This window comes from Protopterus annectens, chromosome 4.part0 (assembly GCF_019279795.1).
Source record: "Protopterus annectens isolate FY-2018-M chromosome 4.part0, PAN1.0, whole genome shotgun sequence".
NCBI lineage: Eukaryota > Metazoa > Chordata > Ceratodontiformes > Protopteridae > Protopterus > Protopterus annectens.
This window is the reverse complement of record NC_056733.1, coordinates 283,957,634-284,101,812: the sequence shown is the minus strand read 5'-3', so window position 1 is coordinate 284,101,812 and position 144,179 is coordinate 283,957,634.

The following is a 144,179-nucleotide window of genomic DNA, read 5'->3' as shown; positions in this document are numbered from 1 at the left end:
ATATATACATATATATATATATATATATATATATATACATATACACACACACACACACATATATATATATATATATATATATATATATATACATATATACATATATATATATACATATATATACACACACACATATATATATATATATATATATATATATATATATATATATATATATATATATATATGTATATATATATATCTACAGCAGTAAAGGAAGGCTATTAGTATTCACCTCTTGAGTACACATCTCATATCCAACAGTGTGGGAAACATACAAAGGGTGTGGATGCAACTAGGACTGTAGCAATAGTAACATATTCCTGTTTGTGCCACAACAGATGGTAACGTATGCTCATACACGCAACATAGGAGTCTACTGTAGTGTGCCCTATAGCAGGAGAAATCCCCCTCAAAAAAAGGTGTTTAAACACTAGTGGCAACAAAATAGCAGTGTACTATTACAAGTGCTATCAAAAGAAGTAGCCAAGAGACCTGTGTACCTAGTTATCACACAGCATTATACCCTTGGTGTACTCTACTTGCTCTGGACATCTAAGACGGCTTGAGATCAGTGCCATGTCATGAGTACAGTTCTAACAAAGGCTTACTGATGTAATCCCCATCCCCCCTAAGTATATTCAAACATATGCATCATGTTGGAAACAAAATGGATACATACCTGATGGAGTACAATACTCCTCTGTAGAAAAATACTGCTATACAAGTAATATGCCAATGAGTTAGAAATAAGAAGTAACTCTCATACACATGGCTTGCCTAGCTAGAAGTTTTCCTTTTTATGATGGTACTCATTAGCAGTGAATTGTGTCTGAACCAATCTGTGGTTCAGAAATACTAAATGTAGCCTACACAGCTGATTTGTAGTATAATCAGCCAATCCCATGCAACTACTCAACATGATATAAGGCCTCAATGTAGATTCCATCCCCTTTCTCATATGTTGGGGTGAAAACTAGTGGGGTAAAAATACAGCATCAGCTCAGACAATGTTTGTAGCAGCTACTTGTTACATACAGATGTGTGTGCTACAGGCTGAAGCTGCTCCTGCTGCTGCTAGCAATAAACCTAGACAGACAGGCGGAAGACTTTGAAGGACAACAACACAGAAGAGTAATTGTGGGACCTGTGGCAGACTTGATGAATAGCCAGAGCCAGATTGAGGACACTCATCCCACTGGAAGTAAGGTATGTGTTTAAGGTAAGTATGCTAGCTAAATATATCATTAATGGAATAAAAGGCAACATGCTTGGTGTGTCCTAGAGCAAGGTAGTTTGGACAGTAACCATTATGTCAACCACTTGAACAACAGCCATGTCATGTGTTATGTCATCGTAGTCATCTGGAATGTGTGTGCTGGCAACCTTTCGCTTCTAGCATGACCTCCATAGATGTATGTTACTTGTACAGCTATGTTTGCCTGTAAAATAACTGGCAACTCATTGTTGTCTGCATTCTAATATTACTGGACTACATTTGAATTACATACATCAAATCCCTCTGGGGATTCATGCTAATGCATAACCTGACATGCTAGACACTTTCTAACATTTTCTGGGGTTGTAATAGGAATAGTTAAAATGTGTTTCGATCTGTAGGCCTTTGACTTCCATTATTTAGAAGCAGACATTCCATCTGTACTGCTTTGGGGGGATAAATAGGTGATGAGGGAGTCATACATATCACAATTTATAATGGTGATGTACATATCATTTATTTTAAATGCTAAACACAGCTGGATTTGAACCCAGGTCTATGGAAACCAAAATAAAATGTTTTCCAGGTATTTAACAGATTGATCTACAGAGTCAGTACTAAAGCAGTTGTGTTTTTACAAGTTGTACAGATCATTGCACACTGAACTGCTGTTACATACCTCACTTGCACCTTTTACTATGTGTATGGCTTTATAGTGATTTATTTCTCTAACAAATTCCCATTTAAATTCCTACTTTTCCATTAATCTTTTAGCAGATTCATGGCATGATGTGCAACATCAAGTAAACACGCTTAATGAAGAGAAAATGACAATTGCTATGTTTTGCTTAAAACAGCTGTGCTAATTTAATTTATTGGGTTGGGGGATCTTGGTCCTATGGATGTCAGACACAGTAGCAGTGTGACTCAAATCCTCACCCATGGGACTGTAAGCACTGCACCTTCACTGCTCCTGTGGAGGCACATGGGGAGTGACTGCCCCACCAGGATGGACAGCATGCTCTCAATCCAGCATAGGAGTGCACCAGCAATTTGATGCACTCCTGGCCTGTGGGATGGAACTACCTGATGGAGCATGTAGTGCAGGGGCAGCAGAGGGGGTGCCATCAGGCTGCGGCCTAGACATGCTGGGCCCTGGTGCCTCAGCCAGGGCAGCCAAGGTAGGTGGATCACTAGGAACCAGCCTACCTTGTTGTGCTATGGTAAATAAAATAGAAATATAATGGAAAAATAAATGTAACCAAAACAAATGTAATTAATAACATCATAGAAAATAATAATGAGTAATGAAAACAAATTTAAAATAATATAATGAGGAACACAACAATAAATAATTTAATTGAAAGTTTATTTAATGGCAAAGCAATATTAAATTATACACAAGGCCCACATAAAAGGTAATACATAATGTGACGATAGCAAATGATAATAGTAAATATAATTGATTAAATAACTAAAAGAAGAGAAGGGGTGGGGTGATAGAAGAAAGGAGAACATTAGCAATTTCACAGATAAGATAACTAAACGTACAACTGCATACTTTTAAATATGTTAGACTTTACTTGTGAGACCACTGACTGCTATGACATTTATTATTTGAAATACTACCCTGTTCCTTACACATACACTATAGTTCCAATCATATTGCATCCAACAATTATTCAGTGTTGCTTATATTGTATATATGATGTTCCACTTACGTATCTCTCAACCTCTTAGTATGGGACATTATGGGCCAAGCCATATATAATGGTGGTACAAAAGACACAACAACCGGGAGCATTCATACATAGTGTGCTCTTGCAATAGTAGCAAGGTGTTCTAATAACAGAGTTGTCATTAAATTGCATTTTGAGAGATGTCTAATATCTGCAATTCAGAGGACTAACATTTTTTTCTGACATTGATCCTCAGCAGTGTGGCAGAGACTGGCCAGTAAACAAGATCATATACCAAACAGACCAGACATATGGGGCAATATTCAGTACATTCTGCAAAAATCGTGGCAGTCGAGAGGTATGTCCATGTACGCTGATTACATTTGACAGCTGGACAGTCATGCACAGGTCTATGGGTGTGCACTTCACATGCAAGCATGGTTATGTTTTAGTGATGAAATACTAAAGTAGTATTGAAAACTGCACAATTTTTCAGTTGGCTGGTATGGGATTAGAGCCCACAAGCAGTGACTACAGTAATACTGAACATTTTATTTGAAAAAATAAATTATCAAAGCACCATCTTCTTTTACACTTTACTGATTCATGTTGTTTCAAATGTTGCTTTTACACGCATGGATAGTTGTCTAGGACTTCTGTTAACTTACATGTTTACCCTTCTCAGTTACTGACTGCAGTCTACAGCATATATCAGACAATAAGGAAACCACAACATTGACTCTTAATCTGGGTATTCCATAACATTAACTAATGGTTGGAAGCTATGCTACACAGTACTGCATGCTTACTTGCTTTAACTTGCTTCACCAGTTCAGATATGCACTGACACATTAATGAAAGTTTATGATGCCCCAGGTATTTCATACATGACTGTTAAGACTGCAATATCTGAATTTATTTTATTTTATTATTACGTTATGCATTCATTTATTACTTTATTGATTTTCTTACAAACCACGTGTTTGCCTCATCCTGGCCAAATGCCTTGCATGGGATGGCACATCACAAGCCCTCTCTTCTGCAGCTGTAGTAAGAGAGGAAAACCATTATGCATACCAGTTTTACAGAGATTCAGCTTGTATATGTATAAATTAATAGAAAACAGACTTACATATCTATGGGGTGTTCCAAGCCTGTGCCTCTTGGATAGACTAATCCAAAGTACCCCTGTTCCTTCAATAGCAGTCATCATAATGGTGACTACACTGATCACCAGTGCTGGTGATACCAGTTGCACTGGTCAGGTCCCTGGTCAAAATCTCCCAGGCCTCAGACTTGCATTCTGAACCCTGATAGTTACCCTGCAGCAGCCGAGATCCATAGTGGTCTACCAGGAGTCCAATGAAAACCGTAGACTCCTGCACACCCCAACATTGTACCCTAAAATGCATACCTTCCCTCACAATAGCCATATCCACACTCAAGATCAGACTCCAAGGAATACTGTGCAATTCCCACCTACTGCCCTTTAAATAGGATGCATTCCCACCATTGCGCGTCATACTGTAATTTTCAAAAACATGCCATGTCACGCAAACTCGCACAACCCATGTTTAAGCAAAGCTTAGTAATATGCAAACATGAAAAGACCATTTACCATGTTGATGCTTAGCATCATGCAACTTTTCTGAATTTACGAATAATTGAATTTAAAGTGAACAGATGTTTCAATGACCTGACACAGTTTCACAGCAGTATATGTAAAAGGTATATCTACCCAAGACTCAAACCCAGTACCTACTGCACTATAGGTCATGACTCAGCCTACCTAGCCACTGGAATAGTGAAGGGAACTCATGTATCTTCAGATATACTATGAAGGTGCCACTGTAAGTGTAGCACAGCTTCGCTGCATGGGTTTGCGTGGTGCTAAGGACCGCACAAATACAACAATTAAATACATCCGGTTTCTATTTTTAGATGTCTAGCAGATGTCTAATGCATGAGTGCACAGTGCTAAGCATAGCTAAATAATGTGGCCATCGTGCAAACAAGCACATAAAAATAAAAAAAAAGAAATAAAAAAAATAGTAATAGAAAGCTTCCAGTTTCTACTTTTGCATGTCTGGTGTATGACTGATGTATGGCTGCCCAGAACTAAGTGTAGCTGAATAATGTAGTGCATCATGCAAACAAGCACATAAAAAAATTACTAATAGTGAAATAAATTCTATTGTATCCCTTTTGGTCAGGTTAATAGGTTCATAGGTTCATAGGTTGGTACTAGGCTATCAGCCCTAGGGTTTATACAAGCCTAGCCATAACAATTCCCTGGCTATTTCTTCCCACACTATTTACTTCCCTGGACCCCTGTCTAGCAGGGCGACTGACGTGATCCCCGGGGTGAATTTCCTTTCTCCCATCCAATCATCAAGGTTCCTTTTGAAGAGGGCCAAAGAGGCACTCTGCTTGACATGTATGGGTAATCTATTCCATATTGGCTGAAAGGTATGTGGATGTGCTGTTGATTTTACATGGATTCAATATCGTGTTGTTATGACCTCCCTTAGGTGCGCACCAGAATTAACATGCATACCACACTGCTGAGGGAAGATCATGGTCCTTGTACATGATCTACACTGAGCCTACACAGACTTTATTGATTCCTAGGGCATATTTATAAATATATTTCAGAAGTTACATATTTGTGATCCATTGAAAACATTTAGTCCCCCATCACTCATGAAAATACTCAATAGCCCTGTTGTAATGCATCCTAGCTTATGTTGATATTTATTAATCTTTCTTAGTTAAATCATATTCTAACACTGTATTTCTCTTGTCCTTACATCTTATAATTCTGGTGTCAGTCTTATAATTTAGCCAACTCTTTGAAAAATGAACAAATCAAATGTCAATGTGGCAGCTCTACCAACTATTACAAAATTAATGTCTTTCTAAGATTTTGAGCAACTCTTCCCCAAACAATTAACATGAAATTGTTTCATGCCATTAACATGGCTATAACTTCTTTTAACTGGAAACGGAAGAAATCTTCAGTAATTATAAGCAAATTTATAATCTGTAAATGAAAGGGAGGTTTCAAGCTACAAACTTTAGGTTATGCTTTCTTGGTAACATAGTCATTAAAGTTAATGTTTCTAATTATGCAGTTTTCAACCAACGTTGATTTATTCTAAACTCCACATATTACATTTCATATTATTGCCCACGTTGATCTCATCTCAACTTCCCAAAATCATAATAAATCTTGCAAAAGGTAAACAAGCACAGAAGAAAGATTTTAAATTTCAAATGGAATTTCTGCTAAGTTAGCCCAATCAAAACCCCATTAGTTTAACATTAAGAGCTGCTATGGTAAATTAATATCAATTAGGAACATTTGATCATTAATTGTAAAAGATATAATTTCTACTAAACAAATAATTAAAAAGTTGTGCTCATATATCAGTTCTGAGTTAGTAAATCGTGTTCATATGTAGCAGTAAAATGGTTTTCTATTATCTTACCTTTTATCATAGCAAACTAAAATAAGGATGGCCTAATGTTTTAAGCTGTCAGAGTCAGAGCTAGTACACATATAAAATAAAAAGATAATAAATAATTCATAATCTAATATTCAAATTATTCTTCTCAGGATTATGGAATGGCAAAGCCTTTTCTGGCATTCACTGGATACATGACAGAGAACTAATTCTAGATGATATGCCAATTCATTGCAGGGTATATGCGCACACACACACACACACACACACACACACACACACACACACACACACACACACACACACACACACAACAGCATACTCAAAATTCGACAGCTTAGAGAACTGCCATCTTGTCTATCTGCACACCCATGGGATACAAACCAAAGCACCTGGAAAATTTTAAAAATGGCACAGGGACAACATGAAGACCCTGAAAAAAATGTATCCTTTGAGGCAATTGAACCAGAGAACCAAGAACTGTGAGGCATCAATACCAACTGTTGCACTACTGTACAATGCTTTTGTATAACTTAATTCCTGTTTGAAGTCACTTGCTGTCCACTGTACTTACAGTAGCATTATGAATTACATAGACTATACAATACTATATTGGTTGGCCATGCATAAATATTGCCTATTATAGTGAAAAGTAATCAACCCGCGGTGGCTGTGCTGTGGTAGCTTGTTGCCTCACAGTTAGATGTTGCCTGTTCGATTCTCAGTTGGAGCGTCTTCTGTGTGGCGACATGCGTGAATGGGCATTCCTTCGTTGAAGGTTGTGCGTTAGGCCTGGCAAGCCAGCATGCAAAAATCTACTGCCAATCATTAGCGGAACGGAGTTCCACTGTGGTGACCCCTAACTGGGAAAAGCCGAAAGACACAACAACAACAGCGACAACATAGTGAAAAGTAATCAATTAACCCCAGTTGAAATAGTTGCATTTAGGATAACTATATAAACAGTTTAGCACACATGTATATCAGTGCAAGCTGATTTAATATACATCTAGTAAATCCCACAAGTTATTAAGAAAACCAGTGTTACAAAAATCCAAGATAATAAGCAGACTTTTATCATGGAAATACTGCAACTTGAATGCAAAACCCAAATCAAAACAAGTATTGCTACTCTTTTAAGTCAGGTTCACACAAGGTTGTTGAACTTAGAAACACTGTAGTGAAATAAGTGCCACTTTATCATGATTACATAAGTAAAGACTGGTGAAGTATTAGATCCCAAGGCAATGAGCACACTAGGATAGTCCTAACATTTTAATACTGGAGTTGTTATTCAATAATGTCATCAAGATTTCATTAAAAAATACACAATGCTATCCAAATATAACTCAGGTTGAAAAATAATTTTTGAGATATGAAATTACATCAAAATAGATACATCCAATTCTTCAGTATACAATTCTAGAATCTAACAATTCCACGATCTTGTTCTGCAAGTCTTAGTATTTATCTGTGTAAATGCTAACACTTTTATTATACTTTGCAGACTGAATTATAATCCCTACCATTTTTGTAACACTATATGCAATAGATGTTGGTGTGCTTTTTTTCTGTGTGTGTATGGTGGCAATTAATTGAACTGCAATGGTTAAACAAGCTAATTTTTTTTTAATCTTACTGCTTAGGCATCCATTACAATGCACAAATGCATGCAAACATATAAACACACAATAAAAGAAAGCATACAGTCATACATTTGACAATTACTATATTCTTACTACACACGCGCACAAACACACTCACGCACACACACACACACACACACACACACACACACACACACACACACACACACACACACACACACACACACACACACACACACACACTCTCACAACCCTGAGATCATACTACAGCGTGAAAAGGGGTAAATTCTCCTTTGAACAAGTTCTATGTAGAATGTGGCACACTGGGGATCAGGGAATTTACTCTTTTCCCCACTGCAGTGCAATTATGTAGTCAGTATATATAATTTGGTGCATGGGGTCTTTCCCCCTGTAAAAACATAGATTTTTTTTTAAGACTTGCTGGAAACTTGATCACAAATATTAATGTTTACTAATCCGGTGTGCTGAAGGGTCTTGTGCTCTATACCAAACACTCATTATGATGCACTAGCTTTTCATTATATAGACTTCCAAATAGTTTTTGCTATGTAACCTTCATGATGCTTGATGCAAAATGTGTACTCTTCTGATTTATATATTTCTTCTTTTACTGTGTTTCTCTGAGACTGAGCCTGAAAACTATCTATATGGTCCAGTGTTCTACTCTGGACACAGCAGGTAGATTAATTACTGACACTGCAGTGTGACATGTGGGGGTGTTTTGCTCTCAAGCGTATCTACTCCGTCAGATGGGATGTTAAACAGAGGTCCCATCTGCTTGAGTTGGTTGTAACTCAAGTAGATGTAAATGATCCCATGGCACCTATCAAAAGGAGAGAGGTCTTTTATTTATATACAAAAAATAACTTTTATTTACATATTTACAAATATTTACAAATGTACAACTATAGAGATGTACATATATATTTACAAATATTCATAATTTTCCTTACAATCATATTAAATTTTCATCCCTATTAGACCCCCACTCCTTGTTCCATAACTGCTGTTGGATTTTACTTAATATTGTTGCCAAAAATCCATTTACCATTAAACATAATTTAATTTATTCTTTCATTCCATATAACCCATATGACATAAAATAACTTTTCATCTGTTCTTTTGGGTCCCTATTAATTATTCGAACTTTTCAAAGTTCGAATGTCATATGGTCGACACCATATGATCGAACTTTGAAAAGTTCAAAGGTTAAAAGCAACAGCACTGTACAGCACAGAATGGGAAAATTTCCCTTTTCTGCACTGAAGTGTGATCTCTGAGCTGGTATATTTAAGTAGGGGGGTGTGGAGGGTGCAGGGGGGCTTGCCCCACTGCTCAGAGCTTTCAGGTAAGTTTTTTTTTTAATTTTTTATATTTTCGAAGTTTTAAACTTCGATCATATGTTGTCAAACATATGAGGTTCAAAGTTTTGAGACTTTGAATATATAATATAGACCCGTTCTTTTAATATATTCTTTACATCTATTAATATAATATCCAAAACACATGTTCAGTAGTTTCTTCTCCTTGGCAGTGTAAGCATATTCTACCTCTTTTATTTTCATATGGCATATTTCCTTTTACTACTAATTTATCTATTACCAGTACCCACAAAAAATCTTGGCATTCTACCTTCTGATTACACCATTTGCTTGATTTGTTTATAGCTTTAATTTTTTCATCTGTTAGATTTTCCCATAGTTTTACATAATAATGTTTTATCAATACATTCTTATGCCATACTTTTCTTTCTTTTTCTGTATCATCAATTTTTATTTTCCACAAAAATATCTTTCTTGGTAACATTTTATTTCTCCATTTATACACCTTTTTCTCCTTTACTCTGTTTATCATACCCCAAAAATTTATCATACTTATATTTATACAATTTTACTACTAATCTCTCATCTTTTTCATTTATCCACTTTAACACGTTGTACAGATCTAATGAATCAGCATATACCACTAGGTTAAGTAATCCTAAACCTCCTTCCTCTTTACTTACATACAAAACTCCTTTTTAGTGGGTTTAATTTATAACTCCATATAAATGAAAACAATATCTGCAGTAATACATTTTCAAATACATACAAAACTCCTTTTCAGTTGGTTTAATCTAGGACTCCATATAAATGAAAAAAAAAAAAATACCTGCAGTAATATATTTTCAAATACTGTTGGCACTATAAGGGCAGTTAGTAAGTATGCTATTTTCCCATCAGTACTGAATGTATCAAATAAGCCTTTTTTCTGATTGATAATTTATATGTTCTCTAGAAAAGACAGATTTTATTTCTTCTCTTGTTTTTCCCATTGAATTCTACTTACATCTGTATCCCCAAATATTATACCTAACACAGAAATTTCATTCATTGTAAAATGTATACTCCCTATTTTTACTATATCACCTTAATCTTTATTTTTATTTATTTAAAGTCACCCCTGTCACCTCTAGGCAATAATTAGTGCAAATTATTACTCCTTTTATCCAAGTTTTATTTTTTGAAATTATTATAATGTTATCTGTATATGTTAACAGGACTGGAATTCTTAATCCTTAAGGTGTTATATACCCTGCCACTTTCATTTTGTAATTTATTTCACATACTATCACATTCATAACTAATGCAAAGAGTATTTAACTTATTGGACACCCCTGTCTTAACCCACTCTTCATCTGCACCGCTTGGCTTAATCATCCATTTATAAGTATGTTACTTTATTATTACTATATGCTAATATACATAATATCCTAACTTTATAACTTTAGTATTTGATTATTACCCATAAATGTTCATTTCCAGTTGTATGAAATCCCTTATTAAAGTCTCCTATCATGATTTTCACTTATTCTTTTCTATTCATAATACCATCCACAGTTTCTCAAACTATCATTAATAATTCTTGACACCCCTCCCATTTATACTACAAATCCTATCTTCCATAATATTTTCCATTTTAGTTTAAAATCTCTTTTGTATTAGTTTCATAAAAGTCTTATAATCATTATTATTCAATATCAGTCTCAAATTTTCATTGTCTTCTAACTTCTTTCTTCCATATGAATTTAGGTATTCTACTACATAATTCTTTATACATAACAACTTAATTTAACCATTCATTCAAAGTCTTTAAAAAATATTTTTTGCCAATCCCTTAAATTTTCTTACATTACATACCCCATTCCATCTGGTCATGTAGCAGAATCTATATTTACTTGTCCTAATACCATATGTAGCTCATATAAAGGAATGTCCTTTTCCAACTCCTTTTTCTCTTTTTCTGTTAACTTTTTTCACTACATTCTTTTTTTTTTTCTTTAAATATTTCTTGGTCATATTGTACTACACTATTTATAATCTTTTCCTGTGTTTTTTTTTTCTATTTCTCCTTTTACATTTGTATTTCTCTTATTACACTACCATCTTCCTTTACTAATCTACTTAAGTAACTCAATACTTCTTTTTTTCCTTGTAAAAATAACATTGCTTATATAATAATTCTAGCATTTTTCTTGATTCTTTTCATATCATTCTTTTCTTTGTCAAAGTACTTTCTATCATTATGTTCTAAATCTTCTAATATATCTTTATATGTTCTTTTATATTTTTCTTTCTCTACTTTTCTCACAAAATATTGCCACTCTAAAAACATATGTTTATATTTTGGGTAAACACAGAAAACAAGGTGGCACACTGTAAAGGGCAAATTAAGCACTGCTTAGTAAAAGATAAGTAAAACCAGCAATTAAAAATAGAGCAGTCCACGAACAATGCAGTCCATGAAGTAAATAAGCCATAAATAATAAAAAAAAATGTTTTTATTATAAGAATAGGTAAGTGCTTTCGCATATAAGCTTCTTCAGACCGTTAAAACAAACAGTGGTCAGGGCTCATTTAAATACTAGACATCTACCAATCAGCTTTCCCCAAACTACTAATACATTAATTTAAGGTAAAATTAACAAAATTGATACCATGTATCCAAATCAAACATAAAACAATACGATCACAATAAAAATATATATAAAAATAGATATAAAAATATAATTATCAAAATAGTTACCTAATCGAAAGCTTTCTGGATTTTAATGTGGGCTTAATAGAGGCACTCTCATTTAAACCCTTGCCTCTATCAGCCCTAAGCCTCAGTATCCAATTCACCTCCTTACTCTCAGTGGAATTCCGGATGTCACCTTCACTTATAGTAGGTCTAACCAACTCTATTACCATAAATCTAAAGCTGTGATCATCCCCCTGTGCCATGATATGTTTAGATAGGGCATTGGTTTGTGATCTGACTCTGATGTTATAGATATGTTCCCTAACTCTTTCTCTAAGTAGCCTATTCATTTTTCCAATATAAAATTACCTACAGGTCACACATTTAGTAAAGTAAACTACATGTCATGTTCAAATATCTGCACCAATCTCAAAATTAAAGTGTTGGCCTGTGTCTGGATGTACAAAAACCTTTGTATTATCTAAATAGCCACAAAAATTACAACTTCCACACGGACAGGTACTAATCATACCCTCAGTATATCTACCACTATCTCTGGGAATGACATAGCAACCTCTTCAGGTTGCACTTGTTCTTAAACAAAAATGTAGGATCATCCCCCACTATCTTTTTAACTGTCGGGTCAATAGTGAGGACTCCCTAGTTCTTCCTGATGATATCCATAATGGATTTGATGTCCATTGTATAGAACATCGGAATCTTCACACGTTTGGACGTGGGTGTTCTCACCAAATTATTCATAGTATTAGTAGTAGATGAATAATAGGCTCTGGCTCTATCCTGTCTCAGATCACCAAGGCCCTAAAGATGCCTGTCTATCTCAGTGGGGCTATAGCCCCTCTCAACCAACCTCCCTTTCAGTTCAATCAACTCCTGATCAAACCCTTCATCCAATGCATTCAGCCTCAAGGCCCTCATCCTTTGTCCTCTAATGATATTTTTAAATGTGTATTGAGGGTACATGCTACCTCTATGTAACAAGGTGTTCCTGTAGCAATGCTTCTTCTACACCCCTGTATTAATTAGGCCATTACTCAGTCTTTCCACAAACACATCTAGGTACTCAATCCTGACCTGAGAATATTTCATAGTGAATTTCAGGTAGTTGTTCACATCATTGAGTTGATTCAAGAATCTTTCCAAATCCCATGATGTACCCACCCATACAAGGAAGAGGTCATCGACGCAATGTCGATAAACTGTAACATAACTTACATATAATTTCATCTTAAACAGTATCTCTTCCTCCCATAATGACAGGAACATATTGGTGTAGCTATTAGCACATGAAGTGCCCATAGCTATGATATCCCATTGTAAGTACACCTGGTCCTCCAAGGTAAAAACGTTCTCCAATATCATTTCTAGAAACAAGCATATTAGATCTATCTGTATGTCCCCATAGTCACTATGCTGATAAAGATATCTCTGTATAGCATTAGGTATAATGGTAAAAAGGGACTGTACATCTAATGTAACAAAATAAAACTTAAGATCTAATGTCAAAGAACTACTATATTAGTACAAATCTATCAGAAAATGTTTAGTGTCCTTCAGGATGAAATTATTGTTATCTACGATGGGCCATAGCGATTTTTCCACATATAGGGAAAAAGGCTCGGTACTCCACCCTTTACCAGCAACTATGGGTCTCATTGGGGGATTCTGACCATCCTTATGAATTTTGGGTAGGCCTTGTATAGTAGGTAATGAGGGATATTCAACTTTCAAAAACCTATACAATTCCATGTTTATCAATTCACTTTTCAATAAATCTTCTAACATATGTAGGATTCTCCCTTGTAAAAGCAGAATCTTATCCAGATCAACCTGACAATAAAAATGGTCATCACTTAACATAGTAAGCATGCTTTCAACATAATTGCATTTATCCATAAGTACAACTGGGCCTCCCTTATCCGCAAGCCTTATCATGATAGAATCATCAGCTTGTGAACATTTCAAAGCAAGATGTTCCTTGTAACTTAAGTTGTATTTCATAGCTCTATTCACATTATGTGTTTGTTTATTATCATAGAACCTATACAAATCATCCTCCACCATTTTATTAAAATCTTCAACTAATTGGTGGGGATTAGGCATATATAAACTAGGTATTTTAAACAAACTCACATTGTTGTCTAATGAATTACCAAATTCAAGTTTAAGCATGACATTTCTGCTAAAGCACTTCACATCAATTATGGTTTCAGTTAAATCACTTGACCTCGATGGAATAAACATTTACCCTTTACTTAGAACAGAAAGTTCTTCTTGACTTAAAACATGTTTGGAAAGGTTCCAAACTAGTGAGTCCCCACTTGGCTCCACATGTTTTTGATGGACTGGTTCGATTGTCCTTCTATCGAAAGTTTGCATTTCTGTCTCCCCTGACTCTTGGATCGATTCCTCACTGGCCCCTTCTCCCCACTGATGGGTAAAGGGAACAGGGGATAGGAGACAGTCATCTAAGTAGTGGGTGCTGTGGAAGACACAGTGTGCAAAATTTGCAATGTTTTAGGCCGTACGTCTCCCAAACGTACCGGCCCATTACCCTCAGTTAACACATTGTCCATATTCTCATGTATAGTATAGTCACTATGCTCCGATAATACCGGAGCTGAATTATGCATACTCTGTGTATGACATACAGTCCCAGTCATTCCCACTCCCCCCTGTGAGGAGGCAGTTCAGTACTAATGGCTCCACGGATAATAGGATTCTGTGAAACACCTATTTCCTCATGTTCTCATGTTCTGTGGGTCATTTCAACTCTGGGCCATATAAATATGTGCCCCCTCTGCTATACAGATACAGAGATATCTTCATAGGCATAGTGACTATGGGGACATACAGATAGATCTAATATGCTTGTTTCTAGAAACGATATTGGAGAACACTGTTTTTACCTTCGAGAACCAGGTCTACTTACAATGGGATGGCATAGCTATGGGCACTTCATATGCCGATATCTATGCCAATAACTTAATGAAGCACCTGAAGCCACGAACTGCTCGAACACGACTTTATTACTTCCAAAAAAATAAAAATAACAATAAGCAACGATAAACACTTAACTTGTTCACCACGTTTTTTGTTATCAATGTAACTTCCTCAGCTGAGGGTATGATTGGTACCCATCCATGCGGAAGTTGTAATTTTTGTGACTATTTAGATACTACAAAGGTTTTTGTAGATCCAGACACAGGCCAACACTTTAATTTTGAGATTGGTGCAGATTGTAGAACATCACATGTAGTTTATCTTGCTAAATGTTTGATCTGTAGGTCAATTTATGTTGGAAAAATGGATAGGCTACTTAGAGATAGAGTTAGGGAACATAACTATAACATCAGAGTCAGGTCACAAAACAATGCCCTATCTAAACATATCATGGCAGAGGGGGATGATCACAGCTTTAGATTTATGGTAGTAGATTTGGTTAGACCTACTATACGTGAAGGTGACATCCAGAATTCAACTGAGACTAAGGAGGTGAAGTGGATACTGAGACTTAGGGCTGATAGAAGCAAGGGTTTAATTGTGAGAGCCTCCATTAAACAAACATTAAAATCCAGGAAGCTTTCAATTAGGTAACTTATGTTGATAATTATATTTTTACATCTATTTATATATATATATATATATATATATATATATATATATATATATATATATATTATTTTGATCGTATTGTTTTATGTTTGATTTGGATACATAGTATCAATTTTGTTAATTTTATTTTAAATTAATATATTAGCAGTTTGGCAAAAGTGGATTGGTAGATGCCTAGTATTTAAATGAGTCCTGACCACTGTTTGTTTTAACGGTCTGAAGAAGCTTATATGCGAAAGCGCTTACCTATTTTTATAATAAAAACAGTTTTTTATTATTTTATGGTTTATTTACTTCGGGGACTGCATGGTTCGTGGACTGCTCTATTTTTATTTGCATATTTTTATATTTTCCTTTAAGTATCATCCACCATTCAAACTTTTTTAAATAAAATCTTCTCATAGTAATATGATCTTTCCATAACTATATTATTTTATATTATTAATCTCTTTCCTTCTTCCTTCCATGCTTTCTCATTCATCCATTTGATTTTTGTCTATTTTTATATAGTCCATGTTGTCCTTTATCTCTAGCCATATTGCAAAATGATCAGAAAATCCTGTTTCAACTACACCCCCTTCTCTTATAACTAAAACTTATGATACTATAAAATAATCTATTTCAGTTCTATACATACCCCTTTTGTAAGCCCACACATTTTTGTCCTATAATTTTAACTTACCATATCTTATAACGTGCAACACTTTTCTTGTATCATTTCCTTTCTTCTTATCCTTGCCTCTTAAATAAAAATTAAAGTCTCATATTATTATAATATTCATATTTATCACTACATAGTCTAAACATTGATAAAATAAGCTTTACCTTTCTTTAAATTAGTATATGCATATAATGTTACAATTCTATATATTTGTTCTTACCTTTTTAGATTTACAATGGCTAATCTTCACATTATTGCTAAAGTTACATCTGGTATCTTTATTGTATTTCTACAGTATTCCCAAACATCTCTCATTACCTAAATTCCAGTTTATCTTTCCTCCCCGTAGTTTCTCTGTTTGTAATCTTTCTTCATTTGTTAAAACATATTTGTCTTCTAATATAATTGCATCTACATCACATGTATTAACACCACTCCAAAATCCATATTCTTCTTACTATATTCTTAATACTATTCGCATTTACAGAAAACAATCTAAAATTGTAATTTTCCCTTTTTTCTTAGATTTATGGTTTCGTAAGCTCATACTTAATTAATAAGCTAGCTGCCTTAATGGGCTATTCTAAAACCTAGCCAATTTCACTCCTAAAGATGAGAGTCAAACACTGTACCTTGTGGCTGTGCATCAAAAACCTTAACCATCATCCCAGCCCCAACCATTAGTTGTCTATATTTTTTTATCCATTTTTTCTTTTTCCTTTTGTACTTGTCCATTTAAATTTTCTTGTTCTGATTACCCTTTTACCAACATAATTATTTTTTCCTTTTACTATCTCCCATTGTATGTCTTCTTCACAAATTATTTCTGAGCCTTCTCCTGTGTCCTCTTTAATATTTTTTCTCATCTAATTTTTCTCCTATTTCTACTTCTAAAATGTCTTCTCTTTGTTCATTTTCTTATCTTTCATTTCATTTTTCCTTACTGTATTTTCATTTTTGCAATCCATCCATAAAAGTCCAATTTTGTTACATTTATAACATTTCAATTCACATTTTTTGGATCATGTCCCATTTCCCCACAAATATAACATTTTCTTTTATCACAGTTAGTTATCAAATTTCCTTCTTTTCCACAAAAAAACATGTTTTGGGTTGTGCCCAGTATTTTATGACACCACTGTTCCCCCTCCACCTTTTTCATGCATGGTATATGCATAATTTTCTCTTTCTACTTTTAACAAGGTATTACAATCCCATCTACCAGCCCATAAACCCCTTTTATCATAAACTTTTGCAATCTCCAGTATTTCTTTATATAAAGTTTTCAAATGTCTTTTCAAAGTCTATCTTTCCACCTTTGATCAAAATTGAACGTGAGTTTTCTTTTTGTTTCCGTTAAATGCTTTTATCACATAAAGATTCCATGAGTTACAATATTTCTTTTTTCATATTTTCCAAGAATATTTTCCATTGGAAAATAAGTCTCAAATATAATTTCAGAACATGTCTCTTTGTTAATAAGAATACATGCTCTTACATCATATGCTTTTACACCCAAAGGAGCTATTAAATTTTCCCAAATACCTGTTCATTTTTTTGTCTTATTTTCTTTGAATCCTTACCACATAGTTCCATTTTTCATTTTCTTCTTTCTTTTTCTTTTTGCTACTCCCCTTTTGCCTTCTTATACTTTTTCTGCATATGTTTTCTTTTCTATCTAACCACTATTCTTCTCAATTGTCTCTGCATCCTCACATTGTATTTTCTCTATAAGTTCCCCCCAAGGATACATCTCCTTCATTTTCTGGCTCACTCTGCATCACCATTTATTTAAGTAAATCATTCCACAACCCACCCAACAGGGTAGTTGTAATTATACATCCATCATTTGCTGACTCATCTGCATCAAACAGATTTCTTTGAAACATCTCGTGTGCTTAGACAAGTTAGTGCATTGTTAAATGTTATACTGTATCCTGCAGTGTGTAACATGCCATTTCCCTCATATCAGGAGGGCCTCGGATGATTAGGTAAAGCTGTGCTAATGACATATAATAGCTAGCAGGCAGGATGTACCTTTGTGCTCTTTTCCTCGTGCTCTGTATAATTGCTATTTTTATATTAATGGTGGGTACAGGAGTACAATGTAAGGGCATCTTATTATGAAAAAGCAGATTGTTTAGTGACTATAAATAACTGTTCCCATGTGTTTATTGTTTCTGGACATGCTGTTTTCCCAATAGTACTATATTTAGTTTGGTCTCAATCACTGTATTTATCTAGTGAACATTATAATGAATGTAATCCACATTCTCTAACTTTTACCTTCCATTCTCTATAGCCCTTCTACACACCCTGGTCCCCCTGCAGCAAGATGGCCCTGCACAACCACTCTTGCATGTGGAGCATGATATTTCCCTGCCAGTATTGAAAATTAGATTCATAATGCTTCAGCAGTTGCTTTAATTAATTGTTTAGATGTTTTATTTTTTTTTCTTTACACATAGTATTAATTATTTTAAACATATGGAATACTGTATTTTATTTCCTCTTCTGGAGTGGCAGTTTTAATATTGTGCTTAGTTATTTAAACTAAAGAGTGGCAACCTCCTCCTTTCTTTAGTATAGCCATCCTCATCACCTTTATTTAATAGAAAACAAAGTCAATTGACAAATACACTGATAGATAAATGCATTCATGCAAAACAAGACCGTAAGTCTAACTCTTCTTACTGTGGGTGGCAACTTACTGTTCCTTGTTTTTGTCTTCACACTGTTCTAAGTGACTCCATTTGGGCTCTTAGCTACTATTATAATGGCTACTTCACTGATTGTTTTTTTGAGACTTACCTGGTGTTATATTGACACTTGGGGTTTCTCTGCACTCCATTCACCCTCGCTATGCTTGGGCTCACTTTGCTCCCCTACCCTACCCCCAATTATCACACACCCACACTATCTCTTAATTTAAACCATATTACACCACACCCCTTCCTTTATTTTTTCCGCCCACCTCTTCCTCACAATCAGCAAAACAACTCATCACTATAATCATCTCACATTCTTCCTATCAATTTACTGCACACTTTTTTCATTCATATACACATATTTCTAGATCAGCTTAGTTGCTACAACTTCAATAATTTATAACTGCTATACTATACAGTTAATATCAACTTTGGTGGTGCTGCAGTAGCGTTGTCACCTCACAGTAAGACGCTGTCCGGTTCGATTCTCAGCTAGAGCGTCTTCTGTGTGGAGACATGTGTGAATGGGCGTACCTTCGTTGAAGGCTGTGCGTCAGGGCTGGCAACTCGGCAAGTAAAACTCGACTGCCAATCATTAGCGGACCGGAGTTCTGCTGTGGCGACCCCTGACCGGGAAAAAGCCGAAAGACACAACAACTAATTTATAACTGCTATACTATACAGCTAATATAACCCTCTCTCCAATCACCATAACTTTCAACAACACAGTTATTCTGCTATATAATTGCATAATCATTCCTCTACTCCTTCACCTTTAGCTCACTTTGTCACAAAGTTACCTGTCTATATTCCTTCTTCCTGAAGCATTCTAGCCATCTGTTCAACTCTATCACTACACCGTTCTCTACTCACTCTCTTCTCTTCCTTTTTATTCTTTCCTTTCCTACTTTATCATGTTTTTCTTCCTCTCCTTACCCTAATCCTTTTCTCTCTTTATCTTTCATCTTATCTCACACCAATTCTACTTAGACTCTTCTGTCTTACTGGTACTGCCTCTTTTTCCCATTTCACACATCACTATCCCTACCCATCACTCCTCACCCATTTCCCATTAACCTTATTTTATTTCTTAAATTTAAACTGTATTATTCACTATTACACTTGTCTAACATCAAATACACTGATAATAAGTCCAAAATTAAATCCTTCTTATCCTGTGTAGTCTTTAAAATTGTATTACTCTGTGGTGACATTCTCCCTAATCCCGGTCCCAATTTCAAACCCTCTCCATCCCTAACCCAAACTCCAGCATCACACAATAAGGTTACATTTATCTCTATAAATATATGTACTCTTTGCAATAAAGTGACAGGGTTACATGCTTGGATTACCCTACACTCCCCTGATATAATAGTAATCTCTGAAACCTGGCTCAGACCACACATTAAAGATTCAGAAGTACTTCCCCCAGGATTAAATATGCTCAGAGATGATTGACACAAAAGAAAAGCAGGTGGTATAGCCACACTCTATCTAAACTACTGTTCTTTTACTCCTCATATTAATCCTGTACCTTCATTTGGCAAAGCCAAACTTATTATATTTTATCTTAACGTAAAAATAATCATAAAATACTCTGCATTATTGTATTCTACATACCCCAGGCAACATTATATCAATTCTAGAAGATATCCTATCTTGGGACTCAACCAGTATTTCTCTAGAAACTATAATATTAGTTGATGTCAACATTGATTGGCAGAAACTTAACTTTCAATTCCTTACAAACAGCATTAACCTCTTTGGCTTTTCACAACTCATAACTCACTCAAACTATGCCAACTCATCAAACCAAACTGTCTCTATTATAGTTTGGATTTTGGTCTCCGACCCAAGTCACTTGAAATCTGAAATACTACCAGATTCAATTTGTTATCACCACCCTACTTCTACAACCAGACTTGGCACTCATCCTTACAAGCAACATACTTACAAAACTGTACACTGCTTAACCCACTTTAACCATCTGACCTTTACAAATACATTAAATACTATTATCTGGTCTTTCCTTAAATACTTACCCCTTGATGAAGCAGTCAACAAATTCAGCTCTATATTCATAAACACTTTAAACAGATTAGCTCCACCCGGAAGGAAATTAATCAAAACTAATTTCTCTCCCTGGCATTCTGTCAATATCAGATCCCTTATGCTAAACAGGGATAAGACCTGGACATGCTACTCAAAACAGAATATAAAAGAAAATCTACATTTCAGAGAATTGTGCAACCTAATAAAGAAACAAGTGAACAAAGATAAAAAAAAATTCTACTCAAATCCACAAGATCAACACAAAACTATTCCAAAAAAGTTCTGGCAATCAATACATAAAATTTTACACCCTGGAATGAATTATTCCCCACAACCGTACAGTGACAGTACCTCTTCTGATATAGCATCTTAGTTTAACTGTTATTTCATCAGTAGCATAGCTTCCTTAACTAACAATTTCTCAGCCATACCTATTACTTTCTTTCATCCTCCTACCAGCTGCCTCTTCAAGTTTTCTCAACAAGCAGTCCCCACATCCTTTATTAAGTCCCTATTGAGCAAACTCAAACTTTGTTCTCCCTCTGCTGATAATCTTCTTAATGAAGCCTATGATCCCACCCTGTAGAAAAGTTCTTCATCCTTCCTCTCCACAAAGGTGGCATTTCCACAGATATATCTAACTATAGGCCTATTGCTACACTTTCTCCTCTATTCAAGACTAGAAAAATGCATCCACAATCAATTTCTTCAATACCTACTTGAAAATAAACTTCTGTCTTCTATCCAATATGGATTCAGACCTGCACATAGTACTACCACTACTCCATTATCCTTCACTGATACAATCAATAAAGCTCAAGATACAGCTAACTTGGTTTAATCTCTATTTTAGATACATCTAAAGCTTTTGACACTGTCTCTCACCCCCAACTTCTTGTCCCAATTATCCTATCTTGGTTTAACTAAAACTACCTTGCAATGCTTCACCAGCTGTCTCTCTAGCAGATATCAATCGATTAAATGGAATTCCATTTTCTCTCCTTATTTACCAGTCAACACTGGATACCACAAAGCTTAATTCTGGGTCCATTCCTCTTCAACATTTTTATTAATCATCTTCATGCTTCCTCTAAACAAGCAACCATTATTTAATATGCTGATGACTTTACTTTAATCTGCTCCTCTAACAATCTTACACAACTTCAAACTATAACTCAAGATGCATTCAATTCCACTGAGTCCTGGCTTACCAACAATCATCTCCTACTCAATCCTAAAACAATCTTCTATTATTCTTGTCCAAAGAACATACCCTTGATAACTCTGACTTTACAGTTACTTCACTTAACAATACTGTAATTGATGTTGCTTCACACACCAAGCTATTAGGTGTAACAGCTGACGGCAATCTTAAGTTTGACCTGCATATTAATAACATCATAAAAAAGGACTATCAAAAACTGTGCATGTTGTATAGGGCTAAAAAAATTCATCACCAACTCCACAAAAGTAACTCTTGTTACCACTTATCTCTTACCCTGTCTTCTGTGTGCTTCCCCTATTCTAACTAATCTTCACTCTTCCCTTAAAGTAAAACTTAGTGAATGTTATAATACAATAGCTAAACTTGCTATTGGTTAACCCCTTAAATCACACCACTGCTGTGCACTCAAAACCCTAGATTGGCTCAAACTACCCAACCTGCTTACCTTTGATCAGCTATTGTTAACACACAAAATACTGCACAATCCATAAGTTTCTCACACCACTTCTTCTCTACGCCAACATTGTCTTCTACTTTGTGCCTTGTGCTCTTCTCACAAGCATCTCCTATCTATTTATAAATCCCAAAGTTTCAGTGGTCTTAGTCTGTATTCACACTATGTTGCCAAAAACTGGAATAGTATTCCAGCATCAATCAGACTAATACCTCACTGCTAAACCTTCACATCTCAGTAAAAGAACATCTCTCCAACTCCTGGATCTGATCATACTCTATCCCATCTTAGTACTCATCCCTAGTCACATGTTACAGTAGTTACTCTTGACCCACCTGACTACCCTTCCTGTTTCCCTCAATCCAAACCTTTCCATCAGTAAAATTTCAACTATTATATCATCTTTTTCTTCTCCTTCTTTGTCTATCCAAAAGAATCATTTGGCTTCTCTGCTCTCCTGTTAGATGGTACATTGTATGTTCAAACTATTTTAATATGTATATAACATTATGGTACTAGTATTTCACTTCTTAATGTCTCTATTTTTCAAGAATTTGATTATATCTTTAAAAATGTTGTAGAGCTTTTCTCCCCAGGCCCATGCTGAAAATGGGTAATCTTTTATCCAGTCGGATTTTCCTGGTCACCAAATGTCAAATCAATCAATCAATCAATCAATCAATCAATCAATCAATCAATCTCCTCAGAATCTTGCAAATATTCTCATGTCTCGATATTGTCTTTCTCCTCCTTTTCTGTCACCACTCAATTATCTCCTTCTCTCTCCATCTGCCTCCCTGTTTCTCTGGGCCACCTCTGTGCCTGAAATGGAAACAGGAGGTGCTCTTGCAAAATGAGTCCCACTCAAAACAATGATGATTAGAGGAAGTATCCCAATACCCTAGCCAAACTTCCCCTAGTAGTATAAATACCACCTTGGGTCTCCCCAAAAAAGAGGCTACTAGCTGTAGCCTGTAGGTACTAGCTTTGTCTGATGAAGTCATATGCTTGACGAAAACGTTTGGAAATTGTGTGGCGTTAATAAATTATTAGTTGTGGATTTGAGCATTGAGCCTTTATTGTAAGCTGTTTGTGGGACGTTTCCACTAATTCCTCAGGTGGAGTTTGCCCTGGACCGTCTTTCTACTTGGCTGGTTTTGGTTCTGGTCTTTGGCGTTGTTTGTTGGTGCTATGGAACAGGGTCTGGGCATACCCATGCATGAAGGTAGTGGTACCGGTGCGGGTGTAGCAGCCGGTGACTTATCTCAGCTTACGGGCCAGCTCACACAGTTGGTTCAACTGCTTACTCCTATTGGTTTGGGTCTCCAAACCATTATTTTTCAACAAAAAGAAGTTTTGCAAGCTGTAACATCCCATTCCGGGATATCGTCTGGGGTTTCCCCCGCAGTTGCAGTTGGAAATGGTTCGGGCCAGCAGCAGTTGACGGAAGCGTCTAATTATCAGGAAGCTGCAGCTTTTTTGGACACACCAGCCGTATTTCGGGGAAGGCGTTTGGATTCTTCTATTCCCTGCCATCAACCCAGACCCTTGCAGGATTCAGTGGCTGGTTTAGTTTCCTTTTCCGAGTGGGTTAATGCCAAACCTGCCTTCATTTCCTTGGACTATCCACAGAATACTTTTACCGAAAGTTACTCCTTTCAGGACAATATGCGATTTTTAGAGGACTCTCTGTACAGGTACAAGACACTTGTTTTGGACAATTTATATTTAACTGAATGTATCAAGAAAAGAATTGTGCCTAAGGGTTTAAGGGTGCACAAGTACCCTAATAATGTTGTACATGGTAGCGAATTTCATATGGAGTTGCTGCAGGCATTTGATAGATGTGGATTTGACATTGTTAGGGCTATAATTAAGAAAAACGATAGTGAGACAAAAGTTTTAACAGAACAGATTTTCAAATGTAATGAGGATATTACAAGTGATTTGCTGTTCCAAGTTGAAACGCATAAAGCCCAGTATTATGAAATACGCAAAAATATTGACAAGCATTGTGATACAATTACCAAAAGAAAGTACAACAAGTTGAATCGTGATATTAGGGAATATAGGGAGGGTAGACAATACCCTAACCCACCACACGTTAGAGGCATGTATTTTAAGGATTTTCAGTTAAACCATGATACAGTACCTAGGGAGGATGTAATACCACCTACACCAATTCTAGGGGAGGACAATGGTCATACCAATACGGAGGAACTAATTGATGAGAATTTTTTACCAAGAAGATCCGAACGTATTCGGAATCAGCAAGGGGGACCTACATACCCTGTATATCCGATTTTTTCCCAAAGGAGGGACAATCGGAATCAGGGGAGAGGGAGAGGCAGGAATCAGGCATGGCAATAGGCAAAGGCATTTCTGTTGTGAATATTGGAGCGTACCAGGTGTATAGTAAAATGGGATACCACATCTACAATTATAGTGATGTACCAGTAACTGAGGCCTGTTTTGATTTATTTACCAAAGCCTTTAAATTTGTACCAGCTAGAGGTAGCCAGTTAGTAAACACTATACTTGATCTCAAAATGTTTATTCGGAAGCTCAACCTGCAAAATTTGTTTGGTGATGGGCCAGTGGCTCCTAGTATGTTTTTAAAAAAATCTAGTACTTTTAATCCACCTTTGCATCCCCAGCTCACTAATTTAGAGAATAGAATTGAAAAGGAGATATGCAAGGAATTATCCCATGCAAATTTTTACTACAATCTAAGCGAGGATGAAATGAAAATATTGTACGATTTAGCACATAATCACACTATTAGAGTGATGCAACCCGACAAGGGAGGGGGCACAGTCTTTATGAGTCAGTTTTTGTATGACAGTAAAATGGGGGAAATCCTGTATGACACTGACAAATATACTTTAACCTCCATTCATGAAATACACTTGTCTTACAAAAAAATTGATTTGACCATAAAAGACATGTTAGATCAGGAAATTATTGAATTTGACACTTTTTCATTTTTAGAAAACCACTATCCTAAAGTGCCCACAATATTTGGTGTGCCTAAAATCCACAAATGTGTGGAGGATCCACCACTTCGGCCTATCGTGGCAGCACAAGGTTCCAAAACACATCCCCTTTCTAAGTTCCTGGATTGGAAACTTAAACAAGTTTGGGGGAGAGATTCATACCTCCTTAAAGATTCCTGGGAATTTTTGCGTAGTATTACCAATGACCTGTGCAGGCCAAATCTTATGTTCTTAACCATAGATGTGGTTGATTTGTTTTCAGTAATTCCTACGGACATAGGATTGGAATGGTTAGAGGAGGCATTATGGGAATGTGCTGGGATTTGTCATAATGATGTGAGTACAATCATTGGGCTGTTGGAGTTAGTATTAAAAAACAATTATATTTTTTATGCGGGTGAATACTTCCAACAAATAAAGGGGGTATCCATGGGGGCCAACTGTGCAACAACTTATGCAGATATCATCATGGCTGAATGGGAAAAGAAATTTGTCCATAAAAGTGGTTATGAAAAAAATTGGACACATTATTCCAGGTTTTTGGATGACATTTGCATTTTTTGGGTTGGCCCAGTGGAGACTATTAAAGAATTTATTACTTATATTGGGGGTACAACGACCTTTTTTAAAATTTACTTACAAGATATCTGAGGCACATGTCAATTATTTGGATGTAACGTTAACTAAAGATAAAACAGGGTTTACTTCCACAGTTTATAGGAAGCCGACCTTTTCTAATAGTTATTTGCATTTCTCTAGTTCACACCCTGGGTTCCAAAAGAGAGGTATTGTTAAGGGACAGTTCGTTAGGGCCTCCCGTATGACCTCACAGGACCTGTTATTTAACACTGAGTGTGAAAAGTTGTCTCAGATGTTTTTGGAGAGGGGATACCCCAGACATATGATAGATTCTGTTAAGGAAGAAGTGTTAAAAGGGAGACCTACTAGATTTAAGCCCATTTTGGGGGAAGGCTTTTTGAATAATGTGCAGGGTAACAACCAGGCAGACCTCTACAGTAATCAGTTATTGTACATCACTGACTTCAGTGGTAATATTGGTAACATTAGTAGGATTATAAACAATGAATTCTTTTTTTTTTTTTTTTTGAAATTCTTTATTACAGTTTTATATGCCACAACAGAAGTCAGTAGTTACACAATATCAGAGATACATAAGCTTTAGAACATTAAAACGAGATACAAAGGATAAGATATCAATTAAGACTATTATCATAAACAAACAATGAATTCAAGTCCTTTCAGGAATTAACAGACCTTGGTAGATTCAAGAATATTACTCTTAAAACTGTATATAGGAAAGGTCTTAACATTCAAAGAATTTTGGAGCAGGATAGTAAACCATTCTATCAGGAAAGTCCACGTATAGGGACTTACAAGTGTGGACGGTGTTCACAGTGTAAATACATTTTTAATAAATAATTTGTGTATTTGGAAAGTAGAAGTAGGAGGATAGTTTCCAGAAAATTCTACAATTGTTCATCCTACGGGGTTGTCTATTTGGCGGTGTGCCAGGCATGCCAGGCATTTTATGTAGGGAAGACCAAAAGGCAACTCCGTAGAAGGATATATGAGCATTATTATGACATGAAAAAATGTGACACCAATAATGCACTTTATAAGCACCTTACTACATGTTCTGGAGGAATTTTTTCCTTCTTTGTATTGGATTCTGTTTTCAAAGAAGCCAGAGGTGGACCCTGGGAGGTAATGTTATCCCATAGGGAAACATACTGGCAAATCTTGTTAGAATCTTACAGATTTCCTGGGATTAATGATTCTGTGTCCATCATTCCATATTTAAAACTTAAATCTGACAGAATTTGAAATGTATATTTCTTAATATTATACCCAGACCTGGTATGCAATATTATTAGTGTTTTTAACATTTATATATGTACAACTTCTATACATTGTGTTTTATGGTTGGTTTTAAAATCAGTTTATGTAATAATGTAAATGAGTAGGATTTTATGATATTTATTCTGTGCCTTTAAATGTGGTGTAATTATTTAATTGGAGTTAAGTGTTTAATTAACTTAGTATTTAAACTGGTGTAATTCATTGTGTCTTTGTCTGATGAAGTCATATGCTTGACGAAAACGTTTGGAAATTGTGTGGCGTTAATAAATTATTAGTTGTGGATTTGAGCATTGAGCCTTTATTGTAAGCTGTTTGTGGGACGTTTCCACTAATTCCTCAGGTGGAGTTTGCCCTGGACCGTCTTTCTACTTGGCTGGTTTTGGTTCTTGTCTTTGGCGTTGTTTGTTGAGGCTACTAGCCTAGTAGGACTAACACCTCTGTAGTGCATGGGGTACACTAATTACACTCTGACCTTCAGAAAAAGACAAACCAGTTAAGTGCTTGAGTGGTACCATAACAAATGTTAAGCATCACCTATTTATGTTGTTAAAGTCAGGTCTAGCACCTGGCAGCAAAATCTGCCTGTTCTGACTAGTACATGACAGCAGCAGGAATAAAAGATCTGTTTCTGCCTTGTGTCCATACCAGTAAAGTTTCCTCAACTTCTCAAACAAACTCAGTTGCTAGAATAACAGGATGTCTTAGTATCTACTTCCTGAAGGATATGAACACTGAAACTCAAATGGATGTCATTACACAGTGACTTCAATACTCAGTGCTTTGTTTGAAAATCACAGATTTTATGAGGAACAACCTAGAATATGAAGCAATAATTTGGATGTCTTGTGAAAATCTAGACAGTTGAGAGGTATGGAAGGTGAGTGTAAATGTAATGGACTATGTTACATTATCTAACTGAAGGTCATGCTGCTTAACTCTAAGAGCCTTAACTTCAAAAATGCACCCCCTGCCTTACCAGGCTATACCTCATTCCACACATTCCAACCCCAAAATGAGGTCAGGAAGACTAAGGGTGGTGGAGTTTCTATTTTTATTAAAGACAAGTACACCTCCAGACTGGTTTGCCAGCATAATGCACTAGAACTATTCCAGGTGCAATTGACAATTGGCAAGAAACCCATCCAAGTTACAGCCAGCTATAGACCTGTCTCCGTGATTCAGCACATGCATTTCTCCTACCTGGACCTACTTAACTCCATCAAGGTACCTCCTAACACCCTGATCCTTGGTGATTTCAACCACCCCACCATAGACTGGTTGAACTATTCCTGCTCTAATGCATTCACCCAATGATTCCTTGACTTCATCAATTCAAATGCACTAAACCAGCTTGTCTAATCCCCTACAAGGGGAGATAACATTATATACTTGGTTCTCACCAACATGGGAAACCTATGCACCACCCCCATAGTAAGTTCTTCCCTGGTGAGATCAGACCATCAGTCTGTCTCATTCGAAGTATCTATCCTGTCCAACCCCTCCCCAGATGTAACCAGGCTAAAAGACTTCTTAAAAGCTGACTACAACCTTCTAAGGGAGGGTATCAGTAGCTTCACACTACCACCTCCCTCAGAGGATGCAGACAAATATGCTGAACAGTATGCCACTGCAGTATCCAAGCACCTGTACAACTGTGTGGACTCAGCCATACCCAACAGAACTAAAACCTACTCCTCAAGGAAACACAAACAAAGGGACAAAGCCTGAGGTGAGGCTGTGACTGAACAGAGCACACAGGTGAGGTGCCAGTTCACTCTTTTGTTCATGTAGAACACAACCAGGGATATGGTCAAGTCCCATAGAAGTTGTATTCTTGGCCTTGGACAGTGCTGTTTTAACCTGTGCAGCAGTAATACTGGATGCCTGGCAATCTACTGATATCTGGTATTGTGATTGGTCCTTTGGGGGAGGGTAAACCTGGCACTGAATCTGTCGGCCAGTATACTGGGAATATGTGTTGGCTCGGTATAGGAGATACCCTTGTGCAGTAGCTCAAAGCAAATCTGGGTATTGCCATGGAGATTCTTTACATAACTATAGAAGACCTTGTGTTGTCTTTACTATCTGCTGCAATTCTGTTTTCATACCGAGCTTTAGAGGACTTGATGAGGGATCTCAACTTTTTGTTGAGGTAGATAAGGGAGTTTTTCCAGTCTTGGGACTTCACCTTATTCTGCATCAGTTTCCACCTTCTGTTGTAGAGTTTGTTTATGGCAGAGAACCACCAGATTGGCTTCCTTTTTTGGAGGAGAGTGTCTTGGTTCTGTTGGGTATGGTGAGATCCATGCATTTGTGTACGTATTCATACAGTGCATTGGTGTATGATTCTGCAGTCACACAACTATTCTCCATTTGCATGGGTGCCATGAAGTTAGCCACCTCCATTTTTAGGATCCCAATATTAGCTTTGGAGGAGTTTTTCATGGTGGTTACCTTTGCTGGAGGGGGGGGGTATGGATTTCCAAGGTGATTAGTTTGTGGTCGGTCTATTTTGTTTTCAAAGAACTATAGGCTGGATACATTTTTTTAGATGCTTTTATTATGATGGGTAGCCTGTATTCAAGTTGATTAAGGAGGGCTTCTTTGCATATTACAGCTCTAGCAGGTCCAAAGAGGAAGGAAGATATTTTCCAGAACCAGAATAAAAAAGAACTGATCTTTTTCCTGGGATTTTCAATGTAGCATTAGAAGTTAAGTGACTGGTCAAGCTATAAACCTAAGTATTTAACTCATTACATCCAAGTGACACCTCCAGGTGCATTTGCAGCTAACTCCTACTGACGCCTCTAGGTGTCAGTTATTGCTTGTTCATATTTGCATCAATAATTCCAAAACCATGCTATGGACAAGATTTTAAAATATTTCATATTAAAGCTTACACAATGGCAAACAATTGCATTAATAGTTGACCTCTGTCTAGTGTTGGCAAATAAATATGATATTAATTTGTATAGATATGATTTTTACATTTTTCTAAATATCTCAACAACCAAGTAACACAGACAGACATACTCAGCCTCATATGAAGGCTCTTAGCTACGTGAATAAACTGCTGCTGACAGTATGTGTGTAACTTGAGTGGCTGCTGAGATATTCTAAGTTGTTTACAAAATATTACAAATGTAATAGTTACTGTGTTTACTGTTACTTATAAAATTTGGTTTAAGATCTAGAACCTAAAGGATACTACCACTATAAAAATAGTTTGTGCTAGATTGTTTGCCATTTCTACTTATTTCATAACCACTATGGCTCTAGGGATATGAGCATTTGTTTAAAATGTGAAGACTTAATTTGTTTCTGACAAAAGGTTTAGGTTCCGCCCATTGGAAGTTACAGTGCAAATTTGTTGAGCTCCATTGGAGTGAATGAGTAAAAAGACATCATTGTTTCTATTAGAGAACCTTCAAGATCTGCAATGCACAGATTTTTTGGAGTTCATATATATATATATATATATATATATATATATATATATATATATATATAAATATATATAAATAAAAAAGGATGGTGAAACTCAAACTAAGCCCCTTTACTTGTCAAAGCTATGGGTGTTCACTTTCAAGATCAGAAACAAGTGTGCAAGGTGGGCTTCAGATTAAATAAGCAAGTGTGACTTCCCCTTGCAGGTCCTTGACTTAATGCAGAGCCTGTTTCCCTGGGTAAGTCGAATGAGCTATTAAATTTCACTCTGCCAGGTTGAGGGTTAAAGAAACTTTGAGTGTTTGCAGCCTTATTTTAAGACATAGAACGGTATTTCAGAAATTAATTTGAACTGGAGAATGTTCACATTAACAGACTTGCTGAGGAGTGACCACAAATTGTTTTTACTTTCTTTTATTTTAAGCTTGACTTGCTGGTAAGGTTAAGGGGGGGGGGGGGTCAGGGACAATCAGGGATTTGCTCTGCTCAGTCAATAGGTGACACTGCAGCAAGTGCCTGTGAGAAAGTGAGGTTATGTGAATTAATGAGAAGTATTGCAAAGTTACTTTATGTATGTATTAGTTAAGGAAGGGAGAAAAACTTAGAAGATAGAGGAAGAGAAGAAAAAGAAGCAATCCAAGCATATTATAGAAGGCGCAAAGGGGGTACATTCATTCCAGAGAAAATAATACTTTTCTTACAGAAAGCTTAACATTTGATGCAGTATTTGAAATATTTCTTGTTTTAAATGGTGACAAGAAGTAATCTATGCATCTTATTTAATATATAGCAAATGCTAACAAAGATAATTCGGCCATTAGAAAATTTGAAACTCTGAACAGAAGCAGGCAGTTAAAAACAATGCATTAGCAAAACACTAAATCAATGGTAGAGCGGACTGCAATACTCAGCACACATTAGTTAATACCATAAAATAACTAGAAAACAAAAACTGACCTAGCAATCAGATAAAATTCACAGAAAAAACATGCTTATGTACATTCGTAGAAAACAGAAAACATGAAGAGAATTGCTTCTAAGACAATACATCAGTTACACCAATTGCTTAGAGTAGGCAGGTTAATAAGAAAATACGTCATAATATATAAAATGAAACAAACAGAAACCTCCTTACAGCTCTCTAGAGTGCAGTATAAAGTAATGTGTGCCTTTGTTCTATGATCTAGCAACGGGGGGGGGGGGGCAGAGTAATGGAAGATGGTGCTGTAAGTCTTTACTGAAATAAGATGTTGCAGGTGTTGTTAAAGTCCCTTTGCTTAAATGTGAAGGGCTGGTGTAGAAGCCTTGCCGATAGGGGGTGTAGGAGGAAGATCCGATCCACAAAGAAAGTTTAAGGTGGTGAAACCAGTGAGTAGAGCTGTCCTTAATACACATATGCTACTCAAATCATGAACTCATGAACTTCTAAAATATGTGCAGTTTTAGAAATGAATTACTCATACTTGTTACTGCTGTACTGCATTTTTCTAGTTTTAATGGATATTACTCGGAGATGTTTGTAAATGTTGCATTGTTTCTTTTAGTACAACACTGTTGCTCATTTTAGTGATCTATTGTCTGTTCCTTAGTTTTTCCATAGCAGAGTCCAGTATCCATTGGAGCACAGTAAGAACCATACATTAAAAACCACAAGGTTTGCTGCTTTCCCTGACATTGTATTCTACTGATGTGGGTTCCCTCAAAGTTGCCCTTATCTGCTTGTCTGCAGCTTTAACTAGGTACTGCAGCTGAACTGGTTTTGACTGTTTTGCCTTAGTGGTCCTAAGCTTACATATACTTCCACCTGCCTTTTTGCTGACAGTCCAGAGTAAATCATAAAACAAGCAAAAGCCATGCATTATGTCATTAACCGGTTTGTGCGGTTACAGATTGTTAGATACCTCTCCTCCCTTAAGGTAGCCATAACTCCTTGTTTTGATGCTTGGCACCTGCTGCTGTACACAGAATGGATGCCCAAAATTGGCTGTTGCTCAATTTGTTGGATGCAGACTTACTTCTCATCCTGCCCCATCCTCAGCCTTCTGTTGTGGTTTTATATTTACATCTCTACATCTCCCACCAACAATGTACCCAATTTAAAAAATGCTTTGTACATTTTCCTGCTGACTTAACCAGACACTGCTTCCAGGCAGAGTCTGAAAATGGTCCACTGAGATCAGTGCTTTGTCCCAGAAAACAAATACAAATAAATAAACATTCCTCCTTCTCTGCCACTAATACACTTCCACATAATCTCTGTAATGTTCAAAAACCACTTATCATCACTTTCCCTAGTCTAATATCATCATTATCCACCTCCACATGTAATACCCGTATTCTTCTAGAGCCAGCAAAATGGCAATGCCCTCAACAGTAAATATTTGATATGTCAAGACCCTCTACAACTAGTCCTTAAATAAGGATACTGAATGTGCAAAAGATCAGACTTACATGTACCAAGTCTGGGATGCCATTTGAGTGAATATTCCCTTCGCTCCAACTTATCGTGATCTCAGGGTTGGTATATATACATTTGGGGATGTGGGGGCTTGCAACCTTGCAAAAAGAAGTTTTAAGGAAATGAGCAATTTTTGAAATTCACTCTTCTCCAAGTTTTCTGTCTTTTTGGTCTGTTTTTTCAGTACTCGACATTTCAAGTGTCAACATTTCAATAGGGAGCCTTTCCCAACATCACCAAAGTTCACTTCAGTTACAGTTGGGCTATTCTCACCTCAAGTGTTATCCCCAGCCTTCTAAATGTAAATACTTCACAAGGCTATACTACCATAAATGACCAAAAATTATTTAACCACCTCTTTTCTATCATTCTCCTATTCCTTATAAGAAGTAATAATAGAGCCAGTGAAGGTCCACACTTTCCTTCCTTCTCCAGTATTCAAAATAAACAATTGACATTAAATATGTCTTCTAAATGCTGAAAGAATCAAAAACAATAATGAGCAACTGGATACTTTTCACAAAAGCCATGCCTTGGCACAGTGGCAATAGCTGAATCTTACAAAAAATAAACTGCCCTAACATGAAACAGTTTTATTGTATATTATTTGTCCCTGTGCCTGATGACCATCAAACCTCTCCAAACTGAACTTGAGCTCATTAACCCCTCTGTGGTTTGAGTACCCAGTACCACTGATGAGAGAACCATCTGGAAGAAACATCATTCAGGCAGCCATAATGGCTGTCTTGACTGGCAGCCCAGCTATAAGAACATTTTAATGGCATGATAGCACCCAAGTGGGTGGGGGGATGAGTTGCTTGCATCATCACCGGGACCCATAATACCCTCTTCTTATGAGTGCACACTCTTATGCACTAGCTAATGAGCGTTACCACTAGACTTTTGTTGTTGAGCTGAAAGCCCCCCCACAGGAGACCTACACACTGTTCTCCTGCTCTGAAGGACTATGGCATTATGCATTCTGCTTTGCCTTACCTTTCCTTTTCCTGGATATAACCTCAATAACAACCCCAGGACAATAAATAGATCTGGTGGTGGGACTGTGTGTTTATATAAATCACCTCTACAAATATCTGTGCATTGCCAGACAAAGATTAACAGTGAGCAAGACACAAATTCACTAGTAATAGCCATCGCCTTTCCTCCACCCCCATCCAGCCAGGGCAAATTTTGTAACCTTTTAATACAATTCAATAACAACGTTCCTATTGTCATCATGGGAAACTTCAATTTAAACCTCATTAATGGTCACAACTGTAAATCTAATAATCTTCTGGCTGATTTAGGCTTGATATATATTGTGTACAAGACTGATAGACCCAACTTTAAATTAGGACACCATTCTTCCTTTAGACTGTCTAATAACCAACATCCCTTACTTAATTTTTACGCTGTACGTTCTATCCCATCTTCTCAGTGATCACCATCCCAGCACCTTCACTGTAAAAAAACAGAGGTTAAACTGCTCCCCACAAGGGTAACCTTCCGACAAAAATCTAAAAATAACATTGTAAAACTTAACAAAAAAATGAGCTGCAATCCATAGACCAGGACTCATGTTTTTCTCTGTTCCAGCTCATCAACTATAGCAAACAGTTAACCTTCTTCCTGCAACAAATACAGGATGAGTAATTCCCTTTTACCAATAGGCATCCAAAACCAAAAACTAACATCTAGCTCAGTACAGAGAGCAAAGTTCTCCTAAAACTAAGAGATGAAGCCTGGTCCCACAGCAAACAACCTAAGCTACATACAGGCATTGGCAACTCTGGTATTTAGTCAAAATTGCTGTCAAAGAGCACAAAACTCTATAGTAGATTAGATAGCAAAAATCAGGTAGAATTTCAAGTCCAAATCAATTTAGGAAACAGGAAAATGTTATAATGTGATGACTGTGCAAAGATAATACTCATTTCCCCAACAATACTCCATTAATGTAGACCTCATAAATGAATTCACCAATCTTCCACAGCTAAGCAGTGTAACTTAACCATGCCACTTAATCCACCTAACAACTCATTTCTAGGGCATCCTTCTCCACCACAATATGTACTGTCCTTCTTCTTATTGCAAATGCAAGAAGACAATAAATTCAGCACCTAGCTGTTCATCCACTGGAGCAAATAACCTTCATCCCTAGTTTATTTCTCTTTGTAAGGAACACCTAGTTAAGTCTCTTTATCATATTTTAATTTATCCATTTCATAAAGCACCATGCCTTCTGTAAGGATGTCTGCAGCATTGAATCCCATTCCAAAAGTAGCTATACCAACACAGCTCCATTTCACTCCTAAGGAAAAAAATCTAGAAAATCAAATATTCATCCCATTTTTATGATATGCATAACAATTCAGTCTTCTGTTATATCATCAGGATAGAGTTAGGATGGGGCACAGATTATATACCACATGAATAATGGTCATCTAACTATGGCAGTGTTTGTGGACTTTGCTAAAGCCTTTGACTTAGTAACCATAATGCAGTAATCAAAGCCCTCCTATCAAATTGAATATGTGAAAATGCCACATGTTGGTAGATCTGTTTCCTTTGCAAACAGACTATTTCAAGTGAAAATCAAGTTTGTTCTAATCTTCTATACCACACCACAAAAGGAGTGCAAAGCTATGTTTAGTTTTGTCCCCCCTTGCTTTTTTCCATATTCATCAACATCTTCTTGTCAGCCCTTCCTACAGTGATTGCACTTCTACATGCAGATAATATAGTTATCTATAGGTCTGAAATCTCTCACTTCATGCAATCAAGACACAACTACAAAAAGACAGGAATGACCTGAACTCCTGGCTTACAGTTCACCAATTGCTGTTAAAGCCTAAAAGTAGAAAAATATTCGGTTTGCTTCAAAAGCTTTCCATAATTTTTGACTGGCAATTTTCTATCAACTCAAGCATTGCTATTGAAACTTTACCTTCATTACACTACCTGGGTATCTGGTTAGCCAAAACGAAAAACAAACTAAATTTCCATTACCACACCGAAATTATTAGAGTAGAGGTAAGCAATCATCTCACCTTCTCTTCTGGGCTTGGATATTATCACATTTCCTAGCTCCAAAAAGTAGAGAGGCAAGAGGGAAAGGAATGCTAATGGCATCACCGGAATATGACTGCCACTAATTGCTGTTATTTTAAAAAAGACTCCGCATTCTGCAGATAATAACAGGCACAATCTCATTACACTTTCTCCTTGGCAAGAGTACTACCTTCACTTTTTAACAAAGGTCATGCAGCTGGAGTATACTAAAGGGTAGATGTCAGTCTAACTCACTCCTCTATAAATTTATTGGAGAGTACACATTCAACTATTTCAATAATTGTCTGATATAAAGGCAACACAACTACACCCACCATTCCCATGGTCCAGAAACAATGTAAAACAAATAAGCAATTAGTGACCAGATATTCTTCATCCCTGCTCACAAAGTATGGTAATCCTTTCCAGGATCCCTTAAAGACAATATCATCATCATCATCATAATCATCATCGGTATCATCAGGAAAAACCTTAACAATACTTCCAGACTGCCATTGTTTAAAAATACATGCTAGGGAGGATGCCACTCTAAAACCACCCCTCTGCTACACTTGATTTCAACCCCTTCCAGCAAAAGATATGCAATATTAGCTAAATTATATTGGACTTGTTCCTATAATTAGTCCAGTAAAATTCAAAGGCTTTCTAGAATTTTTACAGAAACACTACCTCCTTAAGGGAATGATCCTTAATGTTTCTCCATTGCATTCACTCCACCAAAGCACTTCGGCTCTGATATGAAAGTTGCTACCAGCTCCATTTCATAACACACCCATCCTGTGAACAACAGAGGCCACTTGTGTTTCTCCCACTCCAATGGTTATAATCACTTTTATAATATTTACTGCCGCTGCTCTAATGTCCACTGAACTTCTCCCTGGTAATATTTGGAACTATTAAATTCAACTCTCTTATCAAATATCCATTGTCACTATTACTTTATAAAAAACAATATCATCACTCCAAAATACAATTGTCTGATAACCACCGGTGCCCAGTTCAAAGATGGATAACAGTTTTGCTTAGACCTCTGACAATTTTTGTTTCACTAAGGCATACTTTCATAAGGTATTGGATGTTATTTTTGCACTATATAATCTGCATCACAGTACTGAATTTTTCTTTTAATGGGTTCATAGGTGTGTACTAGGCTAATGGGCCTGGGGTCTTTACAAGCCTAGCTCATAGACGTGCCCTGACATTGTGCAGCCTGTCATTAGTTCCCAGTGCCTCTATCAAGTAGAGCCACTGGAGAGATCTCCAGGGTGAATTTTCTATTTCCCATATACTCATCAAGATTTCTCTTGAAGAGGGCTAGTGAGGTGCTCTGCTTGACATGTATGGCAAGTCTATTTCAGAGCATGGGCAGTCTGTGGGTTATAAACCTCTCCCTCCAGCATGTTCTGTTGATTGTAGTAATGAGGAGAGTGTGGTGTCGAGGGATTGGGATTTCTTTAGATGTAGAATTTCTAACACAGCTGGGTCAGACATGGCTTTGTAAGTCAGGCAGAGATCACCTCTTAGTAGATGATATGAGACAGAGAATAGCTGGAGTTTTTTTTGAGTCTGTCTGTGTAGGACATGTGTTTAAGGCCCTGGATCCTCTTTGTGAGGTACAATTGTGGCCCCTCCAGCTGTTGCAGATGTCTAGTGAGCTACATGCCAAATGGGACATTATACTCTGTGATTGGTCTAATGAAGGAAGATTAGAGAGAAATGATGACCTCTTTCTTCCTGGATGCAAAACCCTTGGTAATGAGATGTGCCACATAGAATGACTTTCTGACCACAGTGGCAATGTGGTGGTTGAAGGAAAGGTTGCTGTCAACCTGTGTCCCCACATCTCTTATAATGCCTTCAGTGTTCAGTGGGCTGTCATCAATGTGGTAATTAGTGGAAACTAAGTTTTTCCCAAAGGGGATGACAACATATTTTTTTGGCATTAAGCTTAAGGCCATGATTTCGACACCAGTCATTGGTCTAAGTGAGGCTTATCTGTAGGATGTCTGCATCACTTGGGGAGTTAATAATGGCTCCCAGCTTGCAGTTGTTTGTGAATTTGGTCAGCCAGAGTCCCTCCATGTTGGACTGGACTTCTTAGAAGTAGATGTCAAACAGGAGAGGACCCTGGACCTGGAGTCCACTACTTTCACACTGTGTGTTCTATCTCTGAGTCAGTTTGCAACCCACCTAATGATATATGGGTTGATGCCAAGTTTGGTGAGTTTATCAATAATTCCTTAGTGAGGAATGGTATCAAAGGCCTTGGCCAGATTGAGGTAGGCTGTATGAACTGCCTTACCTTCATCCACTGCTTTGGTGACTGACTCAAAAAAGTCAACCAGGTTGAGCAGACATGATCTACCTTTCACAAAACCAAATTGCATGGGATCTAGAGTTTAGAGATTCCTTATAATCTTGTTAGTTAGGTCCATGATGATGCACTCCACAGCCTTACATATTGGACTCATCAGGTTAATGGGGTGAAAATTTCCAGGGTCTGCAGTCTCTCTTCCTTTATGGAGAGGGATGACTGTAGCAGTCCGCCACTTGGTAGGGACAAAGCGGGTGAGGCTGTGAGTGAACAGAGCACACAGATGTTGTGCCAGTTCACTTTGTAATTCAGGTAGAACACAGCCAGGGATATTGCCAAGTCCCATGGAAGCTGTATTCTTGGCCTTAGACAATGCAGCATTAACTTGTGCTGCAGAAATGCAGGGTGCCTGGCATTCTTCCGATATTGATATTGGTCCTTTGGGGGAGGGGGGAGGGATAAAGTTGGCACTAAATCTGTCGGCCAGTATGTTGGCAATATCTGTTTGCTCAGTATAGGAGGTACCATTGTGCAGTAACTCAGAACAAATCTGGGTATTGCCATGAAGATTCTTGGTTTTAACTAAAGAAGGCTTTGTAGTTGTTTTTAGTGTCTACTGTAATTCTGTCTTCATAGCTGGCTTTGGAGATTTTGATAAGGCATCTCAACTTTTTGTTGAGGCTAATAAGGGAATTTTTCCAGTCTTGAGACTTCATATTTTTCTGCAACAGTTTCTTCCTTCTGTTGTATAGTTTATTAATGGCAGGGGACCACCAGACTGGTTTCCTTTTTTTGGAGGTGAGCATCTTGGTTCTGTTGGGCATGGCTAGTTCCATGCATTTATGTACGTGTTCGTACAGTGCATTGGTGCAGTCATGCATCTATTTTCCCTTGGCATGGGTGCTGTGAAGTTATCCACCTCTGTTTTTAGGAATCCAAAGTCAGATTTGGAGAAGGTTTTCATGCTGGATACTTTTGCGGGGGATGTGGGTGAAATGTGGTGATTAGTTTGTGGTCGGATCTAACCAGGGAGGAATTGACTATTGGTGTAGAGCAACAGTTGCCCATGTTAGTAATAACCAGGTCAAGGATGTTGCTTGCTCTAGTGGGGTTAAGAATGAGCTGGTCCAGGGCATTGGAAATGATGAATTCCAGGAAGGGTTGGGCCAGTGCATTGGTGCTTGAGTAGTTTTCCCAGTTGATAGAGGGATAGTTGAAGTCTCCTAGTATGAGATTGCTGGGTTGGACCTTGATAGATTCCATGGTGCTTAGGAATGCGGAGTGAGAGTCTAGGGACATGTTTGGGGGCCTACAGCAGGCTATGACATGAATCGTAGTCTTACCCAATGTTAGTTGTACCTGAAGTATCTCAGATGCATTATGCTGGGCTACTATTCTGGAGGTGTGCATATCCTTTATGAATATGGAGACACTATCACCTTTGGAGCTTTAGTCCATGTTTTGGGGCCGAAAGGTGTGGAATGAGTTCTAGCTGGTAGCTTTAAACCAGGTCTCCGTTACAGCACAAATGTCGATGTTCTCCATTTTGAGGAGTGCTTTGAGCGAGTGCTTCTTGAGATTTAGACTTCTAGCTTTGAGCAGCATGACCATCAGATTGCATTTATTTATAGCTGTTATGGTGTAATTTTAAGATAATTAAAATAAATGTAGTGTCCAGCACATCCCATTGTTGAAAATTATGTTCAATTTACACATATTGTAAATATTTACAGATAGACTGTCTCTTGTTTTTAACTGGGTTTGTACTGATGTTGTAAATTTCTGTATGCAAAGTCTGAGTTTGAACTCCTAGGCTGAGCCTGAAAATGTTCTAGAAGGGTCAGTGTTCTGCCCTTGTTAACAAATACAGATAAAGCAGAAAGAGAAAGAAAGAAAAAGAATGGGAAAATTAGGGATAAAGTATTAATGTATGTCTTAATACAAAAAATAAAAATACATCTTAGTTAAATCTTAGTTAAACATAGGACACTATATAGGTTCAAAGAATGGTACTAGCCTATCAGCCCTAGAGCCTATACAAGCCTAGCCATAGCAATTCCCTGGCTATTTATTCCCACAGTATTTACTTCCCTGGACCCTTGTCTAGCAGGGCGACTGACGTGATCCTGGGGTGAATTTCCTATCTCCCATACAATCATCAAGGTTCCTTTTGAAGAGGGCCAAGGAGGTGCTCTGCTTGACATGTATGAGCAGTCTATTCCAGAGTTTGGGGAGTCTCTGGGTCAGGAACCTATCCCTCTAGCATGTTTTGTTCATTGTGATGACAAGGTTTAGATCCCTGGAGTGTGTGTCTCTGAGGCATTGGGATTTCTTTACGTATAGCATGTCCAACAGCTCGGGGTTTGACATGACTTCTATGTTAAGCAGAGATCGCCTCTGAGTAGATGATATGTGACAGAGTATAGGTGGATTTTTTTTATAGACGGTCAGCATAGGGAATCTACTTTAGGCCTGTGATTCTTTTAGTGAGTTATTTCTGTAGCCTTTCCAGTTGTTGCAGATGTCTTGAGAGGTACATACCAAATGGGGCATTGTATTCTATAATATGTCTAATGAGGGATGAATACAGTGGGACAATGAACTCCTTTTTTATGGATGAAAAGCCCTTAGTGATGAGGTGTGCCACATAGAAGGATTTCCTGACTGTTGTAGCGATGGGTTATCGAAGGTGAGACCACTGTCCACCTGTGTCCCTAAGTCTCTTATCACACCTTCGGTGTTTAGTGTACTGCCACCTATGTGGTAATTCATGGGTACATGTTTTTTCCCAAAGGGGATAACTACACATTTCTTGGCATTGAGCTTGAGCCCATGGCTTTGGCACCAAGCATCTGTATTCAGAAAGGCTTACTGCAAGAGAGAAGCCTTATTCTAGCAATTTTCCCCAATGATGTAATCCTTTTTGATTGTTGGACTGGACCAGGCTGAACTATGGCTGAGGTTTTCCGCAGGCAGGTGCCACAACACTAAAGGTTGCCCCGCAGGTAGAGCTTCATGATAATTCAGCAATCTGTAGGAGCAGCTAATGTTGATTAGCCATGTCACTTGCTAAAATTTTATTAGCTCCAGCTTTACATGTAAATTTTTACATTTGGAGGAAAAGTGAACTCTGTTAAAACTCATTGGTAACCCATTCCCTCATATGGGAGTACTCTCTGTGCAGGTAAGCCAGCAAAAACATGAGAATTGGGAGTATATGCATCTTTGTGCACGTATGTGTGTGTCTATGGGGTATGAATTAAGCTGTTTGAATTCTGCGTGTGCGCGCGCACGTGTGTGTGTGTGTGTGTGTGTGTGTGTGTGTGTGTGTGTGTGTGTTGTGTGTATGCGTGAGCATGTCTATTACTGAGTGTCTGCCTGGATGGTCACAGTTCAGTGGTTAGGTAGGAATTAAGAGTCTCGATGCACGTGTGTGTGTGTGTGTGTGTGTGTGTGTGTGTGTGTGTGTGTGTGTGTGTGCGCGTGTGTGTGTGTGCATGTATGTGTGTGCATGTATGTGTGTCTGAATAAGTGCTTGTGTTAAAGTCTTGAAGTGTGTGTGTGTATTTGTGTATGGGTTTCTGAATGTCTTTGTGTGAATGTCTTGGAGAGAGTGTGTGTGCATGTGTATACATGGGTGTCTGAATGTGTGTATGTGTGTGTGTGTGTGTGTGTGTGTGTGTGTGTGTGTGTGTGTGTGTGTGTGTGTGTGAGCGTGTCTATTACTGAGTGTCTGCCTGGATGGTCACAGTTCTGTGATTAGGTAGGAATTAAGAGTCTGGATGCATGTGTGTGTGTGTGTGTGTGTGTGTGTGTGTGTGTGTGTGTGTGTGCATAAGTGCTTGTGCTAATGTCTTGAAGTGTGTGTGTGTATTTGTATATGGGTGTCTGAATGTGTTTGTGTGAATGTCTTGGAGTGAGTGTATACATGGGTGTCTGAATGTGTGTCATTGGGGTATGAATGAAGCTGTTTGAATTCTGCATGTGTGTGTGTGTGTGTGTGTGTGTGTGTGTGTGTGTGTGTGTGTGTGTGTGTGTGTGTGTGTGTGTGTGTGTGTGTGTGTGTGTGTGTGTGTGTGTGTGTGTGTGTGTGTGTGTGTGTGTGTGTGTGTGCTAATGTAGAGGGATGCCTTTGCCAACTCGATGAATGGGCCTGTAGGGAGAGCAGTATTATTGTCAGATCTGACAATAGTATTGTGTACTAATCTATGATTCGGAGACATGCTGATGAGATGATAATGAGATGTTTCTCATTGCAGCTATAGCTGTCTCTCAATTACACTTTCTCACTTTTCTAGCAGTTTCCCCATCTGTGGTGATCAACTACTGTGAGCATTAATTTTTTGCGGAGTCCAAGCAGCCTCTCTCCTTTTAAACTGAATACTCCTGTGGCAAAGAAAGGCAAAACCAAACACTCAATGTATAAGGTATAAGATGGTGAAATTTTTTTATCTCTGAATATTTCTCATTCTAAAGAGAAGGAAGTGAACAATTAATAAAACAAAAAGGATTGCAAAAGCTATCCCTTTCTAAGACTTACATTTACAGTTCCATAAATACTTCTTAATATTAGCCTTAGTCTGATGCAACACCCTCCCGGAAAATGTTTTATAGATGTACCTTATTTTTTGCTTTAGAAGGTAACAATGGTTAGTATGACCAAAAACCTTAAGTTTGTTTTTTAGCATTTTTAAGGACATTATTATTAATGACTGTGCATTCTGACATGTGTGTGTGTGTGTGTGTGTGTGTGTGTGTGTGTGTGTGTGTGTGTGTGTGTGTGTGTGTATGTGTGTATGTGTGTATTCATGAATGCCATACCTCTCAATCCCTTAGAGCACAAATTCTGTAGAAATCCAAAAACAATAGGGGGGAGGCCCAAAGTCAGGATCACATTTTAAACATTGCTCTTAAAATCTTAGTTGCACCAAAAAATTGTTTTGTATTAGCATACATTTTTAGCATGCAATTTTTTTCTGAAGGATATGAAGCCTAAAACTCAAAATGTCCATCATTATTTAATGACTTCAGTCCTCAATGCTTTGACAAAAAAAAAACACACATTTTTTTGAGAAACAGATCAAAATAGGACTCAAAAATATGGACATTTTGCAAAATTATGGACAGATGAGAAGTATGGTCTGTGTGTGTGTGTGTGTGTGTGTGTGTGTGTGTGTGTGTGCATGTGTGTGTGACATAATTATTTGTATTAATTTAGTTATTACACAGCAGTAAGCATTTTAATGGACTTCTGTTTGTTGTCTGGGTTTTTGCTTATGTATGGTTTTGTTTTAGGCTTAAGTTGCCTGGTTTAAAGAAGAAATGGGCAAAACATCATACTTTCTACATTTCAGTTCTATTATCTTACTTGTCAGTGTCACACAACTGCAGAGATTCACCAGAGTTCTACTTTGATTTGTTGTTAGCTCACTGTCCTGAACAATATCGTACATTCTTGTTACTAATGTAAAAGATGCATACAATAGAAACTTTTCTTTTATTTGAGCCTGTGGACTGCAACTAAATCTGAGTTGCTGAATAGAGCAACATGCTCAAGGCTTAATGTTGTTTGAATTCTAAGCGCTAGATGCACATAGAAATGTTCTGTCCAACTCACGTCTGCAGTTTTATAGGCTGAGGATATGTTTCATCAAGTTTTCTAGATCAACATATCAAATTCTAAAACTGTATCACTTTAACAGTATCCTTAACAAGCTCTGTATCTGCTATTTACTTTATTAACCCTGACCGTTTCCCTTAATGTTTATCATGTCTGTTATTATCAATTGGAAATATGATGAGTCTTCTCTCTCTCTCTCCCTCTCTCTCTGTCTCCCTCTCCCTCTCTGTCTCTTCTCTCTCTCTAACAAACAGGCAATCTTCCTAATGAGGAATAAATGGGAAAGGGATGAGAAAATGAGCAGCTGCCTTGAGTTCTGAGATCCACCAGTTCATTAAAACAATATTAGGCCACATGCTTTGTATTAAGTGTCTCAATTTGGACTCCACATCTCCAGCATTTCCAATCAGCAAATTGCAGGCTGGAGCTTTCAGGACATCCCAGCTCATGCATACCAAATGTGCCGTGTCATTTCATGTCATTCCGTGACTTACAATAAAGATGCAGAGGAGAAGTGAGATGGGGGAGTCAAACAAATCTTAATTGAATAATGACAAAGCTGGCAGACAGCTCAGGCAGGCAGGTGGAGGGACTAGGGGGGAGGTGTTGGTGGTGGGAGGGGGATGGAAGGATACAGGCAGAAAAGACCCAGTGACAGGCCTGAGATGATTACACTTTATTTTGCGGTTAGTTTGATTGAAATAAGAATTTAATTTGAAATCTCATTCCTGACAAGCTGTCAACACCAGTCAGAAAATCTTCCTTATCAATTCTGTATCTGCACTTTTTTGTACCCAAGGGGCATGCCACCTTTCAGCTAGTTTCCATCGTCCATGAAGAAAGGTGACTTATACCCAGCAAAGACTTCAAGGTTCTATAACTGACTTTTGACCTTCTCTTACAACTTGCAATGTAATCTGTAAAACAGAAATAGTAAACTGTCCTTTAAAACCTGCTGCAAAACCAGCCCATGTTACTGATTCATTTATATGTGTGTGTGTGTTTGTGTGTGTGTGTGTGTGTGTGTGTGTGTGTGTGTTGTGTGTATATGTACATATACATGTTAATATATATATATATATATATATATATATATATATATATATATATATATATATATATAATATCTGTCTACAAATATATCTATATCTAGTCATATATATAATTATAAACTTTGTGTGTGGGTGTATGCATAAAACTATAGAGGGGCTTCATGAAAGCCTACACAATAATTTTTATCATGTATGTGTTGCTGCACTATGCACACATGGGCGAGAAAAGTTTTAGTTTCAGTAAACTCAGGTTAGCAGCATGCAGCAGTGCACACTCACATGCATAAATGGAAACTTTCGTGGCATGCAAATTACAGCATACATAGCTGAATTTTATGCTATTGAAGCAAATCAACATGGTGGAGAGACTCAACAACAACCTTGTAGACCTTGTGTTCATGTTGGCTGTGTATTTAGAAACACAGCCATGGAAAGAAGTCTACATGGAAGTAAGAGCAAGTAAAAGCTCTTGAAATTTGTAAGAACTGACCTCAACATGTAACCCCACACATATTATGTCCTAATTACAGACTGTGGATGCTAGAATACGAGAGTTACAAAATAAAAAATACATTTTTTAAGGGCCATGATACTCCCCCACCCCCAAAAGAAAATGTAATTGTATGTAATGCAGGCTGCTGAAATGTTTAAACATCCTGAAATAGAGTATTATACTGTACTCTAAGCATATGCAGGATGTAGCAGATATATATGGGAAAAGTAATAGCCTCCATTGTGTTTACAGCAATGTGCTCCTGTGCAGTTTCTCCATTGACAAGGTTACTAAACATGTAGATTCCAGGCTGTCAGAACAGTGAATATGCAAATTTGATACAAACTCATTGGAACTGCTGAATCCCAAAAAAGAGTAACCCTGCACAGATGTTCACTTCGTGTAAGCACTTCCGCAGTGTTTTTGTTTTCAGTGGATGTTAACAGTGAGTGATGACATTGGAGGGGGTGTCAGGTTACACTTCCAAAGTTGTAGAGGTTGGTCTGTGGAGGGTGAAAGTGCATGTATGCTATGCACAGAGCACAGGCTGTGTGTCATCCTTGGAATTTTATTGTAAAATGTGTCTTCCCTATCTATTTCAAATAGTTTCTGTACATTTTTTATGTCCTTGTTTGCGTGATGGTGTGTGGAGAGCACCCAGGGGAAATGGAAGAATGAATGGCAGCTTTTATTGTGCTTGTCATGTAAACAGTCCTGTGGCACCATATATATGTGTAGGGCAAAAGTGCAAATGGTCCTGGGTTTGAGTATAGGGTGGGCAAGCTTTCCATTTATACTCAATGTTGCGCAATATCACAGGAATGGAGGACAGTAATTACAGTTTTGCTGTGCTTCCTTTATTTATGCATTGCTGCATGGGGTGTGCGGGGGTGCACGAACGTGCACCTAGCGCACTGATGAGCAAGCAGCAGGTGTGTGCAGTACATTCTAATTACAGTATAAGCAGGTTATTTACATTTTCATGAACCAATCCAACACAGTGCAGCTATTCAACATGCTATAAATCATCCATGTAACCTCCATTCTTGTTTTTCCTTAATACTTCAATACCATTGGAATAGAGTCAAGGAAATTTTAACTGACACAATGCTAGGGGCTGCTGCAACTATTCTACATTTGCATGTGTTAGATGCTGAAGTCAATACTACTGGTGCTGATGATAATAGGCCCAGGTTAACTTCAGACACTACATGATCTGGAGATTGTAGGGTACCACAGGCTGGAGAGGGACACTTTACAAGCACTCTGTTACCTCTGATGCCTTCAACTGAGAGCCAGAACTACTCCAGGGGAACCCATCCCAGTGGAAACTAAGGTATATGTAGCCCTTTGAGTATTAGCTACAGGTACTTTTTATAGAATATTAGCTACAAGAACTGTTCAAAGACCAACTGGGGACATGATGGATGTGTCACAGCTATCAGCATCGAAAATCCTTCACCAATTCCTGGATGCTATGCTCATAAATGCCAGTGAGCACATATATTTTTCCTGTAGTTTTGAGGGCAGGGCTAGCAGTATACAACAGTTCTACTCTGTATCACACTATCCTGAAGTACTGAGTGCCATAGATTGCACTCATGTACACATCAAAGCACCACCTGGTGAGCAGGGTAGAATCTACATGAACCGCAATGGATAACACTCCATCAACTGCCAAGTCTTGTGCATCCTCTTCTCTTTATTCATAAATGACTTACATGCAGCAATACCTCAAGCTACTTGTATTCAATATGCAGATGACTCTACACTCATATGCTCTGCAAACTCCTCCCTTGAACTACTAACCCTCACACAGAATGTATTTAGCACAGTTGAGGCATGGTTCTTGAAACGCTGCCTCCTTTTGAATGCTAAAAAAACCAAACTCCTACTCTTTAGGCCTAATATTAAGTCTCCCCTCTTAGACTTCACAATTACATCCAACAATGGCACACATATAGCCCCTGACTCTACCACTAAGCTACTGGGTATTTTAATTGACAATAACCTCACTTTTGATAATCATATTAATAACACTATTAAAACTGTTAATAGAAAGCTTGGCTCCTTATATAGAATTAAAACCTTCTTAACTCCACAAGCAAAAATCACACTTGCACACTCTCATCTTATTTCTACTCTTCTTTATACCTCATCCATATACACAAACCTAAAGAAAAATAACCTTACTAAACTAGCAAATGCATACTATAGCATTGCTAGATTTGCCACCGGAAACCCATTTCGAACTCACCACTGTCACAATCTACAACAACTACACTGGCTTGAACTAGAAAATACACTATTGCTCTCTCAACTTACTTTTGTTCACAGAATTTTTTACCAACCTAAAAATACTCCTATACTGTCTGACCTTATTTCTCCTTATTCTAACCTAAATTCTTTATGCTCCTCTAATAAACTTCTGGTCAAGTTAAGTAAGTCCAATAACATAGCAGGTGATTCACTTTTCGCCAACACTATAGGTAAATACTGGAATCGTCTACCAGCCACTCTAACTTCTATCTCATCACCCTTCCTCTTTAAACAAAAGCTCAAACAACATCTAAAAACACTCTGGCTATGCCCATGCATCAATCCTGACTAATCTCATGATTCTACTAACTACTTTTCTCTAAATCTCCTTCTCTCTCCTGTTTCTACTCTTTGCCCTTGAGTAGTTTTTTCTCTACCTCTCCCTTGGTATTTAGCCTCTGTTATGAATGTATATACTTCTCTCTATGGTTTACACTTACTTTTTAATTAAACTCTTCTTGAATGTTTTTACTAAAGTATAATCCCTCCAATCTTGTACTGTAAAGAAATTTGAGTAAATGTGCTTACTTATTTATATTTTTAATTACTAGAATTTAGAATAAACCTTATTTCTGATGTATTTTACTAACTAATTACTTTCTTTATGTAAAAGACTTTGTTTGTATTAACTTCAACGTGGAGCTTTTCTCCCCGGGCCTCTGCTGAAAATGGAAATGTATCCAGTTGGACTAGCCCGGTAAACAAATGTAAAATAAAATAAATAAATAAATAAATAACCCAGGGAATAATCTTGAATATGTGTGTGTGCTGGCAACCCTAGCAGTTATTATGACTCCCATATCTGGCACACATCACAGCTGTGTCAGATGTTTGCTGGGGGGACATCCTACAGGGACATTTACTGAGGGATGCTGGCTAGGGACTGGAACCATAGATGATGACACCAATCAGAAGTGCACACACACCTACGGAAGAATGCCATAATGAGACACATGCTCAGACCAGAAACATCATAGAGTTTGTGTTTAAGTCACAGTTCCAGTGCTTAGATACTTTTGGTGGAGCCCTGCAGTATAATCCAGAGACATGTGAAGAAGTCTTCACAGTGTGTTCTATGCTACACAATATGATCTTGTGGAAACAGCTGTAGCAGGATCAGCTAGGGAAAGTGAGACACATCCCCCCACCAATGCCTAGGTCACCAGAGCCACAGTCAGAGGAGGGGTCAGATGGGGAACCACAAGCTGCTGTGCCTGCAGGCAGGTGCAAGCATGCTCAGTATGCCCTTGCTTTGCCTAAAACACAACATTCACTGACCACCTAGTTGTCTAATACCTTTCTACTACTTGCACACATAGTAAACTTGCTGCAAGGCAACTCATACAACCTGTATCTTCACATGTACTGGCTTTGTACTGCTTGCATCAGACAGATTAAGCCCTAAACTCAAAATGTGTCCACTGCTGCATTTGCAAGGTAAGTCTTGAACCTACAGTGTAGTTTTTGAATGACATTACATTATAGCATATCCTTGTATTTAGTAGGTTGGAGCAGTAATTAAGTAAATAGTGCTGTGGATTTGTGCAAATGCATATCATATAACTCTTGGTTAATATATGCACTCATTTTAAGGCCAAGGATATTGAATACCTTACACACTTGAATGTCTTACAGTACTGCTCAGATGCTCAGATAACTGATGAAGTACCAAGAAACACAAAGAAGTAAGACAAAGCTGTATATTTGTAAGCAGAATCCTAACAGATTGTGTGATCAGTATGTGCACCTTGTCCAAATATAATAAAGAGGGTTAAAGTACAAGTCACAGCTGAAGATCTCATAGCAGTGTTCATTCTGATGCATTTCTTTGTATGAACAATGACTTCAGTTTTTTGCTGCAAAGCTGTTTGTGTGGCAAAGAGGGCTAAGGCATCCATCCCGTTTTCTGAATCTGCAGTGGTGTGAGAGTTCAAATCCTGAATTATGTAGAAATATCTGATGTGTAGTATCATTTTGTAGTGTGTATGTCATACCTTGCTTTTGCTCAGTTCACATATGTCTTCCTTTCCATTTGTTTTCCTACCTTTTTTTTATTCCACTGTTTTTGTGATGTGCTACATAGCACAAACAAATAACTGCAGTTTTGGCTGTGCTTATGTGTCTTGTGCAAAGCATGGCAGTGCTGAAACCTGACCACCTAGAAAGCAGACAGGCAGACATAGAAACTGGGTACATTCAATAAATGCTTTTGGCTATTATGAAAATCCAGCAAGGAGTAACTGTCACACATTAGCAATGGGGGTTGGGTTTGCGCACTGCTCACCTATGTACAAACAGCTGTATCTCGCATGCGTGTACACTTAGTTAACTATAGTGCATATCTGCTGCTCAATGCATACCTTTCAAATGTTTAGAGTTTTGTAGAATGTCCTGATTTTTGTACCACATTTTGCTCTGCTCCACATAAATACTTGAATATTGAAGACAGAAAAAAAATGACAGACATTTGAATTTCAAAACTCCTACCCTTCAGACAATTCACATTAATGCAAAACATGTTATTCTATCAACAGTATAAGTTTGTAAGAGCAGTATGTAATATGTGTCTCTATGTTTGGTCCTTTTTCAACCCAATATGTATAGCTTTGTCCAGATTTCTTGCTATAAAAGGTTGAGAGGTATGGTCCAATGTGCTATGGAAATGTATATATTAACTTGTCTGATTTCAATCCATGTGTTGGCCACACACCCACAAGCATTAGAACCCTGGGGTCTCAGTTTATTTTTTCCACACATATATTAACCACACAACAAAGTGAAATTTATAATGTTGCATGCTCCCTCTGTCAGCTGGAGATGCTCACAACCTTGTCTTTTAAACTCAAACATCCAGATATGCTCAATAAGGGTACTTGTGTTGTTATACAGCTAGTAGGCTTTTAAGCAGTCTAGTGTTATTAGGCTATTAGCCTCATATGATGCTATAAATCCATGTGCCTATGCAGGCCTCCCAAGCTGTTGTCTCTCACAGGGCCTGCCGATGTCATCTATTATAAGTTCACCTGCACTCCTTTATAAGTCAGACTTGTGCCATGGTGTGTGTGGTTAAGTAATGTAGTCTGTGCACTTGAATAGGTAGGGTTTTTTTCTCATTTCAGTTGACTGTGTATGTGTGTGTGTGTGTGTGTGTGTGTGTGTGTGTGTGTGTGTGTGTGTGTGTTTGCATGTGCGTGTGTGTGTGTGTGTGTGTGTGTGTGTGTGTGTGTGTGTGTGTGTGTGTGTGTGTGTGGCTGTGTGTATTATAGACTGCATTTTACACCAGTAGGTGGGACACTGTTATTCCCATATCCTCAACAGACAATGGTGATGCCACTGACTATATCAGAGTATTGTATATGCATGTATCTCACCAAGGCATGATCAGACAGTGGCCTGGATGTCAGGCAGACATGACATCATACAATACAAAACAGATTAAAGTGACACGTTTTAATCTGTACACATACATCATGGCACAGTTTGTAGGCTCTGTATTTGCTTGATGAGAAAGCCCTATGGGGTGTCCTGCAGATGTATGTTTCTGGTGAGCTACATTCAACAGAGAGCATAATACTGTGCGGTTCATATGTGATTATACTAGTGCTGCCACACAATCCAGAGAGCTGAATATGATGGCCTGACTTATGATGTGCACCATACATTTGTACTGGATAATCATTAAAGAGAACAGTTAGAAAGTAATGAGACACATTGCAATTGTTGACTTCACAACCCTTACAAGAGAATACTATATAAAGTGGTGAAATGATGATGCTATCCACTGTACAACTTGGCAAGGCAAATATAATTCACAGGTACAATTATCATTTAAACAACACAAATGTAGATATACTAAGCAGTAATGCAGCTAAGCATTCTGTGCATTAGACACAAAGCTTCAGTTTCCCTGAATCCAAAAGAGAAAAATCAGGGATATGGCACAGTTATCATCACTTGCACAGGGTGCTGTGTGTGGGGGGGGGGGGCAGGAGGCCTTGTCTGACAACAAAGGTTGTTGAGTGTGTGTGATAAAGAATGGGGAAGCAGGCATGCTAAACCATGTAACTATTGTGTTTGTGTCTGTTGAGGTCCTCCATGTGAAAGTGGTATGTGACAATGTGCATGAACACAGCCAAACTCAGTGCTAGCTCTATGTCTTGGTATGTTGGACAGGTGTGGACTGTGCATGGTAGAGTTGTCAGTTCATCATTGACCCTCCTGTGTGACACTTTGCCAACACTTTGGCTATGGACAGATTCAACAGGCATTGAAGCTGCAGTAGCCACATTTCCTGATCAATGTCCTCATCTTCAACCTGTCCAGTATCTGGTCTCAGTTGACTGGGTAAGCATAGGCCTACTAGTGGTGTCCAGAGAAAATGAAGGGGTCAGTGGATGTCAATATTTGTGTCAGATTCAACATCTGTACCCCTCAACTGTGCTACAGTTTTTCATCATCATGTCTGTTGAGAAACTGACATCAGGTGTCAGAGTGTCCACACTCCCACTGTTACACTCACCTGTGATAAAAACGGAGAAACCCAGGAATGCATTAATACCTGCATTACTATGCTGCAGTATATGCTAAAAAAGTACACTGCTGTAACTATTACAGACAGTACAACAATACATACAAATGGCCTGAGAGACACATTATGAGACATATTGAAATTTATCTACAGTACTGACATAAATGTATTAGGCTCACTGTCTGCAGGAGGCCTGTGTCTCTGTATTCCTGATGGTCCTGAAATAAATAAAGCAAGAGTTAATGGCAACATTGTCACATTTAACAGTAAAACAGGGGGTAATACTTTATACCTCTATATATATGCAGTACCTCAAATTTCAACAAGAATATGGCTAACAACTTCAAATTGAGCTTATAACTGTAGCAATCTTAAATCCACTCACCCAAATAACTGACACAGACATATACATTACTTAAGTTAGTGCACTATGCCACAGTATTCTAATTATCATCTAACAAAACATACCTGGAAGCTCCTCTTAAGATGCAGGAGTTGAGCCCACATCCAGAACATACTGTGCCATGGATTGCTGGGAGCTGTTTAAGTGGCAATGTTCACAAGGAATTCCTCAGTGGCAGTGAAATGGGGTTCTGCATCTGGGTCTCCACCTGTGACCTGATGATCACGTGCTACTGCAGCTGCACGCTTACATGCAGCAGTTACCATGTATGTTATCTGTGATGCACCTGCTCACATGTTTGACTTTGTTGCCCAATGATGTTAATGTTGGCCACTAATTCATCCCAGAGGGCTGTACACTTAGTCATATTGCCACACCCCCTCGACAGCAGCACAGCAGCATGTTGTCTTAAGGCCTCAATTATCAGATTATTCTCTGTATCTGTAAAAGGGGGCCTACAACGAGCAGACATATTGTGTCCTGCAAGACAAAAAAATTATAATATATATGAGGATCACATAACTACAAATTAACTGTTTACAGATAAAGCAGTAAAGGAAGGCTGTCAGTATTTCCCCTGGATAAACATAAAACAGTCTGCATAGTTCCAAAAATAACAAGATGGAGGATACAAAACAAGGAGACTAACAAGAGAAACATATCCTTGTTTGTGCCATAGCAGTAAGTAAAATATTTTCAACCACCCAAAATAACAGTCCGTTCTAGTTAAAGCCCTAGTACTAACTCATCCTTGTTCTCCCCAAACAAAATGACAGGCTAAGGACCCATTGTGCTAACAAAATATCTTTGAAAAGGTAAAAGTGCTATCAAAAATCCTGTCCATGTAACGTGTACTTATTTATAGCACAGCATTCCCTTTTCAGGTATTCTCAGTCCTGTGTACCTGTGAAATGGCTGACAACCAAGGTCATGCCATCATTACATTTCTATGTAATGCATGTGTGAAAGCCATTACTTCACATTTATTCTTAACTACATTCCAGCATATGCATTATGTAGGTAACAACATGGGAACATACCTGCTGGAGTGCAATACTCCTCTGTAGGGATATACTGTAAAGAAATATGGTTGTCTTAGTGAGTTTAACAATGTACTAACTCTCCATAACATTAGTTTGGCTAGCTGCATTTTTGTCTTTTTATAATGGAGTACATTATTAATGGATTGCATTTGCCTTTTATGTACTCCAGAGATGCTTATTACTGCATAAGCAGGTGAATTACATTCTAATCAACCAAGCTTGTGAAGCTATTCAACAAGATATAAAGCATCCATGCAGACTCCATGCTGTTTTTCCTAGGAAGTTCACAATGCATGGAGAACAGTCACAGCATTTACAAGGTAAGTCCTGAACATGTACTGTAATGTATAATACTATTATGGAATGTACTTGTATTTCATCATGTTATACAGTAAGCAGGTAAAAGGTGGGAGATGTTTACAGAAAGTCAAATAACATGTGACAGCAGAGAGTTATTTATACTTGCATGTGCCCATTAGAAAGTAATAGTCTTCAACCATGCAAGATTCACACATTCATAAGTCTCCAAAGTACTGGTGATCAATGTATGACCTCAGTTTTGCATCATATAGTTGTAATGGAATATTTTTACATAGAGAAGTTGTGTCATAGCATGACCTCAGCTTTACCCACCCCTCAAAAGAACAGTGTACCCTTGCATGTGCCATAACAATAATTCACCTTTGCTCCCACCACCAAAAGACCAGTGTATGCTTTTTTTGTCATCCAACCTGGACTTCCATTGCTGACATCTGCATATCATGCTATTAGACACACAATGTAATGTAAATGAGGTGTACTGGCTTTCACACTGCATATCTCTGAATATTGGTCAGATAACTGCTGAATGGCCAAGCAAAACAGATCGGTATAATATCAAGCAATAGTCCTAACAGGTTGTTTGATCAGTAATTGCAGTACATCCACATCTATTTCATATAATACATGTATAAATAACAGCAGATTGCTTGATATCAGTTTAAATACATTGTAGAAGATTGTTGTGTTATGGATAATATACAGTTGTTTGCTGCCAAGCTGTTTGTATGGCAAATGAAGATAAGGCACCCATCCTGTTTTCTGAAGTTTTACTGGAGTAAGATTTGAAATCCAGATCTCTTCAGACATACCTCCTGTTTAGTAAGAAACTGTATTTCCCCTTTATTCTCCTTTTGTCTTACTTTAGTGGGTGATGGGGTCATTGTTTGCAGAATGTGCCACTTAGCACAAACAGACTTGGTTATGCTAATCAGTTTTGCTTGTAGAGTGGCATTGAGCAAAATGGATGACTGGACCATCCAGGTAGCAGACAGGACCCAGAAATAGAAACTGGATACTTTCTATTAATGTAATTGTGCATTGCGCAAACCTGCTAAGCACTGTTGCGCTGTGGTTAACAGCTATAACTTAACAATGAGTACTAAAGAAGGGGATGTTATGCAACTTGCTCTGTGGAAGTAGGTGTTAAGTCTAGGTCTGAAGTCTAGATGGTCCTTGGTTTGAGTACAAGGTGTACAGTCTTTGTTTTACTGTTGTGACATTGCAGTATATAGCAATGAACTGACACATAGAGAAGGGACTTTCTAACTTTCCTGTGGCAATAGCTGTCAGTGCAGAACTAACATCCATATGCTCTAGGGTTCGAGTGCAGCTTATGCTATTCAATTTTAGTGTTTTGCTCCAATTCACATTATAGTCACTCTCACTTATAGCAGTTGACATAGTGCAGCTTATATAATATTTATATGAGTTACGACTGACACAGTAATATTGTGCCTGTTATGTAATTATTTATTAATCTATGTATTGTCTAGTTAATAGCAAATGTATGCCTGTGGGAATAATGTGTACTATGTTCAGGCAACTATATTTCTGCTATGTGGTTTGGCATGCACTTCTCATTGGACCAACACAGTTACAGAATTGGCTGTATCTCAAATAACATAGAAATTGCATTAATTACCAAACTTTTGCATCGCTTACCATCACGCAGACATGTTGCGCCCTTTGCACCCTGCTTGTGCAATAGTAAGTGATGCGCAGCTTTTTCAAATGTTGCCAAATCAAAAGGTGCACCCTCTCAGTAAATGCGATACATGTAATTGGCAAAAAAATATTATTCTACATTGGTCTTGCTCTGTGACAGACACAGAAGGCATTTCTGGAGAGGGTTTGATATTTAGGGCTCAAAGGTGGTGTGTCAAAGAGTCCAAAGTTTTTGTTGGACTCCTAGTGAATGACCATGGGCCCTGGCTCCTGCAGAGGCACTATCATGGCTCACAATCAAGGACAGAGCCATGGAATTGTCTGGCCCATGCTCTGACCATTGCTACAAGTATCCCCAGCATGTGTGAACAGGATGAGGAGGAGGGATACTCTTGACCATTGGATCAAGGAATGTCAGACTGGCGGCACTCCTCAGATGTGTAAGTATGACTTTCAGACATTAGTTGTAATAGTTTAAAGCTGCATATAGACAGGCTTGGTATTCATAATGATATTCTGTTCTGTTTTTTCGACAGCTGAGGCAGATTATGATCTGAATGTTAAAGCCCATGAAAGTAGATTGGCACAAATGCGAGCAGCATGTGGTATGTATGCATCACAACAGTACTGTTATTGTAGCATTGAAAGTTAAAGACTGCTTTGTAATGCCTATCAACTGTACAGGTTTTGCAGAATGTTCATGTTGTTGCCTCATAATTTTGGTTTGCTTCTCATATATTGTGTTTGTTTGGCAAATCTTAACCAATGCATTGAGGACTGCAGCCAGAAAATGACATTTGTGTCTCATACTTCATATCTCTCAGAACATTTGTGCTAATGCAAAGCTTGTTGTTGTATCACTTTCCTAAGTTTGTAGAAGAATTTGTAAAATGTGTTACTATTTGTGCTCCTTTGTACCCCCAGTATTTATTGCTTGGTCCACATTTGTGGCTGTAAAAGGTTGTGAGGTATGGACTTAGTATGTAATGCAGTAATACCTGTCATCTGTACAGATTTCCATAGAATGTCCAGTCTTTGTATAGTTACAGATATAATTATGGTTTTCAGTCAAATAATTACATAAGGTTTGAGGACTGATATCACTAAATAATGTCAGACATGTGAGATTCAGACCTCGGGCCCTTTAGAAAAGTCATTCAAGTGCAACACCTGTTACTGTATCAGCTTAATAAGTTTGCAAGAGCAAGTAGTTAAGAGTCATCCCTATTATGTGGACTTTGCTCCCCATTACATATGACTTTGTTTTACATTTATTGCTGTAAGAGTTTGAGGCCTATGAATACAATACTATAAAATAAAGCATACATCTTGCAACTGTAAAAGGAAAGTATGCATGCAGTACTCTGTGAGAACACAGAGCACTATTGTAGTAGAGAGTAGTCAGCAGTTGTGGGTACAAGCATCAGGATTATCAAATGAACAAGTACTGCTATGTTTTAATCATTACTGGACTGTAACTGTAGAGCTCTCTAGCAGTGTCATAAATGATCTGCTGGAAAATGTAATTCGTATAATTATAGCCTGCTTATGGGCAATATATGTGTACATCAAGGATTGCTGGCTGAGATCTGTACTATAGTGTGCATCGGTTATTAACTAGGTATTCAGAAATGTTATAAAAAAGTTTGTTTCCAGTTTGTTCTGTTTAAAGTAAAGGTAGCATAATAGAGTTAAATAACTGTATCACTGCTTTGTATGCCACTTATGATGCTGCTAATGTTCTCCCATTTTTCTCTCTACCCACCCATTATGTTCATTGTTTCCCCTTTTGTTTTCTACAGCACAACAAGGTAAGCCTGTCCCATGAAAGCCACATGTCCCCAATCCACTGGCTACCGCAACACATCCCAGCACATCAAGGACACAGCCTGTTATCACCCCCTATGGTGTCCCTGTACCACCTGGGCCCTCAGGTAGTTCTGGAACACAGGATAGGCCAGTGTTTCCCTCCAGGAGCAGTGGCAGCAGTGGTGATTTTATCATCCACAATGAACTGTCAGGGTTGGCGCAAAGGATTGTGCATGACACAGTTGGTGTACACCTACGCTGGGTGGAAACATTGCTCTCCATCATTTTTCTGAGTAATACAAGGAAACACAGATGTCAGCCACTGCAGCCATTGGTGCAGTGAGGTGACAGTGATGACAGTCCACTGGGTGAGGACTCGATTTTTTATCCCCCCTTATCACCAGCCATGGTGTTTACCCTCTTTGTGTCCTTCACCATCCCTGTGTCTCATCTTGTATGCCCTGTCTATCTACCATTGCCTCCTCACCTACCCACCTTACCTTACCCACACATACCTAGGTCCTTACCCCAGCATTCCTCTCTCTCTGCCAAAAATAAAAAAGGACACTTGTCCCAAAAATATAAGCCCATACACAGCTCTCCATTTCACACAGGTGTTTTCATAACACCTTTGCTTTGCTCCATTTGGCTATCCAACATAATTTTGTTGTGGTCACCTTTCTCTCTGGAGGTGACAGTCCAAAGTCAGCTAATTTTCTTCATATATTATCATGTTTTGCTGTTGTAGAAATGGATAGCTATATTTTTTCCTACACCCTTCCTGCACATCCCTGCCCTTTTTTCATTTTGCTTTTCCTTCTACTTGCTCCCAGTTTCACCACTCTCTTGTCTTCCCCCATTCTTTTCTTCAGAGAAACTATGCGCGATGGTGCACATCATGCAACAACTCATGCCTGCAGCAAAAGCAATTGCAGTTATTATATAAACCTGTATTTGAAACCACAACCATGTTCCACAAAAATGATGACACACATTCATAAGTATCCACGTTACAATTTTTATTTAAAATTAAAAGTATGTGAAACTGTTACATACACCTGTATTTGAACCCAATACCATCCGAACAAAAACAAGGTTAGATCAATGCATTAACAAATGGTGCTACGGAGTCAGTAGAGTAGCAGGTGTATTTTACATGCTGAATAGGGAATTGCAGACTTCACTGCTGTTGCATACACCTGTGGACTTTAGGCAGTGATAAGTTCCATTTTTGGCCACATAGAATTGGTTTGAAATAAATCTGCAGCTAATACTATTCACTGCTATTCTCATTTCTATTATTTATTAAACTTTTTATTTGCCTAGCTTAGTGAGGCTGTGTGATGCCAGCATAGTGTACACATGTTTTATAAAAATAAATGGAGATTGCACATTAAGGCTTTATGGAACATTAATGTCTATCATGCAATGATGCTTCATCACAGTTAATGTTGAAAACATGACATTGGTGATATAAGGACCAAGCACTGGGGAGTACAAAGGAAAAATAAAAAGATAAAATATGACAGTTAATATTGATTCTATAAAATACACCAGCTAATGAAGTGATTCTGTGTCCAAATGGGTTAAGGCATTGATATTGGAGGAAGGTGGTACTAGGTTTGAAGTGGGGATGTAGGCATGAATTTTACAAGTGTTTATTATAATTTTACATACATTTATTGACACTACTGCCTTTTACCATTGATTTGTGATGGTGCAAATCACACACACCACTGTTCACTGATTCTTTAAAGAAAATAAATTGGGAAGATAGGAAAGTGGTGAAATGGGGAGTAAACAGGGGGAAAACAAGGTGAAAGGAGGGCAGGAATGTGCAGGAAAGGTATAGGAAAGAACCATAGCTATCTATTTCTTCAACAGTAAAAACTGATCAGATGTATACAATATTAGCTGAATTTGGGCTGCCTCCTCCAGAGACAGAGGTAACAACAACATCATCATGTTGTATAGCCAATTGAACTGGATCAAGTGTGTCAAGTAGACTAGGGCAGGCAAGTTGGCAAGATGAGGAAGCAATTTATGACAGACAGGACATACAAGACAAGATACAGGGATGCTGAAGGAGATAAAGGGGGTGAACAACATGATTGGGGTGAGGGTGGGGAAATCAAGATCTCATGGACATCAGGATGGGTGACAGAGGGAATCAGGGTCTCACCCAGTGGACTGTCACCACTGTCCCTCCCACTGTGCCAGAGGTTGTACTGCCTGACATGTGGGTCTTCAGTGGGTACTCTGTACCAGGACAGACAGAATGTGCTCTATCCATCATAGGTGTGTGTCAACTGTGCAGTGCACAATCCTACACACCATACCAAGCAACTCATTCCGGGTGATAAATGCACCCCCTCCACCACTGCTCCCAAAGAGGACTGCAGGCCTATCCTCTGGGGCAGAACTGACTGAGGGCCTAGATAGTGCAGGGGGAGCAGAGGGTTGCTTCCAAGCTGCACCCAGAAGTGCTCTGCCTTGGTTTTGTAGCTGGTGGAGTGAGATTAGGAGGATCATGTGGGACCTGCCTACCCTACTGTACTGTAGTAATAAAAAAAAACATTAGCATACAATTATAAAATAAAAAAATAAACTAAACAAATGAAAATAATAAAAAAATAGACACATAAAAAATAGATGAACAAGAAAAACAAAAATTAAACATAATAATAACAAAAATAGCAAAAACAAATTTATATAACAACAAATATAAACAAATTTAAAAATAATAAACTAAAGCAAAGAAATACAAAATTATACATAAAATAAAAAAAAACAAATTAAACAAAAAAGAAGAAAAGGTGTGAGCTGAGAGAAAAACAGGAAAACATTAATAACGTCATGGTTAATATACAAAAGCTTTCTACAATTATTTCACTTTATTCTGTTACATTTTACTTTTAACACTGCCAACTCCTAAGAAATTTCTATATTATTTTGCAGACTACTCAGTTACTAACAGAAGAACATTGTAGTCCTGATCAGATTGCAGCCAGCAATCATTCACGTGTGCATATTTATGCTTGCTTATACCTGAGAGCAGGCCATTCGTATCAGAGGCATTTTGGTCTGAAAGTAAATTGCTGTAATGATAATTACCTGACAGCATTGTGTATATAATGATGAAAACATAACACTCTTGTACACACTATTGTACACTTGACAATGTTGCCTTGGAACCCACAACCACTGCCTACAGTAATACTTTACTTTTCTTTTGACTACAGACTAATGCATGCATACTTTCCTTTTACAATTTATACATGCATGCTCACTATTTGAGAAAGTGAAATGGTTGCATTGTGCTACAGAGTAAGACATACATACTTTCTTTTACAATTGAAATATGCTTGTTCAATGATATACAATTGTCTGAAATAACAAATAATCTGCCTTTAACAGTTAAAGCTACAATAACAGCACTTTTTATATGCATACATACCACATCCTCTTCTCATCTTTGTCAGGCTCACTCCATGAGACCTCACATTTGAGGCCCTTTCTTCAGCACCTGTGTAAAAAGAAAAACAAAACATAATGCCATTATGAATACCAGTCTTGACTACATTCAGCTATAACTTACAATTAGTCACTGCATTTTATACTTGCACATCTGTGGAGATTTCCCTGCTCTACATTCCCTGATCCACCGATCAAGGATATCATAATGATGATGGCACTGCTCACCAGTGTGTGGGATACCTGTCGCAATGGTCAAAGCCCTAGCCAAACTAGTCCAGACCTCAGACTTATACTGAAAACCTGAATATTCACTCTGCAAAAGGCATTGGCCATGTTCCTTAACTAGGAGCCCAACAAAGACTTTGGACTCTTGAATATGCCAACATTTGGCTCAAAGGTGCACACCCTCTTGAACACCAGCCATGTCTCCTAAAGATCAAGCTCAATGTATAATGAGCATTTCCCACCAATTCCACTTTAAATATATATTTCCCTGCCAATTTCATGTATTGCACTTACTGACAGTGCACACTATTTTTTGCTACATTTGAAAAAGTTGCATATCGCTTACCATCATGCAAACACTGTAAGCCAGGGTGCATCTGTTTATGTGATGGTATATGATGTGCAACACCGGACAATACAAAATAAAAAATAAATAAATAAAAAGCAATGGAATTCCAAGGATATTTGATATGCAGCCACTCTATTATTCAAATAGGAATGCAGAAATATATTTGCATGAACATAGTACATTTTATACTCACAATACACATATAAATGAATAGGTAAATAACTGACACAATATTAGTGTCAAAGCCCTCATACATGAAAATATTAATATCAGCTACAATATGTCAGGTGTTATGAGTGAGAGTAAATATGTGGAACAACATTAAAAGTGAATGAAATATGCGTTTTTTGAACCCAGCACCAAGTGTACAGTAGTCCTAAGCTTACACTTCTTTTCCCAAGAAGACTGAGAAAACACTTGTCTATGTTGCATTTCATTTGTACAATCTGCGGTCAACACCATAAAAGAAAAGTCTGCTTGTCCTGTACTAGAACCCAGAATCATTTGCACTCCAGACTTAGGGTTACCACCTATTGCCACAGGATTATTTACATGACATTCCCTATATTAGTATTCATTGTTAACTTGATGGTGTTAGCACAGTCCAACCTCACTTACCAGGTTTGTGCAATATCCAGTGGTATTAATTGAATACATCCAGTTTATATTTTTGGCTGTCTGGGCATGTCTGACACATTGGTGGTCCAGTCATGCAAACCATCTAAGCATCGTGCACACATGTGAAAAAAAGGAGAGAAATTAAAAACAATAAAATATATGAGAGTAATAAATGCAGAATGACATATCTATGGCGAGGTCCCTTGTATGATTTTTCTTAATTTAAATGTGTTTGGGACCCTCCCAAATATTGAACAAGTGAAAGGAATTGCCATCATGCCTCTCAACTGTACATATTTTCATAGACTGTCCAGATTTATGCTTCATATTTTTGGTCTGTTTCTCATAAAATTGTGGGATTTTGGCAAATCACTGGCTAATCATTGAGGATTGAATTCAATAATGACAGACATTTGAGATTCAGATTTCATACCCTTTAGAAAATTTATGCTAATGCAAAGCCTGTTACTCTATCAACTTTTTAAGTTTCCACAGAAAAGCACAAACGTTTTAACCACACACAAGGCAAGGTTGGAGCTGTAGTTCACCAACAGTTTATTGCACCACAAAAATAAAAGAAACATAAGTGCTTTCATTATATAAAATACATAACTTCATCAGATAAAAGCCAAAATTCAAATGGGCACATATATATGACTTGCATTATTACACGACAAACATCAATTAATGAATTAAAGCAACAATTTATAAAAATATAAAAACATTTAAAAACACATATAACCATTAGTAGATTCCCCAGAAAAAAAATATTTATTTAGGAAAATAATGCATAACTATGAATGTGAAAAAGCACATATTTAAAAAAACAACTAAAAATGTAAATATGTAAATATGTGTGTATAAGTCTATAAACACATATTTATGTGTATAAATCTATGCTATCTCAATTCTGACTTCATTTTTTACACATCCTATAGATGTAATTTCATTTAAACCTGGGAACCCCACTGCATCCAGGCGCAAAATCCAATACAGCTCACGGTTCTCTAAGAACAATTGCCAGGGATCACCATCTTCTGAACTTGAAGTGGTGTTCAGGGAATTCCAGAATGTGTCTATACAGGGCATTGGCAGTTTTTTCCCCCCCTTATATCATAATTGTGCTCATAAACATGTTGCTTCAGCATCCACTTCATCTTGCCAATATAAAAAGCAGGACAGGCCTGGCACAATGCCCCATATACAACTCCAGAAATATTACAATTGTAATGCCCCTTCACTCTAAAATTAAACCCACTGATAGCAAAAAGCTCACCCACATTGATGTATTTACAGTGATGGCATCTGCCACATGAATACATGTACCTATGTTTTAAATCATCATGTTGTTTACCAACTTTTTTTACCAAGTTTTTGATGTTCAAACCTCTTTTCCATATTATGACTGGTTTGCTACTAATTCTAGATCTAATCTCCCCATCTCCCAACAAAACCTTCCAATTTTTTGCTAGAATCTCCTGGATCGATTTAAAGTCCACAGAGAATCTGGTTATAAAGGACAATTTGAAATTGGTATCAGTAGTAGTAACTGTACTCCCCCTATTTACTAGAATAGTTGAATTACATGTACTTACATTATAGTCATGACCATTTTCATCAAGAATGGGGGAATAGAACCCAGATCTTCTCGTGTCCATTACTTCTCTTTTAATATCTTGCACAAAGCCCATGGGGTAGTCTCTCTTTATAAACATACTCTCTAAAAGGGCACAGTCAGATTAAAATAAATAAAATCTGACACCATCCTTGCAGCCCTGACAAATTGTCCCTTAACAACCGCTTTCTACACTCTGTTAAAAAATCTTCTTCGTCTGAAACCATCCTAGCCGCCTAACCATCTGTCCTTTTACGACAGCTGCTTACATGTATCCTGGTCTTAACGACCACGTTTCTATAAGTTGTGTCCTTAGAAAACTTTCTTTGGAAAGATAATGGGTTAAGTTAAATTAGCGTATATACACACTTGAGATTTATGTTTAAATTTATTCAATTTATTCATTTATATATACTTGAGTATATTTCTTTTATATATTTTTTTTATTATTTATTTTTTATTTTTATTTTATTTTATTTTACCTTTATTTTTACTTAATTAAACATTAGTATATGTAAGCAGGTTTAAGTAAAATTTGTACCTGAATTATTATATTACAATTATTATGTTATATATATTTATATATAGTAGGTATTTTGTTTTAATGCTGATGCTGGTGGAATGAAATTACTCGTGTTTATGCTTTTAACATTGCCTATTTAACATAATTAATTGGTTGTGGAGTGTATTTAAACTTGGTTGATTTTAATTAATTCATTTATTTGTTGTCTGAAGAAGGAGAGACATTGTGCCCTCCGAAAGCATGTGCTTACATTATTAAATATAGAATTTACGGTTACCTTGGTCGAGTGCTTCCTTAAGCTCTATTTTTGTTGTTTTTCATAGGTACATGTATCGATGTGGGAGATGCCATCACTGTAAATACATCAATGTGGGTGTGCTTTTTGCTATCAATGGGTTTAATTTTAGAGTGAAGGGGCATTACAATTGTAATAGTTCTGGAGTTGTATATGGGGCATTGTGCCAAGCCTGTCCTGCTTTCTATATTGGCAAGATGAAGTGGATGCTGAAGCAACGTGTTTATGAGCACAATTATGATATAAGGGGGGAAAAAAACTACCAATGCCCTATATAGACACCTTCTGGAATTCCCTGAACACCACTTCAAGTTCATTATAATTGAATAAGTGCAAAAGAATACAAGAGGTAGTCCCTGGCAATTGTTCTTGGAGAACCATGAGCTGTACTGGATTTTGTGCCTGGATGCAGTGGGGTTCCCAGGTTTAAATGAAATTGCATCTATAGGATGTGTGTTAAAAATGAAGGCAGAATTGAGATAGCATAGATTTATACACATAAATATGTGTTTATAGACTTATACACACATATTTACATATTTACAATTTTAGTTGTTTTTTTTTTAAATATGTGCTTTTTCACATTCATATTTATGCATTATTTTCCTAAATAAATATATATATATTTTTTTTTCTGGAGAATCTACTAATGGTTATATGTGTTTTTAACTGATTTTATATTTTTATACATTGTTGCATTAATTCATTAATTGGCATTTGTGATGTGATAATGCAAGTCATATATATTTGCCTATTTGAATGCTGGCTTTTATCTGATGAAGTTATGTATTTTATATAACAAAAGCTCTTATGTTTCTTTTATTTTGTGGTGCAATAAACTGTTGGTGAACTACAGCTCCAGCCTTGTCTTGTGTGTGGTTAAAACTTTTTAAGTTTGTAAGAGCAGTATTTAAAAACTGCACCATATTTTTAGGCCTTTCTCCCCCATCATTTATAGCTTTGTTCAGATTTCTTGCTGTAAGAGGCTGAAAGGTATGGTTTCATGCTGCAGACAGTAACCTTACACAGAAATGCTATCCGCATTCTCAAAGAGGTTTCACAGCAGAAAAACACTGGTGTACTCCATGAAGCCTTGTTTAAGCATGCCTCACTTCATTAATATGTATTCCACGGCACCACCACAGACACAACTTCATGTACATGGAAACACTCCATTTAAACTCTACATGAACCCTACATGGAGTTCCTTGAATCCTGCAGTATGTATATATATATATATGTGTATATATATATATATATATATATATATATATATATATATATATATATATATATATCGACTTCACTTGATTGAAAGCTCACTAGACTGACACTGACACTCATTTGAAGGAGCACACGTGACTGAAAGCTCACTTGACTGAAACTCATTTCGTTGAAAGGTGTATGTCCTTTTCCCCATTGTAATACGATCCTGCAGTTAGTATACATAGTAAGGGGGGGTGTGGGGAGCACAGCCCCCCACATTGGGGGGTGTGGGGGCAAAGCCTCCACCTTTTTTATACATTTCAAACCATATACATGGATAATTATGACAATAATCAATAATTCTTTTTAGAATATAATATATACCCAAACTATGCACCCCCACACTCCTCTTACTATATATACTAACTCCAGGATTGTACTACAATGGGGAAAATGGCATATACCTTTCAACAAAATGAGTTTAAGTCAGATGAGCTTTCAGTGAAGTGAGCTTTCAGGCAAGTGTGCACTGTGAAATGAGTTTCAGTCTAGTTCATCTAGTTAAGTGAAGTAGACCCATATGTATATATATATATAAATATATATATATATATATATATATATATATATAAATATATATATATATATATATATATATATATATATATATATATATATATATATATATATATATATATATATATATATATATATATGTACACACACACACACACACACACACACACACACACACACACACACACACACACACACACACATGCACACGATAGAGAGAAATAGAGAAAGAGAGAGAGGCAAAGTACTGCTGTTATTTCAGCTGTACTAAACCCACAAATGTAAACAACAGAAACATAGCAACCGAATAGTAGATTAGAAAATGACAAAAATGTGTTCTAAAACACATTCCATGTACAATTCTCCATAAAAAAATAAAAGAGCACAGCGTTGCGAGTCCACAGTCTTGATTTAATATAAAAATAATAAAACAAACAAGTTAAGCGCTTTCATCAATAAGTATGACTTCTTCAGATGAAAGCGCTTAACTTGTTTGTTTTATTATTTTTATATTAAATCAAGACTGTGGACTCGCAACGCTGTGCTCTTTTATTTTTTCTTGGTTTGGTGTGAGCACTTGTAGTACCAACTTGTTTTACAATTCTCCATAACACAAACTTGCACCAAAGCTGTCTTTATGTTAAACTAGCTCCATGATTTAATCTACATCTCCAAATTCTTCTTCAATCTTAAAACACCCACCTCATGCACTTCATCTTGAGACTTGTCACTCATACCCACTAACAATGCTCCTTTTTCCACAAGTAAATAAATAAAAAATATTAAAAAGCATTGCTAGTAATGCATGGCTTATCTAAAGTGAAGATTTGGCAGATAAATGGGATGAACAGCAGATCTCCCACTTATCCTAAAAATTGTACTAGTTTTTAACTATGAGTGACTGGAATTTTCCAAACGCAGATTATGAAATTTCAGCGTCTGAAGAAAAGAGATAGAAAAGATATTACTAAAGAGTAAGCTGGAAAACAGCCTTGAAACAGCGTGGTAGAACAGAACTTGTTTATTGATTGATTCATTCATTCATTTGGTTTTGATTGTTCTTTGTTAATTGGGTAAATGGACTGGTAGAAGTGTCCTTTATAGCCATGATTCAATCCTGAGACATTAAATATACTATTGAAATATATACATAGCATACAGCTTCAGTTACAAAGAATAATGTAGAAATAATGCAGATAACTACAAATAATACTTGTCAGGTACCACTTACATCAGTGATAGTTCAAAAACCAAAATTTGCAGTAGTTCTATCAAAGTTTAACATGCAAATATAACAGGCCAAAGGAAAATACCATGTCAGTGCTTTCTAGCACTCAGTTACATTGATTATCAACTCTAGCTAGTTCATTTCTGGAAATGCAAAGATGACAAAATCAAGTCAAATATTTTGGGGTATGACTTCATCCACAGTCTACCTTTGAAACTCATTTATAAGTTACCAACCTAAATATATGTTCCCAGATATAGTACTAATTCTGAACTAAACATTTCCACTGCAAACACTTGTCCCCTCCCAGTTTTCTGGCACTTAAAGTGCCATACATCTTTAACAGAAGTAACATATCTTCTATAATTCCTTGCACTGACTGTGTGTTTGTCATCAATGGGCTTTAATGCTACATCCGAGTTTGGGTGTCTCAGGCTAAAGGGAATTTTTTTTTGTCATTTTATTGTTTGCCTCAAAGTTAGTATATTTAGAGACTGGGGTGGTGATGGCAAGTTTCGCACATTGTGAGGTATATGGGACAGAGATCATTGCAAAAATAAAGTTTATGTTAGAATCATTTATAGTTCAGTTCAGTTCATGTGAAGTTTAGATATTTCAGTTGCTATACTGACTTAGCAGGATTTGATGTTGCATTATACATCCTTTTCTCTTTCTGTACCGTAGCAACAAACGACAAAATGTTTTTGCTCCATAGCTTCAGTACCATGTGCCCATTACTAGCTGCATACCTTGCTTCATTTTCTCCAGATTAGAGATACTCTAATGCTGCATGCTTAGATTCATTCATCAGTTTCCATAAGTTTGTGAGGATAGTACCACTATAAACTATTTTCAGTGGACACAGCTGTAAAACACATGGAATTGTATTAGGAAATTCTTAATGTATAGCATTTGCAATAACATCCTCTCCCACTTGTCATAAATATATCCCTAAAATGTATTGTATTTATTCTTGATGGCCAAATGGTAGTGCCATTTGGGCATACTCCAGTTACAAGGTGATGTAGGAAACAATGTTTCAGTTTTCTTAGTAGAATGACAACATAAATGTACTGATATCATTTAGACATATGGGGGATTCAGTAAGCCCTACACAGTAGCAGTGAAATTTAGATTCAGTAAACACCATGTATAGGCATGCACCCCCACACAATGTAGATAAAAACCGTGGCATGCTAATTACAGCATAAGCAGCTGAATTGCATGCTAAACAGTCAATTCAAAATGGTGAAACTATTCAACAAGCCATAACGCATCTGACTAGACTCTGTGCTGTTTTTTCCTGTGAATTCCAAAACTTTTGGAATGCAGCCATGGAAAGGAGACTACATGGACAGAATGTTACAGACTGCTGCTACTTTAGTTCATTTGTATGTGCTAAAGGTTCAAGCCAATACTGCTGCTGTTGCCAATAGGCCTAGGCCGAGAAGGAGAAGAGTTTTCAGGCCCTGTTTAACTTTTCACAAATTATGTGATGTGGAAATTGTAGAGTACTACAGGATGGACAGGGAAACATTACAGGAACTCTGCAACCTCTGCCATCCTCATCTCAGAGCCAGATCCAACCAAAGGGAACCCATCCCAGTGGAGACTAAGGTATGTGTAGCCCTTAAAATCTTAGCAACTGATACCTTTCAGAGACCAACAGGGTACATGCTGGGATCTCACAGGCATCAGCATCCAGGATCCTCCACCAGTTCCTGAATGTTATGGTCCAACATGACAGTGACCACATATATTTTCCCTGTATTTCTGAGGAGAGAGCCAGAAATATGCAGGAGTTCTACCATGTAGCACACTACCCCGAAGTACTAGGCACCATAGATTGTACACATATAGAAATAAAATCACCACTGAGGGAACAGGGTAGGCCCTACATAAAAAGAAAGGTCTACCACTCTATCAACTGTCAAGCTGTGTGTAATGCCAAGGGAATAATCTTGAATGTGTGTGCTGGTAACCCTGGCAGTTACCATGACTCACATATCTGGCACGCCTTCCAACTGTACCAGATGTTTGCTGAGGGGGATATCCCAAAGGGTCATTTACTGGGGGATGCAAGCTATGCACTGAAGCCTTGGCTGAGGGCAACCATCAGAAATGCACACAGAACCATGGAAGAATGCCATAATGAGGCATAAGATTCAAACCAGAAATGTAGAGTTTGTGTTTGGGCTGCTGAAGTCACCGTTCTGGTGCTTATATACATAGGGGGGAGCCCTGCAGTACAGTCCATGGAAATGTACAGAAATATTCACCATATGTGCCATGCTACTCAACATAATCCTGAGGAAATCATGGTCACTTCACTGGCAGGGACTAAAGGTTGAGGTGTCTCTATTTACATCAAAACTAAAGATACTTCAAGGTTGGTCAAACAAGACAATGCAATTGAGCTGCACCATGTTCAAATCACCATAGGTAAAATCCAATACCAATTCCTTGCAAGCTGTAGGTTCCCCTCTATGACCCAGGAAACTAGTCCCATGTATTTAAACTTATTAGAAACACTAACCATCCAACCCAATTCCATACTCATGGGTGACTTTAATTACCCCACTATTAAACTGGGAATAATATATGACACCAAACATACATGCACAGAGATTCCTTCATTTTGTAAACACAAACTCCCTGGACCATAGTCAATATACCAACCAGGAGTGCAACCATACTGGATCGGGTCCTCACTAATATGGGAGACTGCTGCACACTCCCTACTGTAATGCCTTCCCTGGTAAAGTCAGATCATAAAATGGTCTCCTTTGAAGTAAAAATAAAACCTGGACTTCCAGCTAAACATGGAATGTTCAGGGACTATTCTAAGGCTAACCTTCTGCTATTAAGTGAGAACCTGGCAAAATGTCAAGTCCCCATAAACCCTGAGAACACTTCTGCCTATGCAGAACTGTTCACAAAAAACATGTACAAGCATGTTAATAGCTGCACAGAGGCAGCTGTACCCACCAGGAAGACGTACAGATCTAACTCAAAAAACAAGCCACCTTGGTGAAATCACAAAGTGAATCGGCTGTATAAACGGAGGAAAAAAATCATTGCAAAAATTAGGAGGTGCAGCAATCAGCAGTATAAAAGCACTCTCATTAAACTAAACAAACAACTCAGAGGACAAATAAAGTCTACCAAAGCCAAATTTGAGGTAAGTTTGACCTCCCAGGCCAAGGACAACCACAAAGCAATCTTTAGCTATATCCGCAACCTCAAAGCCAATACACAATTGTGTGCAGAGGTCATTGTAAATGGAACCACCTATACTGAGCCAGAAGATAAAGCAAGCCTCCTGGCTGATAAATTCACCTCCAACTTTACCCCTCTCTGGTAGGAGGAGAGGGTTGTCAGTGTACATGCGGCAATTGCTACATTGCCCCAAGATGCCCAGATTCATCAGATAGACAGGAGAAAACACCAGGAACTGACCCTTAGACATGCCTGGTTAGTGCTTATTAATTTAAGTACTAAGAACTGATTTCCTCTTGATAAGTGAGGAAAGTTGAGTGCTGCAGTAATTTGTAGATTATTTAGTGCTTGCAACGAGATTTGGACAGTGCCGAACATAAAGAAACAGTTTTGAGTGCTAAAACTAGAAAACTGGCTAGTTCTAAGGGAAAATCTGAAGAGCAGACTTTCTAGCACCCGGAATAGTTTAACCGTAGTTAAATGCCACTGTGCGATGCACAAAACCGTGCAAACACAGGTTTTTAAACAGAAAGATGAAAGGGATAGAAATAGCCCAAAATGGCCAATAAGACTACAGATTCTAATCTGAAACCACTCCTTCAGCAAAAGATAGGCTATTCAAAGCTCACCACTCTCACTGATGAACAGCAAAGCTTCCCTCTATCTTATAAAGGTCTAGGCAACACAGAAACTTACAAACAGCCCAGAATTCTGCAAAATCTGAAAACCAGACTCTACTGGTTCTAGAAAGGTGGGAAATTAATAGAGAGATAAGGTTGTTTTTTTTTTCTTTTGTGTTTTGTTTTTTTCAAAAGTTAAAGCAGGTACAGGAATACAAACACTTTTAAAGCAGAATAATTGCTATCGCACTTGAGTGTGTAGCCCTTAACAGTTAAACAGTTGAAAAGCACTTAAAATGATCAGTTAATGTGCAAACAGTATAAGAATTAAAAAAAAACTGTTCAAATAAGTACCAAAGTTAATAAAACATGGTTGGAATAATTTGGATAGCAAAAATAAACAATAAAAAGCAAAACAGAGGTACTTAATCCACTCAAAGTCTCCCTTTCCTCTCTGCTGTAGCATTCTGCAGGACACCCAGGCAGGCTCTTGCTGAGGTAATACAAGTGCAAAAACCATGCAAACATGGGTTTTTAAACAGAAAGATGAAAGGGATAGAAATAGCCCAAAATAGCCAATAAAACTACAGATTGTGAGCTGAAATCACTCCTCCAGCGACAGATAGGCTGTTCAAAGCTCACCACTCTCACTGATAAACAGAGAAGCTTCCCTCTATCTTAGAAAGGTCTGGGCAACACAGAAACTTACAAACAGCTCAGAATTCAGCAAAATCTGAAATCCAGACTCTACTATTTTTTTAGGCAATGCTCAAACATCAAACACACTACCATAGTAGATACAAACAAGCAAAATCTAAGGGTAATGCTACTCAGTGCTAGAGGTCTAAACCTCAAAATGCACTCACTCAAGGCACTCCTTAAGATGGAGAACATAGACATCTGTGCAGTGACAGAGACCTGGCTTAAGGCTGCATACAGTACCCCTGCATTACCAGGTTACAATTCTTACCACATCTTTCTGCCACCTAACCTGGACTGAAACACTGAAGGAGGAGGTGTGTCCATATTCATAAAGGATATCCACACCTCCAGGCTAGTTGCTCAACATAATGCATCCAAAATTATCCAAGTACAATTAACACAGGGCAAGACTGCAATTCAGGTTGTAGCTTGTTACAGATCCCGTGCCATGCCCCAGGATGCCCACTCCATGTTTCTCGATATACTGGATAATATTAAGGTACAGCCCAATACCCTAATATTGGGAGATTTCAACTATGGAATGGTGCACAGCAACAGTTATCCCACTCCACAAAGGGTGTGTCACCAGTGACCCCAGGAACTACTGCCCCATTAGCCTGACAAGCCTGGTCTGCAAGGCCATGGAACACATCATCCTGGAGCTTATAAACAAAGACATAGGTAACCTCCAAACTCTGGACCCCACTCAGTTTGGGTTTGTAAAAGGTAGATCATGCCTCCTAAACCTAATTGACTTATTTGAAGCTGTCACCAGAGCCATAGATGGTAAGGTGGTGCACACAGATGACATCATCCCCCAATCTGGTATTATAGATAAACTCACTGGACTAGACATAAATCCATATGTCACAAGATGGGTGGCCAACTGGCTCACTGACAGAACCCACACAGAGAAAGTAGCCAACTCCAAATCTAACTTCAGACCAGTGACAAGCGGAGTACCACAGGGTTCGGTCCTGGTTCCTCTCCTGTTCAGTATCTACTTCTCTGAAGTCCAGGCTAATACTGCTGGTCTGCTAATGAAATTCGCAGATGACTGTCAACTAGGAGCCATAATAGATTCGCCTAAGGATGTGGACATTCTACAAAAATGCCTCACTGAGACTGATGCTTGGTGTCAAAGTGATGGCCTAAAGCTCAATGCCGAGAAGTGCATTGTCATCCCCTTTGGGAAAACCACTGTGCCCATGAACTACCACATAAGCAGTAGCCTACTAAATGCCGAAAGTGTGATAAGAGACCTTGGGACACAGCTGGACAGTAGTCTCTCCTTTGATAATCACGTTGCCACAGTAGTCAGGAAATCCTTCTACATGGCACACCTCATCGCAAAGGGGTTCTCCTCCAGAAAAAGAGAGGTCATTGTTCCTCTCTACTTATCCCTCATCAGACCCATTATAGAGTACAACACCCTATTTGGAATGTACCTCACAAGACATCTGCAACAACTAGAAAGGCCACAGAAATGCCTCCCTAGGAGGATTACCAGCCTCAAACAGATGCCATATGCTGACCATCTAAAAAAACTCCAGCCCTACTTTGTCGCATATCACCTACTCAGAGGTTACCTCTTCCTAACATATAAAACCATATCTAACACAGATCTGATGCTACACTTAAAGAAATCCCAATCTCTCTGAGCCACATGCTCCAGGGACCTCAGCTTTGTCACCACAATAAACAGAACATGCTAGAGGAATAGATTCCTGTCCCAGAGACTTCCCATGTTCTGGAACAGGCTACCCATTCTTGTCAAGCAGAGCTCCTCATAAGCCCTCTTTAAGAGAAATCTTGACAATTGGATGAGAAACAGGAAATACACCCCAGGGATCACTGCTGTGGCGCTGCTTGACAGGGGCACAGGAAAATAATTTTCTTGGGTGTCGAAAGCCAGGGAACCTCATTTGGCTAGGTTTATATAGACCCTATGGCCAATAGCCTAGTACCTACCTATGAAACTATGAACCTATGAACATACACCACCACAACCCTCACATAGCAATACAAACCACACACCTACTTTCTAGGGAACAGGTCCTTAATGCTTTCTTTAGGACCAAGAACACTACATCAATGGGCCCAGACAATATCCCAGGATGCCTTCTAAATAGCACGAGACATGACCTATTAGGGCCTCTGGAATTACTATTTAACTGTAGCCTCCAAACAGGCATTGTGCCTCATGAATGGAGAAAGGCAACAGTCATCCCTCTGCACAAAGGTGGGCCATCTACAGACCCTGGAAACTACAGACCCATAAGTCTCACTAGTTTTATATGTAAAGCCATGGAAAGAATCATCATGAAGATGATCAGCAGAGATATAGTAGACCTCCAAACACTAGACCCAACCCAGTTTGGTTTCGTCATAGGCAGGTCATGCCTACTGAAGCTGGTGGACTTCTTTGAAAAGGTCACCAAAGGAATGGATGAGGGTAAAAATCATTCACACTGCCTATCTTGACCTGGCCAAGGTATTTGACACAATACCCCACTCAGGCATTGTTGACAAACTCAGGAGGTTAGATAGAAACCCATATGTCACCCAGTGGATAGCCAACTGGCTCACAGACAGGACCCAGGAAGTTAAAACTGGGGAGTCCACCTCTACAAAGTGGCCAGTCACAAGTAGGGTCCCTCAGGGATCAGTCCATGGACAGCTCCTTTTTGGCATTTACTTCTCAGAAGTCAAAGCCAATGTCAGTGGTCTCTGGATGAATAAATTTGCAGAGGATTGCAAATTAGGAGCTGTCATTGAATCTCACACTGGCACAAAATTTTCCAGGAGGGGCTGACACAGACAAACAACTGGTGTCAGAGCCATGGACTAAAACTAAATGCCAAGAAATGCATAATAGTATCCTTTTGGAAGTCATCTATTCCACGTAACTATCATATTGACAACACACCCCCTTAGAGATGACTCAGTAGTCAGGGACTTAGGGACACACATATATAATCTAGCCTTTGATCATCACGTGTCTACAGTGGTGAGGAAATCATTCTATTTTGCACAACTAATTAACAAAGGTATGGTATCTAAGTCCAAGGAAGATATTGTTCCACTGTATTCGGCATTCATCAGACCTATAATTGAGTATGCCCTCTTTGGTATGTACCTAACCAGGCATATCCAACAATTGGAATGTCCACAGAGGTTCCTCACTAAAAGAATACAGGGCACAAGTAAAATGTCCTATGCAGATCACCTAAAGGCCCTATCTCTGTATTCTGTCTCCTACAAGCTTTTGAGGGGAGATCTATGCCTGGCATACAGAGCATTGTCATTCGCCACTCTGAAGGACCTCCTGCATATCCACAAAACAAACAACACCAGAATTACCTATTCTAAAGATTTAAACTTTTCCAGTGATATATTTGTTTATTTATTCATTTGTTTAATATTTGTTTACTGGGGAAGTCCAACTGGACAAAATTGCCCATTTTCAGCATGGGCCAGGGGAGAAAAGCTCCACATAACATAACATAACAGTCAGTATTTTAAACTATAGTGAAACAATCAGAGAAATGATAGTAATAAATGACATAATAACATATTACAGTTCAAGTTGGTAATAAGGCTAACATGATCACTTAGTAACACATATTTTGACAGTTACACTTAGTATCAAGAAATCATTCATTGGAGTAGTGTCTCAGAGAGACAATAGCTTAATATACAATGGAGTTATGTCTCAGATATACCTATTTGGTATTGTAAATTATGCTTAATGTTGTTATACTTACAATCACATGGAATCAGTAAGCAAATAGAGATATATCAAAAGTGGAGAGTAGGGAAAGACAGGGTGAGGATGGGTGTAAGTAAGGTATTCACTAAGCATAGAGATACAGTGAAAGTGGAGAACAGGAAGAGAGAGGATGAGGAGGGGAGAAATGGGTTCAGCCTGATGAGGAGCAGGAGCATAACCAGTTGTCATTTAGGTGTGACTTTAGCAGTTTTTTGAAGTGCATTAGGTTTGCTGTGTTTAGTATGTTCTAGAAGGTGGAGTTCCATGATTTAGTTGCAGAGTTAAAATATAGTGACTCTGCAAAACTATTGCTGGATTTTCTAACTTCAAGTAGTAATTTTTTGAGGATCATAGAGTACTGCTATTGAGGTGGGTTTGTACTAGGTCCTGTAGGGATGGATATTTTCTCAGGTAGGTAAACTATGGAATGGGTTATGGTAAGTTGGTTTAGGATTAGTAGGTTGGGCAGCTCTAGCCATTTGAGATGTTTCAGAGTAAGATAATTATGAGTTCTGTGGGGCAGGTTAGCAGCAAATCTGGCTATCTTATGGTAGCATGATTCAAGTTTGCTTAAGTCTGATTTTCTGAGGTTAGTAAATATAGGGGAGGTGTAGAGTAAAGTGGATAGTAGGTGGGTCCTTGCAATAGCTTGTCTGGAAGATTTTGTTAAGAAAGGTTTTATTCTGTAAAGGGAACCTAATTTAATGTGGGCCTTTTTGATGGCATGAGATATATGTTTGTCAAATTTTAACTTATCATCTAGAATGATACCTAGTAGCTTGGTGTCTGAGGTGGGTTTTATTAGATTGTGATTGGATGAGGTGATCGTAAAGTCATGGTTGGTGGACTTTGTTTTGTGGCATTGGTTAGGGAACAGCATTAGTCTGGTTTTCTTGGGATTAAGGATGAGCTGGTATTTTTCTAAGAACGACTCAATGGCAGTAAAAGATTTTTGAGTATTGCCTTGTAGTTGTTTTAGGGTAGGTGCGGTGCAGATGTCAGTGGAGTCATCTGCATATTGTATGATGGAAGCAAGGTTAGTAGCTTTGTGTAGGTTATTGGTCAGAACTGTGAAGAGCAGAGGCCCAAGAATTGATCCTTGTGGAACACCTACTGTAATGGGAGAGGTCATTGTGTCATTTGACTGATTGATAGCAGTCAGATAGGTAATTCTTGAACCAATGAGAGTGTTTCTAGATATGTCAAGTGATGGAAGCTCATGTAGGAGTTGTTCATGAGGTACTGTGTCAAATGCCTTTGACATGTCAAGAAATATTGAGACAACCATTTGGCCATTGTTTATTAGTTGGTTGATAGTATTGATTAATTTGAGCAGTGCCATTGTGGTACTATGACCTGGTCAAAATCCATGTTGTGCATGGGAAAGGAGCTTATTAGATAGTAGGTGTTGCATCAGTTGAGAGTGGATGCACTTGTCTAAGATTTCAAAAAGAGGGGATAGTATAGATATTGGCCTATAGTTAGATAGTTGTAGTGAGGAGCCCCCTTTATGGAATGGGATTACATAGAAGGTTTTCCAGATTTAAGGTACATACTGTTCAGTGATAGATCTATTGATCAGTATTGAAACTGGGTAGCAGATTACATCTGCTGCTAATTTGATGTAGTCACTTGGCAGCTTGTCAGTGGCCAAGGTTGTGGGTTTCAGTTAGCCTAGCAATTTATTTATTGTACTTGTTTGGTCAGGTTTGAAAGAGACAGAGGTAGGTAAATCAGTGATAGTAGGGAGGGTGATTTGTTGCAGACAATTTTTGTTTTTTATGAGTAAGAGGATGGAATTTATGAAAAATTAGTTAAAATAGGATGCTATGCTTTCTTCTGTGTTTTTGATATTTGGGGATGGGGTAGGGGTGTAGCCTGGATGGATAAGCTGATTGATGGAGGCCCAGAATTTCTGTGGGTTGTGTTGATGCTTGGACTGAATGTTTGTATGGTACAGTTTTTTTATCAGCTCTGATTTGCAGGTGGTAGGTGTCTAGGGATGGTTTTGATTTGTTGGTTATATGTTGATACCAGATTTTGTCTCTTTGTTTTAGTAACTGTTTAGTTCCTTTAGAGAGCCATGGGCGATTATTAGTTTTTGTTCTTATGTGTCTTATGGGGGCAAGTGTGTTTAGAACATCAAGAAATATGTTATTGAAATAATCGACTGCTGCATCTAGTGGGAGGTATTTTAATGAGGACCAGTTACAGTTTAGTAGTATTTGTTTAAAGATGTCTCTTGAAAACATAAAACATTTGTTGTATTACATATTTGTTTATATGTTTGTGATTTTGTGGGTGAGCTACAGTGTCTTAGAAAGAAGGTTAGCAGGTGGTCACTTAGGCTGTCAGGTAGATAGCCTGAAAGGTGGGTTAGAGAGGGTTTGTTAGTCAGGGTCCAGTCAAGAATAGATTATTTGTTGCTGGTTTTGTCAATTCTAGTGGGTGAATAAATCAGTTGGGTGAAACCATGTAGGTTGATATGATCTGAGGGGTTATCTGATGAGTAGATTTGCCAATCAATATTGAAATTACCAACTAGTATAGTTTTTTGGCTAAATATGGCTGAGGCCCATGAGAGAAGGTTTTCTGTTGTGGAGTGATTATTATTTGGTGGTATGTATACAGATAGTAAGATGATATGTTTGCTGTTATTGACTTTTAGATGTGATGCTAAGAGTTCTGGATTATCAGTATCTTGGATGTTTACCTGCAGTTTTTCAAAATTAAGAATGTCTCTATGTAGAATTGCTACTTCTCCACCTCATGTTGTTGTCCTGTCTTGTCTGAGGATGTTGTAACCATGGGTAATGATTTCAATATTGTTCATGTGGGGTTTAAGCCAGGTTTCAGTTAGTACAGCAATGTCAGGAGTGTATAGTGATAGGGTGGCGTGGAGTTCATGTATTTCATTTAAGAGACTTCTGAGGTTTATATTTATGAGGAGGATGTCACAGCTCTTTTTGGATGTTGGATAGTAGAGGTGAGGTTTGATTTATTGTTGGTTTAAAGAAGTTGTTTGTGATGGCTGTGTTTTGTTGGGTGAGAGTAGGGCCAGGGTTGGGGTATATGTCTCCACATAAATGAACATTAGATTTTTTACTTGTACTTAGGGGGAAATCTTTGGGAGGATTGTTGTTTTAGTGGTATTAATGAGAGGTTAGCATGGTGTAGGTATCTATATGGGAATAGTTCAATGCTTGTGGATTTGTAGATGTGGGGTGCTATGTCAAAGTGAAAGAGGTCAGATAGAGGTGGGTTTGTTAAAGGATAGGTGGAGGAGTTTAAGTAGATTATGGGAGAGTTGTTGGGTGTTGTTAGGAAGAGAGTAGTTAGTAATGGGATGAATAGTATGTGTAAGAGAAACATGTCTGAATATAGGATTTTAGGAGGGGGTTAGTTGAGGAGGGAGTGGTGGTATGAGTAGTGAGGTGATGAGCAAAAGATGTAGTTCAGGTTTTGGAAAGCTGGGGAAGGAACTGATTGGGATTGGGATGATAATGTACAATTATGAGGTGGGAGGAGTGATTAGTGACTTGTGATGTGGAGAACAGTGGTTGGTTGAGGATGTGTGGGGTGTGTGATTTGGTTAGGATAAATGAAAGTGATATGAGGGCGGATGGGAATGGGGGTAGAGTACGGGAGTGGAGTGAGCCTGAGTGGAGCGAGGGTGAATGGAGTGGGTAAGTGCAAGTTCCCACTGTACATGTGGTGCACAGAAAACTATCAGCTGCCTTAAAATGGTTTGGAGGAATGCAGAAATGTTGTGGAGGTATAGAACAACAATGGCACGTTCTTCACAGAGTTAAGCTACTGAGTTAGGGGCACACTACACTTCTTTATTAAGTATATAGTAATGCTTGTTTTCTTATCAGATTAAATGTGTTATTTCACTCTCTAAGTTGTGGAGCTAGCATAAGAATAATATGGGCACTGAGAGGTATTCATAAAAAAGAACCTTAAGTTTTTGAAAAATAACCTTAGGTATGGGCACTCCACCCAGCGAGACAATCAGCTACACCAAGGGGATTTTAAAAATGACTCCTGTAGCTTAAGAAAGCTAGGTTAGGCTGTAATTAGTCTTGTGGGGAGGGGAGGACAGAATAGACCAGAAAAGTGTTGGATAGCCAATGGTATGATGAAAAGGGCTGGCCCTGATTAGGCTGTAATTGGTCTTGTGGGGGAGGGGAGGATCAGAATAGACCAGAAAAGTGGTGGATACCCAATAGTATGATGAAAAAAGGTTGCTGCTGATTTCACAGATGTGCAAGTCTACAGAAAAAAATCAGGAAAGGCAGTAGGTACACTGGACTTGCTTATTTTGCAAACCTTTCTTACTGAAATAATATAAACCACTTTTACAAAGGAGTATGTAGGATTTAGGAAGACCAGAATTTATAAGAGAAAGGGTTTTCTAGTAGTAGAAAAATAGTAGGGCTTTCAAACAGTTAAACAGCATATAAAGGATGACTGCTGTTAGGAAGTACAGAATGATGGGGGGGGGGGGGCTAATGTCTTGAAACAATCAGGAAAAGCAGTAGGTACTTTGGACTTACTTATTTTGCATATAGGTATGTATCCCAGAGACTACCCTGTCTATGGAACAGGTGGCCAATCCATGTGAAGCAGAGTTCCTCCCAAACCCAATTCAAGTGCAACTTGGACAATTCGATGGGGAAACTGGAAATTCATCCCTGGTTTGGCACCTATGTCTCTAATGGACACAGGTAAACTGTAAATGGCTCATCTCCCAAGCCCATGCTTACACTTATCAAGGGTATCAGAACTTGTCAGAGATTTGGGATGCATGACAAGGCTTAAAAACCCCTTGTGGTTGTTAGCCTAGTAAACACCTATGAACCTATGATCAACTTCAGCAGGATCAGCAAAGAAAAGGGGCACACATCCCACCACAGTCACCACAGCAACAGGCAGATGAGGAATCAGAGGGGGAACCACTAGCTGCTGTGGGTGTAGGCAGATGTAGGCATGCTCAGTATGCCCTTATATTTGCTAAGAGGCAATGCATAGCATACTCACTCACCAGCTAAGGGCCTAAAACCTTCATCCTACTCACATACATATAGTAACATTTATGCCAGGCAACTCACACAACCTTTACCTCCCCATGTATTATCTGTGTACTACCTGCATCAGACAGAGTCAGCCCTGAGCTAAAACTTGGGTGACTGCTGCATTTACAAGATAAGTCCTGAACCTGGAGTTGTCTTTGTATTTCATTACTTGATCCGGTAAGCAAGTAAAAGGTGGGAGATTTGTACAGAAATTGCCTTAACATGCTACAGCAGAGACTTACTTGACGTATATGTGTCCATTACTAAGCAGTAGGCCTCAGGCATCAAAGATTCACACAGTCATACCTCTCAAAAGTACTGATGATCACTGCATGGCCTAAGTTTAGCACCAAACAGTTGTACTGGAAAATCATTAAAGAGAGAAGTTAGAAAGTAATCATACACCTTGCAGTTTCTGACTTTGCAACTCTCACAAGATCATTCACTATAAAGTTAGGAAATTTTGAAACTATCAAACTGTCTAACTTTCCAAGGCCAATATATGTAAAAGGTCCAATCAACAGTTCAACCCCACAAATGTAGATATACAAAGCATTAGGTTATCTATGCACCCTGAGCATCAGACACAAAGCTTATGCATTCCTGAATCCAAAAGATAGAAAGCAGAGATATGGCAGAGTAATCATCACTTGCACAGAGTGTTGTGTGTGTGAGGGGGAGGATGCCCAGGCTGACACAAAAGGTCAGTGAGTGTATGTGAGTAAAAAAGAGAAGCAGGCAGGCAGTTGGATACACCGACAAATGTCCAGTGAGACAAAATGAGTAACTATTGTGTGTGTGTGTTTGTAGGGATCCTCCAGGTGGAATTGGTATGTGAGTGCCCACATGAACATAACCAAGCAATGTGTTGGCTGTACATCTTAGCATGTCAGACAGATGTGAGCCATGCATGGTAGAGGTGGCAGTTCATTGTTGTCATGCCTGACCATGAGAACTGGCTCTGCCAGAAGTTGCACTGGCATGTCCACACCCATGGTCAGATGCAGTGCTGCTACCTGAAGGTGACTAATGTCTGATAGATGAGCTCCCTTCATGGGGATGCTCAGGATCATTACCCCATGGCTTGCCTAGTCAGGATGTGGACAGCACACTCACTGGTGGAGCAGTGGAAGTACTGCCCTATCGGAGTGTGATCAGGCATGGCCACATTGCCTGGCAGCAGATGATGTGGCTGAGCTACACCCATGTGGATGCTGTTCCCCTCCCAGCAGATGTTCTATCACAGACACCATTCATTCCAATGTGCCATTCATCGACTCCATTGAACTGGCAACATGGTGGAGGCAGTCATGCATGTCAGACTTTGCCACATCAACAACACTGAGCATTTCTCTGGAGCACTTATGTGATCATGCTTGTGTCTCCATGATGGCCCTAAACATATGTTGAGTGTCACAGGAAGAGACATCTGCATCTGGTAGAGGACAGACAGCAGGTCCCCACCAAGCACCAATATCAGCCCTTCTGCATGGCACCTCACCCGCACTTTAGCTATGGCCAGACTCAACATGCACTGAAGCTGCAGTAGCCACACTTCCCTGATCAATGACCTCACCCTGCACCTGTCCAACATCTGTGGCCTCACTGAAATGGATAGGTTTAGGCCTACTCGCTGTGCCAGATGGAATTGCATGGGATAGTTGTGTGTTAACCTCAGAGTCAGATTCAACCACTGCACCCCTTGACTGTGCCTCAGTTTGGCCACCATCATCATCATAGTTTACTGATACATTGACATCAGGTGGCAGAGGGCCCACACTCCCACTGTCACTATCACCTGTGATAAAAAGCAAGAAACACATTAATAAATTAATACCTGCACTACTATACTGCAATATATGCTAACAAAGTAACAGTGCTCCCACTATTGCAGACAGTACACACAACAGGTCTGACATCAACAGCACAAACAAAATTAATGTTTACATTGCTCAGGAGTACTGACATAAAAATATTTGGCTTACCATTTGGAGAAGAGATTCTCCTTTGTAATCCAGATGGTCCTTGAAGAAGTTAAGCAGGAGGTAAGAGCAACATCATCACAATTAAGAGTAACACGGGAGGGGGGGTAATACCTTTACCCCTTTATATGTCCATTAAGTATACTTTCAACAATAACATGGCTGACAACTCCAACCCAAGCTAATAACTGTAGCAATCTTCATCCCCGCCAAAAAAAGAGATGTGACACAGAAGCAAATTTTTGATTTCAACTGTTTTACTATATAACAATATTCAACTGTTCAAATAGCAAAACCTACCTGGAAGCTCATCCTGGGACATGCTTATTGTCTCTGAAACTGTTGCTCTGACATCCAGCACATGCTGTATTGCACTCTCTTGGTAGCTGTCTGGATTCCTGATATTGACCAGGAACTCTTCACTGGGTGTTAATGGTGGTACCCTAGCAGGCCCTTCTACAGGAACCATTTGGTAACGGCTCACTGCAGTTGCTCTGCTCTGTGCAGATATGATCATGTCAGTTGCCCTGTGGTGCACCTGCACATATATCCTGCCATGGTCACCCATGGCATTCAAGTCCACTACTATCTGGTGCCATATTTGCAGCCTACATGCCATATCTCCCCGTCCCCTTTCCAGCAGAAAAATACCATATTGCCTAAAGGCATCGACAATAATCTGGTTCTCAGCATTGTTGAAGGGGGGGTTCTCAGAAGATTGATGCCTGGGTGGAATACTCCTAGGTGTCCTAAAAGAGAACAGAAGGATAACACACGTAAGTATCACATTACTACAAAATAACTGTTTACAGAACAAACAGAAAAGGTAGCCACTCAGTATTACCCACATAAACATAAAACATAAAACATGAAACATGAAACAGTCTAGAAGTGTGAAGTACAAACAACAGGCAGGATGAAAAACAAGGAGAGTAACAAGAGCAACATATCCTTGTTTGTGCCATAACATTAACTCACCTTTGCTCTCCCTCCTCAAAAGAACAGGAAAATGACACATTTCAATGACAAACCATCTTTGAACTCTAAAAATGCTATCAGAGAAACTGTCCCTGAAACATTTTTACATATTTATCACACAGCATTCCATTTTCATGTATTGCAAATGAAGTATACCTTTGAAATGGCTTGACAAACATGAGTATGCCATCAGTACACTTCTATCAAATGCATGCAGATAAAAGGTTAAAAACCTTTGCTTCAGAATTATATTAAATATATTCCAGCATATGCACTATGCAGCTGACAAAATGGAAGCATACCTTCTGAAGTTCAGTACTTCTCTGTACAGATATATCCTGAAGAAATAGAGTTTGTGCAGTCTTCCCAACATAAACAAGTCTGCTCACCATCAGTTTGCCTAGCTACATGGTTGCCTTTTAATATAATGTAGATTTAGGCTGTTAGCACTGTGAAGATGCAGATGAGATGGGAACTCATTGGAATTGCTGAATCCCAAATATTAGGATCCATGTAGGAGATGTAAACATAGTGCAGACACCCCTTCAGTGTTTGCTGTTACTATGAATGATTACTGGTTGGAAGAAGGAAAACACAACAGTACTGCAGGCTGACTTACTTCCACTGGGTGTGTCAGGTTAGATCTAAAAGTATTAGATGTAAGGTTGGAAATGTAATTAAAAATCACAAACTTCAGAGGTTGTGTTCCTTAACATCCAACCTGCCCTTCATTTGTTTCCAACTGCATATATTATTTCCACTTAATATCCTCAAACATTTTAAGGCCGATGATATAGAATAGCTTACACACTGCATGTCTCAAATTACTGGTCATATAAATGAAGAATGAACTACAAACACAGAAATGTAAGATAGAGCTGTATATTTCCATGCAGTAATCATAACAGGTTGTGTGATCTCTAGGTACAGTACATCCAAGAATGATAAATGTATGAATAACAGTTGCTGTTGGTGGATGCTGTTGCAGTTGTTTGTGTACAGATTGAGTTCAGTTTTTTGCTGCATAGCTGTTTGTGTAGCAAAAAGGGAGAAGCCACCTTTCCTATGTTCTGAAGGTGCATTGGAGTAAGATTTCAATTCCAGATGTATGTAGACATATCCTATGTGAGCCAGCATTTTCTTGTGTTTTCCTCATTTCAATTACTTGCCCCTTTTTTTCTTTTTTGCTTTACTGTCTTTGTCTAATTGTTTTTTTTTTTTGGGGGGGGGACGACATTTGTGCATTGATGTGCATAAAGCAATCACAGGAACATAGGAAATAAATGCCAGGTTTAGCTGTGCTTATCTCATCTGTGTTAAGTGCGGCAGTGCATAAACTGGACAACTGGACCCCCAGGAAGCAGACAGGGCCCACACAGCCAAAAATAGAAACCAGATGTAATCAATTAATACTGTTGGGCATCGTGCAAACCTGATAAGTGGCATTGTGTGGTGCTTAACAGCTATACCCTAAGGATGATTAGTAAAATAGGGAATGTCATGTAACTAGTCCTGTGGCAGCAGGTGTAAGTGTAGGGCTGGAGTACATATGGTCCTGAATTCTAGTACAGGATATGCATCCTTTGTTTTACTGTTGTGACATTGCAGTTCATAGCAATGAACTGCAACACAGACAAGTGTTTCTCAACCTTCTTGTGGCAACAGGTGTAAATGTAGGACTGTCATACACATGGTCCTGGGTTCAAACACAGCATGTTCTATATACTTTTACTGTTGTTCCACTTCTCATTATAGTCAGGCTCACTGATAATTTATTTATTTATTTACTTGATTACTTACTTATTGTCATTTGTTGACCGGGAAAGTCCAACTGGGTCAAAAACCCATTTTTTAGCAGAAGCCCAGGCAGAAAAGCTCCAGTTTGTTTGTGTCTTTTGGCTTTTCCCAGTTAGGGGTTGCCACAGCAGAACTCCGGTCCGCTAATGATTGGTAGTGGATTTTTACATACCGGGTTACCAGTCCTGATGCACAACCTTCAACGAAGGCATGCCCCATTCACGTATGCCTCCACACAGAAGACGCTCTAGCTGAGAATCGAATGGGACAACGTCTTCTATGAGGCGACAATGCTTCCGCAGCACCACCACCGCAGAAAAGCTCCAGTAATGTTTAAAAATAACATTTAACATAGTAAAATATTACATATGTATAAAAGAAAGCATATGTAGCATTACAAAAATTGTTACAATAATTTGTACATAAAATACAATGGAGGTGCTGAAATAGCACTTACAGCAAGAGTTGTGATCTGTTTAACAAAATAAAAATGAAAGGCATGTAAAAATACATTTGTGTGTAGATTATGAGCAGATTCAAGAATAAATAATATAATAAACTTATGATAGTAATCGGAGAAGGTGAAGGTGGTTTATATTGAAGGACATTAATAGTGATAATGAGGTGAAGGGTTACAGGAAAAAGCAAGGATAAGATGTTAGATGTTTGAGAGATGAGTTAAGGAACAAGCCAGTAGGAAAGTAAGTGAAATGAGGCAAGAGGTAGTTTTAAGATAAGAGGCAGTGGGGATAGCAAGAGATAAGAAGTATGTAGTAGGCAGTTGGACGTGAGTGAGGAAAAGAAAGAAAAGGGGCATAGATGGATGATGGAATAAATGTTTTGGAGAAAGATGACTATGAGAGGTTAACAGGGAGAGGTATCCACTTGACATAGTGGAGGTGATATTAATTATGTGTATGAGGGCTGAGATACTAGTGTTGTGTGAGTGATTTATGTATATATCTATATATTATCACATTTCTTATCACACGTATGACTGTGGGTATAATGTCTATAATATTGTAATAAATATATTTCTGCTATCTGGACTGGCATAGCCTTCACATTTGCCTAACACATATACACAACTGTCTGTACATTCAATAACCTTTAAATTGCAACTGCAGTAATGCCTTACTGCTTGATACTGTTAATCTCTGCTTACCATCATGCAAATGTGATGTTTTGGGGTGGGCACTTGCACACACCCCTGTTTGTATGATGGAAAGCAGAGCACAACAGTTTCAAACAGTGTCCACACTACCAGTAAATGTGATAACTGAAATTGGCAGGAAAGCTTCAGTCTCCATTAATCTAAATCCATGGCAGACATGGTAGGGTGCTTGTGGATAAGGTGTCAGGTTTAGGGCACAGAGATGGGGTATCCAGGAGTCCAATATTTTTATTGGACTCTTCATTAATAACCACAGTGCTAGGCTTCAGCAGGTTGCCTATTCTGGCTTCCAGTATAAGTTGGAAGTTTTGGATAGTTTAGCCTGGGATGTAACCATTGCCACTGGTATCCCCCACACTGGTAACCAATGTAGGCATCATTACAATGACTTATAGAAGAGAAAGAGGGATACCCTCAACCAACTGTAAAAGCAAATATGCATGCATTAGTCTGTAGCACAAACCAAGAGTTAAATATTAGAGTATCAAATTGAGCATTTATATCTCAACTGTAAAAGCAAATATGCATGCATTATTCTGTAGCACAAACCAAGAGTACAATATTAGACTTTAGCCAATGGTTGTGGGTTCAAGCACCCCACTTCCCAGCTATATAATACTGTTAATTCTTCAATAATATTTACATTTAAATTAAAATCTCTATACCAGTGGCACAAATGCCCTGTTGCAACCTGTAATCTGTACACTGGAACACGCACATGTGCAATATATGCACATGTCAAGGATTAGTTGCTGCACTCTGTAGTGTAATGCACATCTGTTAGAAGGTGGTAGTCTTAAATGTAAAAGTTAAGATGGATTCAAATAATTGTAATAATGTACTGTATGTCACATATAAGGCTACTAATCTTATCTCTTTTTTTCTTATCTCAACCCTTATCTTGCTTTTTTATTCTATTTTTATTTTATTTCCAATTATTTATAACAAAATATTTGTGTCATTATTTTTATTTTATTCTATGAATTCTTTTATTTTATTTCTATGTTATTTTATTTTATTGTAAAATTAATTTTTATTTTATTTTATATGTATTTTATTTTCATTTTTATTTCCTTTTTTAATTTTAAGTGCCATCAAAATATGTCCATGTCATCCATGTGTATCACATCACTAAATGCTCCACAGCACAGCAGAATAGGCCTGCCCCATAGGAACCACTTACCTCCCCTCCACCAGCTCCAGTACCATTGCCTAGCACATCTGGGAGCCAAACATGGCAGTGCTGCCTCCGCTGCCCCTGCACTACCTGCCCCCTCAGGTAGCCCTGCCCTAGTGGCTGGTCCAGTGGTCCCCTCCAGGAGCAGTAGCAGCACCAAGTTGCCAGGAATGGTGCATAGGGTTGTGCACCACACTGTTGGTGCATGCATACACCAGCTGGAGATGCAGTTCTCCCTCATTTTACATAGTGCTCGATCGAGGAGATGGAGACATCAAGCAATTCAGCCAGTGGCAGAAAGAGATGACAGTGATGACAGTCCAGTGGGTGAGGACTTAATTCTCACTGTCACCCAGCTTGACGATCATGGGGATGTCCCTACCCTCACCCCAATCATGGCGTTACAAACTGAAGACCCTATCTAAAAATATGTCAGCTGTTTACAGTGCATACATCTGTTGCCACCCATCCAAGCACTGTAACCCTTGTGTCTCAGTACTTTTCCACACACATATATATCAACCACACTACAAAATGTAATATCAAATGTTGTGTGCTTTGCAATGCACATCAATCTGGTAACATGCAGAACTACAACTATTGAGCCATATGCCAAAAACACTTATTTGCAAGGCTAGGGAAGGGATCAGCATGGACCATTTCCACAGGGGCATAGGTGACCTTCAACATACTTGACCCTACCCATTTTGTTTTTGTCAAGGGTAGATCTTCCTTACTGAATCTTGTAGACTTCTTGGATATTGACCCTACAGACCTGGATGAGGGATAACAGGACATACCACCTATGCTGAGTTTTCCAAGGCCTTTGACATTATCCCCCATTTATGTGTCATAGTGCGCATCTCCCATGTGGGAATTAAGCCACACAGTAGTACAGGGATAAGCCAACTGACTCACTGACATAATACATGCTCTAAAGTTAGGGACTGCATGTCCACCAGTAGCCAATTACCATTAGAATACCACAAGGATCTGTTCTGAGCCCTCAACTGTTTCTGTTTGCAAACTAATTCCCTGAAGCACAGGCAATGGTAAATGTCCTGTGATTTACCAAGTTTGCAAATGATTGGTAGCTGGATGCACAAATACAGAATCCCCCAATGATAATGATAGTGACATATTACAGAAGTAGCTGACACACACAAATGTTTGGTACCAAGCTCATGGACTAAACGTTAAAGCATACAATGGCTCATTTTCCCTTTGGCAATGAAGTACCCCTACTAATTATGATACGCATAGCACCCATATAAGCTCAAACACAGTGTTGTGAGACTTAGGAACACATGTTGATAGCAATCTACACTTTCATCACTATGTGTCCATAGTGGTGATGCACACATTCTGCATTGAGCATATCATACATATGGACATCACATCAAAGACAGAGTGGTCATACCTCTGCTGTACTCTACCCTTAGCAGACCACTAATTGAATACAGTACTCTCTTCTGTATGTACCTAACCAGACACCTGCAGCAATTGGAGAAAACAGAGGGTTGTGCCTGGAGACTACAGGGCCTCCAAACATGACATACATGAAAAGACTGAAAGACTTGTCAGTGCACTCAGTATCATGCAGGCTGCTGAGAGGTGACCTATGCCTGCCCTATAGAGCAGTCTCAGACCATGCCCTACTGGAAATGCTACACATCTGCAAATAAAATTGGACAGGAATAACTTGGCCCAGGTTCTCAGCCTAGTCTGTGACATAAACAGCACGTGCTGGAGAGACATATATATATCCTCCAACAACTCACACTCTTCTGTAATAGGCTTCCACTGCATGTGAATCAGTGCTCCTCAGTGACTTTGTTCAAGTGCAACCTTGACTACTAGTTGGGTGATTGGGAAGTTACCTCTGGATTGGCACCTATGTCCCTCATAGGCAAGCCCAGTTGGTGCTGCTCACAAAATTGCTCTGCTAACAATGACCATCCAACTATGCTCAATAAGGGTACTTGTGCTTTTACACAGCTAGGCATCTAAACATTGTAGAGCAATGAGGCTAGTAGCCTCCTATATACATATGAAACTATGAACCTATGCAGGTCTACCACATTTTGTTACCAAAAGCCCTACTTCTGTCATCTGCTATAAGTTCATCTGCAGTATTGTACAAGTCAGACTTGTGCTGTGGCACTTGTGTAATGTACTGCATTCTGTAGTCTATGTACTTAGATAGGTAGGGGTTCTGTTCTCCCTGCAGTCCAGTGTGTGTGTGTGTGTGTGTGTGTGTGTGTGTGTGTGTGTGTGTGTGTGTGTGTGTGTGTGTGTGTGTGTGCGTGCATGTGTGTGTGTTTGTCTATCCAGAAGAACAGAAGTGAGTATCTTAAGGATGTCCTTACTTCTGCAGTATTGTTAACTATATGGGATTCCCTGCCGTGAAAGTCCAACATCCAGCCAGTCTTCCAAAGACTTCTGAATTATAAATGTATGCAAAACATCACCATATGCTTCCTGCATAATGTAGGGAATCTAGGTGATGTTCTGGCCTACCAAAAACAAAACTTCTTTGCCACCAGTTTGAACATATCTTTTACACCATTGGCCTATTTACCTGCATCTGTTGAACACATTTACATTCTCCAGTGACTTCCTACACCTGCTGTTTTTGTGAGTTAAGTGCCTTGTTGGTGATTTTGTTTTTTCTTGTTTTTGTGTTCCTTGGGGATTTATGTCATCCAGGATGGGTAAATGACTGTGTGGGAGACAGATTCCCAGAGAGACACGTTACTTTTTTGCTTAAGTGCTCCTCATGAACATTCATCTTGTTTTTTTTTGTCAGGCATTTGTTCCAAAAACCCTTCACTGTAGGCTTTCTTCCCTTTCATTAGATCTTCAGATTCAGGATCATAAGCTACTTGCTAAAGATTCTATGGAAGGAATCTGTTGCCCCAAGGTTCAGCAACTAGAGAAGAAGAAGGTGAAAAAGGTACGACCGGAATCTTCTACTGTCCAGCCTCTGCCCGGTGTTTCTCCTGAGGTCATTACAAGTCCAGAGGCTCACCCGGCTGTGTTGTTGGATTTCTCTGCCATGACCATTTTGGAGGCCAGTGAGGATCTGGCTGGCAGCATGTCCAAAGAGGCTTTGCAGATGTCCATCTCAGATATTCATAGGGAACCACGGCTGATTTTTTTTTGAGGGGGCCTAGGGGAGTTCCTCAGTTTTCATTGAGGAAAAAGTTCCTGCTACTGTTCTTGACTGTCATCCTGGATCTGAGCCTTCTCAGAACATTCCCTTAAAAAGGAAACAAAAAAATTAAATATGTTTCTTCTGTTTCTAGGATCCACAAAGTGAGTGGCAGGCTTTTACTCAGGGATTATTTTCTGTCTTAATGTCCTTACATCCTCTTCATGAGGTTTCAGTTCCTGCTACTCCTCGGTCCTCTACTTCTCATAAAAGGCCTGGAGACTATGAATCTTCTGAGGATGAATCAGATTCTACTGCTGAATCCCTGACTTATTCTACTCAAATTCCTTTTCCTTTGGACTATGGGTCCTGATGTTCCTTTGGAGGAAATTTCCTTTGTGGATGCACTCTCTAAGATGATGGATCTTTTTTAACTGGGATTGTACTCAGGTCTCTGATATCCATAAGAGGTACTATGAGTTGTTGCAGTTGGGCTCTACTAAACCTGCAGCTATTCCTCCTGTCTTGGCTGCTTTACTGGATGCTTCCCCCAATGCCTTTCAGATGCCCGATCTCCCCAGTCCACTCCCAAGAAGCCTAATAGGTTTTATAGGGTTCCCAAGATTGTTATTTTTTATATAAATGTCCTGCTGATGACCCCTCAGTAGAGTCTGTAGTCTCTGATAAGCTATCTCAATTGCTTCCTTTGCCCAAGTTTTATTGTCTTTTGACAAGAACAGCAGAACTATGGACAGGCTGTGCAAAAAGATTTACATTTCTGCTACCCTAGCTTTTATGGTTTTTAACTACCAAACCCATATGTCTAGGTATGTGCTGGGTCTTCTTTCTCACACCTGTTAACTTATTTCTGATTTTCCAGACTTCTGTTCTTTCCTTTCTAGGGTTTCCTCTCAAGTGTTCGTCATTCTATTAAATGTAGTTATGATGTGGCAGATGCCTCTTCTAGGGCTGTTGTTTTTCGTTCAGTTATGAGGATGTATTCTTAACTTAGGCTTCATCCTCTAGCTGATGATATTAAAGTTAAGTTAATGGATGCTCCTCTGGATTCTAAACTTTTGTTTGGGGAAGCTGCTGCTACTGGTTTGTTTAAGCCCCTTCAATATAAGGGTAAGGCCTTACAGGAGCTTAAACATGTGTTTGTTTCTCCTATGTCTAAATTTCAGAGAAACTACTCTGTTAAGCCTGCCATTGTTTATAGGCAATCCTGTCCTTCTACTAAAGGTAAGACGAGTGGCAAACAGGCTCCTCCTGCTAAGGCTACTCAATTTCTGGGGACTCTGAAGCCTTCCTTTCTAGACAAACCAGCAGTGGAGTGACAATCCATCCCTTCCCAGCCTCATTTCTCTTTCTCTTCACCTTTCGTTTCTCTTCTGGTTTGGCTTCAGATCACTCAGGATTCTTGGGTTTTGTCGATCATCCATTAAGGGTACTTCATGGTGTGGAAATCCCATCCTCCTTGTTTGGGCATTCCTCAGCTTCCTCAGGAACATCTTCCCTTTTTAGAGAGGTTCTTCTAGACATCTTGTCTCTTAGTACTATTCAAGAGGTGTCTGTCTCCCCAAAAGGGAAAAGGGTTCTAGTCCCTACTATTTCTAGTGCCCAGAAAAGAGGGCACTTGAAGAACTATTCTAGACCTTTCTCATCAAAACACTTTTCTAAAGGTACCTTCCTTTCAGATGTTACCCTTAAGTTTCTGATTCCTCTCTTGCTCCCTCAGGCCTATATTGTGTCTCTGGATCTCAAGATTTTTTATCTCCATATTCTGATCCATCCTCTTTTCAGAAAGTTTTTGCATTTCTCTGTTGCTTCCTGGCATTTTCAGTTCTTTGCTTTGCCCTTTGGCCTTTCTTTTGCCCCAAGGGTGTTCACCAAATACCTTTCTCCTGTCATTGCCTTTTGCAGACTTCAAGGGATCTAAATATTTCCTTACTTGGACAACCTGGTGATTCAGGCATCCTCTCCAGAGACCCTTTTGCAAAATCTTCAGTTTGCCATATCCCTTCTTCAGAGCCTGGGGTTGACTATAAATTTCAAAAAGTCTTCTCTGACTTCTTCTCAGGATCATGTTTTTCTGGGTTGCAGGATTCAGATGTTGCCAATGCTTGCATCTCTGCCCCCTCCAAATGCATTAACTCTCATTTTTTTATTTCACACTCTTCTTACTCTGGCTTCCATTACCACCAGGGACTTTCTGAGGGTTCTGGGTTTCATGGCATCCACAATTCTAATGCTTCCTCTGGCCAAGCTTCATATGAGAAAGTTTCAGTGGTTTCTGAACACAGTGTGGTTTCAACATGCTCATCCTCTAGAATTTCTAATTCCTCTTTTTCCTTGTCTCAGAAAGGAACTTCTCTGGTGGATTCAACACTTGTATCTGAATCCAGGGATCTTTCTTCATGCCTCTCTTCCCTCTCAGTAATTGCAGTAATTGTTCACAGACATCTCAGACATGTGACGGGGTTACAATTGGCTCCCTTAAGTTACAGGGGGTGTGGGCAACTCAGCAGAAGTAGCACATCAATGTCAAAGAGATGAGAGCCCTTCTGCTGGTTCTTTGGTCCTTTCAGTGTCTTTTTTCTTTAGGGTCTCTCAAAGTATTCACAGACAATACCACAGTGATGTGGTATATCAACAAGCATGGAGTAACAAAATCTTATCTTCTTTGCCAGTTAGCACTTCTGGTATGGGATCTTGCTGTCAAGTGTCAAGTGACTCTTCAGGCAGTTTATATCCCTTCTGATCAGAACATTGTGACAGACACTCTGAGCAGGTACATAACTCAATCTCATGAATGGATGCTTCACAGGGATGTGTTTCTAGACATTATCCACCAGTGGGATACTCCTCAAGTGGATCTTTTTGCCTCCCCTCTGAACAGACAACTTCTTCTGTTTTGTGCCAGACTCCCAGGTCCTCTGGTATGGAAGGTGGAAATCCTCTCATTCTCTTGGAAGGGAATGTTTCTTTATGCATACTTCCCCTTCATCTCATTCCAAAAGTCCTGTTCAAAATTCAGCAGGATGCTCCCAAAATCTTGTTGGTGACTCCCTTTTGGCTGTGACAGTACTGGGTCCCTCTTCTTCTGCATCTTGCCAGGGGCAGTCATCGCATGTTGCCTCACAGGGTGGACCTAATCACACAAGACAAGGGATCTCTTATCCATCCCCACCTGTCCATGCTTCATCATTCACTGTGGGTGATAGGACTGATTCATCATAGACACCTTTTTTCTGAGGATGTGCTGCAAGCCCTGCAGGAGGCCAGGAAATCTACGAGTAGGAAATGCTAATTTTCCAAACGGAAGAGGTTTCTTTTTGGTGTCTCTCTCATAACATAGACCCACTTACTGTGGATGCTCCTTTTGTTCCCTCTATTTGTGTGAGTTGCTCAGTGTTGGTGTGGCCTATTTTTCTATTAAGACAAACCTATCAGCTATCTCTTCTTGTCTACCTCTTTCTCTTTTAGCTGCTAGATTTTAGGCATCCTTAATATTAGACCTCCCAGGAAGCCTGTACCTCATCCGTAGGATCCTAATTTTGTAATGGAGAAGTTAACTCAGGCTTCTTTTGAGAATGCTGCATCAGCTTCCTTGTAACATTGTTCCTGGAATACTGTTATTTTGTTAGCACTTGCTTCTGCCAGATGCGTGTCTGAGTTTCAGGCCCTTATGGCTTGTCTTCCTTTTTTTATTTTTCATGAGAGTCCTTGCACACTAATTCTTCTTTAATGCTGAAGGTGGTTAATAAGCTATCAATTAATCAGTCTATTAATCTGCCTACTTTTTCCCATCTCCACATACTGACAGTGAGAGGTTGCTGCATACTTTGGACATGCATAGGCAACTTAGAGTTTATTTGGATATGACCAAGGCTATTAGAAAATCTAATCAGTTATTTGTTTCTTTTCATCTTAGATCTTTGGGCTTGCTGTATTCTAAACTATTTATTTTTGGATTTCTAAGGCTATTTCCTTTTGTTGCACTTTTCATGGCAAGAGTCTTTCTTTTTTCAATTAAGGATCATTCTACTAGAGTTGCAACTTCTTCTAGGGCTTTTTTCAAAGACTTAGATACTAATTGTATTCTTAAAGCAGCTACCTGGACTTCGGTGCATACCTTTACCGACACTACAAGTTGGAAGGTATCCCTAGAGCTAGGGCTGGTTTTGCTAGTTCAGTTCTTCATGTTTCTTAGGGGGCTGTTCTGCCCCTTCCTCCTCCCAAATTTCCTCTTGAGATTGGCACTCTCCCATATAGTTAAGAATATTGCAGCAGTGAATGCAAAGACATAACACAGTTGTGTAAAATATTACCATCATGGTAGATGTCCTTGCCTTCACAACTGCAGTATTTGCTCCTTCCCTCCATCCCCCTAGTTCTTCATCTTTCTGGATGCACACGTTACCTCTTGGGTTCCTTGGACTGGTGTTCCTCCTGCGGCAATCATTTCTGTTTTTAGTAGGCCTGAACATCAAGTTTATGCCCTACATTACACAGAGAGTATATGGTGATGTTCAGCATACCTTTTAAATTCAGAAATCTTTGGAAGAATGGTCGGAAATTGGGCTTCCATGGCAGGGAATCCCATATAATTAAGAATACTGCAGCAGTGAAGGCAAGGACATCTACCACTATGGTAAGATTTTACACAACTGTGCTTTACCACTCCAGTCCCATGGATTGACAGTATTTTGATGCTTGCACATGCCCACACATCCATTTCATGCAGGCCTCCAAACATCTTCTTTTCAACATGCACTGCTGATGTCATCCACTATAAGTTGGCCTACAGTCTTGTAAAAGTCAGACTTGTGACATGGTGTTGTGTAAAGTACTGAGTTCTGTAATCTGTGTACATAGATATGTAGGGGGGGGCTGTTTTCACTGCAGTCAACTGTGTATGTGTCTAGCCAGAATAGCAGAAGTGTGTATTCTGCAGTTACTGCGCAATTCCCATGAATTGACAGTATTTTGATACTTGCACATGCCTACAGATCCATTTCATGCAGACCTTCCAACTGCTTTGCTCCAACATACACTGCTGATGTCATCCACTTTAAGTCAGCCTGCAGCTGTGTAAAAGTCAGACTTATGCCATGGCACTTGTGTAAAGTACTGCGTTCTGTAGTCTGTATCCTTAGATAGGGAGGGGTTCTGTTCTCATTGCAGTCAACTGTGTGTGTGTGTGTGTGTGTGTGTGTGTGTGTGTGTGTGTGTGTGTGTGTGTGTGTGTGTGTGTGTGTTTGTGTGTGTGTGTGTGTGTGTGTGTGTGTGTGTGTGTGTGTGTGTGTGTGTGTGTGTGTGTGTGTGTGTGTGTGTGTGTGTGTAGCCAGAAATGCAGAAGTGTATATCCTGCAGGTATGGCTCTAATCACATGAATTGACAGTATTTTGATACTTGCACATGTCTACAGATCCATTTCATGCAGGCCTTCCAACTTCTTCTCTCCAAAACGCACTGCTGATGCCATCCACTATAAGTTTACCTGCATCCATGTAAAAGTCAGACTTCAGCTGTGCTGCTTGCATAAAGTACTGAGTTCTGTAGTCTGTGCACTTAGATAGGTAGTGGTTATGTTCTCACTACAGTCAACTGGGCATGTATGTCTCTACACTGAAAAGCAGAAGTGTGTATCCCATAATTACTGCTCCAATACCAAGGAATGACAGTATTTAGATTCTTGCAGATGCCTACACATCCATTTCATGTAGCCCAACCACCATCTTGTCCCCCCACTTAGCCTGCTGATGTCATCTACTTTAAGTTCACCTGCAGTCCTGTAAAAGTCAGACCTGAGCTGTGATGCTTGAATAAGGTACTGTTCTCTGTAGTCTGTGTACTTAGGTTGTTGTTCTATTCTCAGTGCAGTCAGCTGTGTGTATGTGTGAGCTGCTGCTTGACATTACAGAGTGCATTTTACAGTAGCATGTTTGAAACTCTTATATTCTCCTCGACAGACACTACTGATGTTATCAGCTATAAAGTGTTGTCTGAGACACTGTAAGTTGGGCTTGAGCTGTGGTACTTGCGTAAAGTAATGTGTTCTGTAGTCTGTGTAGTTAGGTAGGTCTTCAATTATCATTGCAGTCAAGTGTGTGTGGATGTGTGTGTGTGTGTGTGTGTGTGTGTGTGTGTGTGTGTGTGTGTGTGTGTGTGTGTGTGTGTGTGTATGTGTGTGTGTGAGCTATTTCTTGACATTACAGAGAACAGTTTGCACCAGCACATGGGGCACTGTTATATTCTTCTCAACAGACACTGCTGATGACATTAGCTATATCAGATTTTTGGATATGCAGTATTCCCACCAGGGCAGGGACAGAAACTGGTCTGGAGGCTAGGCAGAAGTCACCTCATCCTATACAATAAAATTACAGTGACATTCTGAAAAAGTCCTGTGCTCTCTCCATCTGCTACATGTGTCTGGTGAGGTACATGAAAAAAAGAACAGTATACTCTATGTTGTGATGAGGTTTGCCTACAGTGCTGTCATACAATCCTAAGATCTCAATATGATGGTGTGACTCATGATATGCACGACATAAGCTTTCAACACCAGTGTGGACACTTTGTGGTCAAAGTTCAGAGTACTATATGTATGTGTTCCTAGTGCTTGAATCACTGGATTTCTGCATAGCAGGACTGTTGTCAATGCTGTGATTAACATGGAATTCTACTTTTCTGATGGACAATATTACAAACACACTTCTGCATTTATTTGTAGATCTTGTGCCTTCGTCATCATTCAGTTGTGCATGTTAGCTCCTCCTGTACTATAAGTAACAGAAGTAGCAATGAGAGAACTAGTTCATCCAAACACTAAACTAATAACAGGAAAATAGGGTGAAGGGAGTCCACACACCAGGAGGGAAATTTAGTCCACTTTATTCACCAAGAAAAACACATTAACGCTTCAAATGATACACATTTTCATCCTCTACCAGCAGACTTCATCAGATGAACACAAGCAGTAATAAAGAACCATCTTATATATCCAATTCAAACATAAAACCACCAATCAAAAGCATCATTCAAGTAGCCCTTCCTGAACAAGAAAGTCATGTCTAAAAGCATAAAATGTACTAGTGAAGTATGAACATTCCAGGCTGCATAATTAAAAAATCTCAAAACATATAAGTAAGATTTAATACACATTTTAAAAAAACAATAAAAACATTTTTGCATAAAAAATATATACATGTAAATACAGTGAAGTGGAATGAGATGAAAAAAAATGGCTAAACAGCACCATCTTCTGGCGAAACTTTAGCACAAATTCTATGAGCTGGAAAGTATTTACCTAAACCCTAGCTTAAAAGAAAGCAAAAACTAATCACAGTGTAGCCTTAAAGAGTGTCACTAAAATGTTTTTTTATAAAAAGAGTTTTATAAAAATGGGAACCTGTAAAAATTACTTACAGCTTGGCTGCTCTAAGTTTAAGCAAAGGGACTATAGAGATATTTTCATTTAGCCCAGGATATCTCCCTGCCAGAACAACTCCCTGTATTCTAGGTGAGTTTCCCAGGGGCAACCTCTAATATCACTGGGAACACTTTCTAATACAAAAAAAAAAAAATCAAATCTAGCTTGGGTGCATGTTAAGGTATGTTTAAACCGAGCATTTTTATCATTAGAAAATCTAATATCATAATGGTGTTTATATATACACTTTTTTAACATTTGCTCAGTTTTACCTGTATAAAATGCACCACATTGTTCACAAATCGGGAGGTAAACCTCCTTAGAGGTGTTGCAGTTCTTAAAGGAGGACCCCAAAATAAGTCTATCCCTGTTCATATTGTATACACTTTCCTGGTGTAAAATGTGTTTACACTGTGAGCATGCACCACATCGGAAAGTTCCATTCCACTTTGAATTTGTTCCCAAATATTGGCCCTTTCTTGTTCCAGTAAATTTTTAAGATTCCTACCCTTTCTGTAAATAATCTTCAAGGGGTCCCTCTCTGTTAATGGCAGGTCAGTTAACTTCATGAATCTATCCCATTCTTTCTTAATAATGTTGTTGAATATATGAAAATCAGCATTAAATTTCATACTAAAAGCTCTGTTAAAATCAGCAGAACCCTGTTTAATGCACTCATGCTCACCAACAGCCTGGAATCTGTTGCCTAAAACAGGACTAAACTTACTATGTCTGAACTTTGTTACTTCTGCTCTAATCTCATTCAGTAACTTGACAGGGTAACCCCTCTCCTGGAATAACTGTCCCAAGTAGTCACATTCATTTTCAAAATCAGAATCACAAGAAGTCATCTTGCACACACAAATATACTGACCCTTAACAATGCTCTTTTTTTGAAAAAAAAAGGATGAGCACTTAAGTGCAGGTAGGAATTTGAAAAAGTGTTTTTATGAAAAACTTTAGATTTTAACCCTGAGCCAGTTTTTTCAATGGACACATCCAAAAAATGTAACTTGTCATGAAAAGTGGTGTTAGTAAAATGTAAGAATCCAGTAGTGGATTCAGTAAAGGACAAAAATTCATTACGTTTAATGTCAGAGTCCACCCAAAATAGGCAGTTGTCATCCAAAAATCTCACATAATGTGACCAGCATATCTTGCATTCTGATTCCAGAATAAATTTCTGTTCCCACCAGGCCAGAACTATATTGACATAAGTGGTGGCACAATTTACCCACATAGCAATGCCTTTGAACTGGTGGAAGAACTCTCCTCCAAAAATTATATAATTGTTTTTAAGTACCAGCTTCATAAGGTATAACACCACATGTAGGTTGTTAGATGAAATCACTGTTTATTAACCAATGCAGCCTCCAACCACTCCAACCCTATCTCATGGGGAATGATGGAGAAAAGATCCTTAATGTCAATAGTAACAAATGTAACATGCTCTCCTCTGCTGTACATGAGGGAGTTTCACCTGTCCTTTTTCCCTGTGTTCATTCCTACAATTAATCTGTGTTTCCCTGTTCAATAGACACACTTCCCCAAGTGATAATTTTACATGGCAGTCCATGTCCTGTTACAGATTATTAACACAGCTTTAGTACAGAATGCCAGGAATAGGATATCATAGTACTCTGTACTATAGGTACACTGTCCTATGCTGTGTTTGGACCATATACTTCCCATTGATATTTCTCAACTGTCCAGATTTTCCCAGGATGTTCCGATGTTTTCCATATCAAATTTGTGGCTGTCATATCAGTGGCATGATCTCTTGACTGATGTGTCTCTATAGTACATGCATTTGAGTGCATACTTCTCAGCTCTCCTGATTTGTACAGAATGTCCAGCTTTTGTCTCATATTTGTGATCTTTTTCCTCATAACATTTTTGTTTTCTGGCAAATCATTGGCATGTCATTTCAGAGTGAAGTCAGAAACTGATGATTGACATTTGAGTTTCAGACTTCATGCTCTTCAGAAAGTTCATGCTAATGTACAACCTATTACTCTATCAACTTTCTAAGTTTGGAAGTACAATATTAAAAATCTGCCCCTATTTCTGGGTCTTTGTCCCCCATTATGTATGCCTTTGTCCACATAACTTTTTGAAAGATGATGACAGGTATGTTTGAGTTGCATTCTACCACATTTTCATGTGACATCTAGGCAAATATGTCCCTATTTCTAGTTAAATGTCCTCACATTATGCTGGCCTTTGTGGAGACATGTTGCACTAACAGATTCACAGCTATCTTTGAAGCCCTGGAGGTCATTGTGGCATTCGGCACAAGTCCGCAGAATATAAGTGCTCTTCTTTAAACAGAATTGTACCTGCATTTGTTTAAATGGTTTCCTGGCTTGCAACACTGTTGCCAGCCACAGAACCTAACTTAGGCGTGCCACACATCATTAATATGCATTGTGCGCTATTGCTCGCCATGCACCATCGTGCAAACATGTAAACGCTGTGTAGGCTCTGTGCGAAACCCTCACAGTATTTAATGAATCCTGGAGATAAAGTAAAAGTGCATTAAATGTGATACTATTTCTAGAGTTTATGACAGATTACTACCTTTCCATAAAAATGATAAACACATATAAGACCTTAAACAGTAAGGCACATAATTACCTGTCAGTCCTGAAGATCTGGAAGAAGTTCAATAGCTTTCCTTGTAAAACTGTAGTGCATGTGTATCTATAATATTTATATATATAGACAGATATGCAGCTCTATTTTTCTTTATTTATATATATATATATATATATATATATATATATATATATATATATATTTATACAATTTGATGATAAAAAATAAAAAATATATAAAAATGGGATTAGCGCTTTTGGGCAACTTCCACGCCCTTCATTAGAACATCTATCAGTGAATGAAAAATATCAATACTTTAAAAACTTTCACAACCAATCAGAACTTTAAAACTAAGGACACCTTTCTATGAATGAAACATTGTCATTCATGAAATATATATCATGTGATCTATAATGTTCAATGAAAATATTACTGAATTATATTGCATATATCCAATCATGTTCATTATATATCGTAACGATATCCAATCAAAGTATCTAGACACACTCCCCAAGAGGTGAATACTTTATCATTTAAGGCGTATAATATGTCAAATCATTCGCTGAATGTTAAAGGATCAACAAATCCCAATGTTCTCACATTCATATACCTCCATGCAAGTGTAGTACAAGCCATATCAACATTCAATGGAAACTTCTGGGAGTGTGTGTAGCTACATATAATGAATCCTCAACATGTAAATGTAAAATAATTAATTACACTAGCTAATCCAGTTGAAAGGTAAACATTGTCTAAGCCTCAAATACGTATAGTAAAAATTTTCAAAGAGCCATATTATTGAAACTTAAATAATAAAAAGAACTTAAAACCATCAAAAATAAGAAATAAAGAGTATAAAAGACATAGAAAAACAACATAATTTTATGTAAAATTATGAGAATCCAACATAAATGCAATAACACCATCCAACTTAAGTCCAGGTATGTAGAGAGACAGCTTCATCACATGAGTAGAACAAATATCATTGAAATAATAAAACTAGATAGGGAATATAAAAAATGCTATCTTCATCTTAGCCTTCATTTTTTTAATGCAGGTTTAAGAGGTAAACAAGTATTCAAGCCAGGATATTTGTCCTAAAGGAGATTGCCAATCCACTGCATCTCCATAAGCTCAGTTACTAGCATAATATCCCCTCCTCTAGGGTTCGTATTGACTACTTGCAACACTTGAAAGTGAAAATCATGTTACAGATTACTATATATGTGCTTCAAAATTGGACTCTTTTCATCTTTCAAGCGAATATCGCTAACATGCTTAGAGACCCATTCCTTAAGTTGCCTGTTTGTCTTTTTACAAAATTTATAGGTTTCCATATGTGGAAATCCTGAACAGATCTTTATAAGGTTGGACAGGGGTAGATAAGACAGCCAGAGATGCAGAAGAGTGAAGACAAGGTGCACATAAATTGAAAACATCAAGAGGGTTGTGCTGGAGAAGGTGGGAGTGGAGGGGTATTATATTCTTGGTGGAGGATACTCCCTACTTTTCAAATGTTTTAGTATAACGGAATATGGAGAATATGGAGAAGGAAGAAGGGAAGAGGGTATAGGAGAGAGGATTAGAAAGGATTAGAGAAGAGTTAAGAAAATAACACAACATAAAAGACACAACAACATGCAGGAACACTACAGTGTGCTGACACTGGTGAGGACACAAGACATAACGATGGCACACAGACAGAAAAGGGCAAGGATGAGGAGGTGTTGAAACAAGTTTCACCCCATCTGAAGGGCCATTATCCATACTGCCTGATATACCTGGAGAGGAGGATCCCAGTGTTGAAGGGGTGGAGGCCTTCTGAGCCTCAGCAGATGGAGCTGACTGCCTCATCAAGTATTTTACCCACAGAAGGAGATCTTACATCAGCTGAAGGCATCTCTCCACTGCCCACTCAAATGCATCCTCAGACAAGTCCTGAATCTCATGCTATTCATGGCTTTCCAGGCTATGCTGCATCAGGTTCCCTCTAATACTAAAGCCACTGCCACCACTCTGTGAGGACATCCTCGGTAGACAGACGGATATGGTGATCAGTCCCTTATCTGGGAGGCATGAGATTGGAATGACTTTGGGATGGCTGAATATGTGGAAAATGGAACATAAAAAGGATGGAATGAAAAAAAATGGAAAGTTATGAATAGAGAGAGAGAGAAAATGGAGACAAGAAGGACTCATAAGTTGCAGTTACACTATTTTATTGACAGTGTATAGTAAATATTTATTAAACAGGCATACTGCATGAATTTGTACTACATATTACACTGATTAATAATGTTTCCAAATGGTACTACTATTGACTGTTGTAAAAAGTTTAATTATGGGTATTTAATTATTTGTGCACTTCTGTTCAAACTATTATTTATAATTGAAATAGACAAAATGAAAACAGTATGCACCAAGAAAAACGGTCAAAGTTTATCTCCAGAATATTAGTGTTTCTGTCACCTTAAAAAGTTGAGTATGTATTTTAATCATGTGATTTCTGAAGTTATTTAAGCATAAGAGGTTTTGGATGTAATTATTTCTGATGAAGTCCTTCCCTGGGATTCAGTATACTCCATGTAGGCTTTGCACAAAGCCTACATGGAGGTTACATGTGTGGACAATGATGAGCGGTGAGCAGCAGCGCTCATTGCATATTCATGTCATGCACCACTTTTAAATGTAAATAAGTGAGTTTCATGGCTGGCAATGCTGGCCATGAAACTGTGTAAACAAATAAGGATAACAATACTGTTTAAATCAGAGCACTGATGGCCTGCGATTTTGCACAGAACATCACAATGATCACCAGGGCTTCACAGATAGTGCTCAGAAAGACATCTGAACAAAGGTCAACATAATTGTAGGACAATGACCCAGAAAAAGGGACATATTTGCCATATTTGCTATATAGAAATATCAAAAAACAAAATCTCAGGATTCAACCATCAGAAGTGGTTTAATGTGCAAGCTTTCGAGGTAAACTCTTCATCAAATACATATGACATAGGTGTTCATCCAATATATATATATATATATATATATATATATATATATATATATATATATAAATATATATATATATATATATATTTACACACACACACACAGTGCCAGCCTATCAAATAATTAAACAAATTGATCAATTAAGCAATTAAGCATAAGATTTCTTAAAGTAAAACACAGCTGTTAAACTCAATACATACAATTATTTATATTTTAAAATGGCCTTAATACTATTAACTTTGTTCAAACCTAGTGGTGCATCTGCCCTAAAAAAATGTATCCACTTATACTCTGCCCTTTCAGTTGCATTAGTAATATCTCCACCTCTCTTGTTCTTAAAAATTCTCTGAAGTATTCTAAATCTAAAACTATGATCAGCTCCTTGCTGTAAAATATGTTGACTAAGGGCATTTGTTTCAACTTTCCTATGAATTTCAGATAAATGTGACAAAATTCTCTCTTTAAATTTACAATTAGTTTTTCCTATATAGAAACTCGGACATTTTATACAGTTAGCTAAATATATAATATGTTCAGTATCACATGTGCCAAATGTATTAAACACAAATCTCATATTTGTTATAGGGTGAACAAATTCAGGATGTGTATTAATAAACTTACAATATGTACATTTATAACATGGAATAGTACTTTTTTTTCTTTACATATACTTCTTTGACATTAAGCTTTAGGTCTTTGTAACATAATAACTGTTTAAGGTACTTTTCCTTCTTATATACAAAAAATGGTTTCTCCCCAGCTATTCTTTTAACATTAGTATCTGAATTTAAAATAGTACAATTCCTCTCAATAATATTTCTAATTTGAGATGAGTGTCTGTTAAATTTCATTGTTCTTCTTTCAGCTTTTCCCGGTAAGGGGTTGCCACAGCAGAACTCTGGTCCTCTTATGATTGGCAGTTGATTCTTACAGTGCCAAGGTGCCAGCTTGATGCCCAACCTTCAATGAAGGCATGCCCATTTCATGCATGTCTTTCGAACGCTACTCGACCACGGGGAGAACATGCAGACTCCACACAGAAGGTGCTCCAGCCGAGAATCGAATGGGAGAACCTCTTGCTGTGAGGTGACAATGCTATCGCTGTGCCACTGCGGCTTACAAATATAACCTAAATTGTAGTTTTTATGCTGATCAATACTATGTTGTCCATCTAATCTATCAGTATTTAAATAAGGTAATGCCACAGTATGTCACTGTTTCTTAACATCTTGAGCCACATTGTCTAACAAGGATTTATTGTATCCCCTACATAGAAAATCTTTAGACATAGCCTCAACTTCAGAAGTAAATCCCTCTTCCATAGTAGTCAAATGACTAGCTCTTAGAAACTGACTCTTTACTACCCCTTTATATATGTGCTTAGGGTGCATACTTGAATTATGTACATATCTGGTGGTCTGCATGTTTTTCCTATAAATAGTAGTATGAATTAGGTTATTCTCTTTAAATAATTTCACATCTAAATAATTGATCTCTTTTCTGGAACAACACATCTCAAATTTTAGAAATTTAGTAGCTGACTGTAAATAATTAACAAACTCATTTAAAGAAACTTTGCTCCCTTTCCATAATAATAGTATGTCGTCTACAAAGTGTTTATAAAAAATTAAATCAGGATGTGTATACCCCTCAGATGAGAAAATATAAATTTCCTCCCATCTGGCTAATACCAAATTAGCCTAGCTATTAGCTACGGGTGTTCCCATAAGTTTGTTTACCCTATAACAAATATGAGATTTGTGTTTAATACATTTGGCACATGTGTTACTGAAAATATTATATATTTGGTTAACTGTATAAAATGTCCAAGTTTCTATATAGGAAAAACTAATTGTAAATTTGAAATGAGAATTTCATCACATTTATCTGAAATTCATAGGAAAGTTGAAACGGATGCCCTTAGTCAACATATTTTACAGCATGGAGCTGATTATAGTTTTAGATTTAGAATACTTCAGAGAGCTGGATTCAAAGATGGCTACCATTCTGTGAACACTATCTACAGCTCTTCATTTATCCTGAGGAAAATTTAATCCTGAAGTTATACTACGAGTTTTATAACAACAATTTTCGGGTAAAATTAATCTACTACATTCAAATATCGCTTGAGAGGTGAATGACCTTACAGAAATTGAAGAATTTAACAGGATTAGAACTGATTGTTTGACTGACTCTGAAGAGAGTGTTAAACAAAGGATTTGTCTGATCAACAAAATTGGTCTACTTCTATTAAGCTACAGTAAGTGCTGTTCTGCTTTATAATGTCAAAAGAAGATAAAAGCATGGATATAACAACAACAAAAACCAAACTGTCAGAACTTCAATCACCAGAAAAAGATTTAACTTCGAAAAGGCAGAAGGTGACAAAACAACAGGAACTTTTAAAATCTGGAATTAAAAAGAAACCGGACCAACTAGCAAATATGGAAGATATTAAAACCGCTTTGTTGCCCATCCAAGAAGCTTTGAAAGAGCTATCTAATCAGGTACAATCTTTTGGTATTACTTGTACTCAAATTCTTGAGAGAATGGATAGATCTGAAGCAAGAATATCTGAGAATGATGACAAAATAACAATGCTTGCTAAAAAAACTGATATTCATGACCAGGATATTCATTCTATGCAAGCTAAAATTGTGGACTTAGAGGCTAGATCCAGGAGAAATAATATAATTATCAGAGGGATACCGGAAATAATCCAATACAATGAATTAATTCCATCCATTATTCAAATATTTACTACGTTGTTCAATGACTCTGACATGGCTAAACAAATAATAATAGAGAGAGCTCATAGAGCTTTGGGAGAATCACATGCTTTAAATATACCAAGACCAGTGTATGTAAAAATACTTAACTATCAAGATGTGAATAAAATAATTCTAACTGTATATCATGTGGAACAATAATAAAGTTTCTATGGCTCAGGATTTGCCACTGCAAATAAGACAAGCTAGACAAGCTTTATCTGCTTACTGTAAGTTTCTCATCGAAAAACAGATTAAATTCCAAATGAAATACCCTAACACTTTAACTTTTACAGTTGATGGTTCCAAATATTCGGTTTCTACAAAAAAAGAAGCAAAATCTACCTTTTTGATGATTTTTAAGTCTCTGCCTGCTTCAGAATCTTAATATGGCTCTCTGATCCAGTTATCACAACATCTGAGGTTGGATTCGGTTTTTTGCTGCAACTCAAGGCTTCATAATCCTTTGTTTGAGTTTTCAGTTCACCAGGCCTCTTGGACATCAGATAATGGTTCGTTTTATAGCTCCTGATCATTTGAGAAGCATTTCCAATACTTTATGGCCTTCATGAGCTGTTTCTTCCCGCGATCAAACAGGAAATGCTTCTGTTGCTCCTGAGGGTTCGTTTTTGCTGTGGTGCATCCGGATGTCTGTTCGTTTAATGGTTCCCCCGTCGTGAAGCCGAAGGCAGGTTTTCCAGGCTTGGAAAATGGAAATCTTTGCGAAAAGAAGGAAAAAAAGTAAATCAGACTATAATATTAATAGTTAGAGACTTTTAAAGTGATTAGATCATTTTCTAATGGTTAGAATGTATCCTGAACTCGTGCAGGTATGTAAAAATAAAAAAAAAAAAAAAAAAAAAGAAAAAAATACAAGGTAAATATATTTGATGGTGTTTGTTTTGGTCTGTTGGGATGGTACACACTTTGTATGACACATATCCCTCAAAGTACAATGTTTAGGTAAATGTGAGCAGATATGGTTACTGATATGCTAGTGGTAAATACTGATTGTCATGTAAAATGAAACATATATAGTATATAAAGTTAATACAGACCAGAGTATTTTAGTATAATATAAGTTACAATTGGTCTTGTATACTAATATGCCTCTATTTAGCTAGTGAGGTGGTCTAATGGTGGGGCATCTAGCAGATGCTATTGGGTACAACACTGTTAGACTTCCTTTATTAGGAGGGCATGTTCGGTTATTTTTTTTTTAACATTTGGATTCAAGGCATTGATATACATAAGACAGTTAAGTATATATTTTGGTTTATTGATTTTAGTATAGGCATGGTTTATATAAAAGTAGTTATTACACTGTGGCTACTGTATGATATGTTGGATATATTACTTATTTAATACTATACGATATAACCATCTTAGTCATTAAAATAAAGTTCAAGCTCTCACTTTATTAATTTTATTTACCGATATTAAAGGTCTCAGATAAAGTTGGTCTATATAAACAACGTATGATTTACATACAATACCCAAGTGGTTGGTTACTCAATTTTTCTATGGTTTTCTCTTAAGTGACAGTACATTTTGTGAATTATCTATGAGCTAATAATTGTATTATTTAACACTGGTAGTGTCTCATTTTTGAAGGTTAATAACCTTTTAGTTATATTCTTTGGGATTATTCTATTGAGACACAACTGTTTATTAACACTAAGTAAACATTTGAGATTATTGGAGAGGGAAATTAATAAGTTTATGTGTAGTTAGGACTTTTCTACTTGATATTTTCTAACAAATAGATTGATCAAGAGTTGTAGACGCTTAGCAGTGTTTTTTTAGGGAATGTTTTGGTTAGACTTTGTAGATTTAGTTGTACCAGTTATAGGTTTTTTTGCATATTATAGATGTTACATACTTTAAGGTAAAGAATGAATATTTAGAAGTGTCATTTAATCGGAAAATATTTAATCACGCAAACAACCTATGTATGTCCTGGTCCAGGGGTATAGTGGTTAGGCACTGGTGTGGGACGGGATTTCTAGAATGCTTCAAGACAATACATATTCTGCAAACATATTTTTTTTATTACAGTTTTTCAAAGTTAATGTACACTTTAACAAATTAAGGTTTTTAGTATGTGGATAATAGATTCATGGAACACTAAAGGACTCCAGAACATGAAGAAGAGGAAATTATTTCTTCATTTATTTTTGCAGGCTAAGGCTTATTTTATTTTACTTCAAGAAACTCACTTGACCAATGACCAATGGGCAGTTATTAAGGGAAAGAAATGGATTAGAGAGGTAGTAGCCTCAGAAGGGAAAACTAATAGTGCGGGTGTAGCTATAATTATAAAAAATCAGTATCAAGGTAATATTTTAGACTCCAAAATAGACAAAGAGGGAAGATGGTGTTATGTTATTCTGTCATCCACCCCTTTTGATAAACCTGTTTTACTTCTTAATATATACACACCATGTACTAATCAGCAACGTTTTATAGCATCACTTTACCCTATTCTGAATCAATATAACAATAGTTATATATTCATAGGAGGTGACTGGAATACATATCAAGATCCTAAAATGGATAAATCAAGCTCATATAGGTCTTTCAATAATCAAGCAGTAATAGCTTTAAGTGAACTTAAAGCTGATTTTAAATTATATGATCCCTTTAAATACGTAAATAATAAATATAACACTAACAACTTTACATTTTACTCAAGTTGTCATAAGATGTGGTCTAGGATAGATTTTTTCTTGATTTCTGAGATATTAATTAATTCTGATCCCTATGTACATATACAAGCTAGATACTTATCAGATCATTCTAAAATTACATTAAGTTTTAATAAAGACATTAGTAATAGTCTAAGACACAGGGGATATAATTGGTCTTTAAATCCAAATTTATTAAATAAGGAGGATATAATTCAGGAAATTCAAGCGATTCCTAATCTTCTATTAGTTAATTTCTCCAAACAGCAACATACACCCAATATTAAGTGGGCGACAACCAAAGCACAAGTAAGGGGGATTTTTATTCAAAAAACTATGTTTTATAAAAAACACAGGATAGAGAGATACAAAGATTGGAAACTAAAATTAAGGTATTAGATCAAGATTTAATTAGGGATTATAATAAACAAACTGAAACAGAACTATTAAAATATCAAAAGGATCTTTTTATGTTCCAAAATAGTAGGTTGTCATTTCATGAACATAAATTATTGGTAAAGTATGCTAACCATATTCAAACCCCATCAAAGGCTCTAGCTCGTATTATTAATCAAGTGAAAACACCTTCTCAAATTCCTGAAATACAGTTTAATAACAAAAGATATACAAAATCTGAAGATATTATGAATACCTTTGAATTACTATTTTCTCAAATTTATGGAGACCATCAGGAATTACCTACAAATAAGACTAATAATGATTTTCTACAAAAAATTATTTTTCTGAAAATAGGTGAAAAATATCAAATAGATTTAATCAAACCAATCTCCTCTGAGGAGATAATAGACAAAATTAAAAAGTTGAAATCTCATAAAGCACCAGGACCGGACGGTCTGACTACTGAGTTTTATAAAACCTTTTGTGATAATTTTGGCAAAATACTAGGCCTATCTCACTTTTAAATATAGATATGACAATTTTGACCTCTATTTTAGCTAATAGGTTGAAGAAGGTTTTAGTTTCAATAATATCTAATGAACAGGCCGGATTTATAAATACCAGACAAACTACTGATAATACTTTAACACTTCATACATTAATTTCTTATGCCAATTATATGAAATTTAATGTGTATGCACTTATAATTGATGCACAAAAAGCTTTTGACAGAGTTAATTTAAAATTTTTGTTTGATATTTTACCATATTTTGATATACCTCAAGATTTTATTTCAACATTACAAAAATTATATGACAACCCTTACACAACTTTATATATTAATAAACATTTTTCCAAAAGAATACAAATCAAAAACGGAACTTGTCAAGGCTGTCCTTTATCTCCTATTTTATTCAATTTATATTTAGAACCTTTATTCTTACATTTTAAACAAAATACATATTATAATGCACCAATAATCTATGGTACTAAAATATCTATAGCTGTTTTTGCGGATGACCTTAATATTTACTGTACGACACCTATCTTAGATACCAAGAAAATTTTGAAAGCGGTGGAGGAATTTGCAGAGATATCCTACTACAAAATAAATCTTAAAAAAAAACAATTTATTTCCTTTAAAAACGCCAAAACCCTTTTTGCTTTTACCATTGGTAGGACATATAAAATCTGAAGAGAAAATAAAATACTTGGGTATTATCTTTTCCACAGATAATAGAGATTTCTATGTTAATAATGTTAAATTAATTTGGGATCATTATATTGTCTGATTTAAAAGATGGAATAATTTAAAGTTACCAACAATGGCAAAGGTTTCAATTATTAAAATGAATGTACTCCCTAGAATATTATATATTTTTCAAGCTAGTCAAGTGTTAATTACTAAGAAATTCTTTAAGCAGATTCATACGGAATTGGCTAAATTTATATGGGAGCCTAGAAAAACCAGAATATCTTATGATAAATTGATTTACCTAATTTTGAATTATATTACTTAATAATAAATTCTAATAGGATTAAGAATCTCTAACTTTTGACAAAGCCAGTGGTAAATGGGCACCAAATTGGTTGGTTCTGAATTATAAACATGTTGTAAGTTTGGATATTAACCCCAAGGCATTACCCTTTTTAAATAAAGACAATTTTAAATTATATCCTTTAATGGAGCATATTAGATTATACATAACATTGATACAAAACTTTTTTCAGTCATTAAATCTCTTGCAAGATATGATGACTTTTTAACCCTTTCACAAGAACCCAAATTTGAAAATCAATAATCAACTGATAAATCTTAAAAAATTTCCACTTATAGTTAATTTAACTTTAATTGATATGTACCCTTATCTCTGTTTCTCAATACATGATATTTTAAAGGAGACAAACCTTCCTAAATCTTATTTAATTATACTTAGACAGTTAAAGGATCTTTCTATGTTTCTTTAGTGATGTTAGAATTAAGGATGAAGATTTAACCATTTGTTCAAATTTATGGCAAACTCTTATACAAGATTCCAAATATATAACCTCTACATATAAATTGGTAAAAGACTTGAAATATCAAAATCAAATACTGTTATCAAAATACTGGAGGGAAAAAATACCATTGATAGACGATAATAAAATACTAAAAGCAATTAACTTAACTATAAAATCAATATCTCTTCAGAAGTTATTATTTACCCAATTGATGATTCTTAATAATGCTTATTATACTCGTCTTAGCCTGCATAAATTCAATTCTAAAAATTTGCCTAAATGCCCATACTGTAATGATCAAGTGGCTGACCTCTTACACATGTTCTGGAGCTGTAAATGCATATATAAACTTTGGAATTACCTAAAAATTCAGTTACAAAAGATTTGTTATCAACACTCTACACTTTCTTGGGAATTTATGATCCTACATATCCCCCCGAATAATTTGGATAAATCCCAAATAATTATACTTATAAATATTTTCTTGTTAATGAAACTTTATATAGCTACAAATTGGTTGAATCCATCCCAAACTTCATGGGATAACTTTAAAGGTTTAGCGATAAAACATATTTTAGCTCACAAATTATTAATTAAGGATCATAGGAAAAACATAAATAATCCGAAAATATGGGAGAAAATTTTCAATATTCTGTTGGCTTAATGTTCCGAATCCACTTTAACCCCTAGACATATATGTTTAATTTTTTGTTCAGCATTAATTATTTAGTATATTGACAAATGATCTGTTAATATTCCTGTCAGAAGTTCTTATCTTTTTATATTGACCTTGTTTAATTGATTGAAGCATTCATGTATATAGTGTATATATTTTGTAGTATTGTTTTTATAAGTTTAATTTGGGCATTGTTTGTTTTCTTGGTTTTCTGTAATATTGTATGATAACTCGGAAAAAATAATAAAGATTGATTATGGAAAAAAAAAGAATACTTCAGAGAATTTTTAAGAACAAGAGAGGTGGAATTATTACTAATGCAACTGAAAGGGCAGAGTATAAGTGGATACATTTTTTTAGGGAAGATGCACCACCAGGTTTGAACAAAGTTAATAGTATTAAGACCATTTTAAAATATAAACAATTGTATGTCTTGAGTTTAATGGTTGTGTTTGACTTTTAAGAAATGTTATGCTTAATTGCTTAATTGATCAATTTGTTTAATTATTTGATAGGCTGGCACTGTGTGTGTATGTATATATATATATATATATATATATATATATATATATATATATATATATATTGGATGAACACCTATGCAATATATATTTGATAAAAAGTTTACCTCGAAAGCTTGTACATTAAACTACTTCTGACAGTTGAATCCTGATATTTTGTTTTTTGCTACTTGGACTGTGTGGTATCTGGGTTCATTTGTCTATTTTCCACCTGTTGTTTGTTGCTCCATATAGAAATATGATATAATAATCAGGGGTTTGTGTTAAGATACATGTTCTGAAGAATTTGAAGTCTGTAACTCAAATGTATGTAATATTGAATCATATCAGTCCTGAGATCATCCCAGTGATATGGCAGAAAGCCAAAAAATTGATAGGGAACACATTTAGATATTCTGTGAATATGTGGACAGTTGAGAATTATGAATGTTAAGTATATGGTCCAAACACAGTACAGGGCAGTCTATATACAGTGTAGAGTATTGTGATATCCCGTACATGGCATTTTGTACTGAAGTTGTGTAAATCATCTGTAAGGGTACATGGACTGCTAAGTAAAATAAACACTCATGCGTAGTGTGTGTCTTCAGTAGGGACAAACTGTAGGAATGAACATAGGAAAAGAGGATAGGTGAAACAACCAAATGTATAGGAGATGAGGTCATATCAATGGAAGATGGTTGTAGCAGGAACATATATCAATGTGGTACAGTATGGACAGCACATTGAAAATGTGTACCATGTAACTGTCACACTAGGTGAAATAATAATGGAAAGAATGTCTGTGAGAGATAATCATCCTTACATGAACAATGCAGAGGATATGGATCTGATATACAACTGGGGTTGGTTGCATATTGTGAAGCCGTGCAAATTGATTTACCTGACTGTTAAGTTCAGCAGCAGTCTCCAGTATGTTGGACACAGGTAAAGGCTCATGGACAACATTAAAATAAGCAGCCACAATCATGGACAATATCAGAATAATACCACCAGTAATTTCACACTGCTGACATAACATATGTGATTTAGAGTGATGACAGATGATTCTGCACAAACACACTTGTACAACTATTGTGATATATCCACACTCTATGAGGGTAATTACACTCCCTGTCCTGTCACCACAATATCTGCTGGAAGTGTTAGGAGGGACATTGCTATACCTTTATGCGACATTATGAGCAATACAGGCTAGTTGACTGGTGTGCATGGCATAACTATCTACATATATATATATATATATATATATATATATATATATATATATATATGGATTTACTTTATAATCTCAAAATACTAAAATACTGAATTTTAGTATCTCGAGACTATAAAGCTGAAAGCCCAAAAAACTGACACCCACAACTGCGAAATTCAAAATCACGATCACTCACATACACACACCACCACACAAACAAGCACACATACACCTACTTAATGACACTCAACAAAAAAAAAACACACACACAAACACAACATAAATAAACACACCTATCCTATCTATAAACTGCGGGGAAAGCCCCCCTGCAACCCCTATGTGGGGGGCTGCGCCCCGACACCCCTGCTACTTATATATACTAACTCTGAGGTGGCACTAAACACACAAATACATAAAACTCACCACTACTTACATTCGCACACACTAAAATCCCTACTCAATACCCTTACAAGAATGCCACTTACCTGAATCCCCAGCTAAATCCACAAACCACACCACACGTCATGGACATGACAACACAATGGTGGATTCGACATTTCTGCATTCAATATTATGCAGTTTCGCATAATTGCACTTTCGACTTTATAGTCTCGAGATACTAAAATTTGATATTTTAGTATTTCAAGATTATAAAGTGAAACTATATATATATATATATATATATATATATATATATATATATCTGTAGATAGATAGCACAATCCACACTATCAAGAATGTTACTCATGCCCATTAATGTTGCATAGATGATCTGGATGTTGTCACAGACCATTGATTCTGTGTGACAGGCCTGGATGAAGGTAAGACAGTGCATGCTGCCTATCTTTATCTGGCATAGGGTTTTGACACAATCTGCCATGCAAGTATCATTGAAAAACTTTCCCAGCTGGGGATTAACCCTTATACCACTAGATGGGTAACCAATTTGCTCACTGACAGAAAAGATACTGTGAAAGTCGATTGATCAACCTGTGCCTGTACAGGTGTCACCACTGGCTTATTTCAGGAATCTGTGCTTGTCCTTTTACTGTTTGGAATTTATTTTTTGACAGTTCAGGCTAAAGTATATGGCCTTTTGCTTACGAGATTCACTGATTGTTGCATATTGGGTGCAATCATTGAGTCCACCAGTGATGATAACGTACTACAGCAGGGGATAACAGAGACAAGTGATTGGCTTCAAAGCCACATGATCTACAAGTAAATGCAAACATGTGTCTTTATTTTGTCCTTCTGAAAAGTGGAATTCCATGCTAATTACAACATTGAAAACAGTCCTGCTATGCTAAAACCCAGTGAGGCAAGCACTGGAAACACATGTAGATAGCAATCTGAACTTTGGCAGCCATGTCCACACTGCTATTGAAAGCCTATATTGTGTACACCATAAGTCATGCCATCATATTCAGATCTTAGGATTGTATGACAGCACTGTATTCAAACCTCATCAGAACACTAATAGAGTATAATGGTCTCTTTTGCATGAACCTCACCAGCAGCTGGAGATACTACAGGGGTTTCTCATCAAGAAAACACAGGGTCTACAAACCATGATGTGATGTATGTGGATAGACTCCAAGCCATGTCACTGTAATCTGTATCATACAGGATGAAGTGACTTCTGCTGGCCTCCAGGCCAGTCTCTGACACTGTCCTGGTGAGAATAGTGCGTATCCACAAATCAGATATAGATGATGACATCAGCAGTGTCTCTTGAGGAGAAAATGGTAACAACAGTGTCCCACCTGCAGTAATGTCAAACAGCACAAACACACACACACACACACACACACACACACACACACACACACACACACACACACGCACACACGCACACACGCACACATGCACACACGCACATACACACACACACAGACACATACACACATGTACACACACACAGTTGACTGCAGTGAGAACAGAACCCATACCTATCTAAGTAAACAGACTACAGACCTCTTTATTTAAGGCAAGAGCCACAGCTCAAGTCTGACTTGGAGTGTCTCAGACAACACTTTATAGCTGATGACATCAGCTGCATCTGTTGAGGAGAATATGGTAATAACAGTGTCCTACATGCTGGTGTAAAAGGCTCTCTGCAATGTCAAGCAAGAACACAAACACGCATTGCTGACTGCAGTGAAACTACAACCTCTTCCTATCTAAGTACACAGACTACAGAATTCAGTACTTAACAGAAGTGCCACAGTACAAGTCTGACTTTTACAAGATTGCAGATCAACTTAAAGTGGATGACATCAGAAGGGAATGTTGGAGAGAATATGTTGGGAGGCCTGCAAGAAATGGATGTCCAGGCATGTGTAAATATAAAAATACTGCCAATCCATGCCATTAGAGAAATAACTGTAGGATATACACTTCACACTTCTGCTCTTCTTTCTAGATGCACACACACAGTTGACTGCAGTGAGAAGAGAACCCCTACCTATCTAAATACACAGACTACAGAACTCAGTACTTTAAGCAAGCACCATGACACGTCTGACTTTGAGTGGACTGCAGGTAAACTTATAATGTATGATGTCAGCAGGGCATGTTGGAGAGAAGATGTTTGGAGGCCTGCATGAAATGGTTGTATAGACATGTGCAAGTATCAAAATACTGTTAATCAATGGGATTATAGTAGTAACCATAGGATACACATTTCTGTTCTTCTGGCTAGAAAAACACACACACACACACACACACACACACACACACACACACACACACACACACACACACACACACACACACAAACACAGACTTTACTGCAGTGAGAACATAACCCCTACCTGTCTAAGTACACAAACTACAGAAATCAGTACTTTATGGAAGTTCCACAGCACAAATCTGACTTTTAGAAGGCTGCAGGTCAATTTATAGTGGATGACATCAGCAGGGCATGTTCGAGAGAAACTGTTGGGAAGCCTGCATAGGTTCATAGCTTCATAGGTTCATAGGAGGTTACTAGCCTAATGGGCCTAAGGCATTTACAAGAACAGTCATGTAAAAACACAAGTACCCTTATTGAGCATAGTTATATGGTCATTGTTAGCAGAGTGATTTTGTGATCACACTGACTGGCCCTGTCCATGTGGGACAAAGGTGCCACCCTGGGGGTGAATTTACAATCACTCATCCAGTTGTCAAGGTTGTGCTTGAATAGGGTCATTGCTTCACATGCAGTGGGAGCCTATTACAGAGGAGTGGCAATCGCTGGGAGATACATCTGTCTACCCAGCATGTTCTGTTTATGTCACAGGCTAGGCTGGAATCCCTGGAGCAAGTTATTCTTGTCCCATTTGATTTGCAGATGTCCAGCATTTCCAGTAGGGCAGGGTCTGAGATCGCACTGTGGGCCAGGCATAGGTCACGTCTTAACAGCCTGCATTATGCTGAGTACAGTGACAGATTTTTCAGTCTTTCCTTGTATGTCTGTGTTTTCTCCAATTGCTGCAGGTGTCTGTTGAGGTACAGACAAAAGGGAGCATGGTTCTCAATTAGTGGCTTGATAAGGGTAGAGTACAGCAGAGCTATAACCTCTCTGGTCTTGGATGTGATGGTCTTATTTATGAGGTATGCAATGTAGAATGTGTGTCTCACCACTATGGACACACAGTGATTGAAGTGTAAATTGCTATCAACATATGTTCCCAAGTCTCACAGCACTATGTTTGAGCTTAAAGGGGTTCTATGTATATCATAATTATTAGGGGTACTTCATTGCCAAAGGGGACAATGAGGCCTTTTTTGCTTTAAAGTTCTGTCCGTGAATTTGGCACCAATGATTTGTCTGTGTCAGCCCCTTCTGTACTATGGTAACATACTTGGGGGACTTTATATGACTGCATCCAGTTAACAGTCATCTGCAAACCTTGTAATCCAGAGGCCATCTACCTTTGCCTGGACTTCAGATAAATAGTTTCCAAACTGTTGAGGATCCAGCAGAGATCCTTGTGGTATTCCATTGGTAAGTGATCTAGTGGTGGAGGTGCAGTCTACAACTTTGACAGTGTGTGTTCAGGTAATGAGCCATTTGGCTATCCATCTAGTAATGTATGGGTTAATTCCCATATGGGAGGTTTTCTCTATGATACCTGAATGGGGGATAGTGTCAGAAGCCTTGGATATCTCATCATAGGTTGTGTGTCATGTTATCCCTCATCCAAGTCTTTTGGGTAAGTATCAAATAAGTCCAGTAGATTTAATAATCAAGATCTATGATTCACAAAACCAAAATGGGTCAGGTAAAGTGTGTTGAAGATCACCTATGTCTCTGTGGATAAGGTCCATCACGATTCCTTCCCTAGCCTTGCAGATAAGACTTTTTAGGCTTATGGGTTAATAGTTCTAGTTCTGCATGTTGTGATGCCCCAGCACTGGCCCAGTAATCAAGCAGCCTCAATCCTCACCACTGGCAACAGTGGGGAAAGTACACACTGGGAAGGTGACAAGTACACACACAGTAAAGTGCAATTTCCCTTAAGAGCACATATAGACCACAGTCAGTCTGGGGCTGGTTTCTCACTCCTTCTCCAGATCCCCACTAAGACTCCCCAATGGCACAGCTATAGAGTTGAGTCCTTAACCAGGGTTCCAAGCCAGATACCCCGACATGCTCTCTGTCCTACCAGTGCTTTGTGTCCCTGCCTAATTAGCTGACGCACACACTCTTGGAGATTTGTTTTACACACACGCACACACACACACACACACACACACACACACACACACACACACACACACACACACACACACACACACACACCTGGGAAAGGTTGGCACAGGTTTACTAGTTATGCCCCTTCTGCCCAGACTATAAGGTAGTTATCACTGCCACCAGAACCCCTTATCATCTACTTTAAGGCCTTAAACAAAGGGTGTCCAGTCCTACTGTGTAATGTTACTATTAATCAAAATGGTAATCTGACCAAGAACAAAGCTATTTAGAGTGGCCTGCACAGTGTTACCAAATAAATATGCAAGTGCTTTCAGAGCTTAAATATGTCTCACAAACATCATCCACAAAGATAGGTTTAAATATATTTAATAATAAATAATAAAAGAACAAGAAAATAGTAAATCATCACAGTGACTTCAGAATTCAGAATCATAGGAAATATTTAAAACAACATTGCAGGATAGTCTCAAATAAATACAGAAAAACATCTAAACTAATCTTTATTGTATTCCTTACTGAATCTAAAAAAAATACTGTATCCTAGTTAACTTACTTAAAGCAAGGCAAGACAGATGTGGTGAGTGGATGTTTCCAGCGGATGCTGCCTGGTCAAAGACAAAATACAAAATGCCTAGTCTCTCTCTCAGAGACTTCTTAAATTAATATCAAATATTACTGCTGGGGTAGTTGTTAGTATGATATCACTTTGTGCAATCTAACCTTAGTTCCCAAGCTAAACCCCCATTGTTAGAAAGTACCAACATTTAGCATCTCCCTGTGAAAACACATAAACAAGGACCCTTCTTAAATCTTTGCAGTTGCTGGAAGATATAAAACAATAAAACACTTACTGCACAATGCATATGGCTCTCTAGTGTTAGACATCCTGTCTCCTTGCCGCATCGAAACTAACTTTTATGGCACAGTTATAAAACAATTTCATTTCAACTATTTTCTTGAAGTTTTACAAGTTAACCCTTTATGTTCTAGTTTCCAGTGTTAAAACATATACATTTGCACATTAACAATTGTTTATATACATTTTAATTCCAATCCGGTGAAGTATACTGTGGTCACACCTCTAAGCTCAGTACTGTACAAACCCTTTTTCACACACACTTCTGTACCAGCAGTTTGGTATCCACATAACATACAGTTCTAATACATTTGTAACACAAGCATATGAAGCATGTTGACATTCACAACTGACATAATTATTTACAAAATTCCAGATAGCTGGGCTGGCAGTGTCTCCGTCTGTCATACTTCTATATAAATGATATTAATATTCACAAATTACATATAATTATTTACAACAATCCAGATAGCTAGGCTGGCAATATTTACCTTTGTCACACATTACTAGATTGATGTGTATTGCTTATCACACAACATTTGATATTAATTTCTGTAGTGTAGGTGATATATGTGTGGAAAACATACTGTGACACCAGGGTTTCAGTGCCTGGGGGGAGGCAACACATGGCTGTGTTGTAAATATATGACATATTGTTTAATAAGACCTTCAATTTGTGCATGTTTCCACATATAATTTATGTCATAGACAGGAAATGGACAGTAAACAGGATTAACCCATAATAATATTTACTTTTCCATAGTGCAATGAGCAGCAGGTTTACACGATGGTTAGAGATACACATTTTCAATACTTTCCATGTTTACGCATAGTTAAGCAGTGAGCAAATGTGAGATGCATTGCAAAAAGTCTGAGAGTTAATACTGAGTCTATGAAACACACCTGCAACTTACCTGACTCTGTGGCAGCAGGTGTAAATGCATTGACACATTTCTTTCTGAGCCCAGATGATATTGGGTTTGAATCCAGGTGTATCTAATGCTTTTAAAGACTTTTAAATAAACATCGATAATGCAATGACATGGTTTTTTTATAGTACATGTGTTGCTGTGTGTGTTGACATAGCACAGCAGGGTTAGGCAGCATTGTGCAGAGGTAACCACAGTATTGTACAGTGGCTCACCATTGCTATGCATTGGTGTGTGATGCAAAACTCCACAGAGGACAAAAAGTAAAGGGACCCATTGCTTTTTCTGCCACTTATGTGTGTTGTGTGTGATTCTATTTTTTGACCAGATTAAAAGTGTTAAAATCAGGTGAATAGGGAAGTTGTGAAATGGGGACAAGCAGGGGAAAGAAAAAAATGAAGGCAATACAGGAATGTGCAGGACAGAAGTAGGAAAGAACTATGGCTGTCCATTTCTTTAACAGTCTAAACTGAAAATATATGCAGAATATTAACTGAATTTGTACTTTCACCTCCACAAAGAGGGGTGGCAACAATGAAGTCATGTTGTATAGCCAATTGGACCAAATCAAGTTTGTCAAGAAGACACTTGTGTGAAATGGAAAACTATGTATGGAACAATTCTTTCTTTCTAGAACAGGAGCCCATTTTTTCCAATTCAGTAAGAGAGGACTGCAGGATAAGGAACATAGGTATATCTAGGACAGGTAAGTTGCATAAGTGATATAGTAAATGCAAACATACAAGACAAACAAGACAAGTGACAGGGACAGTGATGGACATAAAAGTTTGGGGGACACCATGAATGGGGTGATGGAGAGGACAATGCAGGCTCATGGACATCAAGCTTTAAGACAGTGAGAATTGAGTCCTTACCCACTGGACTGTCATCACTGTCCCCATACTCCACTGGCAGCTGGAGTGCTTGATATCTTCTCCTCCTATGGACCATGAGGGAGAGAAGCCTCTCCATCTGGCATAGGCATGCAACAATGGTGCGGTTCATGACCCTACACACAATCCCTGGCAACTCCCTGCAGGTGATGAAATCATCACCTCCAACACTGCTCCAGGGAGGTACCACTACACCAGCTTCCAGGTCAGTGCTACCTGAGGGCACAGGTAGTGCAAGGGCAACAGAGGAAGTGTTGTCAGATTGGCTCCTAGATGTGCTGGGCATCTGTAATGGAGGCCAGTGGGGTAGGGGTAGGCTGATCCACTGGGGCTGGCCTACCTTGATGTGCTGTGTAGCATTTAGTGATGTGGTACACATGGATGACATGGAGACATTTTGATGAAACATAACAGAAAATAAAAAAGGAGAGATAAGGGTTAGGGTGAGAGAAAAAAAGAGATAAAATTAGAACCATCATATGTGGCATACAGTGCATTAATACAATTGTACAATTCATTTACCTGAAGTATTACATTTAAACATACGCACTAACAAATACATACTACACTACAGATTGCTGAAAGTAATCCATGAAATGTGCATATATTGCACATATGGATGTTCCACTATAGTTTACAAAAGGGCAATTGTGCCACTGGTATGGAGGTTTTAATTTAATATAATTATTATTTAAAAAATAACAGTATTGTATAGTTGTGAATAGTGGTATTTGAACCCAAAACTTCTGACTACAGTCTAATATTGGACTGTTGCAACTGAACTGTGCTACAGACTAATGCATGCATACTTGCTTTTACAGTTGGGATATGTATTAAAACCCAGGCCCATTCGTATGTTAGTCCTACACTTACACCTGTTACCACAAGAATGTTGAAATAATACTTATCTATTTTTCTATAGTCTATTTTATTCTATTATAAACTGCAGTGTCACAACAGTAAAAAAAAAAAAAAGTTGCACACCCTGTACGAGAACCCAGGATTATCTGTACACCAGCCCTACAAATATACCTGCTGCCACAGGACTAGTTATATGGCATTCCCTAATTTACTAATCATTCTTAAGATCTCTGTGTTAATTGCCATGCAATGCCACTTAGCATGTTTGCATGGTGCCCAAAATAATTAATTGAATGTATCCAGTTTCAATTATTTCCTGTCTGAATCCTGTCTGCTTCCTGGATGGGCCAGTTGTCCAGTTTGCACACTACAGTGCTTCATGCAAGCAAGATAAGTACAGCAGAACCTGACATTCATTTTCTTCCATTTCCCATGATTGTGCTAAGTGGTGCATAGCACAAACACTAGCTCCCCCCTCCAAAAAAAAAAAAAAAAAAAAAGAAAAGAAGGGACAAGTAATTGAAATGAGGAAAATCAGTCTATGACATACACACTAGAACATGTTGGTACACATGAGGTATTTCTTCATAGGTCTGGATTTGAACTCAACACCAAACCTTCCCTATTTGCCACAAAGCAGCCTTATAGCAAGGAACTGAAATCATTCTGCATACAACCAACTGCAACACCATCTAAAGTAATATGAAGGCATACAACTGTTATTTGTGCATTTATTTTTTTGTGGATGTAGTGCACTAAGTGGTTGCACAACCAGTTATGACTATTGCTTGCAAATATACAGCCCTGTTTTACCCCTCTGTGTTTGTTGGTCATTCTTCTCTTATCTGACCAGTTGTTTGAGACATGCACTCAGTAAGCCATTCTATATCATTGTCCTTAAAATGTGTGGTGATGATATTCAATGGCAATAATATCATATGCAGTTGTCAACAAATGAAGAGCAGGTTGGACGTTAATGAAGAGTAACTGTGAATTTTGTGCTGTTTACTTCATTTCTAACCTTACATCTAACACTTTGTAAGTCTAACTTGATACACCCACTGGATGTAGGGCAGCCTGCAGTACTATTATGTTTTCCTTCTCCCAGCCAATAATCATTTACAGTTGCAACCAATTAAAAACAAACACTAAGGGAGTACCTGCACTATGTTTACCTCTGTTGCAAGAAGCCAAGTATTTGGGATGCAGCAATTCTAATGAGTTCACACTTTATTTTCATCTCATTGAGCTAACAGCCCTGAATCTACACCATAAAAAGGGAACATGTAGCTAGAGAAACTGGAGGTGAAGAGACTTGTTTATGTGGAGAACACAGTAAAGAAGGCTATTACTTTGGGATATATGCACAGAGGATTACTGATCTTGAGAATGTATGCTTGCATTTTGTCAACTACATACAGCATATGCTGGAATGTAACTAAGAAACATCTGTAGCAAAGGCTTTTACACTTTTATATGTATGCATTAGTTAGAAGTGTCATGATAACATGGGCATGTTTGTCAGGGGATTTTACAGGTATACATGATTGTCAATACCTTAAAATGGCATGTTCTGTATTAAACCTGTAGATGTGTTTCAGGGACAGTTCATCTGATAGCACTTTTAACATTTCAAAGATGGTTTGTTAGGAAAATGTGTCATTTGCCTGCTCTTTTTTTTGGGGGGGGGGGCAAGGCTGCATTTATGTTATGGCTCAAACAAGGATATGTTGCTATTGTTACTCTCCTTTTCTTGCATCCAGCCTGTAGTTCAAATCTCTAGGCTATTTTATGTTTTTCCAGTGGGTGGTACTGAAATGCTACCTTTTTTTTTATCTGGGAACAGTTATTTCATAGTTATGTGATACTTATATGTATTATCCTTCTATTGTCTTTTAGGACACCTAGGAATATGCCACCCAGGTGACTCAATCCTGGAAGACCACTATTCACTGACATTGAAAATCAGGTACTTGATGCTTTAAGGCAACATGGTACTTTCCTGCTTGAAAGGGGATGGGGAGATATGTCACACTGAATGCAGATTTGGGAGCAGATTGCCAGTGATGTTAATGCTGTGGATAGCCACAGCAGGACATATGAGCAGGTGCACCATAGGGCCACTGACATGATCTCATCTGCATGGAAAGAACACCTGCAGTGGGCCAGGATCAGATGGGTACTGGGGGGCCTGCTAGAGAGACACCACTAACACCAGATGAAGAGTTCCTGTCCACTGTTAGGGATCCAGACAACTCCCAGGAAAGTGCAGAACAGCATGTTCTTGACATTGGTACTACTGTTTCAGGGACAGCAAGCATGTCCCAAGAGGAGTTTCTAGGTAGGCTTTTGTATCACAATTACTGAATACTATTGTATAGTAAAAGAATTTAAATCAATACGTTACTTTCACAAGAATTTTTTTGGGGGAGGACTGAGGTTTAGTTAACAACACATTCTGATTCATTAGTTTAGGTTGGAGTTGTTATCCAAGTTCTTGTTGAAAGTATAGTTAATGGACATATAAAGGGCTAAAAGTATTACCCCCCCCATGTTACAGTTAATTGTGATGATGTTGTCCTTACCTTTTGCTTAACTTCTTCCAGAACAACATAGTATGAAGATGATACCCTCTGGTAAGCCAAACATTTTTTATGTCCGTACTGATGAGAACAATTCAAACAAATATTTTAGTGTGTGATGTTGATGTCAGGACTGTTGTGTGTATTGCTGTACTGTCTAATAATGTCAGTACTGTTATTTTGTTAGCATATATCATAGTTTAGGTATTAAGTTTTCTTGTGTTTATTGTTTATTATCACAGGTGATCCTGACAGTGGAAGTGCGGGACTTTTCTACCACCTGATGTCAGAACATCAGCAGACTCTGACAATGGTGGCCAAACAAAGGCACAGTCAGGGGGTACAGAGGTTGAATATTAATTATACTGAGGTTGGCATGCAGCCATCCCCTATAATTTCAACAGACACAGCCAGTCGGCCTACACCTACCCATCCCAGTGATCCCATAGATATTGGACAGGTGAGGGGTGAGACAATTAGGTAACTGTGGTTACTGCAGCTGTTCACATGAAAACATCAAAAATCTGGGCAAACTCCCATGAAAATTATGTACAACTTGCCAAAAATATGTATGATGATTAACATAACATTTGCATACATAATTATACAACCTCATCTACTCCAATGGAACTTTGGGATACTGACTATAATGGCAGATAACCAGATGAGTGTCTTTCATTCTGAACCTTCACAAGCTACTTCACCCTAAATTCAATTAATTCTGTGACACTGAATGATCAGTGCTTGCAATCTGTGGAGCATACACATCAGTTTAATGGAGAATAACTTTCACTCCAAACACAGTATTTTCTGCTAATCTATTTTCTGAATAAACACCAAATTCTTATACACCTACAAACCTGTCAAGAAACTGTTTCATCCTGTTAAAAGAAAATAAACACAGCAGTTTGCTAGAATCCATTTTACATCTGTTATATCCCCAGTGTTTGAACACCAGGTGTTCTCTCACTGCCTAAGAAAAAACAGACTATATTCAAGATGCGATTTTTTGAACATTCATGCTTGTCTGGAAACCATGGTTTGGCTTCTCCCATCTCCCCCCTACACACACACAGTCGTATCTGTTGAGCAAAAGTCCAGTACAACAGAAAAGTACAATAACCTGCATTACCATTTTAGCTAACTAACTCAAGACTGGGGAATTGCAATGCATTTGCATGCTTCAGTGTAATAATAAGTAGTGAAAATTTGTTTCTCCAGTTTCTCCTAGTCTCCATTTGTAAACTGTGTGGCAGTGAGAAAGTCAATTAGCCAATCATTATTCTGAGATTGTCCAAGAAAAGAGGCATATTTGCTCATATGGCTTTCTTTTTTATCAAACAAATAAATATAAACAGATGCGTGTTATGCATTGCATATGCTTTCAGCAATTTCCAAGGTTATACCTATTTAACACAATATATTTTTAGGATTGGGACAGTACTAGCACCATTAAAATGTGCCCTTAGATAAAATTCATCACATAATTGCACCCTTCAAAAACAGACAATTTTGGCAGCAAATGAAGCCATGGTGTACTACAGTGTGTAATTTGCAAGGTTAAAAACAAGGAACAAACAGCACAGCTACCACAATCAGGAATAGCTAACTTGACTTTTTTGTTTGTTTTTAATAAGGGGAAGGCTCAGGCTGTAAAAACTCAGATGTTTTAACTTGGAAAAAGTGTTGTAAGAGTAGGAAAACAATTTGATAAACAAAGTGCAATGAAAGTTTAAGTGACATTTACTTTAAAGAGGATAACAAAATTCCCATTTAATGCCAGTCTATCAGGTTACCGTTCTGCAGACAATTTCTTCTAATAACTCATTAAGGTATACCAAATATATATGCACATTTTTTTAAATTCTTTTTTACTTACCTACTCGAGCCAGAGGTTGAAAGTAAATTTTCTCATTATGGGAGGGAGAATACAGAGGAGGACATGGGTGGGTGGTGGGTGCTGGGGGGACCAGACTCATTCTGCACTGCATAAGTTGAACAACTTGAACTTAAGTTAAATTGTACAAACAGCACCACTCAGCTTGCTGTTGTGCTGTCCAAACAGAAAGTAAACACAATCCAACAGCATCCGAGTCTCCAACAGGCTGGCATGGAGCTGATGTTATCAAGCATACCCCGCACATTGATGACATTGTGGGCCATAACCAAACTGTTGGCAAGGTGCCACTTAGGAGGGTTGTTAGGAAGTGATCTGAGGAGGCCTGCTGTCTATCCTCTACCTGATCCAGGTGTCTCTTCCTATGCCACTCAATGTATGTTTACAGCCATTATGGAGGCACACGCACATTCTCATAGGTGCTCCAGAGAAGTGCTTAGGGTTGTAGATGTGGCACAGGCTGACATGTATGATTGCCTCCACCATGTTGCTGATTCAATGGATTGGATGAATGACACATTGGAATGAGTGGTGTCTGTGATGGAATGTCTGCTGAGAGGGAGATAGTATCCTCATGGGAGTAGGTCAGCCTCATCATCTGTTGTTAGCCTATGTGGCAATGTCTGATCACACTCCCATAGTAGCAGTACTTCTGCTTCATTAGAGGGTGTGCTGTCCACACCCAGATATGGCAGGCCATGGAGTAATGGTCCAGAGCATATTCATGAGGAGAGCTCATCCAGCAGACATCAGTCATGTTCTTGTAGTAGCAGTGCTTCTGCCCATGTGTGTGGATGTGCCAGTGCAACTCCTGGCAGAGCCTGTTCTCATGGTTGGGGATGACAACGATGAACTGCCACCTCTAACATGCACAGCTCACACCTGTCTAACATACCAAGATGTAGAGCTAGCACAGAGCTTGGCTGTGTTCATAAAGACACTCATACACCAATTTCACCTGGAGGACCTCTGCAGACACACACATACAAACAACAGTTACATGGCCCACCCGTGCAACTTAAAACTCATTTTGTCTCACTGGCCATTTGTTTTTCTTTCTTATTCACACACACTCACCGACCTTTTGTGTCAGCCTTGGCTTCCTGGCTCCTCACACAACACCCTGTGCAAGTGATAATAACTGTGCTATATCCCTGTTTTGTATCTTTTCGATCCAAGGATACATAAGCCGTGTGTCTGATGCTCTGGGCACATAGCTGACTTAGTGTTAGTATATCTGCATTTGTGATGTTGAACTGGTAATTGCACCTTTGACTTACATTGGTCTTAGAAAGTTAGACAGTTGATAGCATTAAAATTTTCCATCTTTATTGTTAATGATCTTGTGAGGGTTGTGAAGTCTGAAACTGTGATGTGTATCATTACTTTCTAACTTCTCTCTTTAATGATTTTCCAGTACAAACATATAGTGCTAAACTGAGGGTATGCAGTGACCATCACTACCTTTGAGAGGTATGACTGTGTGCATCTGTGATGCCTGAGGCCTACTTCTTAATAATGGTCACATATAACTCAAACAGTTCTCTGCTGTCACGCGTTAAGGTAATTTCTGTACAAATCACTCACCTTTTATTTGCTTAAACTACCAAGTAACAAAATTCAAGGCTATGCCAGTAATTCATATTATTACGCAAAACACTCCGGGTTCAACACTTACCTTGTAAATCTAGCAGTTGCAACAGTTTTAGTTGAGACCTTATTCTCTCTGATGCAAACAGTACACAGCCAATTCATGGGTATGTAAAGGTTTTGAGAATTGTCTGGCATCAATGTTAGTATACGTATGTGTGTAGGAGAAAGGTTTTAGGCCCTTTGGTGGTGACTAAGTATGCCATGCATTGTCTCTTAGCCAATGCAAGAGCATATTGAGCACTCCTACATCTGCCTACCCCCACAGCAGCTGCTGTTTCTCCCTCTGACTCCTCATCTGCGTGTGGATGTGGTGACCCTGACATTGGTGATGGGATGTGTGCTTCATCCCCTTGCTGATCCTGCTGAAGTTGTTTTCTCAGCATGATGTTGTGTTGTATGGCACATACTGTGAATATTTAAGTACCTGTCCATGGATTGTACTGCAGAGCTCCCCCAGATGTATCTAGGCACCAGAACTGAGACTTCAGCAACCCGAACACATGCTCAATGATATTTGTGGCTTGAGAGTGTGCCTCACTATGGCATTGTTCAGCAGTTATTTGTGTGTTTCTGATGGGTGTCATCAGCCATGGTTCCAGTGCATAACCTGCATCCCCCAGTAAATGACCCTGTGGGATATTCTCCCTAACAAATATCTGATACATTTGGAAGGTGTGCCAGATATGTGAATTGTGGTAACTGCCAGGGTTGCCAACACACACATTCAAGATGATTCTCTTCACATTACACACAACTTGGCAGTTAACACAATGATAGCCCTTGCTATTAATGTAGAGCCTCCCTATTCCCTGGGTGGTGCCTTAATTTCTATATGTGTGCAATCTATGGCACCCATTATTTCAGGGCAGTGTGCTACATGGTAGAACTCCTGCATATTTCTGGACCAATCCTCAGGATTACAGGAAAAATATACATGGTCACTGGCATGTTGGAGCCTAGCTTTCAAGAACTGATGAAGGATCCCGAATGCTGATGCCTGTGACACCCCTAGTATGCCCCCTGTTGGTCTCTTAAAGATACCTGTATTTAAGAATCTAAGTGCTATGAATACCTTTGTCTCAGCTGGGATGGGTTCCTCTCAGTTTCCCCTGGCTCTGAGTTGAGGCCACCAGAAGCTGCAGAGTTCCTGTATTGTGGCTGTATCCACCCTATAGTGCTTTACAATTTCCAGATCATGTAGGTTGTGATAAGTTACTTGGGGTCTGAAAACTCTTCTCCTTCTTGGCCTTCGCCTATTAGCAGCAGCAGCATAGACTTCAGCTTGTTGCACATAAAGACTGATTTAAAGTAACATCAGCCCCTAACATTCTTTCCATATAGCGTAGTTACCATGGCTGTATTCCAACAGGTTTTGGAATTTGCAGGGAAATCTAGCACTGAGTCTACATGGTTGCTTTATAGCTTCTTGAATGGCACCTTCATCTTGGATTGGTTAAGTAGCACACAAATCAGCTGCTTATGCATAATTTGCAAGCATTGGTGTTTACCTTGTTTATACAGCTCTACACAACCTGTAGAGCTGCTTACTGACTCTAAAACAATGTGCTACTCCATGACACTAGCACTGAGTCTACATGGTTGCTTTATATCTTCTTGAATAGCTCCTTCATCTTGGATTGGTTAAGTAGCACACAAATCAGCTGCTTATGCTATAATTTGCAAGCATTGATGTTTACCTTGTTTAAACAGCTCTACACAATGTGTAGAGCTGCTTACTGACTCTAAAACTGTGTGCTACTCCATGACACTCGCACAGTGTAAACAGACCATGTAGGCTTTAATGAATTTGGCTGCTTTGCTTATTTGCTTAGATTGCACATTTCAAAATGACTTGTGTTGTAATATTTTGGTACTAAACTTTGACAGTGGAATTAATTTTATTTATAGTCTTGGAAATTAAACTCACTTTTCATAGCATACCTATAGTATTCTTAGAAAATACAGCAAAAGCACACTGGTGAGACATGTTTTAATGTGTAGTCATTTTGTAAGGTTTAAATTCAGGGTATTGAAACAAGTTAAATGGAATGCTTTGACCGGTGACTGGAAGAAAAAGAAGTTATGTCTTACCATCATGTTCCATCTGTATTGTTGATCCTCATCCACTCATAACGTATGGGATACGGTTCCGATATCGGAACCGAGCCGGCCATATACCAAGCTCACGCCAGTGATAAACTCTCGAGCTAAGCAGTCTCTTACCCATAATCCCCCTCTCCCTTTTACCTCAGATTGAGTTTGCAAGTCAGAAAAAGGTAGATGCTATCTCTGGTCAAATGACCTAAAGAGAAGGATGGTGAGATCCACTAGAAGCCATAGGAGGGGGAAGGAGGGAGGGTCGTAATGAGTGGACGAGGATCAACAATACAGATGGAACGTTATGGTAAGACATACCTTCTTTATCTGATATTGTTAATCCTCGTCCACTTCCTTACATATGGGACAGAGTCCCCAGCTGCCTCTATTCCTGGGAGGCTTTCATGGAAGGACATTCCTGAGCACCATAGAACCAAAAGATGCTCTTCCCCTGGAGGCCAAGTCCAACTTGTAATGATTGATAAACGTATGAGGAGTGGCCCAAGTTGCAGCTGCACAGATGTCATGTAAAGAAGCTCTGGCATGGAAGGCAGCAGAAGTTGCCACTGACCTTGTCGAAAGAGCCTTGATGGTAGTTGGCAAAGAAGTATTGTGTACCGAATAAATACGGGTCACAGTGTCTTTTAACCATCTAGCCAATGTGACCTTAGCAACAGCAAACCTAATCTAGATCCAGAAAAAGCCAAGAATAACAGGTCTGATTTACGGAATAATTTAGTCCTTTGCAAATAGAATCGGAGTTGTCTGTGTACGTCTAGGGTATGTAGGCAGTACTCTTCCTCATTAGAATGATCAGGAAAAAACACTGGCAATTCTATGGTCTGATTAATAGACATTTCAGAAATGACTTTTGGCAAGAAGGAAGGGTTAGTTCTTAAGGATACCCTGTCTGGATGAAAAATCAACTATGGACTCTTTGTACATAGGGCCTAAAGCTCAGAGATATGTCTGGCAGAAGTAATAGTAACCAAAAACAAGGTCTTCCACGACAGATATTTGAGGTTGCATGAAGCAGCTGGTTCAAAAGGGGGCAATGTCAGAGCTTGAAGAACTAAAGATAAATCCCAAGGTTGAAGAGGTTCCCTGAAAGGGGGTTTCAGATGATTCACACCCTTTATGAAGGCTTTACATAACTTGTAAGACATGAGGGAGGAGTCTTGGACATTCTCGTGGAAATTAGAGATCACAGCCAAATGTACTCTAATGGTAGATGCTGACAGCCCCGATTGAAATAGGGTGGTTAGATATTCGAGTACCATCGACACCGGTGCTGAAAAGGGATCAATTTCCTTATCTTTCAGCCAACAGGTAAATCTTTTCCATTTGCCTAGATAAGTCATTCTAGTGGAGGGCTTATGAGATGCAATAAGAATGTCCCGTACTTGTGAGGGAAGATCGTTTTGCCTGGCAATCAAGGGAATTGGAGGAGCCAAGCTGTAAGCTTCAGACTGTGCATGTTGGGGTGAATCAGATTCTGCGGATGGGAGATCAACTCCGAGGTTGGATGAAGAATCCATGGTTGATCTAGTAGGTGAGGCCACAGAAAGGGGAACCAAATCTGATGAGAACAATATGGAGCAATAAGGATCACTTTGCTCTTCAATCGACGGGCTTTCTTCAGAAACTGGGGAATGAGGGGAGTGGGTGGGAAGGCATAAAGAAGACCCGAGGGCCAATCGTGAACTAGAGCATCCCTGGGTGGCTGTCCCAGAGAGGGAATAAGGGCAAAGTAGTTGCTGCATTTGAAGTTGGTCAGGGATGCAAAGAGGTCGCAGCACGGATGGCCCCAATGGTAGATCTCCTCCATTATGAGAGACTCGTGTGGTTGAAGAATGCACCTGCTGAGTCTGTCTGCTATCACGTTGGAACTCCCGGGAATGTGCATTGCTAGAAGAAAGCGGTTGGTAGCTATCGCCCATTGCCATATCCTCATGGCCTCTCGACAGAGAGGGTAGGATTTGGTTCCACCCTGTTTGTTGATGTACCAGACTACTGCCATGTTGTCTGATTGTATCGCAATTGTCCCTGACAGCAGCAAGGGATGGAATGCCTGCAACGCCAGAAGCACCGCTCTCAGCTCTAAAACATTTATATGCAGATGGGCCTCCACTTTGGATCAAGTGCCTTGGACTGTCTGACCCTGACATAGCCCTCCCCACCCCATCAGGGAGGCGTCCGTGGTCACTGAAGCCTTGGGCTGCTGAGGGGAGTAGGGGCGAGACCATTGTGATGGGTTGTGGTTCAACCACCACTTTAGATCTTGTTTGCATCTCTGAGTTATGTGAATCTTGGCTGAAAGGGGAAGCTGAAAGGGATACCATTGGGTGAGCAGTAGCCATTGTAGAAGCCTCATGTGAAACCTGGCTAAGGGGACAATGGTGATGCAAGCTGCCATGGAGCCCAACAGCTGCTGGATCGAGTGAGCTGTGGACTTTTCCACTGAGAGAGCTGATAACAGTTGCTGTCTGATTCTTGATATTCTGTGTTCCAGTATGGATGCTCTGCAAGTTTGTGAGTCCAAAATGACCCCTATGAATTCTGTGGACTGAGAAGGGGTGAGATTGGATTTCTGCCAGTTTATTGTTATGTCCAACTTTTTGATAGTATTGAGAGAGTATACCAGGGCTTCCTCCAATAGCTGTCTGGTGGGGGCGGAGAGGAGCCAGTTGTCTAGATATGGAAAATCCTGAAAACCTTGAAGTTGCAGGTGAGCTGTGACAACTGCCATGCACTTTGTAAACACTCTGGGGGCTGTAGAGAGTGCAAAGGGCAGTACTCTGAGCTGGTAATGACTGGTTCCCGCAAAGAAGTGCAGGAATCTTCTTGATGGTCTGTCCACCTTTATGTGGTAGTATGCATCCTGAAGATCTATCGAACACATCCAATAGTCTTTTTCCAAGAGAGGAATGATAGACTGTATAGTGACCATCCAAAATGTTTGCACACTCACAAATTTGTTTAGCACACTGAGATCCAAAATTGGTCTCCTGTCCCCGGTTTTCTTTGGCACCAAAAATAGTCTTGAGTAGAATCCGGATTCTATCTGGTCTGTTGGGACTACTTGGATGACTCTTTTGTTTAGCAGCTTTGTAATCTCTAGAGCTGCTTCTTCCCTTTGACTGGGTGAAACATCGGGAAACCTTGATGGAGGGACAGGACAAAGTTTGAAGGGGATCTTGCAACCTCTGGTTATTATCCTTTGTACCCAAGAATCGTTGGTAATGGTTAGCCAGGCAGAAGGGTACAAAGAGAAATGTCCCCCAACCACTTCCAGAGGAAAGGGGTTGGGCCGCTCTTCAGGAGCACTGGTAGGATTGCCTGGAGAAGGAATCTCTGGAACCCTGATTACTTGGACCCCCTCTGCCCCGAAAGGGGCGTCTTCCTTGTGAGTTTCCCCCTCTGCCTCTAGGGGAAAAATAGGCCTGTGTGTCACGGAAAGGACCCTGAGATTTTCTGTACCACATCATCCCTCTCTTTTGGTTTCTGGAAAAAGCATGTTGGGGGGAAGAATAATGGACACCTATGGCAGACAGGGTCTTACCATCCTGTTCACACCTGGCCAATGTAGTTTTGCCTTTGGGTCCAAACAAGGAGGAGGACTCAATGGGAGCATTGAGAAAGGAAGCCTTGAAGGGTTCTGCGAAATTACACAAGCGCATCCAGGCATGTCGTCTCAAAACAATGCCTGAACTCACTGCTCTAGCTGCTCCTTCTGATGTGTGGGACACCAAGCGCATGGAGGAGTTTGAAATCGATTCAATAGTGGCCAGCTGAGAGGCCACTTTGTCACGGACCTCATCAGACATGGCACCTGCCAAAGTTTCAGACAGCTCAGATACTAGGTCTCTTTGAAGTCTGGTGAAGTGTGCCATATAATTCAGGGACCTGATAGCAAAGGTCACTGATGCAAAGGTGCGCTTCCCTATCCTATCCAATGCCCTGAACTCTTTGTTGGGCAGATGGACAGTCTGGCTTTCCTCTTCTGCCAGGTCTTTCTTAGTTGAGGCTGCCACCACCATCTACAGGGAGACCTTTAATCAATGAGGTTCAGAAGCAGGGGGGGACAAGATTTTGTCTGACCTCCAGGGAATGGCCTCAACAGTATCAGGGGTCTTCCATGCATGCTGCACAATGAGCCAGACCAGTTCATCTGCAGGTGGGGTAACCCAGGAGGTAGGGGGCCGGGCGCGAAAAGCCTGCAGGAACACAGACTCCTCAGAAGTTGGGTTAGAGGACTGCCATTCACCTCTCTGTTTAAGGATTTCTAGGATATCACTGAAGGATACGTCAGAAGGTGAATGACGGGACCCTTCCCCATCATCAAAGTCTGTGTCTTCAGTGAGAGACTCCTCAGTAGAGTCCATATGCTTCCTCTTGCACAAGGATTTCTGATGAACTTCCTCAGAGGGAGACGCTGGGGAAGACAACATCAAGGAGGTATCCTGTGAGAATATATCCTGAGACCTCTGCGCCCGCTGTCCACTAGAAGCGACCTGTGTATACAGTGGTCCAGAGGAGGATGGTGAGATAGTAAGCACAGTATCAGCGGTAGATGCCAAGGCCTTCTCCATGACTTGGAAGGCAGGTCCACTAGAAGAGGGGTGAGTGCCCAAGGAGGAATTCACCTCTCCCCTAAGTGATCCAGCCTGCCGACTGGGAGTCCCAGACGGCTGAGAAAAGTCAAATCCTGGGTCGTAGCAAAATGTTTCTGCCATGAAGGCAACTGCGGATCCTTAGAGAGATCCATAAAGGGAAACGTAGAGGGGGAAGACTGTGCTATGTCAATAGATTTCAAGGGAGAAGGATAGGTCTTGAGATGTGGAATTCCTCTGTCCAAAAGCGCTTGATCCACAAGTCGCAATATGTCATGTTGGGAGAGGCTTCTGGTAGATCTCACAGAATCAGCTGAGGGGGAAACAGGTCTATCTAGAGATGAGGGCAGGTTGGTGCCCAGCTCAGTAGACTGCACCAAAAACAACGGTCCCATAAAGGACTGCACTACAGGTGTCTGCACCGAGGAAGTCATCGGTGCCGATGTAATGGTCTGCACCGATGAAAAGGTCAGTGCCGAAGTAGTTGTCGGTGCCGAGGTTGGAACTGATAAAATAGTAAACAAGGACTGAGCTGTCAGTTCCGAAACAATGGTGGTCTGCGCCAACTGTGAGGTCGGTGCTGGTAAAAAAGTCTGAACTGAGGGGCCCCTCGGTTCCAGTACAGCAAAGGACATCGGTGCCATAGACATGGGTGGTGCCGAGGACTTTTTTGTAGCTGAAGATCTAGGCGCCGAAGATGTCAGATCCGAGAAAGTCAGATCCGAAGCAGAAATCTTTGCTTTCTTTCTTGGTTGATGAGAGTCCCCAGCCGGGGATGAAGGAAGAGATTTGGCCTTAGAAGCATCCTCAGGCTTCTTTTTATGGGATCTTGGAGGGGTTGAGGCCCCTGGCCCAGAAATAGCCTCTGAAAAGGGAGACTTTAGTAACCCTTTCAGCTAAAGTTTATTTTTCCTCTCTATCAATGTCCTGTTGGAAAAATTCTTACAAATCCCACAGGGTGGGTCAACAGTTAAGTGAGGCGCACCTAAACAGAAAACACACAAAGAATGTGCATCTGAAGTAGGTATTTTATGTCCACAATCATAACATCTTTTAAAACCAGTACTACCTTTTTTATCTGTCATGTTAAAGGAAAGGCAAATATCAACAATAATACAAAAACACAAAATTACTCGAAGAAAAGAAAGGAAAGGCTATCTACCAACTATGGTAATCAACTGATATCTTACATTAGATAAAAAGGGTGAAAGTAACTAAAAAAGTTTTAGAAAACTGAAAGAAAAGGGAGTCGCTAAATGTGATAAGGTAAGAGAGATCAGAAAATCAACTTTTCTGAGAGAAAAAGTCCTTATTTTGAAATAAAAGGACAAAAAACGGTTTCAGTTAGCTCAAGAACAACAACCTGACACGACCTGATGGCGACGCAGCAAACGAAATCTGGGGTAACAGGGAGAGGGGGATTGTGGGTAAGAGATTGCTTAGTTCAAGAGTTTATAGCTGGCGTGAGCTTGGTATATGGCAGGCTCGGTTCCGATATCAGAACCGTAACCCATACATAAGGAAGTGGACGAGGATTAACAATATCAGATTTATTTGTTACATTGTGAAATGATTTGGCAATTAAGATTAGATGCCACTAACCAGCCCAGTCTTAATGAATCTGTATCTATTTTCATTGAATTATAAAACAGAGCTACAAGATTGTAGATTCAATATTTATTAGTCTCACAGTTCATTCATTCTGTTCATATTATCTCATAGCATATTGGTAGACTTTGCTATTTCTACCCTTTAATTGTTTTTTTATCTGCAGAACAGGACTGGTAATTATAAAAGGCTTTTTCAGCTTTGTATTGGTTGAACAACTGGGGGGGGGGGTGTTTTCATATCCTTTTAATATGTGATAGGTCTTTTTATCGCTTATAATTAGTGTTTGTATAATCTTTTTAATATTTGATTGGATAAATAATGGGAGAGTGTTTTCAGAAATGCTTTTTATTCACCGTTGAACTTTCAATATCCATTCAATGGTTCTAATGATGTCATTATTCATGAAAGCACTTAACCTTTATTGGAGTTTTAACTTTATACATTAAAGTTATTTTATGTGAGGTTGAGCTATCTGGTCATTTTTTTAAATAATTTTTGGTAGATTTTTAGGCATCACTTCCCTGAGATTATTGGACTTGTGACGCTTTTCTGTGGTTCCATATGTGAGAAAGTTCAGCAAAACCTGAAATGCAGTGCTTTCCTGTTTTTTTTTTTTGGGTTGTACTACAAAATAGAACTTATAATGCATGATTGTCTTTTTTATATTGCTTTAATTAAATGACTAATACTAATGACCATCTTCTGTCAAACTTTTTAGTCTTCTCTGAGACTGTTCTTTATTATACTTGTGCTCCTTATCAGCTATAGATATAACACAAAACAGAATGCATGCTTGTTTACTTGTGCTATATGGGTATGCACAGTTGTGGAATATATTTTTCTAACAGACATTTTATAGTAGATGTGATACAATGGATGCATTAATTAACTAAACAATACAGTAAACCTTGCTAGTAGTTATGGCTGCTCTGCTTATTCTTATCTTTTCTAATATTCTTATGTTTTGGTATAAGAAATGGTTACAGGATATACTGTGTTCCTTTGATTTGTTACATTGAGAGGCACCAATGTGTCGGAGAAGTAGTGGGGGAAAGGTTACCTCTCATTGCATTGCTTATAATGACAAAGGTACAGTTCCTTAAAGGCTGTTAACTTTAACAAGAAGCTATACCTGACTATTATAATTTGCAGTATGTTGAGTACTGCTTACCTATGTTTTCCTGAGTTAATATATTTTCAACAATCAGTAAAGCATACAATTCCTACTTAGTGTTAGTGAATCATGTATGTGAATGACAGGTGATAAGGGGTTGTGGACTGTACCATCTGAGGTGTGACCCTCAGTATGACCAATCCCTGCATCCATAAAGGGGTAGTACCTATGAAACTAATATCAGCATCAACATCAGCGCTTTTGTTTCTTTTGTGGTGTGCATGAAAAATATTTGGCAGATGTGTTGGAACGGTCGCATTTCTATACACATGAATCTACTAAACAGGATGCCAGAATTTCATTTTTTGGGTAAGCTAAGCACTTATGACAATATGGCCTTAAGGTTTGCAATATAATCTGTGTTTTTATGATGTAGTCATTCTTAATGATGTTGGTGCACTTCATTAATAAACTTTCCATTTTTTTGGGGTCCCTTTTCAGATACATCTTTGATAATAATATTTAAGGTGCTGTATGGCTCTAGGGAGCCAGCAGTAGTAGGCTAGAATAAAGTTCTTCTAACTGTTAATATGCTACATACTTATCCCAAAGGTATGGCATAGTTTTTGTATTCCCATGCTCAGCACTATTCAACACCATTCAGTACAGGCTACACACAAGAAACTAATTTTATACCTACTGAAACAGATACACACTTGTGCAATGATGCAAGTCATAGATCTCAGCTTGGCTGAGCTTGATTTGTATAGGAAACTTGTAAACTAGCCCGAGTTCACACCAAAAGGCTTAAGTCCACCATATTTAACTGTGCTATCATTGACTGTCAGTGGAAAGTGCAAACAAAATTGAAAGGAATTATTAACAAGGTTATTACTAAGGAAATTATTGGAAAACCACCAAGATTGGTATAATTGTGTAAGATCAATTTACCAACAGCATGTATTAAGGTATTGTGTATATGATTTATTTTTTACATTATTAAGAGTTTCAGGAGTGGAAAAGGGTAAGGTGGCAAATTTTGATAGCTGTGTACATGTATATCGTACATTCTGGGCTTTATTTTCATTGATAACAGTTATAGGAAAGTAGGGCAAGAGAAACATAAAGTGAATTATCATGGTTAAGGTTGTAAAGAATAACTGAGGACAATCAAAATACAACTCAATAAAATTTTGCAATATCCACTACTGAACTTTTGCAGTGTTGGTGTTGTGTGTAAGTCTCATTTAATTGTTACCCTCATTTAATGCTTTCAGGTTATAATATGCTGCAGCAGCAAGGATCAGGACACAAGGGAGACAACTTCAGACCTGAAGAGAACCACATCCTAAAAGATGTTCTCCGAACATATGGGAACCATCTGTTTGGAAAAAGGGGGCCAAAGCAGGCAGAGACAGCTGAGGCATGGAATCAAGTAGTGGCCAGCATCATTAGCAACTAGACAGGTGAAATCCTTGGATACAGTCAGGGTGTCCCAAGGGCTCTGTCCTAGGCTATTACTTGTTTAGATTGTATCTTTCAGACCTAACTAAAGTCAGAAATAGCTAATTGTCTTTACATGCTTTAACATCTTGTATAACAACTTTGTTACTAATATTATAAATGAAAAGAAACTATCTTAAATTGCAACATTTTCTGTATATACTGTTGATAATCAATATCTTGTTATTGTATTAAAGCCAACAACCTGTTATGTTTACTATTGCTGCAACTTTGTATCTCTATCATGTACATGATGTGGAGCTTTTCTCCCTGGGCATCTGCTGAAAAAGGACCTACGTCCAGTCAGAATTTCCTGGTAAACAAATGTAAATAAATAAATAAACTTTTTCATCTGAGGTGTTCTACAGTCTATATGCAGATGACCTGAAATTGGGTAAACTGATTACATGTGTTACAGATAAGGCATGTCTGCAAAATAACTTGATTAAATTGACCATTTTGACACAGGAGAATAATATGCTGATAAATACATCAAAATCTAAGCATATGAGATTTGGTTGGCTTCAATTGAAAGGTGAATCTTTAACACAGCACACAGTGATTGAAACTGTAGACTCATTTAAGGACCTTGGTATATGGGTTCAGCTATGATTTTTTCTAATCATATCAACCAATTGGTTAATGATAGTTATAGAACTATAGGTTGTATAAAAAGATTTATAAAGTCTAGGAAATCAAAAATAATGAAGTCATTGTTTGTTAGTTACATTAGACCCAAACTTGAGTGTGGAATAACAGTATAGAAACCATATAAGAAAACAAGCATGAGTAAACTGGAAAGAGTACAATGGAAATATACCAAGGGTATCCATGGATATGAAAATTAAAGTTATTATGAAAGACTGAAATATCTGAACTTGTACAGTGTCTCTTACAGATATCTGAGAGGAGATCTTATTCAGGTATATAGGGCATTTAGTGACACCTACCTCTGGGAATGCTTAAGGTTAACAAAAAGTACTAGAGAATCATCAGATAACCTGTATAGAAGATTCTATAGGAATGAGAAGTGTACTAATTGGTTCTCTGACAGAGTAGCTGATGCACGGAACAGACTACCAAATTATATTAAAGTAAGTACTAGTTTAGATATTTTTAAGAACAGCCTGGATACTTCTTATGGGAACAATTGTTTTGGTATATTGGCAAGCTAGAAGGGCATTAATGCCCATGCTTGAAATATTTGTATGTATGCATGTATTGTTGTAGGAGGAAGGAACCGCACATTGTCACAGTGTAAGGAAAGAGCAAATGACCAAGTTTAACATGCAAGGAGCAAAGCTAGGCAGAATGCAATAGCCCACATCAGCACTGCTTGGTGTCCTTCCACAATGCAACCATTAACACCTGAAGAGGAGTACCTTCTCTCCATTTGAGGTGATGATCATGATGCACAGGAATCATCAGAAGAGGTTTGGACACCAGTAGTTTCTGTAAAATGCAGCAGCCATAGTGTAGCAGTCAAGAAAATTAGTACATAGATGATGAAAATACTTAATGCAGCCATATACTGCCTGGATAGCTATGTATATGTAATCCATTTCATTTTCTATAACCAGGTGCTTCATCTACATCAGGCATGCAAAAATGTTCATACTGTTTGCATAGTAAGTGTCTGTATCATCTGTTTATACATAAAGAGTAAAATCCCATGATTGGAGGAACTCCCTGGTCAGCCTCAGTAAGAAGATGAGATCCCGCATAAAATCCTCCAAAGCTAGTTACGAAAACAAAATAGCCACTGATTCTAGACAACCACAAAGCATTCTATAGTTATGTCAAGAATCTAAATGACAACACTCAGATCTGCTCTGAGTTACAGCACAATGGCACTAAATGTACAGAACCAACTGATATTGCCAACATCCTGGCAGATAGGTTCAGTGCTAACTTTACTCCCCTCTCACCCCCTAAAGGGCCCATCTCTATACTGGAAGAATGCAAAGTTCCTGTAATCATGGCTGCACAGGTAAAAAACGCACTTTCCAAAGCCAGGAACACAGCATCCATGGGACCTGACAACATCCCAGGCTGTGTTCTACATGAAATACAGAATGAACTGGCACCCCACCTAAGCACCATGTTCAGTCATAGCCTCACCTTAGGCTTTGTGCCCATTGAATGGTGCACAGTGACGGTTATCCCACTCTACAAAGGGGGAGCCAACACGGACCCTGGGAACTACCACCCCATTAGCCTAACGAGCCTGGTCTGCAAGGCCATGGAAAGTATCATCATGGAACTTATAAATGAAGACATTGGTAATCTCCAAACTCTGGACCCCACTCAGTTTGGGTTTGTAAAAGGCAGATCATGCCTCCTAAACCTGATAGACTTTGAAGCAGTCAAGAAAGCCATAGACGAGGGTAAGATGGTTCACACAGCCTATCTAGATCTCGCCAAGGCTTTTGACACCATCCCACATTCTGGAATTATAGATAAACTTACTAAACTAGGTATAAGTCCCTATGTTACAAGATGGATTGCCAAATGGCTCACTGACAGAACCTACACTGTGAAAGCAGCAGACTCCAAATCTGACTTCAGACCAGTGACAAGTGGAGTACCACAGGGTTCATTCCTGGGTCCTCTCCTGTTTGGTATCTACATTTCTGAAGTACAGGCTAACACAGAAGGTCTTTGGCTAACGAAGTTCACAGATGACTGCAAACTAGGAGCCATAATTGAAACTCCTAATGATGTGGACATCCTACAAAAGGGCCTCACTGAGACAGATGCCTGGTGTTAAAGCCATGGCCTCAAGCTCAATGCCAAAAAACTGGATTGTCATCCCCTTTGGTAAAATCTATGTACCCATGAGCTACCATATAGGTGTTAGTCTACTTAACACTGAAAGTGTGATAAGAGACCTTGAGACACAGGTGGACAGTAGTCTCTCCTTTGATAATCACATTGTCACAGTAGTCAGGAAATCCTTCTATGTGGCACACCTCATCACAAAAGGTTTCTCATCCAGGAAAAAAGAGGTCATTGTTCCCCTCTACTCATCACTCATTAGACCCATTATAGAGTACAATGCCCCTTTTGGTATGTACCTCACAAGACATCTACAACAACTGGATAGGCCGCAGAAATACCTCACAATGAGGATTACTGGCCTCAAACAGATGCACTACACAGAACATCTCAAAAAACTCCAGCTTTACTCCTTCGCATATTGCCTACTCAGAGGTGATCTCTGCCTAACATACAAAGCTATGTCAAACCCAGAGTTGTTGGACATGCTCCACTTAAAGAAATCCCAATCCTCCTGAGCTACATGCTCTAGGGACCTAAACCTTGTCATCACAATAAACAGAACATGCTGGAGGGATAGATTCCTGTCCCAGAAACTTCCCATACAATGGAACAAACTACCTATCTATATCAAACAAAACTCCACATTAGCATTCTTTAAGAAAAATCTTGATGATTGGAATGGAAATAGGAAATTTACCCCGGGGATCACCTCTGTGCCTCTGCTCGACAGTGGCACAGGAGAATAATTTTCTTGGGTGGTGAGAGCCAGGATACCTTTTTGGCTAGGCTTATATAGGCCCTAGGGCCAATAGCCTAGTACCTACCTATGAACCTATGAATAATTTTTGGTTGTCAAAGGTCTCAATATA